Genomic DNA, 141,297 nt, shown 5'->3' on the forward strand with positions numbered 1-141,297 from the left:
GTTCCCCCGTCCCCAACCCCCGGACTGGTCCCTAATTTCCCTGGAACAAACTCTTCTACAGCCAGTGCTAAGGAGTTTTATTACAGTTTTTACTCAGAATAATGAAGGGCTGGAAAATAAATAGACGAGAGCTCCGCTTTTAGGCTTGGCTAAATCTATATATTAGAGTTATTATTTATCTTATATGGACTTTAAAAAATCTGTGCCGCTATCACGTAGACCTGCATCTCCTCTCATTCTTCCCGCTTGTCCGATAAGATCTTAATTTATACCCAACGTGAATGTTGACATGACAACCTGTTACTCTCTGATATCGGACCCTAAATCTGGACATAGCTAGGCTGCTAAACAGTTTCCTATTTCTGAATAAACTGTTATCTTGTTTCTTGTGCGCATTGCGTTGGGTGGTAAGTGGCGCTCGTAAGTCGTTCCCAAGGCATCTCCATTGGTCTTTTACTTATGATCAGTTGGGGAACAGACGGATAAGTGACGTCCACATGAAAAAAAAATTAGCTTTGTTTATTACATAAAACAAATGTAATCTATGCTACGGTGGGTCTGTTCATTAACATATCACAGAGGACGTCATAAAGCAGTTGGAACATCAGTGACACGCCTGCGCCTAGTGTGCCGTTTTGCTGTTCTTGCCACATTATGACTTCGTCTGTGATCTATTACGAAACAGAACCAGGGCAAATTGGACGTTGCGTGACACCGCGAAACATGACAGCGAGAGAGATTTTTAAAGATGCATAGAAGTGTAAAGGAGCCAAAACCGAACAATAACATCAAATGCCAGCTCTAGAAAAGATTATAAACTGTATAATATCTTGAGCTCTGCAGGATCAGACCTGCGTGACATTCGAGGTATTTCAATCTAAGATCGCATCTCACTTAATGTTCATTATTGAGTCAAAATTGTCAAATCCTTTAACTTTTCCATCTTTCAAGACCAAAATCTTCTCGCAGTCTTTTATCGTGTTCAAACGGTGAGCTATAGTGATGACAGTCGACTCCTTCAGTTTGTCCCGAACTACATTCCAAATCGTCTGCTCTGTGTCTGGGTCAACATGCGCAGTTGGCTCGTCCAAGACGACGATTTTACTTCGCTGTAGCAGCACACGAGCCAAGCAAATTAACTGCCGCTCTCCAACACTCACATTAGCACCATGTTCCAGCAGTTCGTGATCCAGCTTGGCCTCAAGCCTCCCGACAAAATCTTTCAGTTGCACATCCTCTAAAGCCTGCCATAATTCAGCGTCTCGAAACTTGTCTAAAATATCGAGATTTTTCCTCAAAGATCCGCTAAAAAGAACAGGACTTTGGCCAAGAACTGAGATACCTCGTCGAGCTTGTTGGAGGCTTATCTCTTTAATTGGAACATCGTCGATGACTATCTCTCCATCAGCATCAGGCATGCGCATGAGAGCTGCTACAAAAGATGACTTCCCAGCTCCCGTACGGTCGGCAACTCCGATCTTTGCTCCTCCTTTAATGCTAAGATTGATGTTCTTCAGCACTTGAGGTCCCCCCGGATAGTACGTCAATGATACATCTCTCAACACAATACTTCCTCTCCGAGGCCAGTCTTTTGGCGGTGGTCGTTCTTCTTCGTATCCAGGCTCCTGATCGAGTTGGGTGTAGGTCATAACTCGCTCAACTGACGTCATGTAGTTTTCAACTTCAGACGTTTTTCTAACAGCGTATTGAGTCGCGCTCAGAGTTTGGATGACGTAAACAAGAGCGAGACCAGCGTAAGCTGAAAAGAAAAATTAGAACTTAAGTCTATAAATTCCGGACCGATAGCGATAGCTCAAAACATATAACGAAAGCTTTACAAAGCTAGGTTACCTAGCCTAGTCCAGGCAGTCACTTAATAAGAAGGAATAAATAAAGCGTCTTTTTTACATCTTTCTCAGTATCGTTGTTTTGACTCCGAGCTTAGTAGGTGCAGAGGAGTTATCAGCACAATATTCCTGTTTTGAATCATAGAAGACACTTGAAAGTTTGCTCAGCACTTAAGCCACCCGAATTGATTCTCACGTTTCTGTCCTGATTAGAAAACACCCGTTCATGAGTGAGCACGTATAATCACACCTATTTTATTATTCAGTTGTTCATGCTGTGTTAATACACGACTATATAGATTCTTACTTTACATAGAAAGACTCAAAAATGTTACTAAGAATTTTGAGCTTACCGGCATCTTGAGATACCAAGATTGCAGCCACAGCAACTGCACCGACTAACAAGGAAGCGAGACAATCCAAACGTGCACCGAGCCACCTACCGCTGGCCATCACCATAATATACGCCTGATTATGAACATCTTGATATCTGAGGGGACAAGTTTTTATCACAATAAGTTTTAATAATGGAGTTATTTTTTAGTTGACTGTCGAAAATAAACCGGGTTGTATCAGCTTTGTATTACTTTGATTGGTGATTGGTCCAGCAAACTTGCGTAAGACCAACCGCCCGTTGGTCGAACGCGTTTCTCAGTGTTCAATGCCGTTTCCTTGTTTTTGAGTTAAGTCCTCTGTCACTACTAGTGACCTTTTCTTTTCTTTTGATTGGCTTTTTATTATAAAATATCCTTACGACAATCACTCTAAAAAGACCTCAAAGAGATTACATCGGGTCTGCACACTGAAGTGAGACTAGTGTCTCCTTTGGCCTGACAATATAACAGAGCCCTTCAACAAATTCCGCCCGACGCCCCAGCCCCTCAAAAAGATTTTACTCTCCAAGGAACATCCGTAAGCTTCTTGCTAAGTATCCGAAAGATCATTTCCGTAACCACATCTCATTCTTAGGTATGCTTCATTCGTCCAGATGAAGTGAGAGCCGCTAGAGCCGAGTTTCTTAACGATATGGCATGGGAAAATGGTAAATTCGCCAAAAACAGACCAGTTCTTAATTGTCAAATATCACAACTACATCTTGTATGCTAAGTATAACATTTATCAGAAGTAGAAGACGAGTGGCACTCGTCTGTATTTCCTGTTAATTAAACTCATAATGGTAATAGGACTGAGTGGAGTCCAATTCGGCCAGTAATCATACGAGTGATTAACAAAAGGGGACGACTGCGGGGCGGGAGTCTTTTTTTTTAATCACGAGTATTATTAAAGGCAGAATTGCACGACATGACGTTCTCTTACCAATTGATCAAAACTGTGGCAAAATTAGAGAAAGAAACTAACATCGCTTATACGTTCCATACATTTGTTATAGTTTCGACTAATTGTGAAATTTCTACGTCACGCGATCTTGTTGATTGACGGTTCATATTATGCGACTGTTGAAACCCTATCAGAAGGATGAAACCGCACAGAGCAATGACTGTAGTCTCACAACTGGTAATACCCCTCGTGCCTCTTTCAGATAGCTTCGTTTCGCGACCGTGCCTCATACCGAAAGGTCCACTTGCTGACCAGTGTCTCAGCACGTACCGGATAGGATTACAAAAGACACGTGATGCCATTTCGCGTATTGCCGGCAAATTAAAAAAAATAGCTCACAGAAAACGAGCGATTATGAGTCATTTTTGCCCTGTGCATTTATCGGCTCTGACACCACAAACTGAATCAATGTCTCTAACATACCTGTAGAGTGCATCCACAAAATCTGTCTGTCTTCCTCTCGTACGAATCGTGTCTAGTCCTATCAGGGTCTCCGAAAAATGAGCGAACACTGGGCTTCGGGATATCGACTCTAACCTCTTTAGTTCTCTGGCAGTCTTCAAGTAATAATTGGATAGAAAACCGACCAACATGGAAATTGGAACAACAAGAAACATCAGCCAAACATTTGTGGCAACTGTTACCAGAATTTGGCCAAATATCACCAAGAGCATCTGCATTGCCGCCAAGAATGTTTTGGGTAACAACTCATCTAGGCAGCCAATATCATTGGAGAAGCGATTTAGGATTCTTCCCACTGGATTAGAATCAAAGAACAGGACAGGAGCTTGTAAAATGGCCACAACTATTTTATCGTGAAGACGCTCGGCGCACTTCAGACAAACATGGAAGAATCCATAAGCCCGAACGATAGTAAATATAAAACACGCGCCAACCAGACAGGCGAAGACAGATAGATAAGTCTTGTTATTCTGATCCTCTAGGTTTAGCCTTGCAAGAAACGAAAGCCACAAGTCGGGAGCAACTATAACGGCTGAAAGAAACACCATTAATATGCAGTGGTTGAAAAGTACTTTTCTATAATCACTCAGTTGAACATTGTAAGATTTATTGGGCCTAGACACAACTCGCCTGGATTACCTACTACCGTTAATGTCTTGGGGATGTTTATGCAAGCACCACAACGTCACAGAATAAATAAAGAAGTCAACCATGTTACACATAAATATTGTTAAGAAACTGCTTTTGGTCTCAGAAAGTTAGTCTGTAGAGCGAGTGGTTTTTTGACCTTTTCATGCGCGTGGAGGCAAGTGTAAGGCAAACGCGAGGAGAAAAACACCAACTCTTCCTTTCGCACGTAACTCGCCATTCACTCGCGCTTGTGCAAGCAAGTGAGATATCGGGAACATGGTCAGAAGTTTGCATAGTGTCTCTAAACGCTACCTGCTAATCTAAAAAGAACGTTTATTCTTGGTTAAAAGCATAGCCATTGTGAAATGATTTGCACAAAAGAAAATAAAAGAATAGAAGAAAAGAAATATAGAAAAAAGGTTGCTATATTCCCTGTTAGAGCCTGACCCAAGGTTTGTAACTCAGCCTAACAATAAGGTTACCTTGAGTAATGAGACTTAAACCAACCATTCCAGTTAGCATCAAAGGATGTGCTCCACTTCTGAAATAGTCCCAATAAAGCCTGAATGTCACAACTCCAATTGTACGATCCTCCTTTTCTGTCTCCAAACTCTTCGCTTCATCGGGCAGAGGATGTATTTTATGGCATTTTTCAGCATCATCGTGTTCCTCCTTATCTTCCCAGCAGAACGGCTCAGATGAGTCCGTTTTGTCCTTCAGAGCTGCTTTATAGAGCGGGTCAACAGTTGAATTGATAACACCTTTTTCGTGCAGCTCAGTAAAGCGTCCCTTGTCGAGGACACGCCCTTTGTACAACACAATCACTTCATCAGCATTTTCCATGTGCTGTTGCTGATGAGAGGCAAACAGAACGATTTTATCGCCAAGTAGATCTTTGATGCACTTGTTAAAGATGTGTTGGCCAACTTTAAAATCAACAGCACTCAGTGAATCATCCAATAGATAAATATCTCCGTCAGAATAAACTGCACGAGCTAAACTTACTCTCGCCTGTTGTCCTCCACTCAGAACCTCTCCGCGTTCTCCAACAACTGTTTGGTCACCATCAGGTAACCGCTGGAAGTCTTCTTTCAGAGCGCAGACGTCGATTATTCTTTCATACTTGGACTCCTCGAAGGGTTGACCAAACAGAATGTTTTCTTTTATCGTTCCCGAGAACACCCAAGCAGTCTGAGGCAAGTAAATGACAGAGCCTTGATAATCAATCGTCCCAAAGGTGTTCGAAATTTCACCAGCGATCGCTGAGAGCAGAGTAGACTTACCACTTCCAACCGGTCCGGTGATGACTGTTAAACTCTTTGAAGGTGCAAACAAGTTGATATCCTCAAGAATAAATTCCTCTTCATGATGCGTTTTTGCGTAGCTTAAATTTGACACACATAATATAGTAGGCCCTAATTCTCTTGATTCACGAGAGAGGGAAACTTTCTCCGTATTTTCCTCTTCTTTTTTCAAGTAACTGCGACTTAAATAAGTTGCGGTACTTTCCGCTTTTTGTTGATGCTCGTTGCTTACATCACTCTCCGAGGCTTGCAACAGATTTTCCAGAAGAAGGAATTCTTCGATTCTTCCGAGCGAAACGTAGGCGTCATACGTTACCATTAAACCTGATGTCATATTCACCATACCAGTAAATTTTATAACACCCATAAACGACAGCAGCATGAACACATTGGCGGGCGTGAGGGTCTGGCCTGTAAGTACCATAATAATTACAGACACCAGAGTGGCCAGTGGCGTTGCACTGTATAACAAGGCATCAATCCTTGACTGAATGGCTGTCCTCTTCGAAATGACGCTGATTTCATTTCTGTAGATAAAAGTTGTTCATTAGTTATGTGGGCATTCTGTCGAACCAATTCGTCCTCTGTGTTCTCTCTAATTTGAAATATAAAGGAGGCGAGCGGGCAGCAAGCGCACCCTTCCTCATCGTTCACTTCTTTGTGAAAGTACGTCTTTTGCGAACCCACGACAGCGTATGAAAAATAATACCAACTGAACTCAAATTAGACTCAATGAGATGTTCTACCTATGATAATGAACGGTTATGCTCCGAAGTGGAGGTGATAACCACCCTTTTTCACCGACACTGAAGTAAAAACGATTACAATATTTTCGGGTGCAAATCCCGAACGAGTCGCTCGAAGGTGAATCGCAAAGGATATTCGGAGTTTGAGTAGCCAATCAGAGTGCACTTTCAACACTTTTTACTCAGTAGATACTGATATTTATTAACTGACCGGCCAGTCCTCCGGTTATGAAATGGGTTACATGAAACACTTTTTTTTTGTTTGTTTGAACTACTTAGCTAATAAAGCTCTCAGTGGAGACAAAACATATTTGTGGATTTTGAATAGTTTAGGTCAATAATTAAGGGGATGAATAAAGGTAGTTGTTTTAGCCTACTTCTGATGAAAACTGACAATTTACCTTACCTTCTTACATGTTTAATCTTTCGTCTATATTCGTCCTCCCACGCATGCGTTTTGACCGCGCGGATCCCGGAAACTACTTGATTCATTAAGGAGATTCGCTGATCGGACACTGTAGCTGTGCGCAAGTGCAGCTTAGCATTAACATAGGACAAGACGGCAAAGTATGGCATAAGAGTACACAGAAGGAACACACCCATAACAGCCTGCCAGCCAAACAAATTGTAGATGAGGAATATTGCCCCTACATAAGCAGGGACTGCGAAAACGGCTGAGACAAAAAACCTGACTGTCTCTTCTTCCATTCTTTTAACATCATTGGATATCAAGTCAAATAAGCGTCCTGCAGTGAATTTCAGTAACGTCTGCTTGTTGAGAAGAAGTGTCTGAAAGAGAGTACAGATTAGACATTAAAGAAGTATGTTCCATAAACCATATGATTGTAATCTACGGCATAAAGACATCCGTTCCTACGTTTCGAGACGAGAGTAAACAAACCTCTAACAAATTATCTTGAAAAGTGAAAAAGAGCCACAACTAAGGCGCCATTTTGAATCTCGCTAAGAAGCGTAGCCTTATGCGTTATGGTTTTTGTAGCCTACTTCCCCGTTAACTGCAGGCTAAATAACTGTTTGTTTCTTCGATTTTTTTTGTTGGTGAGCAAGATTGCTTACTCTCGCAGAAGCACCAGCAATCATGTTCAATCACCCTCTCCTTCAGGGTCTCCATATGACATAAGCTGATTACAATCGATCAGATTTCTGGAAAAAAATATTTCTGGATCGGATAGATAAAGGTGTTTTTTCGGCTTAGTTTGGGGTGTTTAGGGTATTAGAAAAATCAGTTGAGCATATGACAAGTGCATAGAATACTCTTTAGGATCGTGCCTACCTTTTGGTACACCAGTCCCCTCAAGGCGCTTCCTATTTTGATCCCCAATATTTCACATCTGTAGCCGTCCTGGTGCATACCAAGACCACCGATCAAACCATTGAGACACATAGCTAATGCGCAGGCGTAGAGCCGATAAGTATTCTCTGCCTCAGTTGACATAAGCTTAGAAACAAGATACCAGAGAAACAGTGGAAAGAGAAGGCGAGAAGTTGTACACAATATGTTCCCCATCAAAATGATGATAACATCTTTGGCAGATAGCATATAAAACACGCTTTTCCAAAGTTTGGGCCTTTTCCCATTCATCTTGCAATGATGTCTCTCGCTCTCCCAGATTTTTTTAAGCTTGTCGGTGACAAAACGGCCAGAGTTCTCGTCTGACAAGGGTAAAAAGTCATTTTGATCCAAAGGTCTTTGACTGCCCTTTTTAAGGACGTCGTTCATCCAACGAAAAAAAAGTGAAGATACAAAACTGACTTTTCTATCTTTATCACCAGAGATTTTCATGTGACCGCTTTTTGCTGCCATCACTTGAGACCTAAAAAATACATAGTCATCATTAGCGTGTTCAACGCAATGAACAAATGTCTGTACATGTTGTTCCAGGATTTCAGAACCAACTTGCCCTCTAAGAGTTGTAAACTTACATAAAATCCAATAAGTCACGGTGTTTTGTAGAACCTCATGACTTTTAGATAGCCTAAAATGATGTAGCCTAAAACAAAATGGTAAATAATCAGGATACCCGTCATTGAATAAGTTTTGTGCTCGAAGAGTGTCGAGTTCTGCTTTCTCTACTTTTTATGAACGTTTAACTTTCTTGGCATAGTTTCCGTGACAGCGGTTGCTACCTTTGTTTTTGTTTAAAAATTTTGCGCGGGATATTTGCGCGCGGTCGGCCAAAATTGATCCCCTTGCTTGGGTGAGCCTGTTGAGTTCCCGGCTCCCTCTAAATAGAAACCAAATAACAAGAGAAAATTATCTTGCAATTATTTGAGGAAGCGGCGTGCAACCAACTTTTCATTCCGAATGGAGTTTCCACAATTCTTCGCTATTCTGCTTTCCTTCTTGTCTCCCATAAGCAAGAATTTGTCGCATACATGACAAACTATTACTCATAAACACAAATCAATTTTTTTTTACTTTCATTTCACGTCCACTGAGGGGTAAAATAAAATTTCATAAGCGAGAAAACGTCATTTTTTTCTCAAGCTGAAAATAGCCGCATAATATTGTAAAATTGGATACCTATCGAAGTCGATTGCGTGATAGGTCAGGAATGAATTTGTCAGTATCTCGCGAAATGAAACAGTCGAAATTCTGGGGCCAACAAATCGCGGTCTGCACAGTTTGCAGTCTGTAGTCTGCAGTCTGCGTTTTAGCATAACATCTCCTGTGATCTAGCCCACTCAATCAAAGTTTTTAGCTAAACAATACATATATAAAATGTCAACACCGCTTTTATCGGCCTTTTAATTACAATCTATATGGATGGAATCGTACTGACAATTTGGTTTGAAAAGTTTACGTTTGCAACTGGCTGTGCGATAATAATTTGAGGAAGCTGCAACTTTGTGTAGCTTACTTTGCAACTTTGTCTCATTATACAGGAATTCACCAAGACACCGCTAATATTGCCGTTCCTTGCTATTTGCAAGCCATATCTTTTGCACGAGCGAATAAGTTTTGAGAGATTTCTAAATATACAAAAAAAATCGACTAGACGATGTTCCTGTATAATAAGACAGATGTCGTAATTTGAAACGAGAGGATCACAAAATTTCCCGAGTACCCTCTCCTCACCACGCTGAGTGAAAGGGAACTTGTTTTGAAAGTTTTGAAATGCAGTTTCAAAACAAATTTTAAAACTCTGGGGACAGAAAACAAGTTGAAAACGGACTAACTGCCCGGCGGCCGGACACAGTCTCCAGAAACGTAAGTACTAAAACATGGAATGACCTCCAACCACCTAGAACCACTTACAACCACCTAAAACCACCTACAGCTACCTAAAACAACTTAAAACCACCTACAATAAATGATTTTTGAAAATACTTGAGCCTGCGACCCTCTCGAGACATTGACTGGTCAGAAGCCGCCTTCTATTAAAGCAACAGCGCTCATTTCCAGAGGCTTTTCGCGCGCGTCAAAACAAAGACTACCCGAGGCACCCAGGGTAAGCCGAGAACTAAAAAGGGAACAAATTTATGCCAGCATGTCGTAAGTTCCGATAGCTGATTGACTCGATCTATTTCGCGTTTGGGACTCGTAAGGATGCTGCTTGTACATGCACCTCGCGAGATTTGCAAGTTCTGTTTATCACACATCGTTTCTAATGTCACTGTTCTTTTCGTGGTATCCTGTTCTCAGTCAATTTCCTTTTTTTTTCTCTGAATAATATCAACTTATTATAAAACTGTTTTGTTTTCTTTGTACGCTCGCTCCGCTGCCCGATTTGAAGCAATTTCAGATGGTTAGGGTCGCTCGGATTTCCCTGAAACACAGTTATATTACACAAACTAATCAGATTTCCCACTACCTGCTTGGTGTCTCGTTGACTGTCAGACGTTGAAAAAAGCAGACCTCGAAAACACTGACCTTGAAAACGTAGTCTATGTATTATTCGAAAAGCCTTGAGGTTCTCGGTGCTGCTCCTGTGTAAACAATTTTCTTTGTGTTTTTCCTTCTTTGTATTTTTCCAATGGTTCATGTGAGCCATTGGATGGGCAAATGTCGCAGACAGTGACTTAATCTCAGGGGTATTAGTTTTCGCTGCTACTGGGAACCCAAAAAACAATACAACATTTCCCGTGTGTATTTACATTTGTCAACCAAATTGTCTGTATTTAATTTTTCGATAGGGAAAATACCTTGACTGAATTTTGAACGGTATGTTACGCCATAGTTTTAGGTGGTTGTATATGGCGTATATCACATTAAAAGAGGCCTTCAGATGGCGGTGATTGTGATTTTAAAGGCTTCACACACTCTCTCTTCTGCAGAGAGAGACATGTTGAGATAGCTATGATTATCATTTTAATAAGTATCGGGAATGTTTTTCAATATCTCTATTTTCTACATATGTATCCATACCCATACATACTGTTCAGTTACCACATCTCCCACTCTATGTATTCCTTAGGCATTTCAAATTTCTTATTTTTTTGGTTATACAGTGACCTGAACAATGCCGTCATAAATGGAGATTTTCCCGAGGATTGCCTCTTCTGGATATCTTGCATTGATTCCATGGATGGAAAAGAAGGTACATACATGATATAGGGCCACTAATGAACTACAGTATTTCCCTGAACAAGTGCCCGGGCGCTTATTTAAAATTATCAGCTAAAAGGGGAGGTGCGTATTTGAAGGAAGGTGCTTAATTGAGATAAGTTTTCCTTTCAACAAACTGTATCTTTATTTCAACTAAATCTTAAACAGAAAATAAAATGCTATACTGTTATTCATGTAGATGTCAAGTCAGTATTAACTGAGCTGTCATTATTTATCAACTGTTTTCTTCAAATGCATCCCAATAACTTTATAATCAATGAAATTACAGGTCTCTGTAGAATAGAGAATAGTGTAGTTGAGCCTGGGAAGGCTAGAGTATTTACCAAGGGCAGGGAAATAGGACAAAAATGAAAAGAACAGATAATGCACAGAAAAGAACTCTGTAAGCACATGATGATGGAAATAAATAGAAGTGAGTAAAGGAAAAGGAAGTACTTTTCTTTACTGATTCTGCTGAAGTTGAAGGTTAAATAAATTGGCCATAAAAACAGGTTTTCCCTGTATCCCTGCTAATTTAAGAAATTGAGAGGGGGGGGGACTTATTTGACATTTAGGCCCAGGGGGTGGCTTTTTATTCAGAGGAGGGGGCATTTATTAGGGCATGGGCACTTATTCAAGGAAATGCAGTAACCAAACACCAAAAATGATATTAAGCTTTTACATAAATTGTGTAGATCCCAAGCTAGTCTTACCATTAGGAGGAAATTAAATGATTTTTTTTTTCTGTTTCTAGCCATGCAAGCACTCGGTGGCCAAACTCTTGGTGTACCTCAGATTATTCTGTGTACACCATCCATGAGGGGGTCAAGCCAACCCACACCTGTGGAGAGATATGCAGGTAAAAAATTCAATTGAGTTTTGCTTTACTCTAAGATAACTTCTACTCTGGAAAAGCCTCAGCCATTAACTGAAAATTTGAAAGTTACTGTAGGAACTCTCTTAATGCAAAAGTACGGGTATTTCCTCATAGTGCATACAAAGCAAGAAAATCAAAGCTAAAGCTATTATAATTAACTTTTTTTTGTTATTTTTACAGGGAGCTTTTTTGACTTTTCCCAAATAAGTGAAGCGGTGCAAAGGGCAGCAGAAGCCGTGGAAATTGCACATGCCAACTGGTAATAGATCTTTCTGGAGTCCCTTTCTTGTTGGACAAAGCTTTAATTTTATGTGCACCATGATATTACAATATGGTACAATTTTGTCTGATACATGGACAAAATTGATTAAAGACCTCATGTAATCAAAAGAGTGCTCAAAAAATTGTTGTCAACAGTACTGAGCAACTTACTGGACATATTTTAATAGCCCAGGCTTGCATAATTGTCAGGCTGAAAGAAATGTTCATTTTGCCTAAAAATGGCCATAACTTGGATCAAGTTGTAATCAAATAAATTAAACCAAGCTTGCATAGCAGAAAAAACTGTTAAGTCCTGAAATCAACTATACCTGTCACTCTGATGAAGGGCAAACACTCAAAAGGCAAGCGTAGAAACTCTTTACAGTGTCCAATTTGCATTTATTTAAGATTATCTTGTTTTACCCTATAATGTGTCAATTGTCTCTAAACATATTTGATTACTGCTAGGAGGAAGATTTTGGAATCACGAGCTTTGCAGAGAGAACAAGATGAGGTGTTCCATGCAGCTCAGGAAGCAGATGCTTCTAAAGTATGGTTATTTCAACAGATTTTTACCTTAAAACAAGGAGATTTCTTTAGCCTTCCTCTGCCTTAACCTTCATTATCACAGTGGTTGATACAGCCTTTATTTTCATACATGCAAGTTATAGATTGATTGGCTAGTGGGCAACAGGTTAAATGTTTTTTGATAATTATATGCACCAAACTAGTTAGCAAGAAGGGAAAAAGGATTGAATGGTAATTTAGAATTTGATTGCATCAACCATTACAAATGCAATCAAATAAAATGATACGAATCCCAGCGTATCAATGAACACATTCGCATTCTTCCAAATGATGAAAAAATTGATTTCTTTTTAGAACCAGCTGCAAATAAATATTTCTGTCAATAACACTTAAAGTTAGAGGCTTCAATTTGGTATCAGCTACATCTTAATTAAAAATGTTCTTACTTAACAACAGAGGAACCAACAACAAGGTGCAGCAAGGCCAAAATTTCAACCTACAGAAAAAAAGACAGAGAATTAAGCCTCCCCGAAAATAATATGGTAAGTGCTTCATATCTGAAATAATTAAGACTGTATTTGTGTTGTTTTAAAATGCTCTTTCATATAATGCAAACCCTTTTGCAGCTTACTTAAATGTGGTTATACATACATTTCAACTCTCACAGCCAGCAAACATGCTCAATGAGATCTGGAAAAACATAATTATAAGAAGAAATAGATAAAATATTTCAAAGGTATACATTTTCTATCATTATGTTGTCTTTTTCAAGATACAAGTAGCTCTTAAGATTTAATGAATGGAAAACAAATATGTTTCTGACACAGGCCGAAGAAATACGCAATTTGCGAGAAAATCGGATGAGAAAAGGACCAAAAGATGGTGTAAAGATTAAAGTTACAAGTAGATGTACACAGAAAATATTAAGATTTTTTCCCAATATTGGAATATTATTTGACTTTGGTATACATTAAAGAATGTCCTCATCATTTGGAAGTTCAGGTCATCAGTTTTTCAAACTTCTATAATCAGGGTGACCACAAAAATAGTGTGGTCAATAGCCACGACTTGATTGAAGAAATACAAGTAAATAACATTACATATTAGTTTAACAATACTTTAAAAATTCAATTTAGCAGATGATAGTAACAAGAGCATTGGAAAGAAAGTTAAGAAGATGAAGAAGAGAATAAAAGAACTGGACAAAAAGGCAACAAAAGGGAAATCAAAAGACACAGATGACAAAAAGAGGAAAAGAAAGAGAAAACCAGAAGGCAATAACAAGTCAAACTTAAATGCAAAAAAAATGAAAGCCAAAGAACATGATATTGAAATGAACAAAATAAGTAGACGTCAAATGAGAAGGCTAAGAGCTAAAGAAAAAAAGAAAAGTAAAACTAATAAGTAGGAAAATCTATCTTAGGTTTTATTGCAAGTGACCATCTATATCTATGTATTTCCATTAAAACATTTTTTAGCTATTTTTCTCTAAAGTAAACTTGAAAAAAGGAAACTTTTTATAGACCTTAGCTAGTTATACAACACAAATGTGAGAGAACGAGTCGTACTGTGACTTGCTCCCTCACATTTTGGCTACAACATTTAATGAACTGAAATCAAGAGTCTTAACCCTTTAAATCCCAAGATCTGATAGTTAATTCTCCCCTGTAGCTGCTACTCATTTCCTCGTTAATTAGTTATGAGAACTTGCTTCTAGATCAAGATAGCAGCTTCAACCTGATAAGATTGAATATTCACATTATCTGTTTGCTGAATAATGTATGGATATTGTAGGGAGAAGTTTTATGTTAATCACTTCCAGGAGTTAAAGGGTTAATGCATTGTTTTTATATCTCACTTGTAGGGAATTAATTTATCATCACCTCTCTAAAATACTGAATGTCATTCTATAATTTGTTTAGTTTGATTTCAAAGCAACAGTTGTTAATTAAGATTTTTTCACTGATGATGATGTTTAATGTCGTTCTTTTTATTCAAGATTTTTACCTGATGTCCGCTGAATTGTACTCTGTGTGCAAGACAACTTTTTGCTTTAAATACACAACCATTAATACAAAAGAAAGAGAGCCCATAATGTGTCATTAACCTTGTTGTTTTAAAATAAAAGATGGGCTTTATACAATGAATTCCGGTTGAGTGGTTACTGATCCCTTGCTTAGTTTGAGTTGGTCAAGTGGTTAACCCTTTACACTCTTACATTGTCAGTCATATTCTGTACCCTGTCTTCTTTACATCCCCTTGGACCCCATTTCTTATAGTACAGACAAGGAGAATTTGTTTGACAATCAGGAGCCTCTTAAATTGGAGTTAATTTCCACCATTGTCTTGACTTTTACATTTGATCCAAGGGTGATACTGTAAACAGAAAGGAGAAGCCAGTCGCACTTTGGGGGTTTTAAGGGTTCACTGATGGAAACAGTGAATGATAACCGAAATTTTGCATTTTCGTAGACTGTGCTTGAGATAGTGCTGTCAAATTACGCATTTACTGAGCAACAGCGAATGCATAATATTTAGTTTGACGTTCATTGAGCCGTAGAAGGCTAGATTTGTGAAAAATACGAAAATTTTTTTGGTTTAAAACTAATGTACAAGCACACAATATTCGTACATTTTATGTGTTTCGGCTTTCAATTATCAGCTTATGTAACCGCGTGTGCCAGGTACACATAGTTCAAGAGTTTGCTACACAAAGGTATAACATAACTAGTGGCTAGATTCTATGTGCATACTACGAGTAGAGATTTCATAACCCTACCTCAACAGTCATAACCTCCAAATCAGTACTTGCTTCAATACTTGCGAAGAAGTGGTGCTTATCGTTTTTGTAAACTAAGTGAACAACTACCCCTAGCCAACGGTGTACCGTGGGAGGTCTGGGACGGAGTCAACCCTGGATAATCCGACTCGTGATTGAGGAATTAATCAAACTCGATCAAACACTCGATTAGTGATGTAGGTTATTATAGGCCTCGATTCTCGATAAGTCTTGTTAGGCTCGGCGATAAGTCGAAATCCATTTAAATAGTAAATACAGACATGGGAAATAATATCAGACACGGGAAATAGTAGACAATGAGGAGGTCTGAAAGAGGCCAACAATAACGGACCCTGTTAATTGATTTCCGACACGAAAACTAATTTTTCGATAGGGAAAATACCCTGACTGAATTTTGAACGGTAACATACCGTTCAAAATTCAGTCAGGGTCGAGAAATCAAAGGACAAAATGTATTGAGCGGCCCACCAACTTCATGCAACCCAAGCTTCTTTTTGAAGGGAGAAAAAGAGGCGCAAGGTCATTTTCATTAATCGTAGACGAGCAGATGCGCACAAGCTTAAAACCGGTTAGGCTATCTGGGTAGGCTGCTTATAAATTAGCCGCAGTTGTTAGTTTCGGGCAAATGAAGTTCCTAGTGTTAACCTTAGGCCGGAAAATCAGGCTCTTCGCGTTCGCTGATGATTTATCGGTGCTTTCGCAAATCCTTTCAAAATGAAATTACGTGTCAGCTTTTCCAAAAAAGGCTATCACTGGACTGTAGATGCGATATAAACTGATAAAGCAGTGTTCCTTGTTAAATACTGCTCTTTCAGCAATATCAATGATCGTTTGCTACGCAATTTTGTGTTTTGGTGATCATTTCCTAGTCACTCTTAGGGGTTAAAGGATTAATTGGTGGCATAACTGATTTGTAATATTTAGAATGACTGAAGTAGTTAAAATGCTTTAAGCTCTTTCCTATTCACCAGTGAGTTAATTAGATTTTGGATTCTACGTTCAAACTGGGTGAGATTAATTTATTCATGTCATGTTTCATCACATGAAATGGTTTTTTTACATGGAAAGGTAATTGTTATTATGGCTTCACAGATGTTTTGATTGTCGTCGCAATTAACATTCGTAACAAAGTTTTATTTAACATAGAATATTTTAAAAACTTCTTCCTTTCTCTTCAATACCATTTACTATTTCTGGAGCACAATTCAAGGAACCAGGTTATTCAAATATAACTTTTGATTCAGGTAATTATTTGATTATGTGAGTAACATTTGATGTTTCCACATGTAACAGGATGATCAAGCTGACGATAGGCTCCAAAAGGAGCGAACTCCACTGTGACAATTAGGTGGCTAATTTGGAAGCTTGAGCACTTGATAAATACGTCCTTGGCTTGCAATTCTGATGATTACAGTTTGCTGAGGTAACTGAAATGTCAGTCTCCATGCAGGGAATTTCCACTTGACCTGTACAGTCATATGCTATGCGATAACTTTAGAAAAATGCATTTGTGTCAATAGAACTATTGTAAGTATAGTACTACCTACTTTAGTAGCGACAAAAATTTACGATTTCCTGTAGGCATGAACATTTGAGAGAAGTTATGGTGGTAATTGACCCTTTCTTTGCTAGGATGCATAGGGCATGATGATTATAAAGTATATCTTTAAGCTTTCAAACTTTCAACTTTGTATTAATTGTAACTGTTTGCCATATTTATTTCTCTGTTCTCTAGGCCCTCAAAGTTGAAGCAGGCGAGTCAATAACCTGACTTCTTTTGTTTGGAATTGTGTGATTACATAATTTTGCTGTGTTGGTTAATGTAACATGTAATATTATTACTTAGATTACATTAAATACTCTTGCTCAAGCTTTAATAAATGCATTCTGTTTCTTACCAATGCTCATGCCCAAACTAAACACTGATATAAGGAATTGGTCTCAAGATATGTGAGTTTTAAAGGGTTGGAATCTGGAAAAGCAAGGATCCTCCTTTAATTAGGACTGAAATTAATGGGGGCCCTGTTATTTTGATTCATGTTTTTACTTTGACCTGCCTCCTCCCCCGTAATGTTTAGGGCACATAGATGAAGAGAACATTTTTTGTATTTTAACGCATGAAAGTTAAATTAATGGGCGTCCACATAATGCACAAAGCAAGAATATAAACGCCTCAGCTTTGTAGGTTAAAAAATTAAAAACAAGAGGGCTGTGCAGACCATATCTTACTTTTTAGCCCCGTTTGGATATTTATTCAAATAACATAGTCAGTATCGGTTTCATTCACTCTCACTTTCCACTGAGCTTGTGGAAAGATGATAACTTCAGTATATCTTTAAATGAAAAAAGGAAAGCCTGCCCTCTTACCACAGATAGTTCTTTTGTGCATTATCCAGTACAAACCTGGTCTAATTTGTATTGATTGTTCTAGGTAGGTTAACCTTATAAATTGGTTGTGAAAATTTCTTGAACCTGTCGTCCTATTATTTTTTTGGATTCAATTTTACCTCACTAACCTAAACTGAATATTTATTTGTTATGCTTTTGAGGTGTGCATCAAAATTTCGAAGGCTCTAACACGACTTTAAAGTTACTTCTCTTTTCAATTTTCTACGCTGAACAGAGGAGGCTGAAACGTTAGGGAAAAACGGTGGGGTAAGCGGTCATACCTGGTAACTTCAAGAGAAGATAAGAGAGAAGCCCGTACGATTCAGCCGTTGTGTTTTACTGACTCGCTGTCCTCACTCTTCAATCGACCAATCGTCTTAACGCAAAGTAGTTTACCGTCGTTTCTTTCGATTTTGGCTCAATTTCCCAAACCGAAGTTATAAGTCACGCTCAATAGAATATAATTTCGACTGATGCTGACATCATACACTTCATCTGAAGAAGAAAACATTCCCTATATTCGAAAATTTGCTCAAAACATCAGGAACAACAACGAAGGTCCTAAGCTGTTTGAAGATACCGCTGACTAGCATGCGTGTTGATCGCCTTGCAAGTCGTGAGAATATCGTCCCCATGTTCCAGACCTCGTCAATGGTTCCTCCTTCCCCAACCCCCGGACTGGTCCCTAATTTCCCTGGAAGAAACTCTTCTACAGCCAGTGCTAAGGAGTTTTATTACAGTTTTTACTCAGAATAATGAAGGGCTGGAAAATAAATTGACGAGAACTCCGCTTTTAGGCTTGGATAAATCTATATATTAGAGTTATTATCTATCTTATATGGACTTTAAAAAATCTGTGCCACTATCACGTAGACCTGCATCTCCTCTCATTCTTTCCACTTGTCCAATAAGATCTTAATTTTTCCCTAACGTGAATGCTGACATGCTCATCCGAGGAGATCTAAATTTATACCTAAAGAGAATGTTGACATGACAACTTGTTACTCTCTGATATCGGACCCTAAATCTGGACACAGCCTGGCTGCTGAACAGTTTCCTATTTCTGAATAAACTGTTATCTTCTTTCTTGTGCGCATTGCGTTGGGTGGTAAGTGGCGCTCGTAAGTCGTTCCCAAGGCATCTCCATTGGTCTTTTACTTATGATCAGTTGGGGAACAGACGGATAAGTGACGTCCACATGAAAAAAAAATTTGCCTTGTTTACTAAATAAAACAAATGTAATCTATGCTACGGTGGGTCTGTTCATTGATATATCACAGAGGACGTCATAAAGCAGTTGGAACATCAGTGACACGCCTGCGCCTAGTGTGCCGTTTTGCTGTTCTTACCACATTATGACTTCGTCTGTGATCAAATACTAGACAGAACCACAACAAATAGTAATATAATATCTTGAGCTCTGCAGGATCACACCTGCGTGACATTCGAGGTATTTCAACCTAAGATCGCATCTCACTTAATGTTCATTATTGAGTCAAAATTGTCAAATCCTTTAACTTTTCCATCTTTCAAGACCAAAATCTTCTCGCAGTCTTTTATCGTGTTCAAACGGTGAGTTATAGTGATGACAGTAGACTCCTTCAGTTTGTCCCGCACTACATTCCAAATCGTCTGTTCTGTGTCTAGGTCAACATGCGCAGTTGGCTCGTCCAAGACGACGATTTTACTTCGCTGTAGCAGCACACGAGCCAAGCAAATTAACTGCCGCTCTCCAACACTGACATTAGCACCATGTTCCAGCAGTTCGTGATCCAGCTTGGCCTCAAGCCTCCCGACAAAATCTTTCAGTTGCACATCCTCTAAAGCCTGCCATAATTCAGCGTCTCGAAACTTGTCTAAAATATCGAGATTTTTCCTCAAAGATCCGCCAAAAAGAACAGGACTTTGGCCAAGAACTGAGATACCTCGTCGAGCTTGTTGGAGGCTTATCTCTTTAATTGGAACATCGTCGATGACTATCTCTCCATCAGCATCAGGCATGCGCATGAGAGCTGCTACAAAAGATGACTTCCCAGCTCCCGTGCGGCCGGCAACTCCGATCTTTGCTCCTCCTTTAATGCTAAGATTGATGTTCTTCAGCACTTGAGGTCCCCCCGGATAGTACGTCAATGATACATCTCTCAACACAATACTTCCTCTCCGAGGCCAGTCTTTTGGCGGTGTTCGTTCTTCTTCGTATCCAGGCTCCTGATCGAGTTGGGTGTAGGTCATAACTCGCTCAACTGACGTCATGTAGTTTTCAACTTCAGACGTTTTTCTAACAGCGTATTGAGTCGTGCTCAGAGTTTGGATGACGTAAACAAGAGCGAGACCAGCGTAAGCTGAAAAGAAAAATTAGAACCTAAGTCTATAGATTCCGGACCTGTTTTTTCGCGATAGCTCAAAACATATAACGAAAGCTTTACAAGGCTAGGTTACCTAGCCTAGTCCAGGCAGTCACTTAATAAGAAGGAATAAATAAAGCGTCTTTTTTACATCTTTCTCAGTATCGTTGTTTTGACTCCGAGCTTAGTAGGTGCAGAGGAGTTATCAGCACAATTTTCCTGTTTTGAATCATAGAAGACACTTGAAAGTTTGCTCAGCACTTAAGCCACCCGAATTGATTCTCACGTTTCTGTCGTGATTAGAAACCACCCGTTCATGAGAGAGCACGTACAATCACACCTATTTTATTATTCAGTTGTTCATGCTGTGTTAATACACGACTATATAGATTCGTACTTTACATAGAAAGACTCAAAAATGTTACTAAGAATCTTGAGCTTACCGACATCCTGAGATACCAAGATTGCAGCCAAAGCAACTGCACCGACTAACAAGGAAGCGAGACAATCCAAACGTGCACCGAGCCACCTACCGCTGGCCATCACCATAATATACGCCTGATTATGAACATCTTGATATCTGAAGGGAAAAGTTTTTATCACAATAAGTTTTGATAATGGAGTTCTTTTTTAGTTGACTGTCGAAAATAAACCGGGTTGTAACAGCTTGGTAATTACTTTGATAGGTGATTGGTCCGGCAAACTTGCGCAAAACCAACCGCCTATTGGTCGAACGCGTTTGTCAGCGTTCAATACCGTTTCCTTGTTTTTGAGTTAAGTCCTCTTTCACTACTTGTGAAGTTTTCTTTTGTTTTGATTGGCTTGTTATTATAAAATAATATTTTCCTTACGACAATCACTCCAAAAAAAGCTCAAAGAGATTACATCAGGTCTGTACACTGAAGTGAGACCAGTGTCTCCTTTGGTCTGACAATGTAACGGAGCCCTTCGATAAATTCCGCCCAACACCCCTGCCCCTCAAAAAGATGTTACTCTCCAAGGAACATCCGTAAGCTTCTAGCTAAGTATTCGAAAGATCATTTCCGTAACCACATTTCATTATTAGTTATGCTCCATTCGTCCAGATGAAGTGAGAGCCACTAGAGCCGAGTTTCTTAACGATATGAATACTTCTCCATTAAAAATGATAAATTCGCCAAAAACAGACCAGTTCTAATTGTTCACTATCACAACTACATCTTGTATGCTAAGTATAACATTTATCAGAAGGAGAAGACGAGTGGCACTCGTCTGTATTTCCTGTTAATTAAACTCATAATGGTAATAGAACTGAGTGGAGTCCAATTCGGCCAGTAATCATACGAGTGATTAACAAAAGGGGACGACTGCGAGGCGGGAGTCTGGCTTTTTTTCACGAGTATTATTAAAGGCAGAATTGCACGACATGACGTTCTCTTACCAATTGATCAAAACTGTGGCAAAATTAGAGAAAGAAACTAACATCGCTTATACGTTTCATACATTTGTCATAGTTTCGACTAATTGTGAAATTTCTACGTCACGCGATCTTGTTGATTGACGGTTCATATTATGCGACTGTTGAAATCCTATCAGAAGGATGAAAGCCGCACAGAGCGATTACTGTAGTCTCACAACTGGTAATACCCCTCGTGCCTCTTTCGGATAGCTTCGTTTCGCCACCGTGCCTCGTACCGAAAGGTCCACTTGCTGACCAGTGTCTCAGCACGTACCGGATAGGATTACAAAAGACACGTGATGCCATTTCGCGTATTGCCGGCAAATTAAAGAAAATAGCTCACAGAAAACGAGTGATTATGAGTCATTTTTGCCCTGTGCATTTATCGGCTCTGACACCACAAACTGAATCAATGTCTCTGACATACCTGTAGAGTGCATCCACAAAATCTGTCTGTCTTCCTCTCGTACGAATCGTGTCCAGTCCTATCAGGGTCTCCGAAAAATGAGCGAACACTGGGCTTCGGGATATCGACTCTAACCTCTTTAGTTCTCTGGCAGTCTTCAAGTAATAATTGGATATAAAACCGACCAACATGGAAATTGGAACAACAAGAAATATGAGCCAAACATTTGTGGCAACTGTTACCAGAATTTGGGCAAATATCACTAAGAGCATCTGCACTGTCGTCAGGAATGTTTTGGGTAACATCTCATCTACGCAGCCAATATCATTGGAGAAACGATTTAGGATTCTTCCCACTGGATTTGAATCAAAGAACAGGACAGGTGCATGTAAAATGGCCACAACCATTTTATCGTGAAGACGCTCGGCGCACTTTAGACAAACATTCAAGAATCCATAAGCCCAAACGATAGTAACTGTGAAACACGCGCCAACCAGACAGGCGAGGACAAATAGACTTGCCTCGTTCTTCTGATCCTCTGGGTCTAGCCTTGCAAGAAACGAGAGCCACAAGTCAGGAGCAGCAATGATGGCTGAAAGAAACATGATTAATACGTAGTAGTTGAAATGTATTTCTATATCATTACTCGGTTGAACAATGTAAGATTTGTTGGGACTAGAAACAACTCGCCTGGATTAGTTACTACCGTAAGTGTCCTAGGAATGTTTTTGTAAACACCACAACGACACAGAAAAAATGAAGCAGTCAACCATGTTACATAAAAATATTGTTAGAAACTACATTTTGTCTCATATAGTTAGTTTGTAGAGCGAGTGTTTTTTTTTTTTCAGGCGAGTGGAGACAAGTGCAAGGCAAACGCGAGGAGAAAAACACCGGCTCTTCCATTCGCGCGTGACTCGCCATTCACTCGCGCTTTGTCGCACTTGTACGAGCAAATGAGATATCAAAAACATGGTCAGAAATTTCTGCAGTGTCTCTTAACTCTACCGTCTAATCTCAAAAACACCGCGTATTCTTGGTAAAAAGCATAGTCATTGTGAAATGATTTGCACGAAATAGAATAAAAGAAATTAGGGCTTAACCCAAGGTTTGTAACTCACTCTAACAATAAGTTTACCTTGAGTAATGAGACTAAAACCAACCATTCCAGTTATCATCAAAGGATGTGCTCCACTTCTGAAATAGTCCCAATAAAGTCTGGATGTCACAACTCCGATTGTACGATCCTCCTTTGCTATCTTTAAACTCTTCGCCTCATTGGTCAGGGAATGTATTGTCTGGCACTTTTCAACATCATCATGCTCCTCCATATCTTCCCAGCAGAACGGCTTAGATGAGTCCGTTTTGTCCTTCAGAGCTGCTTTATAGAGCGGGTCAACAATTGAATTGATAACACCTTTTTCGAGCAGCTCAGGAAAGCTTCCCTTGTCGAGAACACGCCCTTTGTAAACCACAATTACTTGATCAGCATTTTCCATGTGCTGTTGCTGATGAGAGGCAAACACAACGATTTTATCCCCTAGGAGATCTTTAATGCATTTGTTAAAGATGTGTTGGCCAACTTTAAAATCGACAGCACTCAGTGGATCATCCAATAGATAAATATCTCCTTCAGCATAAACTGCACGAGCTAAACTTACTCTCGCCTGTTGCCCTCCACTCAGAACCTCGCCGCGTTCTCCAACAACTGTTTGATCACCATCAGGTAACCGCTGAAAGTCTTCTTTCAGAGCGCAGACGTCGATTATTCTTTCATACTTGGACTCCTCGTTGGGTTGACCAAACAGAATGTTTTCTTTTATCGTTCCCGAGAACACCCAAGCTGTCTGAGGCAAGTAAATGACAGAACCTTGATAATCAATCGTCCCACTGGCATTCGAAGTTTCACCAGCGATCGCTGAGAGCAGAGTAGACTTACCACTTCCAACCGGTCCGGTGATGACTGTTAAACTCTTTGAAGGTGCAACGAAGTTAATATCCTCAAGGATAAATTCATCTTCACGATGCGTTTTTGCGTAGCTTAAATTTGACACACATAGTATAGTGGGACCTATTTTTGTTGCTTGACGAGAGAGGGAAACTTTCTCCGTATTTTCCTCTTCATTTTTCAAGTAACTGGGACTTTGGTTAGTTAAGGTCATTTTCGTTTTTTGTTGGGGCTCGTTGCTTTCATCACTCTCCGAGGCTTTTAACAGATTTTCCAAAAGAAGGAATTCTTCGATTCTTCCGAGCGAAACATAGGCGTCACACGTTACCATTAAACCATATGTCATATTCAACATGCCACTCAATTTTATAACACCCATAAACGACAGCAGCATAAAAACATTGGCGGGCGTGAGGGTCTGACCAGTAAGTACCATTGTAATTACTGACACCAGAGTGGCCAGTGGCGTTGCACTGTATAACAAGGCATCGATACTTGACTGAATGGTCGTCCTCTTCGAAATGACCCTGATTTCATTTCTGAAGATAGAAGGTTATTATAAGTTATGTGGGCATTCTGTCGAACCAGCTCGTCATCAGTGTTCTCTTTGATTTGAAATATTGACGAGGTGAGCGGGCGGCAAGCGCACCTTATAACAGCGTGTAAAAAATAATAATAACTTGAAGACAAGTTAGACTAGATGAGATGTTCTACCTATAATAATGATCGATTATTATCTGAAGTAGAGGTGATATCCACCCCCTTTCACCGACACTGAGGTAAAGACGATCACAATATTTTCGGGCGCAACTCTCGCGCAAGTCGCTCGAAATCGAATTGCAAAGGCCATTCGGAGTTCGAGTAGCCAATCATTTTCAGAGTGCACTTTTAACACTATCTACTTAGTATTTACTGACCGCCCAGTCCTTCGGTTATGATATGGGTTACAAGAGACACTTACTTTTTGTGAAAAGAGGTATTCTGATAGGCTCATACAGCGGTCCAAAGACCTTTTCTTTGGAGGGGGGGGTGGCATGTTTAAATTGCCTAGCTAATGAAGCTTTCAGTGGAGACAAAACAGATTTGTGGTCATCTATTTCCGAGGTTTAAATAATTTGGGTCAACAACTACGGGAATGAATTAAGCTAGTTGTTGGAGCCTACTTCTGAATAGAAATTATAATTACCTTACCTTCTCACATGTTTTATCTTTCGTCCATATTCGCCCTCCCACGCATGCATTTTGACCGCGCGGATCCCGGAAACTACTTGATTCATTAGGGAGATTCGCTCATCGGATACTGTAGCTGTGCGCGAGTGCAACTTTGCATTAGCATAAGACAAGGCGGCAAAGTATGGCATGAGAACACACATGAGGAACACACCCGTAACAGCCTGCCAACCAATCAAATTGTAGATAAGGAATATTGCCCCTGCATAAGCAGGGACTGTGAAAACGGCTGAGGAAAAAAACGTGACTGTCTCTTCTTCCATTTTTTTAACATCATTGGATATCAGATCGAATAAGCGTCCTGCAGTAAATCTATGTAACGTCTGCTTACTGAGTAGAAGCGTCTGAAAGAAAGTACAGGTTAGACATTAAAGACGAAGTAAGTTCCAAAAACCATCTAAGCTTAATCTCCTGCATATAGATATCCATGAATGCGTTTCGAAACGAGAGTAACCAAACCTCTACCAAATTATCTTTAAATGGGTAAAAAGAGGGACAACTCAGGCGCCATCTTGAGTCTTGTTCAGAAGCGCGGCCGTATACGTTATGGTATCTGTAGCCTACGTAACTGCAGGCTAAATAACTGTTTGTTTCTTCGATTCTTTTGTTGGTGAGCAGAATTGCTTGCTCTCGCAGAAGCAGCCACCAGCGACGATGTTTAATATCCCTCTCCTTCTAGGTCTCCATGGCATAAGCCAGTTGCAGTCGATCAGATTTCTAGAAAAAATTATTCTATATCGGATAGATACTTGTGTTCAAGTTTGTTCGGCTTAATTTGGGGTGTTCGTGCCTACCTTGTGGTACACCAGTCCCCTCAGGGCGCTTCCTATTTTGATCCCCAATATTTCACATCTGTAGTCTCGCTGGTGCATACCAAGACCACAGATCAAACCATTGAGACACATAGCTAATGCGCAGGCGTAGGGCCGATGAGTATTCTCTACCTCAGTTGACATTAGCTCAGAAACAAGATACCCGAGGAACAGTGGAAAGAGAAGGCGAGAAGTTGTGCACAATATATTCCCCATCAAAATGATGATAACATCTTTGGCAGAAAGCATATCAAACATGCTTTTCCAAAGTTTGGGCCTTATCCCATTCATCTTGCAATGATGTTTCTCGCTCTCCCAGATCTTCTGAAGCTTTTCGGTGACAAAACGGCCAGAGTTCTCGTCTGACAAGGGTAAAAAGTCATTTTGATCCAAAGGTCTTTGACTGCCCTTTTTAAGGACTTCGTTCATCCAACGAAAAAAAAGTGAAGATACAAAACTGACTTTTTCATCTTTATCACCAGAGATTTTCATGTAACCGCTTTTTGGTGCCATCACTTGAGACCTACAAAATACATAGCCATTATTAGCATGTTAAACGCAATGCCCAAATGTCTGTGCATGTTGTTCCAGGATTTCAGAACCAACTTGCCCTCTAAGAGTTGTAAACTTACATAAAATCCAATAATAGCTTAAAACAAAATGGTAAATGACCGTCATTGAATTAGCTTTGTGCTCGAAGAGTGTCGAGTTTTCCTTTCTCTACTTTTTATGAACGTTTAACTTTCTTGGCATAGTTTGCGCGGCAGCGGTTGCTACTCTTGTTTTTGTTTAAAATTTTGCGCGGGATATTTGCGCGCGGCCGGCTAAAATTGATCCCCTTGCTTGGGTGAGCCTGTTGAGTTCCAGGCTCCCTCTAGATAGAATCCAAATAACAACAGAACATTATCTTGCAATTATTTGAAGAAGCGACGTGCAACCAACTTTTCATTTGGAATGGAGTTTCCACAATTTTTCGCTATTCCGCTTTCCTTCTTGTCTCCCATAAGCAAGAACTTGTCGCATACATGACAAACTATTACTCATAAAAATAAATCAAATTTTTTTTACTTTCATTTCACGTCTACTGAGGCGAAAAACAAAATTTCATAAGCGAGAAAACGTCATTTTTTTCTCAAGCTGAAAATCGCATAATATTGTAAAATTGGATACCTATCGAAGTCGATTGCGTGAGAGGTCATGAATGAATTTGTCAGTGTCTCACGAAATGAAACAGTCGAAATTCTGGAGCCAACAAAGCGCGGTCTGCACGGTCTGTACAGTCTGTACGGTCTACACGGTCTGCACGGTCTGCGCGGTCCGCACAGTTTGCAGTCTGCAGTCTGCGTTTTGCGTAACATCTCCTGTGAGCTAGCCCACTCAATCAATGCTTTTAGCTAGACGATACATTTAAAAAATGTCAACACAGCGCTGTTATCGGCTTTGTAATTACAATCTATATGGATGGAATCGTACTGATGTCAGTTTCGTGTGAAAAGTATTACGTTTACAAGTGGTTGTGCGATAACAATTTGAGGAAGCTGCAACTCTGTGTAGCTTACCTTGCAACTTTGTCTCATTATACGGGAATTCACCAAGACACCGCTAATATTGCCGTTCCTTGCTATTTGCAAGCCATATCTATTGCACGAGCGAATAGGTTTTGAGAGATTTCTAAATATACAAAAAAATTCACTAGTCGATGTTCCTGTATAATAAGACAGATGTCGTATTTTGAAACGAGAGGATCACAAAATTTCCCTAGAGCCCTCTCTTCACCACGCTGAGTGAAAGGGGACTTGTTTTGAAAGTTTTGAAATGCATTTTCAAATAGATTTCAAGACTCTGGGGACAGAAAACAAGTTGAAAACGGACTAACTTCCCTGCAGCCGGACACGGTCTCCAGAAACGTAAGTACTAAAATGGAATGACCTACCTAGAACCACTTACAACCGCATAAAACCACCTACAGCTAACTAAAACAACTTAAAAACCACCTACAATCAATGATTTTTGAAAATACTTGAGCCTGCGACCCTCTTAAGACATTGACTGGTCAGCATCCGCCTTCTATTAAAGGAACAGCGCCCAGCGCCCCTTTCTAGAAGCTTTTTTCGCGCGTCAAAAAAAAAGACTAACCAAAACCGGAAAACGCGCATGAAAAGCCTATCGCACCCAGGGTAAACCAAGAACTAAAATCGGAATAGTTAGAGTAAAATAGTATTTGAAAGGTAGTTTTAGGTGGTTTCAGGTGCTTTTCGGTGGTGTTAGGTGTTGTAGGTGGTTTTGATGGATCTAGGTCATTCCATGTTTTAATAACGACCTCTCAAGAAGACGAAATGCCCAGAAGTCAGAATTTTTCACAAAATTTCCACCGAAATATCAGATGATTGCTTAGAATTGTTAAGCGATTCAAAAAATTAACTTGCTCTTTTAGTGGACAAATTCCTCGAGCTTGTAATGTTGCTGGGTTGTCGACACTTCTGATCAGACTGCCGGGCACGGTCACGTAAACGCTAAATGCCCGGCAGTCAGAAATTTTCTCCACAGCGCCACTAAATGTTTTCTTGAAACCTCTAAAGAGAATCAGAGTGTTTGTTTATAAAAGCCATGCGATTTCAAAAATTCCCCGGGCTAATGAAAAAACTGACATCAATGCTCTTTCAATTTTTTGGCGGTTTAACGAAGCTTTTGGTGAAAACATGATCAAGGTCCGTTCAAATCTGTCTGCCGCCGTTGACGACCGTTGAAGTGTGAGCGTAAAACATTCGTTTCTCTTTTTACTTGGCTAGAAATAATTTGGAAAACGTTGTCTGGAAATTTCTTCCAATGAAGAATGGACCGCAGCATGACTTTAATTAATAGTTCATATCGAAATTTTCGACTTCAGTTGTTATCTGAATAGTCCCGCGCCATAGATTCTTTCGTTCTAATGAGTTTGACAAATCATTCATTAAAAGTCTGAAGTCCTACTCAAAGTTTTCTAAGAGTATAGTAAACTGGACCTTAATTTCAATCGCACTAAACTTGACTTGCACTGATTCTGGACTCCCTCGCATAAAAATAATTTAAAACAAAAATGTTCCTCAAAAGTGACATAAGCCTCTAGACGTATCACTGCTTTCCGTGGGAGCGATTATAACTCACCCTCCGCTTTTCCTAAGGTTTCCCTGTCATACCGTAGATATCATTGTACTCCCTTTTGCTGGGATGCACTTTGAGAGTGAAGTTTGGACTTGACACCGTGCGGGCGTCCGTATAAATGAAACACCTCACCCCTGGTGTTATATTACGCAACCTCATCAAAATTTCCCACTATCTACTAGGTGTTCCGTTGACCTCTATCAGACGTTGAAAAAAGCAGACCTCGAAAACACTGACTTCGAAAACGTAGTCTATGTATTACTCGAAAAGCCCTAAGGCCCTTGGTGCTGCTCCTGTGCTAACAATTTTCTTTGTGTTTTTCCCTCTTTCTGTTTTTCCAATACTTTCATGCGAGCCGTTGGATGGGCAAATGTCGCAGACAGTGACTTAATTTTAAAGAGTGCTGGTTTTCGCTATTGATGGGAACCTGCAAAACAAGACAACAATTTCCCGTGCGTATTTGTCAACAAAATTGTCACAAAAATGCCTCAAAAGGATAAAAATGTTATTCTGAACGTGGTTTCAGGTGGTTTTAGGTGGTTTTAGATGGATGGAGGTTCCATGTTTTGATAACGACCTCTCAAGAAGACGTGATGTCCGGCAGTCAGAATTTCTCACAGAATTTCCACCGAAATTAAGGTTCTTTCAAACTTCGTAGGAATATCAGATGATTGCTTAGAATTGTTAAGCGATTCCAAAAATTATCTTGCTCTTTTGGTGGACAAATTCTTCGAGGTTGTAATATTGTTCGGTTGTCGACGCTTCTAAATGCCCGGCAGTCAGAAATCTTCTCCACAGTGCCACTTAATGGTTCCTTGAAACCTCTTAACAGTATCAGAGCGTTTTTTTAGAAATGTCATTCGATTCCAAAAATTTACTTGGTTTTTTAGTAGACAAATTCTCCGAGCTAGTGAAAAAACTAACATCAATGCTCTTTCAATTTTTTGGCGGTTTAACTAAGCTCTTGGTAATTACATGATCAAGGTCCATTCAAATCTGTCTGCCGCCGTTGACGACCGTCAGTGTAGTGTGAGCGGTAAACATTCGTTCCTTTTTTTTTTTTTGGCTAGAAATAATTTGGAAATGTCGTCTGGAAATTTCTTCCAATGAGGAATGGACCGCAGCAGGACTTTAATTAATAGTTCATATTCAAATTTTCGACTTTAGTTTTATATAGTTCTTCGTCATAGATTCTTTTGTTTTAATAAGTTTGACAAATCATTCGTTAAAAGTCTGAAGTCCTGCTCAAAGTTTTCTAAGAGTATAGTAAACTGGACCTTAATTTTAATCGCACTAAACTTGACTTGCACTGATTCTGGACTCCCCCGCACAAAAATAATTTAAAACAAAAATGTTCCTCAAAAGTGACATCAGCCTCTAGAGGTATCACTGCTTTCCGTGGGAGCGATTATAACTCACCCTCCGCTTTTCCTAAGGTTTCCCCGTCATACCGTAGATGTCATTGTACTCCCTTTTGTTGGGATGCACTCTGTGAGTGAAGTGTATTCAATTTATAAACACAGAAAGCAAGCACTTTGAGACCCGTAACTTTAAGCGCTAATTCATCCCTTTGATAAATGCGTGCGACGATAATTTTCATCATGACGAGGGCTCTTCACTAAACCAAATGTTGATGATGATAAACTTATCATGTTATCTGGTCACGAAACAGGCATCAGAGTGCAGCTTGTATACATCCGTAAAACCTTGGCGCAGTAAATTCACAATTTAAGATACCGTGTCGAACCAGTATTTAGTGGTTACCCACGGGGAATAACGGGTTTACCGCTCGAAACAGGTTTACAGGTCGCTTGAAAACGACAAAAAACGCCATGTTTTGTCATGATAGACCACTTTTTTTTACAAAAACTCGCCCAAAAGTTCTACTAACATTGACTCTGGGAGATAAACGTGGATTTAAAAGTAGTATTCTGAAGGTGAAGGTGAAGGCGCTGTCGTCAACAAAATAACGCAAATTAATGGTGAAATGATCACTGTAAATTATTTCGTGGTTTTGCTTGAGTGTTGGGAACTGTATGATACGTTAATTATTCTTAATTTGATTGACATTTATAAGTGATTTTCTTCGCTCTGACGAAGGGCTAAAACTCAAAACGTTTCTTTAGAATCTCTTTTAGACGGCCAATAAGTAAAAACATGGCTTACCGTTGATGAGGATACGGAAAGCTTTGCTCTTCAACCTTGCCTCTTACATAAAAGTTCGCTTGCCGGCCATTGCGGCGACATTGGTTTGAGGAAATGAAGAGGAACGATGCTACAGAAAACTCTGTTAGGAAAATAATGTGTATCAAACTCCTACAGAATAAGCCTCCGATTCAACGTGCTCGTGCTCAGTTGTCAGGACAACTAAATGTGTGACACAAAGCTCGGGGTATAGCAGATAAGTTAGTGTTAACAACTGAGTTGAAAACGTATCGAGTCGCTTTGACGAAGGGCTAACGCTCGAAACGTCAGCTTTTTTACCCTTTACGGTGGCTAATTTACGTTTTCAACTCAGTTGTTAACACTAAATTACCTAATAGATGTGAGGCCGCGTAAGCAAATAATTAGCAACATGCGTTTTGAGCGGGAAATCAAAATAGTTGAGCTTGTATTTGAACAGTAATTCTCTTTTTTTTTGCAACTTTTAATTAGCTCGCAAAGCAACACACCGGCAGAACTAAAGCTTTATCAACCGCAGGAAATTGTTATAATTCAAGTTTGTGGAGAAAAGGTTTCCAGAAAACAGACTAAAAAGGGGTCATCAACAAAGAGAAGCGAACTGCGAAGGATCCGAGAAAGAAGAGGAGGTAAGTCGTGTCTTATCTGGGTTTTCTCTTGCGCTAAGGCCCAGAAAAATTCAAACCTTGTTTTTCCCAATCTTCGTTTGATACTAGCTTCATTGTATAATTCAAATCACGTTTCGGTAAAACAATGACTTTTACATTCACCGCTGTAAAACCCTCGCGTCGGTTCATCGCTCGAATAAAAATTCAAAGTGTTTGCATTCTTAAAATTATTTCTTGTCCTACCTTTTGGAATGTTTAATACAGTCGTGGTCTTTAGGGAAGATAAGTTATCTTAAGGATAATTTCTTTCCTGGAAAGTTTTAAAATGATAGCGAACGGCGTGAGCAAGTTTCCATCATTCTCTCTTCAGCTAGCTGTAGCATGGTTTACATTATTCATTTATTATTTATTATAATAATTTATTGTTATTTATTTTATATACTCTTAATTTATTATTAATCTATATTAATCTTATTAATCTATACTCTTATTATTATACTAATCATTTATTATTATCATTATTCAAATCGTGCTCTGTTAAAAATTTTTTGTTTTACCCTAAGAACGAAGTAACAGTCTTTCCCAAAATTGAAATAATGAACGAGATTGAGTCAGCGATGTTCATGATTCTCATGTGAGAACCCGTCAAACATCTGAGAACTAAATTACCGAGCGCAAATATGTGGTGCAAACAAACTCACGATTAAAATGGAGTTAATCCTACTGCAGGAGGAGTGAACTTCATTGTTTGCTCGTGGTACTTTTCAGTGCGATGTATTCATGCTTTCTACTCGATTTGTTCAAAGTTCAAGAAATGGTTTGTCTCACAAAACATGGCGCCACTTTATCTTCGCTCGACATCTCAAGCCGTACTTAATGCTCGTGTTATGATGAACATGCTTGCGATACGATAATTTTTTCCTAAAGCTGGAAACTGAAGAATCAATCTCTGAAATCGATAGTCATCACATTTTTCAAGAAGCGTCCGAGTTGTGATCGTGTAATTAAACGGGGTCCTGGCAATTTGAACTCACAAGTGCGCAGGTAATCACATGGTTAGCGTAAATAATTGTTATTTACAGTTGTCGAATTCGAGTTTTTGAGAGTCCTTTTCTGTAACCTTCATGGATATTTTCTGTTGAATTCCTTGAGGTACAATCTCCGAGTTTCATACGTGATTATGAACGATAAGTTCGTATCGGCATCATAATTTTAGGGAGTTTTGTTCACACATTATCAGTTTACAATTCGTTAACCATTTCCGAAACCTGCTTGGATATTTGCTTTTGAATTAATTGAGTCACACTCTCGGAATTTCATCAGTAATTAGGAAAGACAGATCCGTATATGTAGCGCAAGTGAAGCGCATTTTAAAAATTCCATAAGATTTTGGCAAACTATATATGCTTAATTTCGTAAAAGAGGCTGCGGTTATTCATCGTGGTGAATAACAATAAAAGCTAATTAGTTTTCCGTTTGTCTCACGATGTAGTCACGTGTGATGTAGATCGCGACGTTCGACTCCTACTGATACTGCTAGTCTTCTTCAGGCGATGAGGTCGATTGGTCATGCGTGATCTTATAAAGCATGATGCTCTGCTGTGATTAGCTGTTTTTTTCAACTGCTCTGATTGGTGCATTTCGGACCTTGCTGTTTCACACGTACTTCCAGTATAACGGATTCATTTGCGAGCAAAAAGACGGCGTCACCTTAGGGAGTCCGGTTTCCACTGTTTTCATCCATGTAAAGAGATATTAAACATTTCTTACACTAAAATCTGAATCATGACGTCAACTGAATTTCAATGAGTTTGAAACTTCATTGTACATAAGAACACTTTACTGGAGGGTGTTACATTTATTTGCTGTCTTCCTGGTACATATGATTACAGAACCCTTTAACTTTCAAGATTTCATGAGTAATTCTCTTTACTATCTGCCATACAATTTATGTGATTAAGAAAGATGTTTTTTCGTCTTGTCACGAGCGTGGGACAAAGAAGAAATTCTGAGTCCCCATGAAGAATCGAACCTCAGACTTTCGGATTTGCGCAGCGATGCCCTACCACTGAGCCACAGAGACTCTACGGTGGGAAAGGTCTATTACGAAGTTCATATGACACGCGTCCTGCATACTGCTAGGATCAGCAATGTCTATAGCGTACTATTTTTAGATAGAAATAGTAGAGAAGGTAAGTTACGAGCTCGGTAATGAATTAAGAAAGATGTTTTTTCGTCTTGTCACGAGCGTGGGACAAAGAAACAATTCTGAGTCCCCAGGAGGAAATTGGGGGTGCGGCTTATCTGCGGGAACATTTGAAAAAGGTGTCCGATGTTCGCGTCCGATCTAATGCCTGGTTACTAAGCTTCGACTGTTGCGCCCATGTTCTTGTTGTAATGCAAAATTCTATGGAAAAACTGTGTTGAATGAAAAAATTCCTATCAACAAATACCAGAAAAAGATCAATCATATGTCAAAGTTGGTAGAAACGACGTTCATTATATTAAATTTCTAAAATTGTGGGTAAGACTTGAAGTGTTTTCCGTTGCAATGTTGATGGTGAGTTCACGTTCGATGAACAGTGGATGAAGAAGACTTAAGACTCGACTTTGGATTTCTTTTGATTTCTTTTAAAAGACTTTTTTCCAAAATTTGAGCTGCTAAATTCAGGCTGCGGCTTATCTGCGGGGTTTTACGGTAATTAGATTTTTGATTCTACATTTCAACTGGGTGAGATTATGTCATGCTTCATTATGGTTTGTTCACATGGAAAGGTAATTGTTATTATGGCTTCACAGATGTTTTGATTGTCGTCGCAATTAACATTCGTAACAAAGTTTTATTTAACATAGAATGTTTTAAGAACTTTCTTCCTATCTCTTCAATACCATTTACTATTTCTGGAGCACAATTCAAGGAAGCAGGTTATTCAAAATATATAACTTTTAATTCAGGTAATTATTTGATTATGTCAGTAACATTTGATGTTTCACATGTAACAGGATGATCAAGCTGACGATAGCCTCCAAAAGGAGTGAACTCCACTGTGACAATTAGGTGACTATTTTGGAAACTTGAGCACTTGATAAATACGTCTTTGGCTTGCAATGCTGATGATTACAGTTTGCTGAGGTAATTGAAATGTCAGTCCCCACGCAGGAACTTTCTTGACCTCAGTACTATGAGATAACTTTAGAAAAATGCATTCGTGTCAGTAGAACTATTGTAAGTATAGTACTACCTACTGACAAAAATTAACCATTTCCTGTGAGCATGAACATTTGAGAGAAGTTATGGTGGTAATTGACCCTTTCTTTGCTAGGATGCATAGGGCGTGATGATTGTAAAGGATATCTTTTAGCTTTCAAACTTTCAACTTTGTATAAATTGTAACTGTTTGCCATATATATTTCTCTGTTCCTTAAGCCCTCGAAGTTGGAGCAAGTGATAACCTGACTTCTTTTGTTTGGAATTGTGTGATTACATAATTTTGCTGTGTAATTTACCACTTTGTAACATGTAATATTATTATTTAGATTGCATTAAATACTCTCGCTCAAGCTTTTATTAATGCATTCTGTTTCTTTCCAATGCTCATACCCAAACTAAACACTAATATAAGGAATTAGTCTCAAGATATGTGAGTTTTAAAGGGTGGAAATCTGGAGAAGCAAGGATCCTCCTTTAATTAGGACTGAAATTAATGGGGGCCCTGTTATTTTGATTCATGTTTTTACTTTGACCTGCCTCCTCCCCCATAATGTTTAGGGCACATAGATGAAGAGAACATTTTTTGTATTTTAACGCATGAAAGTTAAATTAATTGGTGTCCACATAATGCACAAAGCAAGAATACGTACGCCTCAGCTTTATAGGTTAAAAAATAAAAACAAGAGGGCTGTGCAGACCATATCTTACTTTTTAGCCCCCTCTGGATATTTATTCAAATAACATAGTCACTATCGGTTTCATTCACTCTCACTTTCCCCTGAGCTTGTGGAAAGATGATAACCTCAGTATATCTTTGAATGAAAGAAGGAAAGCCTGCCCTCTTACCACAGATAGTTCTTTTGCGCATTATCAGTACAAACCTGGTCTAATTTGTACACGAAGGTGATTGTTCTAGGTAGGTTAACCTTATAAATTGGTTGTGAAAATTTCTTCAACCTGTCGTCCTATTACTTTTTTTTTATTCAATTTTACCTCACTAACCTAAACTGAATAAATAGAAACTTGAAATTTATTTGTTATGCTTTTGAGGTGTGCATCAAAATTTCGAAGGCTCAAACACGAGTTGAAAATTACTTCTCTTTTCAATTTTCTACGCTGAACAGAGGAGGCTGAAACGTTAGGGAAAAACGATGGGGTAAGCAGTCATACCTGGCAACTTCAAGAGAAGATATGAGAGAAGCCCGTACGATTCAGCCGTGGTGTTTTACTGACTCACTGTCCTCACTCTTCAATCGACCAATCGTCTTAACGCAAAGCAGTTTATCGTCGTTTCTTTCGATTTTGGCTCAATTTCCCAAACCGAAGTTATAAGTCACGCTCAATAGAATATAATTTCGACTGATGCTGACATCATACACTTCATCTGAAGAAGAAAACATTCCCTAATCTTCGAAAATTTGCTCAAAACATCAGGAATGACAACGAAGGTCCTGAGCTGTTTGAAGATACCGCTGACTAGCATGCGTGTTGATCACCTTGCAAGTTGTGAGAACATCATCCCCATGTTCCAGACTTCGTCAATGGTTCCCCCGTCCCCAACCCCCGGACTGGTCCCTATTTTCCCTGGAAGAAACTCTTCTACAGCCAGTGCTAAGGAGTTTTATTACAGTTTTTACTCAGAATAATGAAGGGCTGGAAAATAAATTGACGAGAGCTCCGCTTTTAGGCTTGGCTAAATCTATATATTAGAGTTATTATTTATCTTATATGGACTTTAAAAAATTTGTGCCGTATCACGTAGACCTGCATCTCCTCTCATTCTTTCCACTTGTCCGATAAGATCTTAATTTTTCCCTAACGTGAATGCTGACATGCTCATCCGAGGAGATCTAAATTTATACCCAAAGTGAATGTTAACATGACAACCTGTTACTCTCTAAAATCGGACCCTAAATCTGGACATAGCTAGGCTGCTAAACAGTTTCCTATTTCTGAATAAACTGTTATCTTGTTTCTTGTGCGCATTGTGTTGGGTGGTAAGTGGCGCTCGTAAGTCGTTCCGGGGCATCTCCATTGGTCTTTTAATTATGATCAGTTGGGGGACAGACGGATAAGTGACGTCCACATCAAAAAAAAATTAGCTTTGTCTATTACATAAAACAAATGTAATCTATGCTACGGTGGGTCTGTTCATTAACATATCACAGAGGACGTCATAAAGCAGTTGGAACATCAGTGACACGCCTGTGCCTAGTGTACCGTTTTGCTGTTCTTACCACATTATGACTTCGTCTGTGATCTAATACTAGACAGAACCAGGGCAAATTGGACGTTGCGTGACACCGCGAAACATGACAGCGAGAGAGATTTTAAAGATGCATAAGAGTATAAAGGAGCCAAAGCCGAACAATAACACCAAATGCCAGCTCTAGAAAAGATTATAAACTATAAATTTTTTTAGCTCTGCAGGATCAGACCTGCGTGACATTCGAGGTATTTCAACCTAAGATCGCATCTCACTTAATGTTCATTATTGAGTCAAAATTGTCAAACCCTTTAACTTTTCCATCTTTCAAGACCAAAATCTTCTCGCAGTCTTTTATCGTGTTCAAACGGTGAGCTATAGTGATGACAGTCGACTCCTTCAGTTTGTCCCGCACTACATTCCAAATCGTCTGCTCTGTGCCTGGGTCAACATGCGCAGTTGGCTCGTCCAAGACGACGATTTTACTTCGCTGTAGCAGCACACGAGCCAAGCAAATTAACTGCCGCTCTCCAACACTCACATTAGCACCATGTTCCAGCAGTTCGTGATCCAGCTTGGCCTCAAGCCTCCCGACAAAATCTTTCAGTTGCACATCCTCTAAAGCCTGCCATAATTCAGCGTCTCGAAACTTGTCTAAAATATCGAGATTTTTCCTTAAAGATCCGCTAAAAAGAACAGGACTTTGGCCAAGAACTGAGATACCTCGTCGAGCTTGTTGGAGGCCTATCTCTTTAATTGGAACGTCGTCGATAACTACCTCTCCATCAGCATCAGGCATGCGCATGAGAGCTGCTACAAAAGATGACTTCCCAGCTCCCGTACGGCCCGCAACTCCAATCTTTGCTCCTCCTTTGATGCTAAGATTGATGTTCTTCAGCACTTGAGGTCCCATCGGATAGTACGTCAATGATACATCTCTCAACACAATACTTCCTCTCCGAGGCCAGTCTTTTGGCGGTGTTCGTTCTTCTTCGTATCCAGGCTCCTGATCGAGTTGGGTGTAGGTCATAACTCGCTCAACTGACGTCATGTAGTTTTCAACTTCAGACGTTTTTCTAACAGCGTATTGAGTCACGTTCAGAGTTTGGATGACGTAAACAAGAGCGAGACCAGCGTAAGCTGAAAAGAAAAATTAGAACTTCAGTCTATAAATTCCGGACCTGTTTTTTCTCGATAACTCAAAACATATAACGAAAGCTTTACAAGGCTAGGTTACCTAGCCTTGTCCAGGCAGTCACTTAATGGGAAGTACCAAATAAGGCATCTTTTTTACGTCGTTGTTTTGACTCCAAGCTAAGTAGGTGCAGAGGAGTTATCAGCACAAGTTTCCTGTTTTGAATCATAGAAGACACTTGAAAGTTTGCTCTGCACTTAAGCCACCCGAGTTGACTGTCACGTTTCTGTCGTGTTTAGAAACCACCCGTTCATGAGAGAGCACGTATAGTCACACTTATTTTATTATTCAGTTTTTCATACTGTGTTAATACACGACTATACAGATTCTTACTTTACATAAAAAGACTCAAAAATGTTACTAAGAATCTTGAGCTTACCGGCATCTTGAGATACCAAGATTGCAGCCACAGCAAATGCACCGACTAACAAGGAAGCGAGACAATCCAGACGTGTACCGAGCCACCTACCGCTGGCCATCACCATAACATACGCCTGATTATGAACATCTTGATATCTGAGGGGACAAGTTTTTATCACAATAAGTTTTAATAATGGAGTTATTTTTTAGTTGACTGTCAAAAATAAACCGAGTAGTATCGGCTTGATAATTACTTTGATTGGTGATTGGTCCGGCAAACTTCCGCAAAACCAACCACCTATTGGTAGAACGCGTTTGTCAGCGTTTAGTGCCGTTTCCTTGTTTTTGAGTTAAGTCCTCTGTCACTACTTGTGATCTTTTCTTTTGTTTTGATTGGCTTGTTATTGTAAAATAATATTTTCGTTACGACAATCACTCCAAAAAAATCTCAAAGACATTACATCGGGTCTGTACACTGAAGTGAGACCAGTGTCTCCTTTGGCCTGACAATGTAACGGAGCCCTTCAATAAATTTCGCCCGACACCCCTGCCCCTCAAAAAGATGTTACTCTCCAAGGAACATCCGTAAGCTTCTTGCTAAGTATCCGAAAGATCATTTCCGTAACCACATTTCATTCTTTGGTATGCTCCATTCGTCCAGATGAAGTGAGAGCCACTAGAGCCGAGTTTCTTGACGATATGGATACTTTTCCATTAAAAATAGTAAATTCGCCAAAAACAGACCAGTTCTTAATTGTTCACTATCACAACTCCATCTTGTATGCTAAGTATAACATTTATCAGAAGGAGAAGACGAGTGCCACTCGTCTGTATCTCCTGTTAATTAAACTCATAATGGTAATAGGACTGAGTGGAGTTCAATTCGGGCAGTAATCATACGAGTGATTAACAAAAGGGGACGACTGCGAGGCGGGAGTCTGACTTTTTTAACCACGAGTATTATTAAAGGCACGATTGCACGACATGACGTTCTCTTACCAATTGATCAAAACTGTGACAAAATTAGAGAAAGAAACTAACATCGCTTATACGTTCCATACATTTGTTATAGTTTCGACTAATTGTGAAATTTCTACGTCACGCGATCTTGTTGATTGACGGTTCATATTATGCGACTGTTGAAATCCTATCAGAAGGATGAAAACCGCACAGAACAATTACTGTAGTCCCACAACTGGTAGTAAACCCTCGTGCCTCTTTCGGATAGCTTCGTTTCGCCACCGTGCCTCGTACCGAAAGGTCCACTTGCTGACCAGTGTCTCAGCACGTACCGGATAGGATTACAAAAGACACGTGATGCCATTTCGCGTATTGCCGGCAAATTTAAAAAAATAGCTCACAGAAAACGAGCGACTATAAGTCACTATTGACCTGTGCATTTATCGGCTCTGACACCACAAACTTAATCAATGTCTTTGACATACCTGTAGAGTGCATCCACAAAATCTGTCTGTCTTCCTCTCGTACGAATCGTGTCCAGTCCTATCAGGGTCTCCGAAAAATGAGCGAACACTGGGCTTCGGGATATCGACTCTAACCTCTTTAGTTCTCTGGCAGTCTTCAAGTAATAATTGGATAGAAAAACGACCAACATGGAAATTGGAACAACAAGAAACATCAGCCAAACATTTGTGACAACTGTTACCAGAATTTGGCCAAATATCACCAAGAGCATCTGCATTGCCGCCAGGAATGTTTTGGGCAACATCTCATCTACGCAGCCAATATCATTGGAGAAACGATTTAGGATTCTTCCCACTGGATTAGAATCAAAGAACAGGACAGGTGCTTGTAAAATGGCCACAACCATTTTATCGTGAAGATGCTCGGCGCACTTCAGACAAACAAGGAAGAATCCGTAAGCCCGAACAATAGTTAATATAAAACACGCGCCAACCAGACAGGCAAGGACAGATAGATAAGTCTTGTTCTTCTGATCCTCTGGGTTTAGCCTTGCAAGAAACGACAGCCACAAGTCGGGAGCAATTATGATGGCTGAAAGAAATACCATTAAAATGCAGTGGTTGAAATGCACTTTTGTATGATCGCTCAGTTGAACATTGTAAGATTTATTGGGCCTAGACACAACTCGCCTGGATTACCTTCTACCGTTAACGTCTTGGAGATGTTTATGCAAGCACCACAACGTCACAGAATATATGAGGCAGTCAACCATGTCACACATAAATATTATTAAAAAACTGCTTTTGGTCTCAGAAAGTTAGTCTGTAGAGCGAGTTGTTATTCGACCTTTTCATGCGAGTGGAGGCAAGTGTAAGGCAAACGCGAGGAGAAAAACACCAGCTCTTCATTTCGCGCGTAACTCGCCATTCACTCGCGCTTGCCTCGCGCTTGTACGAGCAAGTGAGATATCGGGAACATGGTCAGAAGTTTGCGCAGTGTCTCTCAATGCTACCTGCTAATCTAAAAAGAACTTTTATTCTTGGTTAAAAGCATAGCCATTGTGAAACGATTTGCACGAAACAGAATAAAAGAATAGAAGAAACGAAATATAGAAACAAGGTCTGACCCAAGGTTTGTAGCTCAGTCTAACAATAAGTTTACCTTGAGTAATGAGACTTAAACCAACCATTCCAGTTAGCGTCAAAGGATGTGCTCCACTTCTGAAATAGTCCCAATAAAGCTTGGTTGTCACAACTCCGCTTGAACGATCCTCCCTTGCTATCTCCAAACTCTTCGCTTCATTGGGCAGAGAATGTATTTTCTGGCACTTTTCAGCATCATTGTCTTCTTCTTTATCTTCCCAGCAGAACGGCTCAGATGAGTCCGTTTTGTCCTTCAGAGCTGCTTTATAAAGCGGGTCAACAGTTGAATTGATTACACCTTTTTCTTGCAGCTCAGTAAAGCGTCCCTTGTCGAGGACACGTCCTTTGTACAACACAATCACTTCATCAGCGTTTTCCATGTGCTGTTGCTGATGAGAGGCAAACAGAACGATTTTATCGCCCAGTAGATCTTTGATGCACTTGTTAAAGATGTGTTGGCCAACTTTAAAATCGACAGCACTCAGTGGATCATCCAATAGATAAATATCTCCGTCAGAATAAACTGCACGAGCTAAACTTACTCTCGCCTGTTGTCCTCCACTCAGAACCTCTCCGCGTTCTCCAACGACTGTTTGGTCACCATCAGGTAACCGCTGAAAGTCTTCTTTCAGAGCACAGACGTCGATTATTCTTTCGTACTTGGACTCCTTGTAGGGTTGACCAAACAGAATGTTTTCTTTTATCGTTCCCGAGAACACCCAAGCAGTCTGAGGCAAGTAAATAACAGACCCTTGATAATCAATCGTCCCACTGGTGTTCGAAGTTTCACCAGCGATCGCTGAGAGCAGAGTAGACTTACCACTTCCAACCGGTCCGGTGATGACTGTTAAACTCTTTGAAGGTGCAAAGAGGTTGATATCCTCAAGAATAAATTCCTCTTCATGATGCGTTTTTGCGTAGCTTAAATTTGACACACATAATATAGTAGGCCCTAATTCTCTTGATTCACGAGAGAGGGAAACTTTCTCCGTATTTTCCTCTTCTTTTTTCAAGTAACTGCGACTTAGGTAAGTTGCGGTACTTTTCGCTTTTTGTTGAGGCTCGTTGCTTAAATCACTCTCCGAGGCTTGCAACAGATTTTCCAGAAGAAGGAATTCTTCGATTCTTCCGAGCGAAACGTAGGCGTCATACGTTACCATTAAACCTGATGTCATATTCAACATACCACTAAATTTTAGAACACCCATAAACGACAGCAGCATGAAAACATTGGCGGGCGTGAGGGTCTGGCCTGTAAGCACCATAATAATTACTGACACCAGAGTGGCCAGTGGCGTTGCACTGTATAACAAGGCATCAATACTTGACTGAATGGCTGTCCTCTTTGAAATGACGCTGATTTCATTTCTGCAGATAAAAGTTGTTTGTGAGTTATGTGGGCATTCTGTCGAACCAATTCGTCCTCTGTGACCTCTCTAATTTGAAATATAAAGGAGGTGAGTGGGCAGCAAGCGCACCCTTTCTCATCGTTCACTTCTTTGTGAAAGTGCGTCTTTTGCGAACCCACGACAGCGTATGAAAAATAATACCAAATGAAGTCAAGTTAGACTCAATGAGATGTTCTACCTATGATAATGAACGATTATGCTCCGAAGTGGAGGTGATATTACAATATTTTCGGATGCAAATCCCGAACGAGTCGCTCGAAGATGAATTGCAAAGGATATTCGGAATTTGAGTAGCCAATCAGAGTGCACTTTTAACACTTTCTACTCAGTAGATACTGATATTTATTGACTAACCGGCCAGTCCTATGGTTATGAAATGGGTTACATGAGACATTTTTTTTTGTTTGAACTGCTTAGCTAATAAAGCTCTCAGTGGAGACAAAACATATTTGTGGATTTTGAATAATTTAGGTCAACAATCAAGGGGATGAATAAAGATAGTTGTTTTAGCCTACTTCTGATGAAAACTGACAATTTACCTTACCTTCTTACATGTTTTATCTTTCGTCTATATTCGTCCTCCCACGCATGCGTTTTGACCGCGCGGATCCCGGAAACTACTTGATTCATTTGGGAGATTCGCTGATCGGACACTGTAGCTGTGCGCAAGCGCAGCTTAGCATTAACATAGGACAAAACGGCAAAGTACGGCATAAGAACACACAGAAGGAACACACCCATAACAGCCTGCCAGCCAATCAAATTGTAGATAAGGAATATTGTCCCTACATAAGCAGGGACTGCGAAAACGGCTGAGACAAAAAACTTGACTGTCTCTTCTTCCATTCTTTTAACATCATTGGATATCAGGTCGAGTAAACGTCCTGCAGTGAATTTCAGTAACGTCTGCTTGCTGAGTAGAAGTGTCTGAAAGAGAGCACAGATTAGACATTAGAGAAGTATGTTCCATACACCATATGATTTTAATCTACGGCATAAAGACATCCGTTCCTGCGTTTCGAGACGAGAGTAAACAAACCTTCACCAAATTATCTTTAAATGTGAAAAAGAGCCACAACTAAGGCGCCATTTTGAATCTCGCTAAGAAGCGTGGCCTTATACGTTAAGGTTTCTTTCTACTTCCCCGTTAACTGCAGGCTACATAATTGTTTGTTTCTTCGATTCTTTTCTTTGGTAAGGGGGATTGCTTGCTCTCGCAGAAGCACCAGCAATGATGTTCAATTACCCTCTCCTTCAGGGTCTCCATATGGCATAAGCTGATTACAATCGATCAGATTTCTGGAAAAATTATTTCTGGGTCGGATAGATAAAGGTGTTTTTTCGGCTTAGTTTGGGGTGTTTAGGGTATTATATGAGCCTATCACAAGTGCATAGAATACTCTTTAGGATCGTGCCTACCTTTTGGTACACCAGTCCCCTCAGGGCGCTTCCTATTTTGATCCCCAATATTTCACATCTGTAGCTATCCTGGTGTATACCAAGACCACCGATCAAACCATTGAGACACATAGCTAATGCGCAGGCGTAGAGCCGATAAGTATTCTCTGCCTCAGTTGACATAAGCTTAGAAACAAGATACCCGAGGAACAGTGGAAAGAGAAGGCGAGAAGTTGTGCACAATATATTCCCCATCAAAATGATGATAACATCCTTGGCAGAAAGCATATAAAACACGCTTTTCCAAAGTTTGGGCCTTTTCCCATTCATCTTGCAATGATGTTTCTCGCTTTCCCAGCTTTTTCGAAGCTTGTCGGTGACAAAACGGCCAGAGTTCTCGTCTGACAAGGGTAAAAAGTCATTTTGATCCAAAGGTCTTTGACTGCCCTTTTTAAGGACTTCGTTCATCCAACGAAAAAAAAGTGAAGATACAAAACTGACTTTTTCATCTTTATCACCAGAGATTTTCATGTAACCGCTTTTTGGTGCCATCACTTGAGACCTACAAAATACATAGCCATTATTAGCATGTTAAACGCAATGCCCAAATGTCTGTGCATGTTGTTCTAGGATTTCAGAATCAACTTGCCCCCTAAGAGTTGTAAACTTACATAAAATCCAATAATAGCTTAAAACAAAATGGTAAATAACCGTCATTGAATAAGCTTTGTGCTCGAAGAGTGTCGAGTTTCCTTTCTCTACTTTTTATGAACGTTTAATTTTCTTGGCATAGTTAGCGTAACAGCGCGGTTGCTACTCTTGTGAGCCTGTTGAGTTCCAGGCTCCCTCTAGATAGAAACCAAATAACAGGAAAACATTATCTTACAATTATTTGAGGAAGCAGCGTGCAACCAACTTTTCATTTGGAATGGAGTTTCCACAATTTTTCACTATTCCGCTTTCCTTCTTGTCTCCCATAAGCAAGAACTTGGCGCACACATGACAAACTATTACTTATAAAAATAAATCAAATTTTTTTTCTTTCATTTTACGTCCATTGAGGCGTAAAATAAAATTTCATAAGCGAGAAAACGTCATTTTTTTCTCAAGCTGAAAATAAGCGTATAATACTTTAAAATTGGATACTTATCGAAGTCGATTGCGTGATAGGTCATGAATGAATTTGTCAGTGTCTCGCGAAATGAAACAGTCGAAATTCTGGAGCCAACAAAGCGCGGTCTGCACGGTCTGTACGGTCTGTACGGTCTGCACGGTCTGCAGGGTCCGCACAGTTTGCAGTCTGCAGTCTGCGTTTTAGCATAACATCTCCTGGGAGCTAGCCCACACAATCAAAGCTTTTAGCTAGACGATACATATATACATATACCACGCTGAGTGAAAGGGGACTTGTTTTGAAAGTTTTGAAATGCATTTTCAAGTAGATTTTAAGACTCTGGGGACAGAAAACAAGTTGAACTAGGACTAACTTCCCTGCAGCCGGACACGGTCTCCAGAAACGTAAGTACTAAAACATGGAATGACCTACCTAAAACCACTTACAACCGCATAAAACCACCTACAGCTAACTAAAACAACTTAAAAACCACCTACAATCAATGATTTTTGAAAATACTTGAGCCTGCGACCCTCTTGAGACATTGACTGGTCAGCAGCCGCCTTCTATTAAAGGAACAGCGCTCCTTTCCAGAAGCTTTTTTCGCGCGTCAAAAAAAAAGACTAACCAAAACCGAAAAACGCGCATGAAAAGCCTATGGCACCTAGGGTAAACAAAGAACAAAAATCGGAATATTAATAGTAAAATAGTATTTGATAGGTGGTTGTAGGTGGTTTCAGGTGCTTTTAGGTGATGTTAGGTGTTGTGGGTGGTTTTGATGGATCTAGGTCATTCCATGTTTCAATAACGACCTCTCAAGAAGACGAAATGCCCAGAAGTCAGAATTTTTCACAAAATTTCCACCGAAATATCAGATGATTGCTTCGAACTGTTAAGCGATTCAAAAAATTAACTTGCTTTTTTAGTGGACAAATTCTTCGAGCTTGTAATGTTGCTGGGTTGTCGACGCTTCTGATCAGACTGCCGGGCACGGTCACGTAAACGCTAAATGCCCGGCAGTCAGAAGTTTTCTCCAAAGTGCCACTAAATGATTTCTTGAAACCTCTAAAGAGAATCAGAGTGTTTGTTTAGAAATGTCATGCGATTTCAACAATTCTGCGAGCTAGTGGAAAAGCTAACATCAATGCTCTTTCAATTTTTTGGCGGTTTAACGAAGCTCTTGGTAAAAACGTGATCAAGGTCCGTTCAAATCTGTCTGCCGCCGTTGACGACCGTTATAGTGTGAGCGGAAAACATTCGTTCCTCTTTCTTCTTGGCTAGAAATAATTTTGGAAACGTTGTCTGGAAATTTTTTCCAATGAAGAATGGACCGCAGCATGACTTAAATTAATAGTTCATATCGAAATTTTCGACTTCAGTTGTTATCTGAATAGTGCCGCGCCATAGATTCTTTCGTTCTAATAAGTTTGACAAATCATTCGTTAACAGTCTGAAGTCCTGTTCAAAGTTTTCTAAGAGTACAGTAAACTGGACCTTAATTTCAATCGCACTAAACTTGACTTGCACTGATTCTGGACTCCCACGCATAAAAGTAATTTAAAACAAAAATGTTCCTCAAAAGTGACATAATCCTCTAGACGTATCACTGCTTTCCGTGGGAGCGATTATAACTCACCCTCCGCTTTTCCTAAGGTTTCCCTGTCATACCGTAGATATCATTGTACTCCCTTTTGCTGGGATGCACTTTGAGAGTGAAGTTTGGACTTGACACCGTGCGGGCGTCCGTATAAATGAAACACCTCCTCCCTGGTGTTATATTACGCAACCTCATCAAAATTTCCCACTATCTACTAGGTGTTCCGTTGACCTCTATCAGACGTTGAAAAAAGCAGACCTCGAAAACACTGACTTCGAAAACGTAGTCTATGTATTACTCGAAAAGCCCTAAGGCTCTTGGTGCCTCTCCTGTGTAAACAATTTTCTTTATCTTTTTCCCTCTTTGTGTTTTTCCAATACTTTCATGCGAGCCGTTGGATGGGCAAATGTCGCAGACAGTGACTTAATTTTAAAGAGTGCTGGCTTTCGCTATTGATGGGAACCTGCAAAACAAGACAACAATTTCCCGTGTGTATTTGTCAACAAAATTGTCACAAAATTCCCTAACAAAAGGATTAAAATAGTATTCTGAACGTGGTTTCAGGTGGTTTTAGGTGGTTTTAGATGGATGGAGATTCCATGTTTTGATAACGACCTCTCAAGAAGACGAAATACCCGGCAGTCAGAATTTCTCACAGAATTTCCACCGAAATTAAGGTTCTTTCAAACTTCGTGGGAATATCAGATGATTGCTTAGAATTGTTAAGCGACTCCAAAAATTATCTTGCTCTTTTGGTGGACAAACTCTTCGAGGTTTTAATATTGTTCGGTTGTCGACGCTTCTAAATGCCCGGCAGTCAGAAATTTTCTCCACAGTGCCACTTAATGGTTCTTTGAAACCTCTTAACAGTATCAGAGCGTTTGTTTAGAAATATCATGCGATTCCAAAAATTTACTTGGTTTTTTAGTAGACAAATTCTCCGAGCTAGTGAAAAAACTAACATCAATGCTCTTTCAATTTTTTGGCGGTTTAACTAAGCTCTTGGTAATTACATGATCAAGGTCCATTCAAATCTGTCTGCCGCCGTTGATGACCGTTGTAGTGTGGGCGGAAAACATTCGTTCCTTTTTTTTTTTGGCTAGAAATAATTTGGAAAACGTTGTCTGGAAATTTCTTCCAATGAAGAATGGACCGCAGCATGACTTTAATTAATAGTTCATATTCAAATTTTCGACTTCAGTTTTATATAAATAGTTCCTCGCCATAGATTCTTTTGTTCTAATAAGTTTGACAAATCATTCATTAAAAGTCTGAAGTCCTACTCAAAGTTCTCTGAGAGTATAGTAAACTGGGCCTTAATTTCAATCGCACTAAACTTGACTTGCACTGATTCTGGACTCCCCCGCATAAAGATAATTTAAAACAAAAATGTTCCTCAAAAGTGGCATCAGCCTCTAGAGGTATCACTGCTTTCCGTGGGAGCGATTATAACTCACCCTCCGCTTTTCCTAAGGTTTCCCCGTCATACCGTAGATATCATTGTACTCCCTTTTGCTGGGATGCACTTTGAGAGTGAAGTGTATTCAATTTATAAGCACAGAAAGCAAGCACTTTGAGACCCGTAACTTTAAGCGCTAATTCATCCCTTTGATAAATGAGTGCGACGATAATTTTCATCATGACGAGGGCTCTTCACTAAACCAAATGTTGATGATGATAAACTTATCATGTTATCTGTTCATGAAACAGGCATCAAAATGCAGCTTGTATACATCCGTAAAACCTTGGCGCAGTAAATTCGCAATTTAAGATACCGTGTCGAACCAGTATTTAGTGGTTACCCACGGGGAATAGCGGGTTTACCGCTCGAAACAGGTTTACCGCTTTAAAACGACAAAAAACGCCATGTTTTGTCATAATAGACCACTTTTTTTACAAAAACTCTCTCAAAAGTTCTACTTACATTGACTCTGGGAGATAAACGTGGATTTAAAAGTAGTATTCTGAAGGTGAAGGCGCTGTTGTCGACAATATAACGCAAATTAATGGTGAAATGATCACTATAAATTATTTCGTGGTTCAACACTCAAGCATAGTTTGCTTGAGTGTTGGGAACTGTATGATACTTTAATTATTCTTAATTTGATTGACATTTGTAAGTGATTTTCTTCGCTCTGACGAAGGGCTAAAACTCAAAACGTTACTTTAGAATCTCTTTCAGACGGCCAGTAAGTAAAAACATGGCTTACCGTTGATGAGGATACGGAAAGCTTTGCTCATCAACCGTGCCTTTTACATAAAGGTTCGCTTGCCGGCCATTGCGGCGACATTGGTTTGAGGAAATGAAGGGGAACGATGCTACAGAAAACTCCGTTAGGAAAATAATGGATATCAAACTCTTACAGAATAAGCTTCAGATTCAACGTGCTCGTGCTCAGTTGTCAGGACAACTAAATGTGTGACACAAAGCTCGGGGTATAGCAGATAAGTTAGTGTTAACAACTGAGTTGAAAACGTATCGAGTCGCTTTGACGAAGGGCTAACGCTCGAAACGTCAGCTTTTTTACCCTTTGCGGTGGCTAATTTACGTTTTCAACTCAGTTGTTAACACTAAATTACCTAATAGATGTGAGGCTGTGTAAGCAAATAATTAGCAACATGCGTTTTGAGCGGGAAATCAAAATAGTTGAGCTTGTATTTGAACAGCAATTCTCAGTATTTTTCAACTTTTAATTAGCTCGCAAAGCAACACACCGGCAGAACTAAAGCTTTATCAACCGCAGGAAATTGTTATAATTTAAGTTTGTGGAGAAAAGGTTTCCAGAAAACAGACTAAAAAGGGTTCATCAACAAAGAGAAGCGAACTACGAAGGATCCGAGAAAGAAGAGGAGGTAAGTCGTGTCTTATCTGGGTTTTCTCTTGCGCTAAGGCCCAGAAAAATTCAAACCTTGTTTTTCCCAATCTTCGTTTGATACTAGCTTCATTGTATAATTCAAATCACGTTTCGGTAAAACAATGACTTTTACATCCACCGCTGTAAAACCCTCGCGTCGGTTCATCGCTCGAATAACAATTCAAAGTGTTTGCATTCTTAAAATTATTTCTTTTCCTACCTTTTGTAATGTTTAACACAGTCGTGGTCTTTAGGGAAGATAAGTTATCTTAAGGATAATTTCTTTCCTGGAAAGTTTTAAAATGATAGCGAACGGCGTGAGCAAGTTTCTATCGTTCTCTCTTCAGGTTTACATCATTCGTTTAAAGAAATCGCGCTCTGTTAAAAATTTTTGGTTTTACCCTAAAAACGAAGTAATAGTCTTTCCCAAAATTGAAATAATGAACGAGGTTGAGTCAGCGATGTTCATGATTCTCATGTGAGAACCCGTCAAACATCTGAGAACTAAATTACCGAGCGCAAATATGTGGTGCAAACAAACTCACGATTAAAATGGAGTTAATCCTACTGCAGGAGGAGTGAACTTCATTGTTTGCTCATGGTACTTTTCAGTGCGATGTATTCATGCTTTCTACTCGATTTGTTCAAGAAATGGTTTGTCTCACAAAACATGGCGCCACTTTATCTTCGCGCAACATCTCAAGGCTTACTTAATGCTCGGGTTATGATGAACATGCTTGCGATACAATAATTTTTTCCTAATGCTGGAAACTGAAGAATCAATCTCTGAAATTGATAGTCATCACATTTTTCAAGAAGCGTCCGAGTTGTGATCATGTAATTAAACGGGGTCCTGGCAATTCGAACTCACAAGCACGCAGGTAAGCACATGGTTAGCGTAAATAATTGTTATTTACAGTTGTCGAATTCGAGTTTTTGAGATTCCGTTTCTGTAACCTTCATGGATATTTTCTGTTGAATTCCTTGAGGTACAATCTCCGAAGTTCATACGTGATTATGAACGATAAGTTCGTATCGGCATCATAATTTTAGGGAGTTTTGTTCACACATTATCAGTTTACAATCCGTTAACCATTTCCAAACCTGCTTGGATATTTGCTTTTGAATTAATTGAGTCACACTCTCGGAATTTCATTAGTAATTAAGAAAGACAGATCCGTATATGTAGCGCAAGTGAGGCGCATTTTTAAATTTCCATAAGATTTTGGCAAACTATATATGCTTAATTTCGTAAAAAAGGCTGCCGTTATTCATCGTGGTGAATAACAATAAAAGCTAAGTTTTCCGTTTGTCTCACGATGTAGTCACGTGTGATGTAGATCGCGACGTTTCGACTGCTACTGATACTGCTAGTCTTCTTCAGGCGATGAGGTCGACTGGTCATGCGTGATCTTATAAAGCATGATGCTCTGCTGTGAATAGCTGTTTTTTTCAACTGCTCTGATTGGTGCATTTCGGACCTTGCTGTTTCACTCAGTGATTTGCTCCCTCGGCGGTCCGCTGTCCCACGGCTCTCTTGTTGTTGTGTTTTTTGATCGTGGGCATCCACGCTTCTGGAATTTCTATTTTACTATCCCTGTTGATGCTGTCAGGGTGAAGTCTTACATCAATTACCTCTTTGACCCTGCGCATGTAGTAATAAGGGTCACGATCCAGAAACTTTATTTCGTTCTAGAGTGGCTTGTGTCCGGTGTTGTGGGCATGCTCTGAAACGGCAGAGGTCTCGGTATGGACGAGTCGGATGTCTCGATCGTGCTCCTTAATTCTGTCTTGCAAACTACGCCATCTGTGTTAGCCGGGTCTACAGCGTCTTTTGGTCGTACTAGCTGAGATCTTAGCGTAGTCTCCGACTTGAAAACAGCGCGTACGCCTTGTTGTTGTAAGCAACGGCGAAGCTGTTCGGACAGACCTTTGACATGAGGTAAAACCGCAGTAGCTTTGAACTCGTTGGCTTGTTCGGCACTGTTGTTTGGTTTCCCTGTCTTAGTAAGTTTCTGCAAGAAAGAAAAAAGGATATTCATTAGAAACCAGAACAGATGACAGATGTTTTTTTCTCCTTGGAGATGACAAGACGTTTGGCGCGCTCGTAAAGGCACTTAACAATACCGCGTTTTACTGATTGAGGGTGGTGTGAGTCATACGCTAAGTATTGATCGGTGTGCGTGGCCTTCCTGTGTACGCTGGCGGTGAGGCGGCCGTCACGTTCTCTTAGAACTTCGGTGTCTAGGAAGGCGAGTTTTTTGTCATTCTCTGTCTCCATGGTGAAGCGGATGGAAGGCTGCTGGTTGTTTAGATGCTGTAAGAAGTCATACACGTTTCCGCGATTCAAGATGGTAAAGGTATCGTCCACGTAGCCTGGCTACACGTGGATACAGGCGGCTGTGTCACCGGTTGATACATCGTATGTTGACGAAACTAACTGGGTTATTAATTTATCTTCTAGGTCCCTTAGCGATGCCGAGAAAGCCCTACTGAAGAAAGGACTGAACTTCGCCGTAACTCCTGCGAATATTCCTGCCACAGAGATCATTGCCAAGGTCGAAGCAGCCGTAAGACAACTCGACGCCGAACAAGCAGATACTGTCAGAAGAGCTGTTAACGGAACTCTTCAACAGGCAGAACCACCAGGGCTAACATCACGAAAGAGATGCGAGATGCACTTAAAAGCCTGAAAGAAGACGAGTCCATCATGGTTCTCCTAGTAGACAAAGGGCGCGCTAGCGTAGTCATGGATACCGACACCTACCGAGCTAAGATGTCTACGCTTATTGAGAACGGACCGTACCAGCTCCTCAATAAAGATCCGACAGACTGTCTGACCTGCAAGTTGTCAGAAAAGCTGCTTACCTTGAAGCGAGGCGGATATCTATCAGACGCCGTTTGCAACAAGATCAGACCCCTACACAAACAGCCACCGAGAATCAACGGTTTACTGAAGATTCATTAGGCTGATGTACCGCTAAGACCTATTGTGTCGTGCCTAAACACCTTTGCATATGATTTATCCTCTTGCCTAGCCAACATCTTGTCTTCTTTAACAGGAAACTCAGAGCATACGGTAACCAATTCAGCTCGCTTCGTATCCATCGTCAGCAATGAGACGACCCTAGACAATGAGATCATGGTATCTTTCAACGTAGAGTCGCTGTTTACCAACGTTCCTATCGACGCTGCTGTACAAGCCGCACTGCAGAAACTCGAGAATGGCCCTTGCTTTGCAGACCGCACCACGCTAACGCCTGCACCGATCGCTGACCTTTTGACCCTCGTACTGAGATCCACCTACTTCCAGTATAACGGATTGATTTACGAGCAAAAAGACGGCGCCACCATGGGGAGTCCGGTTTCCGCTGTTTTCATCCTTGTAAAGAGATATTACACATTTCTTAAACTAAAATCTGAATCATGACGTCAACTTAATTTCAATGAGTTTGAAACTTCATTGTACATAAAAACACTTTACTAGAGGGTGTTACATTTATTTGCTGTCTTCCTGGTACATATGATTACAGAACCCTTTAACTTTCAAGATTTCATGAGTAATTCTCTTTACTGTCTGCCATACAATTTATGTGATTAAGAAAGATGTTTTTTCGTCTTATCACGAGCGTGGGACAAAGAAGAAATTCTGAGTCCCCATGAGGAATCGAACCTCAGACTTTCGGATCTGCGCTCCCGTGCCCTACCACTGAGCCACAGAGACTCTACGGTGAGAAAGGTCTATTACGAAGTTCATATGGCACGCGTCCTGCATACTGCTAGGATCAGCAATGCCCATAGCATACTGTTTTTAGATAGAAATAGTAGAGATGGTAAGTTATGAGCTCGGTAAAGAATTAAGAAAGATGTTTTTTCGTCTTGTCACAAGCGTGGGACAAAGAAACAATTCTGAGTCCCCATGAGGAAATTGGGGGTGCGGCTTATCTGATCTAATGCCTGGTTATTAAGCTTCGACTGTTGCGCCCATGTTCTTGTTGTAATGCAAAATTCTATGGAAAAACTGTGTTGAATGAAGAAATTCTTATCAACAAATACCAGAAAAAGATCAATCATATGTCAAAGTTAGTAGAAACGACGTTCATTATATTGAATTGCTAAAATTGTGGGTAAAACTTGAAGTGTTTTCCGTTGCAATGTTGAAAGTGAGTTCACGTTCGATGAACAGTGGATGAAGAAGACTTCTTAAGACTCGACTTTGGATTTCTTTTGATTTCTTTTAAAAGACTTTTTTTCCAAAATTTGAGCAGCTAAATTCAGGGTGCGGCTTATCTGCGGGTGCGGCTTATCTGCGGGTGCGGCTTATCTGCGGGTGCGGCTTATCTGCGGGGCTTTACGGTAATTAGATTTTGGATTCTACATTCCAACTGGGTGAGATTATGTCATGCTTCATTATGGTTTGTTTACATGGAAAGGTAATTGTTATTATGGCTTCACAGATGTTTTGATTGCCGTCGCAATTAACATTCGTAACAAAGTTTTATTTAACATAGAATGTTTTAAGAACTTTCTTCCTATCTTTTCAATACCATTTACTATTTCTGGAGCACAATTCAAGGAAGCAGATTATTCAAAAATATATAACTGTTAATTCAGGTAATTATTTGATTATGTGAGTAATCTTATATTTTTCCACATGTAACAGGATGATCAAGCTGACGATAGCCTCCAAAAGGAGTGAACTCCATTGTGACAATTAGGTGACTAATTTGGAAACTTGAGCACTTGATAAACACGTCCTTGGCTTGCAATTCTGATGATTACAGTTTGCTGAGGTAATTGAAATGTCAGTCTCCACGCAGGAACTTTCTTGACCTGTACAGTCATATGCTATGAGATAACTTTAGAAAAATTCATTTGTGTCAGTAGACACAAATTAACGATTTCCTATAAGCATGAACATTTGAGAGAAGTTATGGTGGTAATCGACCCTTTCTTTGCTATGATGCATAGGGCGTGATGATTGTAAAGTATATCTTTTAGCTTTCGAGCTTTCAACTTTGTATTAATTGTAACTGTTTGCCATATCTATTTCTCTGTTCCTTAAGCCCTCGAAGTTGAAGCAAGTGATAACCTGACTTCTTTTGTTTGGAATTGTATGATTACATAATTTTGCTGTGTAAGTTACCACTTTGTAACATGTAATATTATTATTTAGATTGCATTAAATACTCTTGCTCAAGCTTTTATTAATGCATTCTGTTTCTTTCCAATGCTCATACCCAAACTAAACACTAATATAAGGAATTGGTCACACGATATGTGAGTTTTAAAGGGTTGGAAATCTGGAGAAGCAAGGATCCTCCTTTAATTAGGACTGAAATTAACGGGGGCCCTGTTATTTTGATTCATGTTTTTACTTTGACCTGCCTCCTCCCCTGTAATGTTTAGGGCACATAGATAAAGAGAACATTTTTTGTATTTTAACGCATGAAAGTTAAATTAATTGGCGTCCACATAATGCACAAAGCAAGAATATAAACGCCTCAGCTTTATAGGTCAAAAAATAAAAATAAGAGACTTGTGTGGACCATATCTTACTTTTTATCCCCCTCTGGATATTTATTCAAATAACATAGTCACTATCGGTTTCATTTACTCTCACTTTCCACTGAGCTTGTGGAAAGATGATAACTTCAGTATATCTTTGAATGAAAAAAGGAAAGCCTGCCCTCTTATCACAGATAGTTTTTTTGTGCATTATCAGTACAAACCTGGTCTAATTTGTACACGAAGGTGATTGTTCCACGTAAATTAACCTTATAAATTGTTTGTGAAAATTTCTTGAACCTGTCGTCCTTTTTATTCAATTTTACCTCGCTAACCTAAACTAAATAAATAGAAACTTGAAATTTATTTGTTATGCTTTTGAGGTGTGCATCAAAATTTCGAAGGCTCAAACACGAGTTGAAAATTACTTCTCTTTTCAATTTTTTACGCTGAACAGAGGAGACTAAAACGTTACGGAAAAACGGTGGGGTAAGCAGTCATACCTGGCAACTTCAAGAGAAGATACGAGAGAAGCCCGTACGATTCAGCCGTAGTGTTTTACTGACTCGCTGTTCTCACTCTTCAATCGACCAATCGTCTTAACGCAAAGTAGTTTACCGTCGTTTCTTTCGATTTTGGCTCAATTTCCCAAGTCAATTATAAGTCACGCTCAATAGAATATAATTTCGACTGATGCTGACATCATACACCTCATCTGAAGAAGAAAACATTCCCTAATCTTCGAAAATTTGCTCAAAACATCAGGAACAACGACGAAGGTCCTAAGCTGTTTGAAGATACCGCTGACTAGCGCGCGTGTTGATCGCCTTGCAAGTTGTGAGAACATCGTCCCCATGTTCCAGACCTCGTCAATGGTTCCCCCCTAACCAACCCCCAGACTGGTCCCTAATTTCCTTGGAAGAGACTCTTCTACAGCCAGTGCTAAGGAGTTTTATTACAGTTTTTACTCAGAATAATGAAGGGCTGGGAAAAAAAATTGACGAGAGCTCCGCTTTTAGGCTTGGCTAAATCTATATATTAGAGTTACTGTTTATCTTATATGGACTTTAAAAAATCTGTGCCGCTATCACGTAGACCTGCATCTTTTCTCATTCTTTCCGCTTGTCCGATAAGATCTTAATTTATACCCAACGTGAATGCTGACATGCTCATCCGAGGAGATCTAAATTTATACCCAAAGAGAATGTTGACATGACAACCTGTTACTCTCTGATATCGGACCCTAAATCTGGATATCCTATTTCTGAATAAACTGTTATCTCGTTTCATGTGCGCATTGCGTTGGGTGGTAAGTGGCGCTCGTAATTCGTTCCCAGGGCATCTCCATTGGTCTTTTACTTATGATCAATTGAGGGACAGACGGATAAGTGACGTCCACATGAAAAAAATTAGCTTTGTTTATTACATAAAACAAATATAATCTATGCTACGGTGGGTCTGTTCATTAATATATCACAGAGGACATCATAGAGCAGTTGGAACATCAGTGACACGCTCGCCTGCGCCTAGTGTGCAGGTTTTTCTGTTCTTACCACATTATGACTCCATCTGTGATCTAATACTGAACAGACCCACGGCAAAATGAACATTGCGTAACACCCTGAAACATGACAGCGGGAGAGATTTTAAAGATGCATAGGAGTATAAAGGAGCCAAAACCGCGAGCAATAACATCAAATGCCAGCTCTGGAAAAGATTATAAAATGTATAATATCTTGAGCTCTGCAGGATCACACCTGCGTGACCTTCGAGGTATTTCAACCTTAGACCACATCTCACTCAATGTTCATTATTGAGTCAAAATTGTCAAACCCTTTAACTTTTCCATCTTTCAAGACCAAAATCTTCTCGCAGTCTTTTATCGTGTTCAAACGGTGAGCTATAGTGATGACAGTCGACTCCTTCAGTTTGTCCCGTACTACATTCCAAATCGTTTCCTCTGTGTCTGGGTCAACATGCGCAGTTGGCTCGTCCAAGACGACGATTTTACTTCTCTGTAGCAGCACACGAGCCAAGCAAATTAACTGCCGCTCTCCAACACTCACATTAGCACCATGTTCCAGCAGTTCGTGATCCAGCTTGGTCTCGAGCCTCTCGACAAAATCTTTCAGTTGCACATCCTCTAAAGCCTGCCATAATTCAGCGTCTTCAAACTTGTCTAAAATATCGAGATTTTTCCTTAAAGATCCGCTAAAAAGAACAGGACTTTGACCAAGAACCGAGATACCTCGTCGGGCTTGTTGGAGGCCTATCTCTTTAACTGGAACATCGTCGATGATTATCTTTCCATCAGCATCAGGCATGCGCATGAGAGCTGCTACAAAAGATGACTTCCCAGCTCCCGTACGGCCGGCAACTCCAATCTTTGCTCCTCCTTTGATGCTAAGATTGATGTTTTTCAGCACTCGAGGTCCCCCCGGGTAGTACGTCAATGATACATCTCTCAACACAATACTTCCTCTCCGAGGCCAGTCTTTTGGCGGTGTTCGTTCTTCTTCGTATCCAGGCTCCTTATCGAGTCGGGTGTAGGTCATAACTCGCTCAACTGACGTCATGTAGTTTTCCACTTCAGACGTTTTTCTAACAGCGTATTGAGTCGCGCTCAGAGTTTGGATGACGTAAACAAGAGCGAGACCAGCGTAAGCTGAAAAGAAAAATTAGAACTTGAGTCTATAAATTCCGGACTTGTTTTCTCTCGATAGCTCAAAATATATAACGAAAGCTTTACAAAGCTAGGTTACCTAGCCTAGTCCAGGCAGTCACTTAATGGGAAGGAATAAATAAAGCGTCTTTTTTACATCTTTCTCAGTATCGTTGTTTTGACTCTAAGCTTCGTAGGTGCAGAGGAGTTATCAACACAATTTTCCTGTTTTGAATCATAGAAGACACTTGATATTTTGCTCTGCACTTAAGCCACCCGAGTTGACTCTCACGTTTCTGTCGTGTTTAGAAACCACCCGTTCATGAGAGAGCACGTATAGTCACACTTATTTTATTATTCAGTTGTTCCTGCTGTGTTAATACACGACTATATAGATTCTTACTTTACATAAAAAGACTCAAAAATGTTACTAAGAATCTTGAGCTTACCGGCATCTTGAGATACCAAGATTGCAGCCAGAGCAACTGCACCGACTAACAAGGAAGCGAGACAATCCAAACGTGCACCGAGCCACCTACCGCTGGCCATCACCATAATATACGCCTGATTATGAACATCTTGATATCTGAGGGAACAAGTTTTTATCACAATAAGTTTTAATAATGGAGTTATTTTTTAGTTGACTGTCGAAAATAAACCGGGTTGTATCAGCTTTGTATTACTTTGATTGGTGATTGGTCCAGCAAACTTACGCAAAACCAACTGCCTATTGGTCGAACGCGTTTCTCAGTGTTCAATGCCGTTTCCTTGTTTTTGAGTTAAGTCCTCTGTCACTACTTGTGATCTTTTCTTTTGTTTTGATTGGCTTGTTATTATAAAATAAATAAATAAATAAAGATGTTACTCTCCAAGGAACATCCGTAAGCTTCTTGCTAAGTAATCCGAAAGATCACTTGCGTAACCACATCTCACTCTTAGGTATGCTCCATTCGTCCAGATGAAGTGAGAGCCGCTAGAGCCGAGTTTCTTGACGATATGAATAATTTTCATTAAAAATGTAAATTCGCCAAAAACAGACCAGTTCTTAATTGTTCACTATCACAACTACTTCTTGTATGCTAAGTATAACATTAATCAGAAGGAGAAGATGAGTGGCACTCGTCTGTATCTCCTGTTAATTAAACTCATAATGGTAATAGGACTGAGTGAAGTCCAATTCGGCCAGTAATCATACGAGTGATTAACAAAAGGGGACGACTGCGAGGCGGGAGTCTGACTTTTTTTCACGAGTATTATTAAAGGCAGAATTGCACGACATGACGTTCTCTTACCAATTGATCAAAACTGTGACAAAATTAGAGAAAGAAACTAACATCGCTTATACGTTTCATACATTTGTCATAGTTTCGACTAATTGTGAAATTTCTACGTCACGCGATCTTGTTGATTGACGGTTCATATTATGCGACTGATGAAATCCTATCAGAAGGATGAAAACCGCACAGAACAATTACTGTAGTCTCACAACTGGTAGTAAACCCTCGTGCCTCTTTCGGATTGCTTCGTTTCGCCACCGTGCCTCGTACCGAAAGGTCCACTTGCTGACCAGTGTCTCAGCACGTACCGGATAGGATTACAAAAGACACGTGATGCCATTTCGCGTATTGCCGGCAAATTTAAAAAAATAGCTCACAGAAAACGAGCGACTATGAGTCACTATTGCCCTGTGCATTTATCGGCTCCGATACCACACCACACTTTGACATACCTGTAGAGTGCATCCACAAAATCTGTCTGTCTTCCTCTCGTACGAATCGTGTCCAATCCTATCAGGGTCTCCGAAAAATGAGCGAACACTGGGCTTCGGGATATCGACTCTAACCTCTTTAGTTCTCTGGCAGTCTTCAAGTAATAATTGGATAGAAAAACGACCAACATGGAAATTGGAACAACAAGAAACATCAGCCAAACATTTGTGACAACTGTTACCAGAATTTGGCCAAATATCACCAAGAGCATCTGCATTGCCGCCAGGAATGTTTTGGGTAACATCTCATCTACGCAGCCAATATCATTGGAGAAACGATTTAGGATTCTTCCCACTGGATTAGAATCAAAGAACAGGACAGGTGCTTGTAAAATGGCCACAACCATTTTATCGTGAAGATGCTCGGCGCACTTCAGACAAACATGGAAGAATCCGTAAGCCCGAACGATAGTAAATATAAAACACGCGCCAACCAGACAGGCGAAGACAGATAGATAAGTCTTGTTATTCTGATCCTCTGGGTTTAGTTTTGCAAGAAACGAAAGCCACAAGTCTGGAGCAACTATGATGGCTGAAAGAAATACCATTAAAATGCAGTGGTTGAAATGTACTTTTGTATGATCACTTAGTTAAACATTGTAAGATTTCTTGGGCCTAGACACAACTCGCCTGAATTACCTACTACCGTTAACGTCTTGGGGATTTTTATGCAAGTACCACAACGTCACAGAATAGATGAGGCAGTCAACCATGTCACACATAAATATTATTAAAAAAAACTGCTTTTGGTCTCGAAGAGTTAGTCTGTAGAGCGAGTGGTTTTTCGACCTTTTCATGCGAGTGGAGGCATGGTAAGGCAAACGCGAGGAGAAAAACACCAGCTCTTCCTTTCGCGCATAACTCTCCATTCACTCGCGCTTGCCTCGCGCTTGTACGAGTAAGTGAGATATCGGAAACATGGTCAGAAATTTGTGCAGTGTCTCTAAACGCTACCTGCTAATCTAAAAAGAACGTTTATTCTTGGTTAAAAGCATAGCCATTGTGAAATGATTTGCACGAAACAGAATAAAAGAATGGAAGAAACGAAATATAGAAAAAAGGTTGCTGTTTCCCTTGTTAGAGCCTGACCCAAGGTTTGTAACTCACTCAAACAATAAGTTTACCTTGAGTAATGAGACTTAAACCAGCCATTCCAGTTAGCATCAAAGGATGTGCTCCACTTCTGAAATAGTCCCAATAAAGCCTGGAGGTCACAACTCCGATTCCCCGATCCTCCTGTGCTATCTCCAAACTCTTCGCCTCATTGGTCAGGGGATGTATTATCTGGCAGTTTTCAGCATCATCGTGTTCCTCCTTATCTTCCCAGCAGAACGGCTCAGATGAGTCTGTTTTGTCCTTCAGAGCTGCTTTATAGAGCGGGTCAACAGTTGAATTGATTACACCTTTTTCTTGCAGCTCAGTAAAGCGTCCCTTATCGAGGACACGCCCTTTGTACAACACAATCACTTCATCAGCGTTTTCCATGTGCTGTTGCTGATGAGAGGCAAACAGAACGATTTTATCGCCAAGTAGATCTTTGATACACTTGTTAAAGATGTGTTGGCCAACTTTAAAATCGACAGCACTCAGTGGATCATCCAATAGATAAATATCTCCGTCAGAATAAACTGCACGAGCTAAACTTACTCTCGCCTGTTGTCCTCCACTCAGAACCTCTCCGCGTTCTCCAACAACTGTTTGGTCACCATCAGGTAACCGCTGAAAGTCTTCTTTCAGAGCGCAGACGTCGATTATTATTTCGTACTTGGACTCCTCGAAGGGTTGACCAAACAGAATGTTTTCTTTTACCGTTCCCGAAAACACCCAAGCAGTCTGAGGCAAGTAAATGACAGACCCTTGATAATCAATCGTCCCAATGGTGTTCCAAATTTCACCAGCGATCGCTGAGAGCAGAGTAGACTTACCACTTCCAACCGGGCCGGTGATGACTGTTAAACTCTTTGAAGGTGCAAAGAAGTTGATATCCTCAAGAATAAATTCACATTCATGATGCGTTTTTGCGTAGCTTAAATTTGACACACATAATATAGTAGGCCCTAATTCTCTGGACTCACGAGAGAGGGAAACTTTCTCCGTATTTTCCTCTTTTTTTTTCAAGTAACTGCGACTTAGGTAAGTTGCGGTACTTTTCGCTTTTTGTTGAGGCTCGTTGCTTACATCACTCTCCGAGGCTTGCAACAGATTTTCCAGAAGAAGGAATTCTTCGATTCTTCCGAGCGAAACGTAGGCGTCATACGTTACCATTAAACCTGATGTCATGTTCACCATACCACTAAATTTTATAACACCCATAAACGACAGCAGCATGAAAACATTGGCGGGCGTGAGGGTCTGGCCTGTAAGCACCATAATAATTACTGACGCCAGAGTGGCCAGTGGCGTTGCACTGTATAACAAGGCATCAATACTTGACTGAATGGCTGTCCTCTTCGAAATGACGCTGATTTCATTTCTGCAGATAAAAGTTGTTCATCAGTTATGTGGGCATTCTGTCGAACCAATTCGTCCTCTGTGTTCTCTCTAATTTGAAATATAAAGGAGGCGAGCGGGCAGCAAGCGCACCCTTCCTCATCGTTCACTTCTTTGTGAAAGTGCGTCTTTTGCGAACCCACGACAGCGTATGAGAAATAATACCAACTGAAGTCAAGTTAGACTCAATGAGACACTTTTTTTTGTTTGAACTGCTTAGCTAATAAAGCTCTCAGTGGAGACAAAACATATTTGTGGATTTTGAATAATTTAGGTCAACAATCAAGGGGATGAATAAAGATAGTTGTTTTAGCCTACTTCTGATGAAAACTGACAATTTACCTTACCTTCTTACATCTCTTATCTTTCGTCCATATTCGTCCTCCCACGCATGCGTTTTGACTGCGCGGATCCCGGAAACTACTTGATTCATTAGGGAGATTCGCTGATCGGACACTGTAGCTGTGCGCAAGCGCAGCTTAGCATTAGCATAGGACAAGACGGCAAAGTACGGCATAAGAACACAAAGAAGGAACACACCCATAACAGCCTGCCAGCCAATCAAATTGTAGATAAGGAATATTGCCCCTACATAAGCAAGGACTGCGAAAACGGCTGAGACAAAAAACTTGACTGTCTCTTCTTCCATTCTTTTAACATCATTGGATATCAGGTCGAGTAAACGTCCTGCAGTGAATTTCAGTAACGTCTGCTTGCTGAGTAGAAGTGTCTGAAAGAGAGTACAGATTAGACATTAGAGAAGTATGTTCCTTAAACCATATGATTTTAATCTACAGCATTAAGACATCCGTTCCTGCGTTTCGAGACGAGAGTAAACAAAACTCTACCAAATTATCTTTAAATTTGAAAAAGAGCCACAACTAAGGCGCCATTTTGAATCTCGCTAAGAAGCGTAGCCTTATTTGTTGTGTTTCTGTAGCCTACTTCCCCGTTAACTGCAGGCTGAATAACTGTTTGTTTCTTCGATTTTTTTTGTTGGTGAGCGGGATTGCTTGCTCTCGCAGAAGCACCAGCGATGATGTTCAATTACCCTCTCCTTCAGGGTCTCCATATGGCATAAGCTGGTTACAATCGATCAGATTTCTGGAAAAATTATTTCTAGATCGGATAGATAAAGGTGTTTTTCGGCTTAGTTTGGGGTGTTTAGGGTATTAGAAAAATCAGTTGAGCCTATGACAAGTGCATATAATACTCTTTAGGATCGTGCCTACCTTTTGGTACACCAGTCCCCTCAGGGCGCTTCCTATTTTGATCCCCAATATTTCACATCTGTAGCTTTCCTGGTGCATACCAAGACCACCGATCAAACCATTGAGACACATAGCTAATGCGCAGGCGTAGAGCCGATAAGTATTCTCTGCCTCAGTTGACATAAGCTTAGAAACAAGATACCCGAGGAACAGTGGAAAGAGAAGGCGAGAAGTTGTACACAATATATTCCCCATCAAAATGATGATAACATCTTTGGCAGAAAGCATATCAAACACGCTTTTCCAAAGTTTGGGCCTTTTCCCATTCATCTTGCAACGATGTTTCTCGCTCTCCCAGATTTTTTTAAGCTTGTCGGTGACAAAACGGCCAGAGTTCTCGTCTGACAAGGGTAAAAAGTCATTTTGATCCAAAGGTCTTTGACTGCCCTCCTTTAGGACCCCGTTCATCCAACGATAAAAAAGAGAAGATACAAAACTGACTTTTTTATCTTCTTCACCAGAGATTTTCCTGTAACCGCCTTTAGATGCCATCACTTGAGACCTACAAAATACTTAGCCATTATTAGCATGTTCAACACGATGGTCAAATTTCTTCGCTTGTTGTTCTAAGATTTCAGAACCAACTTGCCCTCTAAGAGTTGTAAACTTACATAAAATCGAATAAGTCACGGTGTTTTGTAGAACCTCATGACTTTTATATAGCCTAAAATGATACAGCCTAAAACAAAATGGTAAATAATCGTCATTAAATAAGCTTTGTGCTCGAAGAGTGTCGAGTTTTCCGTTCTCTACTTTTTATGAACGTTTAATTTTCTTGGCATAGTTTGCGTGACAGCGGTTGCAACCCTTGTTTTGTTTAAAATTTTGCGCGGGAAATTTGCGCACGGCCGGCCAAAATTGATCCCCTTGCTTAGGTGAGCCTGTTGAGCTCCACGTTTCCTTTAAATAGGAACCAAATAACGGGTGAACAATATCTTGCAATTATTTGAGGAAGCGGCATGGAACCAACTTTTCATTCCGAATTGAGTTTCCACAATTTTTTCGCCATCCCGCTTTCCTTTTTGTCTCCTCTAAGCAAGAACTCGTAGCATACATGACAAACTTATTAGTCACAAAAATAAATCAATAATTGTAATTAATCACACACGAGATCTTGAGACCTGAGAAACCACAGAAACTGAATGGGTTTCATCGGTCAGGAAGCCAGTTTTTTATAAAACAGTTTCAAAACACTCTCTGTCTTTTCTAAGACAAATTTGAACAATTTCTTTTCCTTCGTATGGAGAGCCAAAACCAGTTCGAGGGATTGACAAGCCTGACCTGATTAATGTATATGATTGTAACTGCCACTGGCGACTAATACTAACTAATTCCAGCGCAATTTTTAACGCGGAACGAAACGACACGGTACGGTTAAAACTGCAAATAAAACAGCGAACGAAAACTATTACAATATAAACTAGACTAAATACACAAGGAAAGCTACAACGAAGAAAACTACATGATACAAAACTTACATTTGTTGCGATGTTATAGATCCTGCCTAGTGGCGAACAAACTGCATGAAGCGAAAAGAACAAATATACGAAACCACACTCGACGAAACTACACTGCAAAACTGCCCCAAACTACGATGAACAATACGGTTAAATACGCGCTACGTTACGCAACGTTACGCAATGACACAAAGAAAGCGCACACAAAATTTTACTACAATTAACACTCTTGCACAAGAACAATAAACGAAAAAGAATGTAAGGCGTTGCGATCTACAATGATTATCGACAATTTCCTTAGGCAGAGAAAGTCCATAAGAACAAAAACATATTCCACAAAATGATTAACATGCAATATCAACTTCTATCATTTGTCCTTGAAAATGACAAGATCACAACTTAAGTCCCAGCAAACGAAGTAATGGACTCCTGGTAACAGAGAGTACCTTGTACTGTGACAAAGGAATCAGCAAAAGTTTTAACAAAACAAGTTACGCAACAGAGAGTACCTTATACGAAACACAAAGCTCATGCATCTCCGGATACATGGTCATAATCAGACGCAGACTGCCGACCATGCAGACTGGGTAAGAGTAGGGGCGAATTTGAATGGCGGCAGAGGATAAAAGACAAAGTGGGGAGGAGTTAGGAACATAAAGCGAACTGGTCAGGAAAGGAACTCAACACTCTATGATCCTCTTCATTTTACACTCATCAGATGACTCGTTCGTCTCATTCTTTGTGCCAGCAGCCGAAAAACTAATTTCTCAATAGGTTCCCCGAAAATGATTTCCAAATTATATTTTTGGATGATATTTAATCAGTATTCTAGAATAGAAGAAGACAGAGGGACGGGTGAACAGGGGGGAGAGAGGGCGGGAAGCGGGAACTATCTGAAGGCGGAAAGCGGGAGCAGAAATAAAAAAGGTACTCGTTTGTTGTTCATTACTGTCTACCATCCAGGCAAATTTTTTTGACTAAGCTTAACGTCTGGAGAAAAGTCGTTTGAACCTTTTCAGCGACAGTCGAACACCGCTAGATTCAAGGAGACAAACTTGTGACACTAATTTATTTTGTTATTGTCCAATGCCTGAGTGTCAAGACAACGTGGTACAGTGCGAGTTGTGCGAGGAATGATTGCATGTGAGCTGCAAGGGATTTAAGACTGCACCGGAGAGCGAGTGGACGTCTTCGTAATTGTTAAGGTGTTATTTCGGATCCCTTAACAGTTAGTAATCGTTAAAATCAGAAAACAAGATTGAGCTCGATGTGGTAGTCTCCACTTTTGTTGAGACGTAGACATAAATGTTGATTTGCATTTGAAAATAAGCTGAGAGTTCTAATAGTTCAGAATAGAAACATTTTTTCTTATCATAGGCTTTACGAACGACTTGTAGTAGGAGTAGCTACTTCGTTCTTCTTCAGAAACTGTTTAATGTTATTTAATTAAAAAATCAGACAAAGTTATTTTTGTGACTGGACGCAATAGTCTCCACTATTGTCATGACGTTTCGTATCAAGGTTGATTCGCATCAGGAGAAGCAAAGATTTATTGTAACATTTTCAGTAGTTCGAATGCAGTAGTTTGTTCGCAATCGATTCTTGCGTATACTGCACGACTCGCTTTAATAAATGCGGCAGAATTGGAACGAAATGGCTGTTTTTCTTTAGCTTTATTGAGGAATGTTGTGTTTTGATTGAAAAGAACATCGACAAAAGCTTGCAAATAGAATTGGTTACCAAATATGATACAAACGATACTTAAAAGGAAAAGTTTGGCAGGGTGGTCCAAATCTGCGAAGAAGGGTCCATATCCGCGAGCAGATTTGGACCGGACACGGTCTAGAGGAAACTAAATGCCCGGCAGTCAGAATTTTTTCACAGAATTTCCACCAAAATTAATGTTCTTTCAAACTTCTTGGGAATATCAGATGTTTGCTTAGAAATATCAAGCGATTCCAAAAATTAATTTGGTCTTTTAGTGGACAAATTCTTCGAGCTTGAGCGTACTTTAATATCGCTTGGTTGTCAACGTTTCTGTTCAGACTGCCGGGTACGGTCTCGAAAAGCCTAAATACCCGGCAGTCAGAAATTTTCTCCAAAGTGCCACTAAATGGTTCCTTGAAACCTCTTAAGAGTATCAGATGTCTGTTAAGAAATATCAAGCGATTCGAAATGTTAACTTGGTTTTTCGGTGGACAAATTCTCCGAGCTAGTGAAAAAGATAACATCAATGCTCTTTCAATTTTTTGGCGGGTTAATTAAGTATGCATTTAAGGTCCATTCAGATGTCTCTGCCGCCGTTGACGACCAATGTAGTGTGAGCGGAAATCATTCGTTCTGTTTTTTTTCTTTTTTTCGTTTAGAAATAATTTGGAATTTTTTTCTGGAAATTTTGTCCAATGAAGAATGGACCGCAGCATGACTTTAATTATTGGTTCATATCGAAATTTTCAACTTCAGTTGTTATGCGGGTATCAGCGGCCATCCCGAAGGGTCGACCCCCGGGCACCCAGGGGCATTTGTCACAGCTGCCGTGACAAATACATGCTAAAGCCCCTCGGGTAGGGCAAAAAATTGGGACAAATACCCCCACCCCTGGAGCAACCTGGGCAACATATAGTCGGTGTTGCCTGTTCCTCGATGCAAAAGTACGAGTGATCATGGTTTACTGAAGCCACATCAGCACTAAAATCCACACAAGTCTCTATGGAGTCCTCAAATTCGAGCTTTCTGGGGCAAACTTTCTTGGCTTGCGGTTGTTCATCACACTGTCTCTTCATATCGGCAAGACGCTTCGAATGCGAACTAACCGTATGAAATTGAAATCTCGATGTCGCTTTCCTTAAAATGCAATGAACAGATTCTTGGATCGCCGAGTGTCTTGAATTTTTTATCCGCTCGCTTACAGAAAACCTCCCACTTCTAACGCTCATTGGGCCTTGTAGGAAAGCAAAAATAACTGAGATCAGGTCGTTTCTTACTCCCATTACGTGCAAATCCCGTGGGTATGGCCCCAGGGTATTTTGCCAAAAACGCAAAAGCGCTCTAATGCCCCGCGTGCGGGGCATGCCTTTGCTACAAATCCCCTGCTAAGCCCGTGGGTTGCCCTTGGGTTGCCCGGGGGTCGACCCCACGGGATGGCCACTGATACCCGCATTATCTGAATAGTTCCGCGCCATAGATTCTTTCGTTCTTAATAAGTTTGACAAATCATTCGTTAGAAGTCTAAGGTCCTCTCCACAATTTTCTAGGAGAATAGTAAAATGGACCTTAATTTCAATCGCACTTAACTTGACTTGCACAGATTCGGAACTCTTAACCTAGCATAAGAATAATTTAAAACAAAAGTGTTCCTCAAAAGTGACATAAGCCTCCAGACGTCAGTTTTCCCTTTGTTCTGAGGTATCACTGCTTTCCATGGGAGCGATTATAGCTCACCCCACGCTTTTCCTAAGGTTTTCCCGTCATACCATAGATATCATTGTGCTCCCTGGTGCTGGGATGCACTTTGAGAGTGAAGTATATTCAATGCACAAACACAGAAACAAAGCACCTTGAAGACCCGTAACTTTCTGCACGCTAATTAATTCCTTTGATAAATGCATGTGACTATAATTTCCATTATGGCGAGGGCTCTTCAAAAAATTTTTATGATAACAAACTTACCAAGAGCAAGCCAACTTTGCAGACTCCGCATTTAACTTTGTGTGCGTAAAGATCCCTCTCTGGAATGACGCTTGCTAGGACGAAAGCGACAGCACTGTTTTTTATTGTTTGCGGTTGAATGAAGTTCCGAATGAATTTATTTCCCGTCAGTTTTTACTCACTCTCCTTGTCCTCCTTACATCGGCTGGATATTGAGTATAGAATCTTTATAAGTGAGCTACGCACAAGATTACGAGTAGTTTATCATTTGATCACTGAGTTCAGCTGTATGTAACCAAACCAGCAACTATGAGAAAGAGTTGATTCACTCAGTAATCACGTGTTTCTTCCTTGCGTGTTGTTTACATTGCATAAGTAATGTTCACGCTTGACGGATCGTGTCATGTTTTCTGTTCATGAATCAGGCATCAAAATACAGCTTGCATACTTCTGTAAAATCTTAACGCAGCGAATTCGCAATTTAAGATACCGAGTCGAACCAGTATTTAGTGGTTACCCACGGGGTTACCGCTTGAAACAGGTTGACCGCTTGATACAGGTTCCACACAATAGGAGTATTATGGAAAACGACAGAAAAACGCCAAGTTTTGCCATAATAGACCACTTTGTTTACAAAAACTCGCTCAAAAATACTACTAACATTGATTCTGGGAGATAAACGTTTGACGGGTCTCAAATCCACGCGAGAGCAAACAGCCTCATGCCGTCACGCATCGGCGTCAACAAAACGATGCAAATCAATAGTGAGATAATCTTTGTAAATTATTTCGTGGTTTCGCTTGATATGTTTTTTAAAAGAAAAAAGAAATTTCGAGACAGATTTTGTCTAACCCCAAACTATTTTTAAAACGCAACTGGAAACCAAAGGCAATCGATCGTTTTTACTATTGATGTATTTATCCGAGAACTGTACATGTATTGGATTTTTACAGAAATTGCCACGAATGTGGTCAAAGAAAACAAAAGATGCACTCAACCATGTACCTTCCTGATCATTCCTTATGCATTCTGATCAATGCGAATAGCACGAGGTATTCCTCTTTATAAATCTGGCTTTGTTTACTAATAATAGACCAACTCTGTTTTATTCTTTTTTTTTTAACTGCTCGAGTCTATTCCTCTCTAGCACAATCTAAGATTTCACACCTTCTCTTGCGGTAACTGATGCTAAATACCATCCCGCTGAAGCATGATTCGAGTGATCTCGAATCAAAAATCCTGGTCCGGATCATCCCAAAGGAATGCACCCTTTTATTCTATGGAGCATTGTTTATACTCGTTTGATTCATTTTTTTAACTTGGGCTTTCTTAATGTGTTGGAGCTACCTCATGGCATGTCTACGTTACTCAATTAAAGGCCTGTTTACGTAAGTAATCCGCCCAGCCGTGCTCGAAAAATAGCACGCGTTCACATGCAATCTTATAACCCAGGACTCCTGAAGTGAAGTTTCTAGAGGTTGCATTGTTGGAGAGCTTGCAAATTAAACGTGAACATGAGACATTTACATGGCAAGTTGTGACCTGAGAAGGTTACCCTTGCCGCAGACCGCGCAGCCTGATTAAGCGGGTTACCTCGGGCGGGTTACCCCACTTAGGCGGGTTGCCTTACCTACCTGGAGTCCCCCACCTCCATGTGAACAGGCCAAAGGTCGCGAGCACTATAACCCTTATCCATCTCCCTCCAGTCGTGTGTGACGCACCCCTAAATTACCGGTTGATTAAGACCTTAGAAAGTGTCAGCTGTAGTATTAAAAGTAAACCATACGTGTATTTACAACAGAAACAAGATGACATTGAAAGAAAACGTTTATATGAAAATACGATCAACTGACGGCCGAACAGTCAAGGCACATCAGAGATTATGATCCATCAAATACTTTTACTATTCCGTATCTATCGTTGGGACTGTGGTCATCTTTAATTTTTTAGCAGAGCAAGAGAGTTGATATCTTGAGCGGAGCAAGAGAATATAAAATTTACAATCTCTCGAAAAGATATATTTATCTTACATGTTGACATGAACATTTTTTAATCTCTGATATGGAATCCTCAATCTTGAAAACTCTTCGCTACCCGCCCGCAAGGAGTTATGGGAGCATGGGCTTTGGGAATAAGATTTATAGCTATTATCCTGTTGCTCGTTATCCTTATTACTTCAGGTAGTAAGTCGTGCACAGAGGTCATACCCAAGGCATCTCCATCGGTTTTTTACTGATGATCAAATGGAGAACAGACGCGTTGATGACATCACCGTGAACAGTATTTTTCCTTTTTCATTCCAAAAAATAAAGAGATTTCATGTTGCCGTGGGTCCATCAAATCGTAGATCACAAAAGACGTTTCGAATCGCCGCTTTTCATTAGCCTGACGCACAACTCATGTAATCTAGATTGTGCTGAACGATTTTATTGCGTTTAAATAAAGTTACATATCTATCATCTAAATGCAGCTTGCGTAGCTGGCTTCTGTAAGAATTTTGAGCGGCGAATTCGCAAGAAGAATGGGAAATTTAGTTTTATAAGGCTCTGTTGTTTTCTGATGAGTTCCCCTTCTTTGCAATCAATTTTCCGCAGTCGTCCATTTAAACTCTGTTTGCCATGACTGATCCCCATTCCGCTCCCCCTAAAAACCACATGACCTCCCCCCCGAAGGAAAAAAATCCCCGACCCCTCCTTAGGCGGTAAATTATGACTAATCGCTAAAACCCAAGGCAAATGTCGTCGTCAAAACTTGTCACTCTCTTCTACCTGATCCTCAATCTGGACAAAACACTTCAACCCCACGTTGCCTCTCTCCGTGATCCAAGAGTATAAATGTCAGGATAAATTCCGGCTGGGTGGGCCATTTGGCTTTAGTGCAGACTACCTTTGCCTTACTGGATTGTCATAACTATTATGGGAGTCAAAACCCTTCCGGACAGTTATTGACAACATCTCCTATATCCAAATATTTTACGAATGACCACTTTTTGCCGATTCAGGCGCGTACGTAGAACTTCTCCTCCCCTCAACCCTCAACCAACTCCCCTTAACGATTTAGGTTAAACTAAACAGTCTCCGCCTATCGGTATAGGTTAAAAATTGCACAAAATTCATCATTGTGTTTTGGGGGAGAGAGCAGGGAAAGATTCGATTTTGATAAATATGATTAGTGTAGAAAATCTCTTTCGTTTTTAAATTTCAAGTAACAGTTTTCCTCTCCCTCCCCCCCCCCCTTTGTATTATTTTTGTATTCACGCGCGGTGCGCATGATTTCTCAAATTAGCCAATCGGCAAAGATTTCTACGCTTGGCGTACTTTATTGTTTGTTTTCGCGGAGTTTTAGTTGTTTTTTTGAGCTCTCGTTCGCGTAAATTGATTACTCCTTTGTTTAGAATTTTAACAAGTTTCGTAAATAGGTTTTTTTTCAACTAGTCTCTAAAATAAGGAAGTAAAATTCCTCTGACTCCATCAGTCGGAGTTAATTGACAGTCGATAGCCCCCTCTTTTATTGCAAGGTCCCAAAGGAACTAACGATTGGCTGTAAAAAGGCAAAAATATTTAGCCGTTGGGCGTAAGAATTGAAAAATTTTGAGCGTTAGATGTAAAAAGAAAGTTAACCCTAAAAAAAACCTTCGAGTAACAGCAATGGTAAGATAATGACCATTAGCCGTAAATTGGCAAAAATTTTGACCATAAGCCGTAAAAGCCATCAACACATTGAGACTAATTACCTGAGTGTTCCCCCTTAAAACCACGAGATCCTCAAAATCCTCTACACCCCTTCCCCCCATTCCCAGGCGATAAATAATGAATGGACTCTAAGAGCTAGTTTGAGGTCGAGTCTGAATTTCATTAACACAGGTTGATCGGGAGAGAGAAAAATAACTTCATACAATTTTGAAGTTTGCTTTTCAATGTTTAAACCCAACTTTTTCGGCTCAAAGCATACAAATCTCGCCCAGCCTGGGTTCACTAATTGCAAAAGTAAACAGTTAATAGCTGACTTTACTTTCGCGGATCTACGAATCGATTGGAAAATAATCTAGTAAACGCGGGCAGTTAAACAAGAAATTATCAGCAAAAGAGATCAGACTTACTTGAAAACATTTTTCATTCTATTTCTCGGCGTTTAGAAACAGCTTACGTCGAGATAAATAAAATTTTGAGGTCAAGAAAATTTTCCGAAAGTGCGGCTACCTGTGATGGAAGCCATTGAAAGGCGCTTGTGTGCGTCATTCCAATCAACAGTATAGGTCAATAATAACGAATGACAAGGGTCCTTTTTCCGAAAAACGAGACAGTTGAGTATGGCAAAGAACGGGACCCTACATCAGGAAAAACATTTTTTGTGCCTGGTCGTCGCTAACAGGACGCAAAAGGTGTCCGTCCTTAATCCTAATGACGCGTTCTTCAGTTCACCAGGTTTGTGTTTTTATTTTCTTTTTGTTGCAGATTTTAATCGATTTTTTAGTGTCTTATGACAAAATTTTAACGATTTTCCGCACTGCCGACCTCTTTTTTTGCCTAGCTTAAGCTGGGATAATCAAGAAATTTTCCCTTCCTGAGAATATGTCATTAGCGTTCGCTGTAGTCCTAGCTAGTACATCAAATGTGTTTCCAGTTGTAATTTATCATGTCGGTATATCCGCATGTTCTCAAAAAGATACGTTTTATCATCATTTGATGATTTAGTGAACTTGATATGGTTATCGAGAATTTGTAGCGAAAATCAATCGAATGACAAGACCAAGACTAAGATTCCAAGACCGAACGAGACCACATTTGACAAAATTTGATACAAAGAGGCGCGGAATCCAGAATCGAAGTTTTTCTTCGAGCAGTATTTGTGCTAGCTCTTGGTTGTGCGGTGAAAACATTTTTTGATCCATTCTATTTGTCGAGCTACATTAAGCAGCACCATTTTAGGAGGTCGCCCTGCACTACGCAGTCATTATGCAACTTTGCTTGTCACGTGCTCGTCCCACCCTCGTGACAAGACAAAAAAACATCCTTCTCTATTTCTTTACCGAGCTTAAAACTTACCATCTTTCTCATTTTAGTTACAAAAATGACGCTAAACACGTTTCTGATCTTAGCAGAAGGCTGGACGCGTGTCATATATAAACTTCGTAGTTAACCTAGTTTACAGTAGAGTTACTGGTGGTAGATCATCAGAGCGCGTAATCCGAAGGTCTGAAGTTCGATTCCTCGTGGGGATTCAGAATATTTTGTTTTGGCCCACGCTCGTGACAAGAAGAAAAAAAATCTTTCACTATTTCTTTACCGAGCTCAAAACTTGCCATCTTTCTTATCCTTCGTAATAAGTTGTTACACTTTCCGTTTCATCCCCTTCGCACGGCCTTAATCAATTTTGTCTCGAAAAGCTTCTCAAATGTTCTCAAAAGTGTATGTTTGCAGAAGTTCTTTCGCTTCATGATGGGCCGAGGAGAGCATGTAACAAACCAAGATATCCTGTAAGTTACGTAAATTTAAGGATAATGCGTAATTTAAAACGGGAAAACGTTTTGTACATGACATTTTCAGTTTCCGTTACAGTTAAATCAGCGTTTTTTTCTATGCACAGTCCCGTCTACTCTTCTTTGCCCGGTTTTTAAAGACTGCTTCACTCTTATGGTTTTCCTCAGAAACAAACATTTAAGACGCAAATCACAGAACACGCATAAAGTCAAAATGTACATTGGTCGGCCGGGGTTACCAGATAATCGCGTGGTACCAGAACCTAGAAAAATGACCGAGAAATGTCTCTTTATTTAAAAAGAGTGCTATGATCTGATTGACCGCTAAGAAGTAAAAAACGAACCAATTTCTTGGATTCACGAGATCCGGGAGGTAGAATCATCGTTTACATGACTTCACGGTCTTAAAACAGACATAAAAAAGGTTTGCAAACATACAATTTTAAGGGAATTTGCGAAGCTTTTTTGAATCTGCATCCGCACAACAACAAAGGTCGAGGCCGCGTGAAACAACACGCCCCTTGAGGGACCAAGTACTGGGTTGGTCAATCCCAGCGTTCATTTTGACCTCAATATTAGCATGGTTGCGTCAAGGTCCGAAGACTTTGACCACTTATTACTGCAATGGTCGCCTCCACTAAGTGGGCGTGGTCACCCCTTACTGAGTCCTGGCGACCTCTTTGGATCGTCTACACCTGTATGGAACGGTTACTTAAAGCAGAAGTATTAACTAAGAAAAAGTATTCCACCTTTGTTAAAGTTCTTTTGAGTTCAAATATCCTCAACGCATTGCACGTGAGAATTGTTCTTGAAATAAACTCTAGTGCATCCTTTTGCACGAATGACGTATTTTATTGCGTTTGACTCCTATGCTGTGGATAGGGTTAGATAAATTATTCTCCAAGAATTTGAACATTATGCTTGGTAGTATGGCATTATGCCGAAAGTTATGCGCAAAAATTATTCATTATGCTACAAACAAAAAGCTTACTCAAGTTCACAACACAACTTTGAATTGGATCATGTTCCTCATGTGCGGGCTTATTGTTGACTTCATTCAAGCTGCAGAAGTAATCACTCGTTAAACTGTAACATCAAGGAAATTCCTTAGAAGTTAAGTTGTTATGCCAGCGTTATAAGTGATGCTCTGACGACAGCATTATTCCAAAAACTATGCCGACATGATTTATCTGACCGTATCGGTGGAACCTGCACAATACATGCGTTCAATTTGCATTACGCAGTCGTCCCGGCATTCCCTATATCATTTTGCATAAGGATTAATGAGACAAGTCGTTATTTACTGGAGGGGGGAGGGGTCCGGAGGTTTCTTTTTTGGTGGGAGGGGGGGGGAGGAAATCATTTGGTTTTCAGGGGAAATAGGGAAGGTGGGTACCATGACTGGCAACAAGGGGGATCTTAAGAATACTCCAGAGCCTCAGGGAGAATCAGGTAAACTTTCAATTTGAAACAACCAAAATCCCCCCCCCCCCCCCCAAGACCAAGAGGAAAATTTATGATGCAGTATTGAGAGCACATTATCAGAACTTTTGAGCATCTTTTTACTTTTTTTATATTCATAAGGGAGTCGATACAGCTTCTCTGGTTGATTGGGAGAGTTGTAAATCATTTTTAATGCTTCAAAGATGTGCAGATCTTTTACAAAGAATGTTTTCTTTGCCGATGAAATGCAACATGAATTGCTCATAATCTAGTGTTTAATAACTTTATGACGTCACACTTTAACCTTCTTATAACAGAAGATATAGATTGGCTTTTTTCAGTACAAGGAAAAGCATTTGGACTCGTGACTCATCTTTCTAAAATTCTCCATAGACCTCTTTCCATAGAGGAATTCAAGTGACACTTTTACAACTTCAAATTCTATAATCAGTATGTTTGACGTCACGATCATTTGCGATTTAGCTGGAAAAAATAACGGGATTGGATGTACACATTTGTTGAGTTGGTCTGGTAGGATTAGTTTTTGTAATTAGACATGTATAATAAGTTTTCAATCCTCTTAAATTACTCGTTTTCCATTTGTCATTTCATTTCTCCACGCAAATCCACAGGTGGCAAAAGTTTTACAATGGACAACAGGAAGGTCTTTAAGCGTCGCCTTTTAGAAACCTTGTTTTCTTACCCGGCGCCGTTAGCTATTTGCTGTTATTTTTCAGGATGAGTGTGTTAGTTGGAGTCTGTTTGTGAGAACGGTTTAGTAGTGTTTCTCACACACAGGTGCGTACAGGTGGGCTATAATTGCGACTTAGAATTACAGTTGCAAAATTAAAATTATTGAAACACACAAAAGCAGGGCTTTTTATGTACACGAATAAGCAAAGAAGGCGTTGTTTTAAAGCGAAATTTGAAACGAAATTTTCATTTAAAATGTGAGCTCAGGAATCTTATAGTTTGCTGCCATTGTTTGTGGTAGGAACACTGTCAACCCCTTCAGAGATCCTTCACCATGTGATCGCATAGGCGCATCTGTCGTTTTCAAACAAAGCAAACTTTTGTTAGACAATCTGTTTCTTGTCGGATAGTCTTAATCAATTGCAAAAGAGTAGCAAAAGTGTTCTCCGCGCCAAAATTAGCTTTCCGAAGAAAACACCAGCAAGCTTTTTCGCTAATTAATTATTTATCTCTGTGCTCTGAAATAGCTTTTTACGTAAACCGCGATAGCGGAGCTGGTTTTATTTTCACAGCCTTAAAAGAAACAACCATCGGGATCATTACTATCTTGGGTGCAAGTAGCAGCAGAGCTTGTTATAGTCTTTAGCATGCCTCTGGAGTATAAAATTACGACATCTATTTATATATCAGAAGACCTGGTGCTTTTGTTGCGCAAGATTGTTTTAACTTTTGAAATATTGTGTTTGGTAGCAACATTCTTGTTTACATTTCTAATTGTTAACATATTTTTGCGAGCCGCCTACCAAATTTCCAAGGGAGAATACCACATTATTAATTTATTTCTCACAGCCGTCAAACACAGGGCAGGTGTTTCGCTGATAATTTTCACTTCCAGCGTTTTTTGGCCTTCACAGGAATGTTTTTGATGATTCGTTGCGAATTAAACGTTTGTCACAACCTGAAATCAGATAACGTCTACTTTGAATGGTTTTTTCATGCACGAAAGCTTGTAAGAGAGCCAAAGATGTAGAATCCAACCGTTTAATAATTCATGGCCGTATTTATCATTATTCTGTTCAGCGATATGAATAACTTTTCCCCTATCACGGGTAGTTAAATAATATAACAGCGGGATGTATAAGTTCTACCACCAGACCTATTGTATTTCTTCTCGGCCACGTTGCTAAAAGCTTACATGAAAGTTTTTTTGAAACACGAACGGTGTTATCGAAATTGAAACGAAATTTCTGCGCTAGATCTCCGGATTTCTTTTACTTGGCCCGACGTTTCCTTTTTTCATGCATACAGGACAATAAAACACTAACTAATACAGGAAACTACATCTTTGTAGAAGTCAAAACAATTTCGAATTAATAGGCTTCCCTTTCAACTTCGCTAAATGCATCACTCGGCATGTGGTACAGAAAATTGCCCGTCCGTGTTCTTTACTCGGTGGACAGTTTGTCGCCGCCGATCTTTTGTTATTTACACGCAATCCCTCCTCCTTATTCCAGTAATTGTTAGATGAATTTCAAGATAGTTCTTTCCTCAGCATGACGCCGTAGTCTCAATACACTGAATTGAATTCATTTCCTAAATGATCTGTGCGTGGGGGCGACTTAGGGATGTCTTATATCCGCAAGGCTCGGAATCGTATCCCCAATTTCCGTTATTTCCTCCATTTTTTTAGGGTAGAACTTTCGGTCGAGCCATAAAAATGTTACTCCAGGTTCTAATAGAAAGAACTCGTTTAGATTTATGGACCACAAATCGCGCAATTGCAAGTATTGTAGAGTGATAACAGTCATTTTAAAACTGCACCCGGCAAATCTTTTAAAATTCTGTCATGATGCAAGTTTTCGATTCATTGCGACATATCTCACTTTTAAAAGCTCAAGTGTCGCCAACATGAAAGGCCATCGTTACCGGATTCTCTAAAAAAACAGCTTTCGTTACAAAAGTTATGTTAAATTTTACATCGAGTTTAACCGTTTCGATGACGATCTATACGTGTATGAATATCATATGTTCTTATCTCCTTATTGATTTTTGTGGAATGCGTGGAGAAACAAACACCAAAATAATGTTTAATTGATATACGTATAAGTCGCTCTATGTTCCCCCGTATGACGTCATCTAGTTTGCAGTCAGGTTCCTTCTCTATAATAAACACTTTTTGTCTACTTTATGATTCAACAGTATAATCTGAAACCAAAAAAACATTAGTGTTTTTTTCTCTCTCTTTCATTATTAAATTTGATTATCATCAGTTTCGCTTCTCATTTTCGGCAGTAAAGTTTTAGTTAAGTCGCAACGCCATGGTGTCGTGTTTTAGGAAATAGAATGCGCCTTTTTCCTGAACAGGCGCAAGTCAAAAGGTAAAGTGAGGTCCTTTATAGCTAAGTGCTTCCCTATGTGCAGACGCCGTTTTCCCGTTATTGACTGAATAATAAGTAATTTGTCGCCCGGTTTAATGACTGACTGTGCCTTATAACAGATATCTCGGGTACACTGTCGCCGCTCAATTTAAAACAGGCTGCAGTTGAAAAGTTGTCTCTCTTTTGCATCTCAAGCCGATTTCTATGTTGTTTAATGAGCATCTAATGAAACGACAAGAAAATGTAAATTTACCGCACCTACTTATTCGTTACTGGTGTGCGCTTCACGGCTGCAGTAACTACGGCTTACAAGGAATTCGTTACTCTTTTCCGAGAATAAAACCTCTTCGTTTTATTTGAATGAATTCCCTTTCCTTTTAGCACATTTAGTTCAGTTTTAAAGGTGAGAAACCATCGACCCCAAGTTATCACCTGCCTTGTTAGCAGGCGCCATATGCCAAACCAGCCACAACATAACTTACATCATTTTACTATGGCTTCCTGACAAAGTACTAACGCTTTCTAAATGGACGGATATACGGTCGATTGGGGATCGAAAAAAAAGAAGAAAGACTGAAAAAAATTCTTAGAACGACTGAACGCTCCAGATAAAGAGAAGACCGCAAACATTTGCGAATTATGTAGGATTTTAATCATCAGTCAGACATCTTTCCGCCTGCCGACGAGCGGCAGCTGAGTTGAAAAGATTTTAGCTCTTGTCGCCTTGACTGAGTTTGATAAGTTTGCAATTAGGCTCGAAATCGGCATAAAATTTGCAATTTGACCAAATAAATGACCATTCTTGATATGCACTTGTCAGTTTTGTTCCAAGTGCGATATTCCGCAATATCTCAAGCCTGGGTTACTGGTGAAACTCGCTTTTGGAATTGGCAAAACAAACCTTTTCAAGCTTCTCTAGTTTATGTGAAACACGGGCACAACATAACATAATAAAAACTGTCAAAAGTCGATCTCAAAGAGAGTATGTCTGGAGAAAATCATACAAATGGCTCTTTCAGGACCAAACTAGGAAAAAGTTGATATACGCACGTAAATAGAAATAGCTGCCGGATATTACCTTCGGGAGTAAAATACGAGATATAAATATTGCTGCGCTAATTACTTTTCATGATTGGTGGTTTCGAGTGTGGCGGTTCTCCACGTATTTCTTTTGATTTCCTCCAAAAAAATCAGCAACATAAATACAAAAGATTAAAATGAAAACTATTTTAAATGATAAGATTGACAAAAGATTAGTGCCAAAGGCGCGATCGAAGTCAGTTTTCGAGTTTTGATTTTTCCTTTTTTTGCCAGCGATAAAAAATATACTTTTCATGCCCACGCACTCGAGAATCTTTATGCATATACTGTTCGGGCTCCTACAGATTCACAGTCATTGTCTTGTTTGTTTTTGTCAGTGCAAATTTTTGTTTTTGCTCGGTACACTAGCGTTAAAATGAAGTCCAGGATAATCTAGTATTGTTCGGTGTTTACAACCAACGAGTTAGCAATAATTTCAGAGGTATAAGTTTCTGAATGGCAAATTACCAATTCGGAGAAAAGCCCGTGTGGAATACAATGGTTTTGCGTTATCTGGTAAATTATATTTTCTTCACTGCCTGAACAAACGCTTTTTATTGGTGCAAACAGCTGCGCAAAGACTATGATCGACATGAACATTTTAACTGTTAAATCGTCAGTTAGTAGGGTATTGTGTTCTTTCGCTAAAGCAATCTGCGACTGAATAGGAAACCCCCTAAAAGGATCCAAAGCTGTTTCATCAAAACAGAGAAACGTTTTGACACAAACGCGTGCTCACAGAATAGACCGCGCTTCAAATTTCAGATTCAGTCTTGACTTTGCAGACAGAACTCGCAAGCTGTTTGCAGCTTAGGGGTTAATTTATTTGAACAGAATGCCGCTCTTAACTTTTTTCCTTTTTGTGAAACTAAACCCCGATAAATTCTGTTTTTTCAGATTTTCTTAACAAAATAACCCAGCGCTGTTTGCTGCAGTCGTCAATTTGTGGAATCCTGCTTGTTCAAAGAATCATTGCACACGTAATAGTGGGCCCTCTTTTGTTTTGCAATCCAATTTTTGATTACTGTAACGAAAACTCTTCACCTTTTCTTTTATTTCTTACACTTGTATATTTTTTCGATATTGCGTCTCGGGTTTAAATGAATTTTAATCTCGTAAATACAGCCTTTAAACGGGTTTTATGAACAATAAAGACAAACTAGTTATTTTCATGTCTTGCCTAATCTAAAACTAGAGCCAATAAAGGATTTTTTTCCTGAGCTAATTTACCCGGCCGTCGGAAGAAAAAACTGCGATAACAGGAGAGCATTTTGTCAACAATTTCCTCTTTCATTTGATGTTGACGTAAACGGAACTGTGCATGGCCCATTTTTTCTCGTTAGAATGAATAGGAAAGTGGAGAGACATATCGCTAACACTGGCTCAATTTCCGTTTGATTCTTTAAGAGGAAAACTTATTATTAAAACACAGGATGTAAGCAGTAATCTAGTTTTGTTCTTAAAAATTGTGTTCCATGTCTAATTATGTGGTCCCCACGGCAGAAAAACTAAGTGGTTCCTTTTTAATTTTTGTTTTTTATCGCCCTAATCCCGTACTTTGGCTCAGTATCAAATTCAAGCCAGCCACCGGGTGTTTTGTAACCAAGTAGAACTCAGAAAAAAAAATAAAAATAAAATTCGGCGTAGGAAAAAAGAAATTAATTTTCAATTCTGCCGACGAAAGCAAAGGAGCCTTTAAAAAGATCAAAAGATTGGTGTTGTTGAGTCGACAATCATTTACCGCTTTTTATTGTGTTTTCTACTTATATACGAAAATCTAAAATTGCTCCGGATATCCTGTTTTTTCGCAGAATTGAAACAGCTGGCCTTAATACACGATGGACTTATTTTTGTTTTGAAAAGCCTCAAGTAATTATATGTAATATTTAATTTATCTATTCTTCGCAACGTTAATAACGCTGTTTTTTTATCTTCGCTCGAAGACTTTAATTGGAAAAAAGCTTTTACGCTCGCGTGGCCTCTTTCATACTGCAGAATTGCACCACGGTGGCGCGTAGGGCTATAACAGTTTGAACGAAGGGTTAAACGTTTTATTTCCACTGCGCTGAGAAATGAATTGTTCGTGCTGACACTGTGTCATGTGACAATTCGTTGGAGAGCAGCTGCACAAATTTTGAAAGTCTTATGGGAATCTGCACCTGCTCGCTTGGAAAATAAATACTTCATCAATAACTTTATGAAAGACATCACGGGCGACCCGAATAAAGTGCTTTAGGGCGGATATGTCCAACTTAAAACAAACAAGATTCGTCTTTGCAATTTATTGCGTAAATGTTAAAAAGCACGCTTTGGAGGTGGGCTGTCCTAGCAGCTTCTTTTTTTGTGTGTGATCTGTGTGCGCGCGCTTTGCAGACAGGTCTTATACCGCTTTTAAGTTTTTTTTTTTTTCTTTAGGTTTCAGTTCGAATCAGCTTTCACCGCTCTTACGCTAATGACGTTCTTGTCGAGATCACAACAACGGTGTTGTCAAACGCGAAAGAGCCGAACAGATATCAAAATTATCTTTTCCGGAAGGCTTTTCTTATCCATTCGGCGGCACGTGTAAGGAAAGAAGGCATTTTCCCAAACAACTCGTAAACAATTGAGCAGATGTCCGCTGGACTCGAGCGCGAAGTGAAATTGATGGTCGCTAATGCCTGTCCAAATTTTAAAGTGCGCCATTCAGTGAATAGAGGAAATTGGAAATGATTTACGAGAGACTTCGGAAGAGAGATGTTGCAAGAGGGAAAATAAAATCTGTCCTTTTGCAATATCAGCGGTGATGTTTTTCCAATTTTGTCAAACCAATATTCAAATCAAACAGTAGAGCTTAATTTTGACAGAAATATTTAGCGAATTGTGATCTCAGCTGTGTTTGACGTTGCACTGGGAACAGGCTTGTGCAAATCTAGCAGAGATGCGATAAGTTAGCCAAAAGGCAAAGCTTTTATACAAATTTAGTGCTTGTCTGTACAGGTGCAGCCTGTATTTATCATAACAATAGAGCCGATATAAATGTAAAACAAAAATTGATAGCGGGAAATTTTTCATAATTAATTGAAGTATGGCAGCGGAAGCCATGGCTCGGCAGCGAAATTAGTCATTCAGATATGCTGTTGCTCTCTGAACGCAGGTAGGTTCTCAAAGATCGACTTGAAAACCTTGTAGTTAAACTTTTGGAGCGCTGAACAAGTTTCAAAGCGAAAATAGGCGCCAGGGAAAACTCCGCATCTTTCGCAAGCCTCGAATCTCGTTTGAACGCGCGTCATTGACGTAACACGAGGTCGAGGCTTAATCACAAATGCGATAGCTGGTGAACGAAGCGACTGTGTTGTCGTCGAATGTCCCATGTTTTACTTTGTGTGATCGCGCCGCAGAAATTCCCCATCTTGTGTGGGACATGGGTGAATGTGGGATGCAATCATCGGGGATAAATTTGCTCTGAAAGGGCTCGCGTAATGGATGAATTCAACTTCTCAAACGGAGATGTCGTGTTGGCCGAATGGGAAGACAAACTGTTTTACGCGAAAATTCAGAAAATTGACCGAGTTTCTGGAAAGTGTAGTCTAATCTTCGACGATGATTCTGTTGAGGAATGTCCGTTCTCCAAGATTCACAGTGGTTCGTCTTAATTCTTGCAATCTTGTTTCTCTTTTCAATCAAGGAGATAGTAGCGTTTATATCGATAGAATCCGGCCAAGGTTTCGTCATGTATGACACACAGAGTTCTCGGATTTGTTCTCGGTGTCTTCATGTGGGAAGCAATTAGCAAGTTTTTATTTTTTGCCCTGATAAAACTTCCCTCGCGTAATTTTGTAGGAAAAGCGTAATTGGATTTCTTTGTCCTCGCTAACGCTTCTCTCTGATTCCTCACAGTGACAGAAACGACGGCAGAAATTGTATGTATTATTTGCAAAGACGGAACTTCGCTGAGACCAAACGAGATCGTGTTATGTGACAAGTGTGGAATCGGTAAGTACTCCTTCCGCGTATTCTACTTTCTATTTTGTCTTAGCACATCTCTGAAACGGAAGGGAAGTCAGCCTTTGAAGTGTTATGATCGCTCTCTTGTCCCTACATGTGTGTTATGTGGTGAAGAAAGGACGGCCATTAAACTTCACGTAAATTCCACCTGCTACTAGCAGCTCTGTTGTTGTGAAGGAAGAGGACAGGTCGCCGTGCAACGTGGATTCGTTTCAACAATGAGAACGCAAAAGCGTACAACTTCATCTTCCAGCTTTTACTTGGTTGAAGCGCTTTTCAGCGAACGAAGTTATCTGGGGTTAAAAATTATTCAGACTAAACAGTAGTGAATGTTTTCATTTCTTGATAATGAGTCGCCGATTCTTTTTTTTTTTCTGCATCATTCTTGCCACAAGTGCAGGGGATGTTCAGTCAGAAATAAAAGCTACGTTTATTCACTTTCCCTCGAAATGAAAAAAGCAAAAAATGAAATAAAATGGTGAACTGATGTTCTGATAAAATTAAAATAGCAGATGAGATAAAAATTGATACAGGTCTTCTTTTATTTATGTGATTGTATTGATTTCCAAAATAAGAATATTGACGTCGATTCGCAAGTGGTTTTAGTCAAAGTTGTTCAAAAGAACAGACTATTCATTATGGTTACCAAGGGAAAGTGTCAGCGTTCCATACAGAATTCAATTGAACGACTGTTGCCTCGAAACCAAATGTCTGAGTTATTCTAGCTGATACGATGTACAAACTTGAATGTCCTTTCATTTTGAATTGAACATCGGGAGCGATTTTGAGGCGAGGGTACTTTAAAATACTGAACTTGTCACTAGCCGTGGAATTCATTATTAGTCAGATGTAGTCCATCACCTACTCAGATGATTAAAACACTAGTTTTGGAGTATTTATATTTCGTTTTCGCTAATGGATGTTGTGGTTGTCTCAAATGTCAATTGAAAGTCTTCGCGCCCGAAGAGATTAAGCTTCGAATGATAAACAAATGTTTCAGTTTCGTCGGAAGTGATCGACTAGTCGATCAGATTCTTAAAATTGTTTATAGTTAGTACAAATATTATTCAGGAGAAGTAAAATGAATTTTAACTTTGACAGACAAGCAAAACTTACCAAACTTCGTGTTTGCTTAACTTTTATTGATACCCTTATAGCAACTTTGCGGATCTCAGTTCTTGATTTTGGAATAACAAATTATGCCTTATTCAGCAATATTTCTGCTATGCGCTTGTAGCTCATCACTTCTCGTGTTTTTTTATTCATCTTTGTTCTTCTGTGTTCTTGGAGCTGTGGAGAACGTCTCTAACAATTGCTGAAAAGAGCCTTGGGCGGTATTTAGAGATCTACTTAGCGAGAGCCAGCAAAATGCATCAACTTTTTTGGAGTCTCTAGGCTTTACGTCTTCAATAGCGCATTTCATTGCAGCCTCTTAGTTGTTACACACTAAATTCTCAACATGCTTTTTGCCAATTTTAACATATGTTTGGTTTTTTTTTTAACTCTTTTGTATATATCTCAACAGGATCCAGCGATCGGTTGAGATGTTTTTTTTAAACAAATTAATAACAACTGGCTTATTTTTCAACTGAATTTTCGTTGACGAAAAGGTTTGTTTTTCTCACTCTGTAGTATCAGGAGGTGGCTGTCTCTTAACATGAGAGCTATTGCTCCCACTTACAAGTGTTATCACTCCAAAGGTGATGATGTTGATGAGCAATTTTTGCTTCATTTTCTTGTTAGGGCAACCAGCCACAATGGCCTTGGTTCCTAGTGCTTAGTAATCTGTTCTGCATAGTAAATTGCAAAATATCCACAGGCAGACAGAGATTTTCAATAACAGAGACATTTCAACTGATGATGTTGTGAATTTAGGACGTTTCCAGTAATTCTCATCAAGTACCACTTTTATTTGGGTGGGAAATGTTTACTCTAAGTCCTCTTCTGATCTGTGAAGAACTTTAATGTACAAGCTGTGAACAAAAAAATTAATATGTTACAAAAATATGGCTTTTTAAGTGCTGAATTCTTTATCTGCAATCTTCAAAGCTCACAAACTCAAAACAACTCTATATAGCTAGCAGATGTACTTAACTTGATACCAGTTTTCAAATGTTTTCCTAAAGTATGACTTTTCAAAGTATCATGTTTCTTCTAGATCATTAAAGAAAATGCTATTATTTCTCAAGTGATGCTGCAAAGCATCCTTAAACAGACTCCTCCACAATGTTTACTCGACTTGCTGTGAAGCCATTTTCCTATTGCTGTCTCTTTCTTCAGGGGAATTAAAAACTTCAGCACACCAACTGTCTTTAGTTATTTAAGAACCCTTAGCTTGAACGAAAGCCAAGTTTATTTTAAATATCTATACCAGTAAATGTCTTTTACAATAGCTTTATTATTCTCATAGACTCTCTGGAGCCAGAAAATAGAATTGCTCAAAGTGTGTAGTGTTTATAAGTCATCTGAGTGTTTTGACTTCACAAGTGTCAGTTTTTTGTGTAATTACCATAATTTGTTTTACTTAAAGTGCTGTATGCTTGTGATCCAGGCAGGCACTAATATTTAAGTACCTAAACAGTATCATGGTAACATTTGATTGGTAGTTTTTCAGACTGTTATGGAACATTATGCTATTACGAGATTCATCCATCAGACAGCAGGTGTCAGCATGGATTAACATGTCTTTTTTCACATAAGGAAAAAGAAACCTAATTTCTAATTAATCCTCCTGAGTAAAGGAGGCACGTTAAATTTGCTTTCTCTGGAATGGTGAAGTTTACATATTTCATTGACATCCAGTCCTCTAGATGAATATTTATTGCCCTTTTCTTTTTTTCTTTTTCTTCTCATCCTTTGACTGTCATGTTTGGGTCTTTATTGGTAATTTGAGAAGTCGCTTGAAAATTTAAGTGCCATAAAAGTCTTGAATATTTATAATGAACTGAAACAGTGATAGCCCAAACACTGGCTTAGACAGCTGTATTTCCGTCCTCTGGGGGTATTTGACAGAAGCCGACTCTGGTTTAAAGCATTTGTGTTAGTTTTTATGAGGGAGTAACCTCCCTGAAGCTTTAACCCCATCAGCAGATCTCTGCAACACTTGGGTGTTTAATCAAAAAACAGGATAAAACTTGATTGTCTTATGATGTTTAACACATTGTAAGGTTGAAGCTGAAGTTTCTTATGTTGGCTCTTTTGCATTTTTATGGCCTGTAATGTTGACACTTGTGGCTCTCATGTGGGAGGTGTGTCTTGTAAGTATTTAATTTTTACAGCCTATGGAAAAGTTCCCTAATGTATCTCTTAAATCTTGTTTCTGCATCACACATTTGTCGCAGAATTGTTAGTAAGTCTTTCTCATCAGAAAATTGCTTTTGATTTCTCCAGAATGTTGTGAAGTTGATATACATCAAAAGAAATTTACTAATTTGTTTTGTCTGATTGTCAAGGGAAACTGGTCAGAATGTTCAACCTCAGTGCAATTTAGGGAAGTAGAATTTTTAGTCAAGGTGTGACTAAGGCTGAAGGATACACATACATGTATTTGCATACAAATTAGTACATTTTTTGTCCATGTTGTTTTTTTGTCTGTGAACAAAATCTAGTGGTCTTCTTTCATGAAATATTAGTTTGAGACTTTTATTAAGTGGATTAAATTTTGCAGCCAAATTTAAGTATTTATAAGTAATATACTATTTCTTGGGTGGAAATGTTTATGTCAAACTTCACTAACTTGTGATTAGTTACTCTCAAAGTATTTTCACCTCAAACTTTGGAAACCTTCAATCCAGGTCAGCTCCAAATTAAAAATGACCTACTTTTAAGAATCAACTAAAAAATTTGTTAGTACATTGAAGGAGAGGGTTCATGTAATGTTTCATGTATCAGTTATTTGAGAAGGTTAGTGACTAGTTTCATTCATACTTTCAAGTAGAGTTATACTTTATTGGCATGATCATGTTACTGGTCCATGTATCTTTTGCATGCTTAAAAATGATAAACAAAATTTTTTGTCCAGCAGGATGGATATGCAACAAAAGAGCAGGGGGAGGGACAGGGGGAAAAGGCAGGGGGAGGGGGAGAGGAAGAGGGTAGGGGTGGGGATGTAGCTATCTCATTTGGAGAACTCAGAGTTCTCAACTTTATGCTGATCATGTTTACTACATGATATTAACCTTTACTCTTCAACATGATTATTCATTTCTCCATACCCACGTTGGTACATTTTCCTTTGCACAAGGAGAGTTCATTTAACAATCAATGCTTCTTAGGCTGATGATCATTTCCTTTATTCTCATGATCGTAGTGAGTGATTCAGCAGTATTACTGTAAAGAGAAATTGGATGCTGGTCACATTTATGGTTTAATGGGTTAAACAAAACAACAATGGAAAAGTAAGTCATATGTACAAGAAGCACTTTTGGCATGAAGTGTATGCACATGTAGTTTTGCGAGGTCTTTTCCAGTCGTTATTTGATTTAGATGCTCACTCTTTAAGAATTTATAGACACCTGCAGTGACCATGTGATATTCATAATTAAACGTAACATTTCATTTCATGTATTGTGACAAAATGAAAAAAAAAATTTTTTTAATGTCAGCAAATGTGTAGTTGTTCGAAGAAACCTTTCATTTGTTGCCTTGTACAAAATTTACAAATCAAGGGAACAGGCAAAAACTTGAAGATTGACGAACGAGATTTGTCTTTACTGCTAAATTATCAACATCTGATCTGTGTTGTAAGTGAATTTTGGATGACGTCAGGAGGAGAAATGTTTAGCTTTATTAAATCTTTGGATTTAATAATTGACGTGAATCAAGGATATATCCAAAGATCTTAGACTGAAATGTTCAGGATCAAAGTACTTTGAAATTCACTTCGATACCATTTTACTTATGACATATAAATCAGTTCGTATGACGTCATTGCATACTTCCCAAACATAACAGTTATTATGAGAGAGAAAGTTTTGGCAAAATTTTTGTAATTTACCCTAATTATCCTCAAATTACCTCTATTGTGTTTTGTAGAACGAGGCTTTTAGAACTAGCGTGGTGAGTGAGTGAAATTAGAGTTACCTAAATGTTCTTGTGTTCCTTCTGTCAGTGATATGTTTTGCATACGTTTGAACAAAAGTTAATCGGTGTCGTATTTATTTTGCCGGTTAGCCCTCAGGCGCAAAAATCAAAATAGCAACACCTTTGCTCCTTTGCGTCTTGGACAGTTTATTTAATTCTCAATTTAAAGAAAGAACGTTGTTATCGAGTAATTTCAAAACGCGAAAATTGAGGATGCATATGTCAAGGAAAATATTACAACTTGTTTTTGAGAAGAAGCTATGATATATAAAGACATGTGCACGTGGGAAGTACTTAAACTACGTCATTCCTCTTAGTCCTTTCAGTGGCATTCAGATCCATTCTGGACTTCCTTTTTGGAAAATTCAGTTGAGCTGAAAAGTTGTTAAGTGTCATAAGAAAAATTGATATCGAAGTTGTAGGAATCCGAATGCCTTTTGTGAGTAAACTTGACAAGTCTTAACACGCCAGAAACGGTGATTCTGGTATCCGGAAAGATCACTTGTAAAACGTACAATAATCTTACTTCCGTAGCGCGAAAGCGTTCACGAGAGTTTGGGGGGGGGGGGGATCTTAACGGTCCACAAACCCCCCTCCCCTCCCCCTTCCACCCAACGCAGCCGCTATTGCGTACTTTTCTGACTCGAAGCTAAGTACACGAGGGTTGCTTAGTGCTTGTGTCTATCAGTCATCCTTAAATAGTTGTAAGTTAAGCCATTCTTTTGAATAGCTTACAGAGGAGGGTCGTACGTCTGAAAGTCTGAATTCTGGCGGAAATTGACAAAAAGTGCGTCAAAACTGCAGCACGTTGTCGGCCACTCTCTAATCTCATTGTCCGCCGAAAAATAAGTTTGACTTACAGTAAATCTTCCGGCTTGGATGAAGTCCTTCGTCTGAGAACAGGCTTAAATTACGGCTTAACACAGACTTAGGTTAAGCCAGTTGCGGTAGGGTCGTTGACCGCAGACTTGACCTTCATTTTATCGCGTTCATGAATAATTGAATTATAGGGAAATGTTCCTCGTTAATTGACTCTAATGGAAATACGTTCAAAAGCAATTTTGTACCATGGTTAGAATCTTCTTAATGGGGGTAACAAGAGCTGTGCTTTTTGAAAGGTTTTGAGTGGGAGATGGCTTGACACTCAGAGCAAGAGACGCCGTATAGATGCTTTTATTTCTGCTGTAAAGGACTAAACTTTGGAGCCCGCTTAGTCGCACCTGGAAATTTACAGATCCCTTTTCACAGGAACGCTTCTAAAACAAAATGGTTGCATATTTGTAAGAATGGTTCTCTCCACTGGTTAATTTGCTCTGTTGAATGAAACAGTCGTAGTTTCTGAGTGCCATCTTAGTGTACTGGATGACGTCCAGAAGCTAGGTGTTGAGGATTTTCGCCAGGTGCAGCGCTGTCGTGTTCTTTTGTTTGACAAAACACAAGCACGACGCGCGTTGAACCTGTTCTTTTGTGCTGTTAGGAGGAACACAAAGAAACATATTGCTACAAAGCGCGTCAACTATTCATTTTGTTGTCAACTAACCAGTGCGCGCGTTGTTCAACAAAAGTCACCCCTTGTGAAAGACAGACCACGATAACCGTAGGACTCTCATTGTGCTCACACATTCAAGGGAATTAAAGTTCTTTTGGAGCAGTACCGTTGGCATGGTTATTCACTAAGAAGAAGACTATTTTCACACATAGACGTTTGCTATAGTGTCGTGGTTTTCTTTGAGGGTCTCAGCTGCACAGATAAACAACGACTGCAATTCAATTTAACCAAAGACCCCCACACTCCGGCCGAATCGTTGAACGTAAAGGTTGGCTAAAGTTTTCTTTCTATTCTCGTCGTTTTGTTTTGTGTCGAGTGTCGTTAGCAAAATCGCAAAAATCGGCGGCGTTACTGTCGTTCTTCATTGTTCGTGTTGTGTTGTTGGTCTTCCTGGAGCTGAAGCAGTGGTTTCAGATGTTCACAGTAATTAGTTTTGTACGCTTATACTTTTTTCCAAGGTTGTTGACTGTTTACAGTTTACACTAGAAAGCAGCACTGAATTCGGCTGTTTTCTTGTCGAAGTCGCGGAGGAATCGGAAATTTGCATATGGAAACGATCACAGTAACGCTGATTTAGGTATACTGCATACATTTGGTTAAAAATATAGGAAAATTTGTTTTTACACAGATAGTTTTTTCCGTACAAGGCAGTAAAGTGTATTGGCAATACCTTCCTCAAATTTCTCCGATATGTTTGCTTAAGCGCCATGCCGTTTTGTTGCCAAACATGTGACGCCAATCATGATGCTGACAATGACTAATCGATCGCCATAACAGGTCACTTTTTTTGACAGTTGGATAGCATCTTCTAGACAAGGGCTTGTGCGTTTAACAGGTCCATAGCTGCCCATTTCTCATACACAGTGCTTAAATGTTAAAATTTTGAATTCTGATTTTGAACTAGATGTCCTAACAATTGTGGTTCACGCGTTCTGAATTCACTCTCAGACCTGTATTTATTTACATTGAAGTGGGAAATATTTTAGCCGCTGTAGATTATATTTTTTTAAAATATACCTGCCCTCGTGATACAGTTTCAACCGAATACGTTTGGTAACGGGCAGACAGTAGAAAGCCGGTTGAAAATGCATATGGTATAATTAGATACAATCTTTTTCATGTTTTAAGCTACGTGATAATGGTGATGGTTGGCCAAAAAAATTAACCAGAATGACAAGTTAAAACACTATTACCAAGCCGATTCATGTCACAAACACGAAATTAAATATGGAAACGTGTTTGCCAAGTAGCCATTTTACAGGCTAAGCTTGAACCAAAGTAGGATAGCTCACATACGCTTTTTTATTCCGATAACGATCGCGATTTTAGAGTCCGCATAATTTTGTTTGTGAGTATTTTTTCTCTCTCTGTCCGTGATAGCGGTACTTGATTTAACAGAGTAGCGTGTCAAGAGAGCATGCTCTGACAATTTTCCCTCAGGCTTCTACAAGCGTACAATAAGATAACTTAATCATCGTTGTGGACACACGCTCCTTAAAAAAGGTTTTGATTGATACCAACGTGGCTGTTATCTAGTTCATGTTTGTAGACACTCAACTTTTTAAAGCAGTGTGAACATTCAAAATGCTCGGCATTTTTTTTCTTTGTTTTCGGATAGAAAGCTCTCCTTTTTTTGCGTCATTAAGGACTGTTTGCATGGGTTACATAATTGGCCAAAGACATGCAATGTTGTTTCATATGTTTGCACCTCTTTGTGATTATTAAACAGCCAAGGTGGGCAACATTCCTCAAGAGAGGTTTGTGTTGCTTACCAACGGACCTAGCGATGGGGCATAGTGCGTTACTAAGATACAATCGCAGCCTAGTAGAAAAAAACAATGCTATAGCTGTGAAAAGGGTATTGAAATCAAATGATATTAGAGTTTGCGTGCTTAGAATATACTTAACCTTTTTTTCTTTTCAATCTCGAACGCTTCGAGTGCGTTTCTTGTGTGTTATAGAGAGAGCGGGGAACGCACATTAAAATATTTGGTCACTTGTAGTTTCTTAATTATTTCTGTGCTCTGAAGAGAGAGGAAGTCCATTCTCTACTAAGAAAGCTCTGCTCGTCTGGCATGAACAGATATCTTTCCAGCTGGGAATAATAACCAGATTAGTGAGTGCTAAGTTTTTTTTGACCGAAATATTACGTCAAATCTGTTGGACGTGCTTCACCTTGGTTGACACCAATTGCGTCAAGCTTGTTAAACTGGTTTAACCACGCGAGAGAGCAATGACGTCAAAGCAGTGAAACTGATCCAACTATGTTTTCTTTTTAAGGAAAATGTGAACCTCAAAAGAAACTGCCGTAACTCACAAACCGTTTTGAAACAGGAAGCAGTGCCTCACGCTCAGTTAAGATAATTCAGTGCAATTAAATGTTTTCGTTTTAATTCGTCGTGTGGTTTTAAATTAGCCATTCTGTTTGAAAAGAAGGTTTGAGGGAGCTAGACTTAATTTTCCTGGTTCGTTTTTGAACTGTCCTAATCTTTTCCATCCTCTACCGTCTTTTTTCCCTGTTGGGGTTTTGCTTTCTCATTTGCGTTCGTCTGTCTCACTGAAATTGTATTTTGTATGAAATAGCTTCTTTGATTAAATAAATCTTCCCTCTCTTGGTCGCTTTCCGGTTGTAAGAGCAAGGCAGATTTTCTCGTTGGGGAATAGAATAAAAACGCCTTTCCACCGGAAAGTTTTCAGGAAAATGGGAAATCCTTCAGATTTTCCTCGGAACTACAAAAGATCATTGTATAATTTGCTTCCTTCGGCAAGCTAGGACGAAAATAAATACGGCTATTTTTTCAATCAGTTGTGTTGTCGCAAACTATAGGACCGGAAGAAAAATCTTATGCTTCCTTTTTATAGGAAACACACATCAGTTTATCCGCCCAAATTGCCAAAGTGCCCCGCCTTGCGTTTGTATCATGTTACGCGGTTCGAAGTTCATGAATCAAGAGAAAAATTTACGGTGACCAGCGGTTATCACCAGCGCTGTGTACCCATGACACTTAAGCATGTAGCGGTAACGGATTGCTGACTCTAACAGTAAAAGAAACCGTAAAGATGCACGTTCACCAAAGATAAGTTTAAATAGTAAGCAATGATAGATAACGAACCTGGAGAACTGAAATTATGGTTGTTCATAATTGTGTTTTTTATTCCAGTTCACTCGAAAGTACGATTTAATCGAAACGGAATTTCATTTCAAAGCTGCAACACAGCGCACATTTAAGCAGGGTTTGTGGTAAAGCTTAAGGTTTAGGAGATAAGAAACATTGATGGTGGTAATATCAATTGCGTTCAGTGGCAATAGTAATAATAATGATACGATAAGAGTGATAAGTTAGTCATTTTCGTAATTTTTTTTGTGATCGTTATTAATAAAGATAATATTCATCCTGATAACATTTATAACAAATGACAAATTTCTTATTACGAAATTAATCAAACCTATAGCAATATTCTCGAACGTGATTGGTAAACACCAGCCCGATTTGAGCACTTATCGAAACGCACTAATCAAAACGAATCACCCATTTCTAGTTTCTTTCTCGAATTTTATCACAGTTTTGATTAATTGGCAACAAGACTTCGTGTCGTCCAATTCTGTTTGTAACCTTACTCGTCATAAACAAATCACTCGACGCATGATTACAGACCGAATTGGACTCCACTCGGTCCTATTACCATTACGTAACATTCATTCCTGTTATAGCCCATAGAAGACTACATACCACTTCTACTATTTATAAGTGTCGCCGAAAACAAAGATTTCTTTGTCGGGTGTTTTTATTTTTTCTTGTAACTTTGACAGCCTGGTAATAAATTTCCTGTTATCTTCGTCCGATCTTGTTTTTCCAAACGGATAATCTTAGTCTGAATTTTCCGGTTTCATTGGCAGTCCTCCCAAGTGAATATGAAATTAAGTTCTTATCCTTTTAACTATCGTCTCACTTAAGCTGTCATTTTGACAATTTTTTTTACCGTTCAATGCCATGTTTACCGATGGATCTCTAGTGTTTTGCATTTTCCTCTCATTTTTCTTGGTTGTGTTGTCGTGTTCATGTTATTTTTCTCGTTCTCCTTTCCGTGAAGGCGTTTTCACCAAGAGGAAGCATCTTGTTTGCTGCAAACTTTGCTTCTCGGTGTGAATTAAAGTTGCTTTGTGTAGCTAAAGTAGGGCTGTAAAATTCTTAATTTATCTGGTGTGTGCTTGAAGTCAAGCTTAAGTTTACATAGCTCGCCAAGCGGGGAAATATTTAATATTTCTGTCAAAAAGTAAGTGACAGTACGCACGTTCTTTGTCGGAAATAAATGACAGTTTAGAGGCAGGTGAAATGACGGCTGAAGTTTTGTATGAACAGACTCTTTTCTTGTAATGTTTACGCCTAATCAGGGAGAACAGTTTTTTCAATTTTGTCGTCCTTTGTGAAAAACAAACAAAAGCTGAGAAGTTGTGGAGATGTGGTGCCAGATGGCAGCAGCGAAAGTCGCAGTTAGTGAGCTCGCAGTGGGAGGGTGTTGTTATTGCTTTACTTATAAACTTCTTTTCTTGAAGAAGAGACACACAGATCTTGATTAACAAAGAAACAGCGGGGATTCTCTTCTGAATTAACATTCTTTGTTGAAGTTTCTCGTCTAGCGATTCCTCATAGCAATTTTCATTCCGGCTCGGGAGTGCGTAACTAGTGTTTCTGTAATCCACAATTTTCGCTCGTTGCTCGCCTGAAATTTTGTCTCTTTTCAGCATTTGCCGGAAAGGTTATTTTCAAAAAGGATCAAATTAATTGCTTGATCTATTTGCCGTTAGTGAAGGAGTAATCTTTCTTATCTCAAACCATACAAGCGTTATTTTTTAATATTATATTTCCTGGCTGTAAAAAGGTCATCTGTCTTAAAAAAGATTTAAACACCTCGATAGAACGGAAGTCTAAAATGGCTGATAGATTAAAGCGATTTTTCACCGTGGTGACTAATTTCTCTTGCTGGGAGGGATTCCCTGTTGTTAGTTCAGGGAGAACTGTATAAATTTGCTCTACGTGCCGTTGATGGACGAGTTCTTCTGCTTTTGAAAGACTCAGGGCTCATGTTGGTTAAACTGAGAGACGCGTATTGATCGCGTAACTGTGTGAAATGATTGCGCGGCCAGGCCGGCGGGCGGGCGGGCGGGCGCTGTCGACATCTCACGAGTTCGAATTAAATTTTGCACTTTTGTAGTCACGGCTGACATTCAACGGAAACGAGTTTCGCGGCCAATTTCCTGTGTTTTAGTTGTTCGTTGATCTGTAAGCGAGCACCTGACAAAGGATCACTAACACAGGTGAAATTGATTGGTTCAGTTGTGTATGTTGTGTTGTGATGTTATTACCATGTATTACTGAGAATATCCTCCCTTCCTTGACAGCTCATAAGAAGTCTACTCTCTTTCCCTTCATTTTATCTGTTCCTCCTGCAAACACTTCACTTTTGGAATAATTGCCGCTGTTTACTCAGTTCTAGCTACGCCATTGTTCTGCAAATGGCCATTAATTGAACGAAATTATCTTCAAGCGAAAGTTGGTTTGCTGTTTCTTCAGCTGCCCTTCCAGTGCTGTGTTGTTCGCATCGCAGACGACGCGCGTCTTCTTCTGCAGACTTCGACACGTAGGGACCTAACGATATTCAATCGCGTTTATGATCGCGGAGCATTGGAAGGAAATTTTCTAAGTGAATTTGAAACTGAAAAATATACGGAACTCGTTACGAAGGTAGATTTTTTTTCGCTGCTCTTGTATGTCTAGCATGCTTTTCATGTATACGTGAAAAAAAGTTACCTATAATTTATTCTTCTCTTTATTTTCGGCTTTCGTTTATCAGCTTTGCACGAAGCGCGATGTTCGCCGCCATTTCGAACCGGAAACTAAGTTTCGGATTCAAGGTTCGATACCTAAAGGCAAAGAATTGCGAATTGGGAATTTCTGTTTAATGTATAATTCCTAGAACGTTGATAATACTGCACTTTTTCTCCCACGTGGTTTCGTATATTTCGCTTGGTCGTTCGAACAAGGTGTGGAAAGATGAAATGCGAAGCACGGGTGTAAGTACCGCTCGCCTATATTTTCTCGGCTACGAGCAAACATAACGAAGCGAAAGAGTGACTCCGCGTTAGCGTGAATACGCACCTATATTTGAAAATTTGTTCAGTCAAGATGGCGGGCGGTATGTGTCTGTTGAACGCAGGTGGTGTTGAAACAAGTGCCTTCAGCTAACATCTTAGCCGCTGTGGTTCAACTGCGTCCGCTTGATACGTTCAACGAATTCTCTGTTCGATTGTTGAATGTACATTGTCGGCACTTACAAAATGTTAGTTTTTCGTGTCTTGTTTTGACATGGTCTGGCCGCAGAGACAATAACTTTTCTCTCAGTTTATCACAGTTTATTTTTTTGTGTGTGTTTTGATCGATATGACTTTCCACCTACCGCAGTTACACTCAAAATAGGTTTGTGAAATTTGCTTGACGGCACAAATATTTTTTCTATTTTTCTGGCGTGTGAGACAAAGTAAGAATTGAGTCTCACATCTGCAACTAAATTTTAGAGAATGAACGTTAAATTGTTGCCAACAAGAAGTGATTAAATAAAAGGTTTGAAAACGGAATTACACCTTAGATAATTGAAGGTCACATTCAATTTAAGTGAATCCCATATTTTTTATTTTTCATATATTTTTTTTTTATTTCCAGGTTACCATCAGAAGTGTCATCATCCTGCTATTCCAGCAGAAGCTTTAGAGTTCGATGCGCCGTGGATGTGCGTGTATTGTTCAATCGGTGCATTTTGTCCATACCTGGAGAATCCTTTTGAAACAAAACCCACAAGGAAAGGAGTCAGGAAAACCAGAATCCACACGGTAAAACGAACTTGCTTTATATTAGCAGTCATCAGTTAATTTACCTAACGTAACTAGCTACAATGTTCGCTTTCAATAATTTCGTTTTACTTTCCGGCGTCGCAAGATTAGTATAGTTGATTTCGAAAGACTTGATCTCGCAGCCGGATATTAAATATTATAGCGAATCATTTTTTATAAAAGTAAAATAAACAGTGCCATTCTACCCCGCAAGAAGATACCTATCTTTCATGACACCGGTTAAATTTACACATGGGGCAGCAGAAATACCTCACAAACCTAGAACTTTATTATAATTTTTTTCTTAGTTGTGTTTATTTATTTCTACCGTATTTGTACTCCTTTCAATTTCTCAGAGGATAATTAAAGTCATGGCAACTGGCTCCTAAATTGTTTCGGGCTGCTTTTCGGGTTTTTTCTACGACAACGTCAGAAAAAACAAAACAAAACAAAGACAATGAGGAAATAATCGCTTTTCGTTGCTTTCTAACCTTAATACACGTATAAAAACTGGTGGTCGTTTAAAAGATGCTAAATTACAGTTAAAAGTAATTTTTTTACAGTCAGTGGACTTTCGCAATGTCTACTCCGGCTTTTGGAGCAAATTTGGAGACCTGCCCTAAAGACCTAACTAATAACACACCGCAAACTGAACGAGCCATAACACTTCACACTTCGTTCAGGAAAGAGAAAACTGTTTGGAATTGGTTTCCGGTTTTTGTATCAACATTAAGGCAGCTGCTTACATCGTTGCCATGGGAACACTCAGTAAAGTTGCTTTACTAAAGCGCGCGAGGGTTTTCACAACGCCAAAATATGGCACTACCGGACCCCAGCGTGGACGCAGATTTTCTCTCTCCGGTCCTGGTAGATTTGTAGTACTAGTCGTTGTAAGAATGTGACTGTTGATCGACGAAGTTTATCTTGTTACCCGTGTGTTTGAATTTTTCTTGTGATTTTATGCGAAGTAGTTATTAATCTCTGTGATAGTCAATGTTAACTTTTTCTGACGAAATTATGTGCGTTATTTGTGTGAGGGTATATAGTCAAAATTTACATTCGCGTATCAGAAATTGACGTGCACAGGCCAATGTTGTGCGTTCCTTTTTTTAAAAATCACTCTTCAGGTATCCTTGACTTTTATAGCAATGACTTGGCCTCATTAGTGAACCCTCTCATCTTTTGAATGACCTTTTAATTTGCGGTCTACATTGTATCGCCATAATATAACCTTGGTATAAGTCTGTTGCAATGTGCCGCCGTGTAATATACCTAAAGCTTTCCGTAACAACAATCTCTAGTTTCTTCTGTAAGTGCTATACGTCAAACAGAAACATTTCATTAAAATTTGGCTTTTTTGTTCCGGAATAGCGAAAATAAGGATCTTTACGGTTAAAAGGAAAAAGGAAAATTCTTTGACAGTTGATACAAGGAACTATTTTTGGCAGAGGTTTAGTATAAATACAGTCAGCTTAATATCAGCTTGATGGCTGTGTGGTTAGTTACCAGCAAATGTAACGAAATGATGTTGAGCACCTGTATGCCTTTTAAAACTGTATTTTTTTTGTCGTCTGAATCAATGTGAAAATGCCTTCCACTTTCTCTTCTGTTAACTGAGTACATTTAAGTCAAACTTTTTAGGCTGCTGTGGTGCAATTTGGCTGAAATCGCTACCATTTTTTTCAATGTTTTTTCAGTTGCATCGATACGCTCTTGTTTGTATGGCAAATGCTCATTTTCATTCATTTGATATTTAATTTGCAAGTTTATTGGTTTATTTTTTTATTCAGCCAGCCATCCGTTATTAATTCACTTATTTTATTATTTTGTTTGTCGACGAGTTACTTCACGTTTTTCGTCTTCGTAAAACAGAAAGGTGTTTTCAAAGAAACGTGGTTGTACGCGCGTGGTCAAAGCGAGATCGCGCGTGCTACAGAAATTACGTCAACAGCATTACTTTCTGAGAAGAAAAGTTGAAGTAGCTTTGGAGGGCTGACAATCCTTGAGCCTAAGGGCTCAGAAAAAGGTTAATTTTAGTTCAAAGGGATTATATTTGTTGTGGACGTTAGACGGTGGCGAAAATTAATCCTCAGACGATTTTACCAAAGTATGTTGGATCAATCGGTCCGCCACTTAGTGAAGTTAAAATCGCCGCCCTTGCAATCACGGAATGTCGCGACTGAATTGGAAAGTAAGTTGAACAGAAAGTGAAGAAAAGAACCACAGACTGGCTGATACTCGTCTGAAAGGTCCCTGAGGCGACTACAGAAAGTAAGGTATTACTTGTTCATTCTACCCTTACGAGTAATGGAGACCAGTTTTTCGATCTGAAATTTCCTTGTTTTGAAAGGATCCCCTTTTTTATGGCAAACGACAGCCCGTTGAGTTCTTGTTTAGTTTCAACGGAAGACAGGATTATTCTGATGAAAGCATCAGCGCAGAGGACATTCCGTAGACAGGAAATCGAAATTATTCAAAACAACACACTGAAGCGATTAGATTTCTGGTGGAAAACTAGATATCGAAGGTTGGTTTAGTCCAATGGAAAGTGAAGCTGCTTCCCTAACATTTGATCTCCGATGAAGTAGATTGCATTGATTTTGACTAATACCAAGTTCCTTGAATGCTATTTTCTGGATCTCTGTACTTTCGCTGAACGTGTTCGTGCGGGGTACCAACTTAAACTCTTTTTGTATGGAGGACGGTTGATAAAGTACTTAGCATTTTACTTCATTTTGCGAATAATTTATAACTAGAAGATCGGTTCAGTTAGCCAATACATCCCGGAAGAAGGTCAATATATGTTATGTGCGGCGCCACGATTCTGCTCTGCGGAGGTCTATTTAGGGCATATATAAACACAAGTCGAGGGGTTCGTTTGACCCCGTACGTGATGTGTTGAGTATTGGAGTACTTTCAACTTTCATGGATTCAGTTTAGTAGCTTTCGCTGAACAGCCCTTAAGCGCGTTCTGGTTGAGTCACGTTCACTTGTCCATGAGAACAATAGATAGAACAATGAAGGGAAATCGGTTACGTAAGCTTAGAAAAGAACGTAATCGCCTGCTTTTGTCTGATCCGTCTAATTCTTGTTTATTTTCTGCATGAACTGGTCGTTGCCAGTTTTTAGCTGTTGCTTTCCTATGCTATGCCATGACAGAATTTTTAAAAATAGACTAGATAGGAACTTTCAGTAATTATTGGCTGAAAGGTTTGACCCATGGTGTGATGTTCCGCTAGAGCGCACTGGAAGACGCTCTTGTTTCTCCACGTCATCTTTCAAAATGAAAAAAGTAGTCTAAACAGCTGAAGGGAAATTATCTTATATTAGAACGAATATGACTCGGCATACCAGCCGGATGTGTTATTTACCACTGAACGTATATCAAGTCATGAGCAAGGGCCGATCTTGAAGCGAAAACGCTACCGAATATTGCGGTATTGTTGATAAATAATCGAAGTGGATAATATCCGCTTACTGTATTTGTTCTACACGCCAGTATTGCGCTACCAAGCCCCGCTGCTGATAGTGAGTGTTTTTACGCGACGTAAATAATCTATAGTGGGTCGAAAACGAGCCATTTCCTGATGGTCGACCTAGGCGAAACGCGTTTTATAAAATGGAACGCTATCAAGAACAGGATTACATTGTGCAGTTTTTGCTGCTGTTGTGGTAAATTGGTCGCGTTTAAGGTAATTTAGTCGTGGACGTTTTTGTGGGACTTGAAGTTTCTTCGTTTCATTTAATGGAGCCGGTCGCCTGATATCGTTATATTCATGGAACGAGAAACGTGATATTGATAATACGGCATCTCAAGTGGCACTTGATAGTAATATTGATGGAGGGCACAAACTGGGTATTGAAAGCTGCCATTACTGATAGAGGCAGTCGAGAATTATATAATTTTGTTTCTAATATAATACTTCATCTAAAAAACAACGTTGTGTTGTGTCACTCGGCAGAGCTTTTCGGTAACTTATGGCTATGGGCAGATTAGTCTATAAATCTCGTAAAGGAGAGATTTTGTGGCTGTTTTTAACAAGATTTTGACCCGTCAGGGCAGCAGTAACATGTTGTTTGCTCGAAAGTTCTTTCATCACAGCACGCTAAGTCAGGTAAAAACTTTGTGTTAAACACTGAGTGACGGTGGGCAGTCGGGAAGTGACTCAGCAGTAACTAGGCGCGACAGATAAATATTTCGTTTCGAATAGGACACAGTTTAAGTGTGTGTTTTTTTGTTTTTACAGCTTAAGTCCGGAGAATCGTGCGTGAGCTCAGGAAACTCAACAGAAGACGAGAAAGATTTGCCTGCTAGGGAAAGTATCAAAGCGAGCGAGGTGGCCTCGCGCGGGATGTCGAGCTATTACTTTTCCTCGCACATGCATCCACGCGAAGGAGCTAAGGCACGAGGGAGACCAACGTTCGGTCACAAATCTAAATCATCCGGTGTGGATAAACGCGCGCGAGGCAACAGCAAACCCGCTGCGCGCCCGGGTGTGCGGGAACGTGATCAGTACTCGGAGAGAAACTCGGAATTTGACGCAAATCACCAAAGGAAAAGTTCACATCATTACCAGAGACATGGTAACGACGTTTCCGCCCGACATTCAGGGCGCTATGGTTCTCCTGTACGGAATGTAAGGCTTCTAGAGGATTCTGAGGGAAGGAAACTCTCACCGGCAAGAGAGCAGGGAAGCAAAAGATACCAGCAAACCGAGGAGAATAAAACAGCCAAAGTTATTTCCTCTCACAGGCGCGATGCGCCGCGGGAGAAACAAAGACTAACCCAGGACTTGGCGCGACAGAAGAGGTTATTGAGCGAAGATATTGCTCGCGCAGAACTACTGCAACGTGAGCAGCTCACCAAGAAATTTGTGGATATATTTGACAACAGGAAAGAAAGTGTTGAAACGGACGGCGAGAAAGCTCCGACAGAAAATTTTCACGAGCAGATTTGTAACGAAGGAGAAAATGACTGCATGCATGGGATGTATGAACGGTGTTACGGAGACCACTCCCCTGAGTACGATCATGACCAAGACAGCGACGATGTTTGTAAGCTTTCAGGCGAGCGACAGTCATTGTTTGATAGATTCTTGCGTAGAGGATCTGTGCAGGAAATGAAAAGTATTGAATTTGTAAACGAGAGTAAAGTTGAAGTGAAAGGATTGAGGTACAAGAACAACTTGTTGGAAAACTCTTCATCTGATGGGCTGCAATCTGAGGCAGATACCATTACCAACTCTGAAGTTAGAAATGTGCCTGAACTCCAGCCATTAAAGTTTGAGAACGTCTCCGATGACGAGCTCGCTTTCAGTGATGCTGATAACGAAGAACCTCTTATGGAAAACAGGAAGGTTTCTACCAATGGACTCAAAGCAAATGGCGGAAGTCCAACGTTTGCAAAGAACACGAGCCCGGTCGAAAATGGATTAGATTCAACATCTGACATGAAATGCAACGGCTTAGAGGAAAATTGCGATTCGGTAGATTCGCCATTGAAAACTGAATTGATTAACAATCTTGGCTACACGCCATGTGAATGCTTAAGCGAAGGAGGAACTTCGAACTGTGATGACAAAGCTATCGATGGCAGCTTTGCATGTGACAACATGGAATGTCTACAGCCTGACGACCCAGATCACAGCAGTATCAAAAGTTCAAAACTTGCCCGCCTTATGGAAGAACCCGACATGCAATGCGAGCATTCCACCAAAAATGTTCACGATTATGAGGCAAACGAAACTCTTGAAGTTTCCTCCTCTGGCGTTTACAACGAAAATGACAATGAAAATGACATTAAAAATGGGGACACTGATGCAGGGACTGGTCGCGTAACATCATCTGAAATAAATACTGCAAAATTGACAGATTCAAGTGAAAGAGGATGGTTAGACAACGAGCTTAAGCACGAAGAATTAGCTCACAACGGGGAAACTTCTGATCAGCAAACTATACACGAAAACGCTGAAGTCATGGAAATAGAAAGCTCTGGAAAACAAGAAAAAGGAACGGACCAGAACGAATCGTTAAGTGCCGAACAAAACTCAGAGAATGTTACCAACGAATCTGAACTTTCAAACGTGGAGGGTATGTCGGATGCAGGTGAGCTCAGTGAATCAGAAAGTCTAACACCACCGGCTCGTGGGAAAATAAAGAAAAAGAAGCGAAAGAAATCAAAAACTAACAAGAACGTTCATAAGTTAGTTTTTCACAACCCACGCCGGAAATCCAAAGGAGGGAAAGCTCGTTCTATTGTGAAGGACGCGTCTACGAGTAAAAGCGCCAAACAGGTTGATTCAGAAAGCGACGACGATGCGTCACAGACTAAAAGTAGAGACGCATGCCAAATAACAGTGCAAGCGGAGGAAAGTAAAGAGCTTTTAAAAGAGACTCCCAACATGGATGATGGTTTAATGACCTCAGGAGGGTCCCCAACCCAACCCTCTCTGGACAAAGAGACCGAGTCGGCCAGCTTCAAAGAAAGTTGTCTGGAGGAAGGAAATGATGATAACAGAGGGTGTACTGATAGGCGATCGCCATCGCCAAATGAAGAACGCCTCAGCGCAGACGCTTCCGAGGAAGTTGCTGCCATGGGGACTGCTGGCTCAGATAATTGCGATAGCGCTCATGAAGCCAACGCCCTCTCAGACTCAGCGAGAAGTTTAGTGGAGGAAAGTGGAAGGAAAGACATAGGAAGGAAGGAAAAACGAATCGGAAAAACCAAAAGAAAAAGTGACGAAAAGGAGAAAGATAGAGAAAGATCTACTCCTCCTCATCTTATCAGTCAAAACCGATACGCACGTGATCTACCGAGACATAACTGGCTTGTGGAGCGGCTACTGCAACAGAACAAACTGTGCGCTGAGGATACTGTGCAGCCTGCAAAGGATTCAAAAGAGGAACAAGGCAACGAAGATAACCAAATCGTCAGGGAAAACGAGCTCTCTCCTTCTGGCGAATCGGAAAACCCTGTAGATAAAGACATCGCAAGAACATCACCGGTTCAGTTATCGCCCGAAAATCCCGAAAAACCTGAAAGCCGAAGCGCGTTTTCTCCCAAACAACTCAGTGATCACGAAGATTCCGCAACTTCTCCGAAGGACGACTTTCAAAATGAACTTCGTCAGAGTTTCTTGCGAAGAAAGTTTCCACCAAATGTCCCTAAAACGTTGCCTCGACTAAAACCATCCTCACCTGAATCCACTGGCGGAAACGAAAGTGGTTTTAAACCAACGGATAACAAGCCCCCTCCCCCTCCGTTGAAACACGCCTTACCGTCAAAGGACGCTCCTGGTTTGGAACCTTTGCCAAAGCTAAGAAAGATTGTACCTGAAAAAGAAATTTTCCACGAACCGCACCAGGATAAAGAGGAATTAACGTCAGGGACCCCAAGGAGTAGCGAACCAGCTTCGACTGAAACAGAACAAACGCGTAAGATTATCAGCCCCATTGAGATTCTCGACGATGATGATGAGAAAAAGAAGCGTGGACTGGAAGAAACGCTAAGCGTTAATCACACCTCAAAATCAAGCTATGAGCATTCCAACACCAAACATACCGATTCAAGCCATAAGGAAGGACACAAATCACCTCCAAAATCATTAAGTAGTTCTCCTCCCGATAAAGCTGTGCCTTACTCTTCGATAAAGAAGCCTTTTGGCGCTGTGACTCCTACTATTCCTGGAAGTATGAAAGACAAGTTCGGCCGTCCCATGCCACCCCATCGCGCCGCCATTTTGATTCCTGTTGTCCCGATGCATGATGGGAATGGAATGCCTATTTCACCAGGTCTCGGTCCAACCTCACCCCATTTGAAGAGCTACTCACCTAGAACGTTCACACCGCATCTTCTTACTCATAGCGGTGCTATACCTGGACCTGGAATGTTTGGCGGTCCTTTGCCACAGGCAGGTCGATACCCAGCAACCAACTGTGGACACCACATGCACGGTAACATGAAATCAGGAGTACCTTGTAAGCGGGACGTGAACTGCCCTTTCCATGGCAACAACCCCAGAGGTATACACTCGGGAATTTTGGATATTCCTGGTCATCATGGCGCAATGCACGCCTTTGGCCCACACAGCCACGACCATTTGTCTGCAGTTATGTCACGCGATCGTCGTGAGTGTGACAAAAGCCAATGCCGGCAACCAGAATGTCAGGCGTACCAGCCGGATAAGCAGTCTCCACCTGACAGAGATCCTCTAGGGGATAAAGCAGCCCTCCAGACACCAAAAGTGGTGAAGCCCATCGCGCATGTCCCAGGAAAGCGCCCTCCATTGATGCTGTCCCATCTTCAGCAGATTGGGAAGCATTCCCCTGCAACTCTAAGAGAACTTGAAGCTTTACACGACGATAAAGTCCGCCGCTTTGGAAGCAATCACTTGCTTTCTCCCCATCAACTTCAGAAGTCACCCGAAAGATCACCCAGGGAACGCGTGGCACCCCACATGAGTTCGCTGTACGAGCGGAGACCCCTTCACCAGCCTCTCACTTTGTCTGATCTAAATCGCCGAAGAGAAGAAGAAATGTTGCGGATAAAGATTGACGAAGGCGTTAAAGCACATCCAGGGGAACTAGTTGTATCCAGCCTCACTTCTCCTTCCCGCGGACCAGCCAAGTTTACAACCCCACCGCATTCAAAGGATTCTAACTTAATCTCCCCCGGGCGGGGACCCAGCTCGACGTCTATTTCACCAGTAGACAAAAGGGATCAGGCCATTTCATTGAGACGTCTGGTAGACGAAAGAAAGCCCGGCTCCATCATGAGTGAATTTATCAAGCCTGGGCCTCCACGTCTTCGACCTTTAGATGAAGCAGATGTAAGACTGTCCTCAGACAGGCAGAGGCGTGAGGAACTGAGCAGAGGCCATTCGTCGCCATTGTTAAGGATGCATTCAGCCAAGGATGCAAGCCCTCGAGATGTAGAAATCTTAGAACACGCTGGTCGTCTAGAGAGAGAGCGAAATGCTGATTCTTCGCACGGCAATTCTAGTATCACAAACCCAGGTCTTCGACTGTTGGATGAAAAAGTGAGACAAACTGGTAATAAAGAAGAACGTACTAGAGAAGGACTCAGTCCCGAAATGGAACACAGGCTCCGCTTAGAACAATCAGGAGAGCTCAAGGCAAGAGGTTCAAATTTAGAGCTGTTTCAACTTAAAGAAAAAGACCCAAGAATGGATTTGAGAGACAAAGAAGGCACCAGGATACCTGTCTCCGAACGAGAGCGCCCTGAAGAACTCTTACTACTCCGTGCTGGAGATAGTGGAAAGAGGTCAAGAATGCCGTTTAATATCTCGCCTCCTCTCCGTCAGAAAGTTTATCCAGACAGACCATTTCCGATGTCGTCTTCCCTCCAAGGAAGGGTGGATCCCAGAGTGGATCCCAGGATGGCGGCTCTGCACGAGTTAGAGATGCACAGGCGTGGTGAAGCGGTCAGAGGGTCGGAACCTTCTCATCGCGAGCTTCTCAGTCGGATGGCTTCATCCCTGCCTATGGGTAAGGGCGGATCCCAGGGTGCAAAGTCTGTTTTTGTCCGACCAGACGGTTCGTTGGAACGACGGGGGCCCGACTCCATCCGAGTGCCCTCCGATATTCACATGTATTCCCCACCCAGTTCCTTAGCTTCTCGGGAGTATGGTCTGGTGATGAACTCACGTCAAGCCATGGAACGTCTGGCTGCCGCTGCTGGGAAACCTGCAGGTCTGTTAGCAGAGGTTGGTAAGGATGTGCCACCTCACATCAGACAGGTGAGTGCAATGGAAGAAAAAGTTAACCTTGCATTGTCTTGTACTCCTTATCTAGTCGAAAACTAACAAACAAACAAATGCCGATTGTTATAAGTAAAACGTAGCTGAGCGTTTGAAAATTGTTCCCGACTTCAGTTTTAAATCAGTTGAATGGAAATGTTTTTAACAGTAATGGCGATAGTTTCCACGAAGCAAAATACCTTGGGTTAGTCCACCACCACAGTTACTTTTCAGGTTAATGGAAGGGTTTAAACTGTTGGACAGTGTATTAATTCGGTCAACTATTTGCTACTACCTTGATAGGACATTGAACGTGAGAGAGAGAGGGAACGGCAACGACTGAGTCTGGAGCAAATCGAAGCCAATAGAAGACTTCTTCATGCAGAGCTCAAAGACAAAGTTAACCCTCTTGTATTCAGTAAAGAACATCAACTTAGAATGGAACAAAAGCGAGATCACCTGGACGCAATGAGAGCGCGGGACAAACGAATCACCGATCGCGAACGCCTTCTCTTCATGGAGAGAATCGCGGAGGAGAGAAAGCGAAGATTCAGTGAAATAGATTGTCAAGGTGGAATTATCATGCGGCATCCTTCTCCTCCACATTTCAGTCACGTATCGGATCGAGAGGAGTACGAAAGAGCGAAAAGACTTAAACTCATGGAGCGTTCAATTTCTCCGTCCGCTCAGCACTCCAAGCACTTGAGCCCCAGTGCGAATGCGCTCAATCTTGAAAGGAAAGACCGACCTCAGATCACGAGTCCCAAAAACCATATAATGAACTCTTCGCAAGTAAGAGACAAACTGGGTGAAGCTGGTGACGTCAGAGTCAACCGTCCCCTGGAAAACGAACATTTAAGAAAAGCAGCAAACAGTGTGATGTTTGAACGGGATTCTCCGTGGCATCGAAATCGCGACCAAACAATGAGACCCAATCAAGCAGTTATTGATCGCAAAAGAGCTGAAGCGCACATGAGTGCTCCCTTACAAGGGCTCATTGCCTCCAAGGGAGGTCCCCTTACATCTCAACGAGAGGAAAGTAAAGGTACCGGGAAGGCGGAACACGATGGAGTCAACCGCTGCTCAGTGTGCAAACGTGAAGCCTCGTTCCTGTGTTCTGGCTGTCAAGCGGCCTGGTACTGCAGCTCCGAGTGTCAGGTAATTGTTTTGAGGTGATAAGCATGTAGATTCTCTTTGCAGTATAATTAGTAATACAATTTTCCAACAAGAAATGTGTAAGGATCGTCCCAGTTTCCGGAAGGTCTAAGGTTCGGCCTCCTACCTTTTTCTTTTGTCTGACGCCCGTGACAAGTAAGAACATCTTCCTTTGGTTGATGATGTTATTCAACAAATTTTTGGTGTTCGCATTATTGATTTCATTAACCCTGTAACCCCTAAGAGTGACTAACATCTAATTCCTCCTTAAACATCGCCCCTGAATCAAACGTTACGGTTATGAGGATAAAGGAGATGATCACCCACTAAAGAAACTCTTGATGGTTGAACAAATTCTCCTTGTTAGAACCCTAGGAAATTTCTAGGGACTAGTATGGAGAATACGGATAAGCATGCTGATATTAGGGAGTAAAGGGTTAACAAATAGATTCCCTTTTGCCGTAAGTCTACTCAGTGATAGATGACGTCAAAATGTGGTAAGAACAGAAAAGTGGCTCACGGGGCGTAGCCGAGTGTATCACTGATGTCCCTACCACATTTTGGCTTCTTTGTGATCTATTACTGTACAGACAAACGACAAAATGAGATATTTTTATTTCATATGAGAGAGAAGCAAAACGCTCTAAATGATGACGTCCTCCGTGCGTCTGTCCTCCGATAGATCATAAGTAAGAACCAATCAAATTGCGTGTATAATGCAGCTTATCGTAGAACATGGAATAGTGGCATGCAGTAAGCTCATGAATTTTTTTTTTTAACTTGCAGCTCTCCGCGTGGGGAACTCACAACAGGGAATGTAACCAAAATAAGCGTTCTTAGTTCACTTCAAGTTCCATATCTCTTCACCGCATCTCCTCTGCGCGACTCAACACAGGGTATTTTTTTTTTGGACATTTCTGCGACGGACAGTTCAACTGATCGTTTAATGTTTTTACTGCACCTTATTGTTCTGGAAAAAAATGAATGTGTGAGCAAAAAAAATTGGCTGAAACAATAGTTGGTTTACATACACTAAGGAATTATGTAAGTTGAAGGGTTATGGTAACAAGTCGTAGCTTGTGAACAGGCTCCCACTTTTAGTGCGTCGGCACGAGTTTTTTCGCCTGCGGTAAAGTAGAAGGCCTGGGCAGCACCAGTCGGCGAGAGGTCTGAAGGGGTCCAACAGTGATTTAAATAGTGTCAGACTCTCGGTAAACCTCTCCTCGACTCGTCTCAAATCTTCCTGCGGGCGGAAAAACACGCTTTCTTTAGCGCTGATAACGAGAGCATGCTCGCAAGCTAAAGGCGTCGTATAATAAAGTATTTTAAACAGAGTTTCGGAGACGGTACAATGAAACAATGCCTTTGGAAAATAAGTTTACATGAGTATCAAATTACTTAAAATACAATTTAGGCTTAGTATTTTTGCAAATCACAAACCCACTATCTCCGGTAGTTAGGGCTTTTGAATTTTTCTGATTTACGTTGAGAGAATAACGTATAAACCGTACTCCAAACATAGATTTCTAATCTTAAATGCGGTTTCCTTTAGTAAGGCATTGTTGTACTCATTCATTCATTCTTCAAAGCCCATGTTTTGTATATAGCTTTTTATGAATGTAAAAGAAAGGAATTTGGGTCTCCCCCAAGATGGCGACCACGAGTTAACGTCGGAGATGTTAACTGGAGGAAAACTTAATGAAATTTTTTCACACGAAATTCACGAGGAGCGAGATTTTGTTAGATTTTATTTATCTGAAAAATAGGAGAAAGTAACCCTACGTTGAAAATGAAGAAGGCATTGCAATTTGTCCAAAAGTGTGATCGGCAACTTCACCCTCATTTCATCTTTCGCGGATTGTGATATCAGTCATGTAAACGAAGTACGTATTACTATGCTTGGAAATTAGCTCCGCAATCTCTTTCGCAGACATTTATTGCTATCACGCAATGTGTCACGCAACTTGGAAGAACTTTTGCATGACAAAGCAAGAATTGGCCGCGTAAGAGACTAAGTATCATTAGAAATTCGTCGTAGTAAGGGCTGCTCCCCCGGCGTTTTGAATATTGGTGTAAACTAAGATATAAAATGAATTTCAAATCTCTAATTTAATTTATGTCAGACATCTATTTATGTATGTAAATCTTAAATTATGTTGGATTAGAAGTGTAGAATTTTTAGTAAAATGTATTTATTTGTGGATACAAATCTGTGTCCGTGGAGATTGTATAAAGAAAAAAGATAAATGTCGTTTTAACAAATAAAATGCTTTGCATTTAAAGCATCCTTTGTCAAAAGACTTTTATCTATAATGTGATAATTGAGATATTTCGAACTCCTTGATTGGTCAAAAACCTATCGTTTATTGCATTGGTAAACCCACAGTCCTTCGAAAAATTTGAAAAGTTTTTCTTTCTTGTTTTCTCCCAACATCCTGCGTGAGTTATTTAGCCAGTAAGCCAATAAAAAAAGCGGTCCCTATTACTTAATCAGATTTCCCTAGATGCTTGCGTGTTCTTGGGAAGATTTCTTCGTCAAGTTTAGTGCTAGGTTTTTTCAGAAGCGGCGAAGTGAAAGGCAAATGAATTGTGAGAGCGCTATTTCGCTCACATCGTAAGCTTGGTCCAGTTGTACTTTCGAGGTTTCATTTGTCCTTGATTGGTCTTACATGTTCCGCTCTTCTTTTGTTATACTGTACTACTGTTCCACTGCTCCACTGCTCCGCTGCTCCGCTGCTCCACTGCTCCACTGCTCCACTGCTCCACTGCTCCACTGCTCCACTGCTCCACTGCTCCACTGCTCCACTGCTCCACTGCTCCACTGCTCCACTGCTCCACTGCTCCACTGCTCCACTGCTCCACCGTTCCACTGTTCCACCGTTCCACTGTTCCACTGTTCCACTGTTCAACTGTTCCACTATTCTACTCTTCCATTATACATCCATTCTACTATTCCTCTATTCTACTGTTCCTCTAATCCATTGTTCCTCTATCCCATTGTTCCTTTATTCCATCGTCCACGTAACTGAAAGGGACCTTTCAGTAGTGGTTCCCGCAATAGGGAAAGCAGTTATTGAATTCATAATTTTTAGGCCTAACTGCTGAAAAATTAAACAGCAGGAGTAATAACAAAGACCTTCGAGAAAAGGGCCTGCTCATGCTTATAATATAAAGCTTTTGATATAAAACTTACTTTATCATCGGGTGTTTATGATACCATTGACCCGTATTCACCGATCCGTATTCACCGATGGAAAAGTAAAGCTCTGTTTATTTTCAAAACATACTTTCATAAAATATCCAGGCATTACATCATCGCATACCTAGTCAGCGCCGTTAATGACATTTTTAAGTGTGCTTTTAAAATAACTCCTCCTTCAGTCTTTGGGCTCTCCACCTGTTGTGGTGGCTCCGTGCCAAACCCCACAAAAATCGCTAGCTGTGTCAAACGTGACCTGGCCTCGACCGTGACGAAAATCGATCAATCGTGACCCACAATTCATTTCGAACGCGCCACGAGTTCGACAGTCACAGAAGAACGTACGTGCCTGGCATGGCTGGGTAAGCGTGCGATGAGTTGGTTGACATTCCTTCACATATGTAAGGCTTCCACGATTACAAATCTCTCCTGGCCATGAGTGTACTGTTTACGGAGGAGGAAGTGCATCAGACAATCGAATTCGTGCGTCGATTTGTTGCACTTCGACCCGACGCTTTCGGAGAGGACGAACCCCTACCATTTCGAGTTACCCCGCTATCTATTTCTGTCAACGAGTTGGAGGGAGAATGCATCGAATGGTGTATGCAGTACCTCAATAAAAGGCAAGGGCTGTTTATAATCCTTACTTATGAATAATTGAGCCATTTTGGGGTGAGATAGCAGTGTTTACTCTAGCGTGGAATCTGTCCTTCGTGTTGCGTGTGTTTACATAGAGTTTTGAATACTGCAATAGGGATTGGCATTCAAAATGTTCTGTTTAAAAAATTAAAATGATGTAAGACCCCTGTCCTTTTGTAAAGGAAGAGGAACTTTTCACGCTTGAGATTGTTTTGTGTAATTGTGGTTTCGGACGGGAAGAAACTAAAGAATTCAGTTTAACAAGCTTGGACGGTGATTGAATTTATTTCTAAAAAGATTTTCTACTCGAGGCGAGATAAGCTCATACAGAAAAGTTAATTAATCAATATTATCTTGTTCTAAGCGTGTTTTGAGCGAGAAATTACTTCATTATGTTTCAAGTAACAGGTTTGAGTGAGTGTAATTTAGTTTAATATTACCTCAAACTTCAATATGCGGCATTTTGTAGCCAATATTTCGGTTGTCAACGTAAATCGTCAACATCTTTCAGATATAAATAGTAAATGAGTTACAGATCGGACAGTCGATATTTATCATGGGTGGGTGTTGATATCATCTTTCCAATAAAGGCTGTTCAAACGAAAAAAAATAACTGAAATGATATTGTAGAGTCGGTGCGATTAATTATTGTACAAGAATTTTCAAAGCTTAAAGTACAGTTGAGTGTGATTTAACGCACATCCCTTTGAAGAAAACATTATCACTGAAAATTGACTGAAATATCAGTATGCACTTGCGGTAAACTGGATACACTAAAATTCAAGTCATTCTAATTTTACTTTCTGTAAATGTCTTTCCCTGTTTGAACCAGTGTGAGCAACAGGAGTTGGCTTGCTGTTGTAGCATAATTAATGTGAAAATTAGGTTATCAATGTACGATTGAGTTAGGCTTTTAGCTTATGGGATGATCAGGGCAGACCACTGTGCAGTTGATGTGTTCAGCAAACTACATGATTACCACCCTGTTGAGAGAAAACCTATATTTAATTATAGTTTTCTGGTAGAAGAGAGAGACATCTTTTTTTTAAACTAAGCCTAAGCTTACAAAAGTAATGCGTGAGGTTTTTAGACTTTGATACGAATGAGATGATTGTGTAAAGAGCTGTTCCATAGTCCAAGGATCAATCAAGGAAATGTTGTTTTCCTTTTTAATAACAAGACCTGCAGGTAAATATGCTTAAAGATCAATAGGTTAAGTGTCATATGCCCCTTTTGCACAAGCAAAACATGTTTAGTTAAACCAGCTGTAACTGGATGAAAATCAGAAACAGAGAACTGCGAAAAACTGAAAGAGGATCCAAGTTATTGCTTACTTATCTTTCAATGTGCTACTTTTAAAGTCGGCAAATTTTTTTGGAAGCAGCTTTAGTGATGGTAGAAAGCCAGCATGAAATGACAGAGTATTGTGACTTTCCCCTGCCTTTCCTTTTTCCTCCCAGGTTTCCCAAGCAGTTTAATCCTTTCAACCCTAAGAGTGACCAGAATGTAATTTTTCCTTATCAGAATACTGCTGATCATTCATTAAGAGCATAAGAATAAAAGAAAGGATTGAATAGCTTAGAAGCTTCTATTGATAAATGAAATGTTTTGCTTAAAGCATAGCAAAGTGACCTGACTAAGGTTTTGACTAGTATCTTGTGATCTGAATCCTGTTTATCCATATAACTCATTTTTTTAGCATGGTGTTTTGTTTTCAGTGGAGCACCTGAAGCTGTGGCTGCTCTTATAACTCGTGCCACCGTTGATGAAATCAGCAAAAAAGATCTCTCCATTTATAGGCATGAGGAGGAAAAGGATGCTTGTGAGTACATTCAGAATGCATGTGCATCTACTTTATTACAGTCAAACTTGTAATACACATTAGTGTGCAGTTGCCAAAGTTCCCAAATTGTCTCCCCTCAAGTACCGTAATTTTGATCGTTATTAACTCTACTGACCTAGATAGAATTTCTCCTTACACTATCAGTGCAATGTCAAGGAGATAAGTAATGAGAATAAAGAAAAATATCAATTAGTGAATTATTGGTTGATCCAATTCCAAATTCTTCAAACTAACATAATTAATATTAGAAGACATATATATCAGACAGTAAGAAGAATTACTGGTTAGATCTTGGGAGTGAAAGTGAAAGGATTGAAGAATTAACTAAGGCCATGAAAATTTTGCCATTGAATTCTGTGCCATAGCCAAATACCTATTTTGATTCCTGGTGTCCCATGAGCCTCTGGCTCAACATCATTTCACTGTGAGGAGTAACTGCAAAGGAATTTCTCAGTACAATATCAATAAATTTTAATCAGAAAAATCTGATGACACCTCATGCATCAATTTCAACCAGAAATATGACTACATAATTCCGAGTTAACTAAGTATAATAATTGATAGATGCCACACATGTGTAACCTTACAATATTTTTTTCTTTTTTTTTTTTTTTTGATAGTACTGGACTCCTCCAAAATTGCCAGAGATGCTATTAATAGGGTTATAGAGATTTGTAGGCAATGGAGCAGTGAGCTGCCCTCCTTTCACAAGTCAAAGATCACGTATGAATCATATGCTCATGCTATCAAGAACACCAGAAGAAAAATGGAGGATAGACATGTTATCTTGCCTGAATTTAACTGTCTCTTTGGATTTCCACAGGTAATTTTTTACTCTTGAGATGTTGCCAAGGATGTCATTGAAATTTGTTTAACCTGTTAAGTTGAACTCAGCTCAACTTTGCAGGTAAGCCAGCAGTCAATGCCTGGGACAGGTCATGAGTTGGCACTAAATGTTCACATACAGTACATGTGCACCATAACATTGTCCTTGGGCATGCCTGCAGCTGCTCTGCCAGCCATGTTTGCGACAAATGCGAACTAGGCTTAACTGCTGAAGTTTATTTCATTTTTTGTGGAATGATAGAAGTATTAGTATTTCTTGTCATTCCATCAAATAGGATATATACTTTGTAAGCTCACCACATGTAACCTTCCCCCCTTTTCCCCATGGAAATTGTTCAATATCCTGTACCGCAATAAATTATTAAATTATCTATTAATATCTTGATATGAGATTTTATTCTCTTTTGATAAGGGCTTCAGCAATCAAGCATTCTTTGCTGTATATGATGGTCACAGTGGAGTGGATGCTTCCAATTTTTCTGCTACTCACCTTCACTGTCATCTTGCAAGGAACAAAAACCTTGATATTGATCCTAGACTTGCTTTGAAAGAAGCATTTGAAAAGACAGATGAATGCTTTGTAGCAAAGGCCAAAAGAGAGGTAATATTTCTAGTCTGGCTGTAACTGCAGTGTTTTATAAGGATCCATAAAATAGTGCATGGTTGCTTGTTAATATGGAATTTCTCTTCTCTTACTAAACTAGATATTTCACTTGTTCACCAAACTCATTTATGAGATATTGTGTCGAACACTCAGAGAAATTCCAAATTTATGCACACCCTTTTGTAATTCTCTATGTCATTGCCAGTGTTTCTTCTTCATTGCTTGTTCTATACTTGTCAATGACTGATAAAATAGAACTTAAGGGACACTATGGTGAAGAAGATTATACTGTATTTATATTGTATGTTATTAGGACTTAGAAGTGTGGTTTGTGTTTTGTAAGTGCACCTCTATTTTACAAATTAATCCTTTCACTCCCAAGATCTCATCAGTAATTCTCCTTACTATCTGCCATACGATTCTTATGATGTTAGTTTGGAGAATTTGGTATTGGATCAACTAAAAATCCCCTAGTCCTGAATCCCCTAAATTTCTCCAGTTTACAGAAAATCACCCTCTCACTCACAAAATTGGTGCAGGAGTGCAGGTCTTAGAAGCATTGTAGGGGTTGACTGCCAGCATTCCATGAAACCTGTGGGAACCTCAGCCAGACAAAGAGAGATCCTCTTAGTTTTCAAAAGTGCTCTTTGCAATTTATCCATTTAAACATCAACTTCTCTTTGTGATATGGCCAAGGTAACAGTTTGAGAGAATGACACTGGCTGCCTTGTGTTTGTGTTGCCAATGTCCATCAAATTTTTAGTGAGGATACTGAGGATAACATCATACATTTCTGCAAAATGAATTGAGACAGAACATGAGAGGCTTGTCAAATTTGACGTTTTTCTCTTTTATCTTCAAAATTTTTTAGGGTCTTCGAAGTGGCTCCACAGGCGTAGCTGTGTTTATAAAGGGTCAATCGCTTTATGTTGCATGGTTAGGAGATTCACAGGTTGTACTGTGTAAAGCTGGGCAGCCATATCTTCTCATGGATCCCCACAAGCCAGATAGAGAGGTATGATATAACACTAGAAACTTGGTTGAATACATCAACAGACTCAATTTGTTACTAAAATATATACCTAAGGTTTGTACAGGTCGTGGCAAACATTGAAAGAAATGGAATTTTATAATTTCATTTTCCAGGCCTGGAGAGTCTTTGGATTTAGGTTTGGCTCTTGGAAAATCATAGAAAGTCGTAGAAAATTAACTGGCTTTGAATGAGTGTAAAGCGATATAGATCCAAAGTTAAAGAATTAACCAAGTTAAAAAATAAGATTTAATTTCAGTATAAATAAATATCAGCACATGTTGTAAGATCTGCACTTGCGGCCATTTTTGTTTATACTGCATTCTTATATGACAATTTCCTAGATTTGTGTGTCATTTGGAATGAACTAATCAGTACACTTGCTTAACTTAGGTCATGGAATTTTTTGAAGAGTTATTGAAAAAGTCATGGAAAGTCACAGAATTTTTGCAGCTCAAAAGTGTACAAACCCCTAATATCTCTTACTAACCAAGTTCAAGGTCTAAATCATAAGTTATGGACCAAGTTATTTCTGCTTAAATTTATGGCCCAAGTGTAAAGCATGCAGGTCATAAATCTTGAAGCAGAAGAAAGGAATTTCCATAACTTACAGTGCAAACCAAGAAAAGGAGGGTAGTAAGATAATTTTTATGTCTCGGGCTTCAAATGTAGGAGGAAGCTTTCAATTCAAACAAATTTTTGAATTTATTGGGCTTTAACCCTTAAACTGCTAGTTCAAATTTGTCATTCTCCTTACTGTCAACCATACAATTCTTGTAATGTTAGTTCAGAGAATTTAGAATTGGATCAGCTAATTATCCCCAAATTGATATTTTTCTTTATTCTCATCACTTGTCTACTTAATATTGTATTGATATTGCAAAGAGAAATTCTCTCATGGTCACTCATGAGAGTTTAAGGGTCAAAGTAAAAATTGACTAATCAAAGTGCATGTAGTAACTGAGAGATATAACAAGCTCCTATATTTGTTGGTGTGGAGCATGTTTAGCTGGCAGGTTAAGTCCAAGGACAACAAAATGAGCTTCTTTTTGTGCCAAATGGAGCCTATTGTAGGTATAACCCTCACACTGTTTGGTGTTCAAAATGGATATGAACACCTTACCTTAAAAAGTATTGTGAATCATGTGTTTTGTGTTAATTTCAATTTCTGCAACTTTTTAGTGATTTCTAGTTTGGTGTCACTCTCAAGCAAAATTTTCTTCTTGTTCCAAAGACAGTCACAATATCATCTCTTCTGTTATTAAATAACCATCTAGTGTCATGTTGACCATAAAAGGGAATACTTGAACAGGTTTTACTTATAGCATTTTGAGATGAAACTATTTTCTTTGTTCCTATAACCATATCCATTTATTTACGGTAGCAATGATATTGTAAGGAGAAATAATATGTTGGTCCCTGGTAGGGGTAAAAGGCTTTTATGACTGATCAAGACAGAATTTCTCCTTAAAATATCAATAGAATTGTGTGGCATACAGTTGGAAGAATTACTACTGCAATTTTTAGAGTAAGAGGATTAATCAGTAGGAGTGGTTTAGTGGAAGTTCTCCTCCATGTTTTCTTGCACACCAACTGATTTGGACTATATTTGGTAATGTATTTTTAAGTTTTTGGAGTAATATGTATTTTTTACTTCCTTTGAAACAATTGTTAACAGAAAAAGATAAATTGCTTCTAGGATGAAAGACAGCGTATTGAAGCTCTTGGAGGTTGTGTTGTGTTCTTTGGTGCATGGCGAGTAAATGGAAGTCTCTCAGTCTCCCGAGCGATTGGTGATGCTGAACACAAGCCTTACATAAGTGGAGAGCCAGACACAGAGGAATTGGATCTTGAAGGTATTGTAACTTACCATACCAGGCACTTATTTAAAATTTTGGCCAAATGAGGGGGGCCTATTGGAAGAGGGCCTTAATTAAGGGGGGGGGGTGCCTAATGTTCTTCTGTTTTGGTTCAGCTGTAGGTGAAGCTTTAAAAGTTATAAATAAAGTGGTGTTAGAAACAGGTTTTCCTTGTGTTCCTGCTATCAAAGAAAGGGATGAAGGGGGTACACTTATTCAAAAGAGATGCTTGTTTTACATTACGGCCTAGTGGGTGGGCACTCATTTGGGGGGAGGTCACTTATTAGAGTGAGGGAGCTTATGCGAGGAAACGCAGTATTTGATCTAGAATCGCAGGTTTGGAAAGAAGGATAGCTCTGTTTAATTTAATTTTGACTGTTTCAAAGATCCTCTTTAACACCCTCTTCCCAAATCAATCAAAAGAGTTGTCATCTGGGACCCAGTTGTGAACAAGTCTGATACCTCTCTCTTTTAGTTAGCTCCTTTCCCACCCCACCCCACCCCCCCCTCCCCCTTCTGAAAAATGGTAGTAACAAATAAATCCCTCTAGATGCTAAAAACAGAGAATGCATGTAGGATAAGTGTCTGAAAAGGAAAGCCAAGTGCAAGGAATTGTTAATATTGAATAACATGTTCGTGTTACTCAAACTCCATTGTATCTTTAAATCTTTACTTTGTTTACTTTCTGAACAGGTGATGAAGACTTCCTGATCTTAGCCTGTGATGGTTTGTGGGATGTAATTAAACCATCTGAGGCTGTGGATGCTGTGCGTCAGTACCTTGCTGAAGGGGGAGATAGGGCATCTGTAGCAAAGTGTCTTGTGAATGGTGCAAAAGAAGCAGGTTCTAGTGATAACATTTCAGTAGTTGTTGTCTTCTTGGACTCTCACAAGAAAGAAAATTCTGGACAAGAAGTTTGTGACAGTGTTTCCAGCTTATCATCAAGCAGTGTGCATCAACATGTGCCTTATAATGACAATGGTACTAATTCTTCTGAAAATGGCACCAACCAAGAAACTAATTGTGGAGATTTGGTTGAAAAATCACCAGTACCACCATGTAAAGTCTCACCAAAATCAATCAAGAAATCCTGTGAACCATCATCTAAATCTTCTGAGGATGGAAGTTCATGTAAAGAAGGGAGTTGTCCAATGACATAATATTGAATCAGCCCCTCAAATCTCATCAGTCACCATGCATTCTCTTTTATAGGATATATTTTAAAAATAAATTTTTATAACCGCAATTTTTGAACATATGACGCAATTCTTATGAAGAAAAGTTTTCACCATGAAATAGTGGTGGTCCATTTCTATTAACTGTTCCAGAGCCTTTAACCCTCTAACTCCCAAGATCTCATTAGTAATTCTCCTTACTGTCTGCCATACAGTTCTTGTGATGTTAGTCTGGAGAATTTGGTATTGGATCAACTTGTTATCCCCTAACTGATACTTTTCTTTATTCTCATCACTTGTCTGCTTGATATTGTATTGATATTTTAAGGAGAAATTCTCTCTTGGTCACTCTTGGGAGTTAAAGGGTTAAACATCTGATGTGTTCATAAATGTAAAAGAAAAAACTGAATGTGAGGAATTTTCTTTTACAAGTTTTGATTTCAAACAGTCATCTACTGGATAAAGGTTTGTCAAGGCTGAGAAAATTATTTTCAAGAACTTATTTATTATCTTATTAGAGTTGCTCACTTGAAATACAGATGGACAGGAAAAGACTCAGTTTTTGCTGCAAGCAAAAGTGAACAAAATTGTTGTTTATCCATTTTCAACAAGGAACAATATTTATTAAACCGTCTTAGACATCACAACTGTTTTGTAAGAGGTCTGCTACATGATTGTAAAATGAATTTTCACAGATCCACCTCCACCTTGCATGTGTTCAAAAAGCGCAGTAACTGTTGTCAAACTTTTTTTGCAACAGTGCTATTTGTGCGCAAATATCATGGTGTGGCTGGTACATTCATTGAAATGTAACTTGTAACTCGAGGATTGTAGGTGCATTGAGAGGGAATTGCCATCCTCAAGACAGAACATCATATAGAATGACCTTAAACATTAATTAACATGTGATATTATTGATGCAAGTTAGCCATATGTTAAGATATGTTTATTGATTACCTTTACCATACAATGGTTTGTAATTAAAAGCTGTTTACTTTACATCAACCTTTTGACCCCAAAGAATGACTAACATCTAATTTCTCCTTACAATATCACCCCTGAATCACACATCAAGGTCATGAGAGTATAGAAAATGATCACTAACTGAAAAAAAAGCTGTTGATTGTTAAACAAATTCTCTTTCAAGAACAGTATGTAAAGGATTAAGTAAACAGAAATTTACAGTTGGATCTGACCAAGGGTGAAAATGACTTAATAGTTATATATTTTATATATATTGTAATTAACTGAGAAGAAAAATGTGAAACTTATACATATTACTATACATTTAAACATAAATTGAAAGGTATGTTTTGTGGTGTGTGAGTTTACTCTTTGGTTTTAATTTATGTTGGATGAACAAATGGGTGATTTTGTGAGATTAATTTGACTGGATATTAAAAATTACCCCTTTGACTCTAAGATTAACCAGCATGTAATTTCTTTCGACAATATTACTGCTGAATCATTTATTAAGATCATAGCAATAAAGTAAATGATCACCAGCCTAAAAAGCTTTGATGTTTAAATAAATTCTCCTGAGAAATTGTATTAAGGACAGTATGGAGAAAGTGGATACTGATGTTAGGGTGTGAATTCATGTCGGGTATAAAGTTAAATCTTCTCGGATGAGCAGGCGTATGAGAGCTGCATGGATGAGTGAACATGTTAGATAAATAACGCTGCTGACGGTCCAACTCAAACAAGTTAATTCAAAGAGGGGTTTAAGGGTTCTACGAGGCCTCCTTTTCTGCCCCCGGGATTAAAAGAGTCTAGGTCAATAATGTGTACTTTGAGACAAGGTCTTTTATATTCTCTCAGTCAAGCGTATACTTAACTTATGCAATGTAACCACTGTTTCTGCTCCGTTTCCCCCAAATAAACAAAGCTCTCAAAAACGCGCGTTAATTCAGTAATTAAATTAACTTTACTTTGCAGTCTCTGGTTTGTGAAATGTGGTCGAACTAAGTAACGCAAGTGATGAACTGCCCGTAAGTTGCTTTCCTGATCACAATTGTCGAAGCAGTTCTGTATTTTGGCGGTGTTTTTTGTAAGAAAGAGAAATTCTTAAGCTAATTAGCTTGAATTAATTTAAAAGTTTTAAAACCATCGGGCTGACTTGACATCTCGCTATCAATGGTTTTTTTTGTTGTTGTTGTTGTTGTTTTTTCACATTACTATGTGCATTGCTTGCCTATAAAGATTTTTTTCCTCAATTCTTAGCTGCGATAAGAGAGAGAGGAAAAACTGGCGGGATATAAATTCATCCGAAACTTAACAATTCAACCGCCAACATTCAATAAAAAGAAGCCCTATCGCTTATCTCAGCAGGCGCTGTGTAGAGAGCGGTCTCTACAAAGTTTAATGCGGATTCTGCAAAGTTTGCTCGCTCTTGGTAAGTTTAAAATCACCAACATTTAATTTGGGAGCACTCGCTATACTGAAAATTATAGTCGTGGACAGTAATCAAAGGGATTAATTTTGTCCTCGTGAAGGTTTTCTTGTGCATCGAAAACACCTTAGTCTTAAAGTGCATCCCACCACTATGGCGGATAATGATACTTATCGTACATCGGGGATTAAGGTGGATTCCCATCGCATTTCTTTATTTTTTTTTTCAAATTATTCTAATGCACTAGAGGTTAAAAATCCCGGATTATTGCAAGGTAAACTAGGTGCGAATTAAATTAGTTTGACGGCGTTTTAAATAGGCCCGTTTCTCAGAAGTCCCGGTAAGTTAACGAGCACGAAACTATATTATACAATCAGAATTTAAATAAAAGAAAAGTACGGGCCTGATAAGTTACCAGGACCTTCGAGAAACTATATACTCCGGGAAAATTGTGAACGGGACCTCATACCTTAAATTATTAATTTGCCAAAGTTATTTATCTGAATGGACACTAAAAAAGAGCTTGATTATCCCGCCAAAAAATTCAAACATTTTATGCCACACCGGTAAGAAAGTGTTCAAACATTGGGCATGCGCAAAAGATCACTTTTGGCCGGCCGCGCGCAAATTTCCCGCGCAAAAAACCGTGACTTACTGTCTTGTGAGTAAGTTTATAACTCTTAGATCTGTTAGATGACAACTTCGTTCAGAAACCCTGGAAACAAATAAGCAGACGTTTGACTGGCCCCGGCGTTGAACAGGCTAGGAATTAATGAGAACATTTCCTAAATATTTTGTAGGCCTCAAGTAATGACATCAAAAGGCGGTTACAGGAAAATCTCTGGTGATGACGATCATGAAATCAGTTTTGCGTCTTCTCTTTTCTTTCGTTGGATGAACGGAGTCCTTAAGGGGGGCAGTCAAAGACCTTTGGATCAAAATGACTTTTTACCTTTGTCAGACGAAAACTCTGGCCGTTTTGTCACCGACAAGCTTCGAACAAGCTGGGAAAGCGAGAAACATCATTGCAGGATAAATGGGAAAAGGCCCAAACTTTGGAAAAGTGTGTTCGATATGCTTTCTGTCAAAGATGTCATCATCATTTTGACGGGAAATATATTGTATACAATGACTCGCCTTCTCTTTCCACTGTTTATCGGGTATCTCGTTTCTAAGCTTATGTCAGCCGAGGCAGAGAAAACTTATCTACTCTACGCCTGCGCATTAGCTTTGTGTCTCAATGGTTTTATCGGTGGCCTTAGTATCCACCAGCAAGACTACAGATGTGAAGTATTGGGAATTAAAATAGGCAGCGCCCTAAGGGGACTGGTGTACCACAAGGTAGGCACGATCGTAAGGCAATGTCTTATGGTTTTGTCGCAAGGTCAATTAGATCTATAAGTACTTTTTTCCCGAAACCTTAACCGATTGCAATAAACTTATGCTATGGTGAGACCCACAAGGAGGCCTTCATTGAACGTAAAAATTGATTTCTGATTCTAGGAGAGAAATTTAAACTAGGAACTCAATCGATTCTGCACACCAACAAACAAACAAAGTTACAAACAGTAGCTTAGTCTATTAAACCATTAAAAAGTACTTCAGAATTGTAAACTCCTACGGCTTTGAACCTCCAAAAATAACCTAATCATTCGAAAATTTTCCTCAAATGTGCTGATAATGGTCAGACACAACACACCTGTTGCAAAAAATTTCTTCAACGGCTATCGCAGAAAAGATTTATTTGAGTCAAGAACGCCTCTTTGTGTAGCTCCTTACCGGTTCAAGTAGATCGCCTCGAGATGAGAGAAAAAAGAATGCTACTTGAACACGTCACAGGTAGACGGTCGCCCTGCTGAGCGAGATTAAAAAATGGCGCCTGATTTGTCGCCTTTTTGACACATTTGAAGATAATTTGGTAAAGGTTCGATTATTCTCGTCTCGATAAGCGAACATGGAAATCATTTGTGGCGGAGATTAAAATCTTATAGGTTTTGGAACATACTTCTCCTTTAATGTCAAATCTTCACTTTCTTTCAGACGCTTCTTCTCAGCAAGCAGACTTTACTGGAATTCACTTCAGGACGCTTATTCGACCTGATATCCAATGATGTTAAAACAATGGAAGAAGAGACAGTCAAGTTTTTTTCTTGACACCTTTTGCAGTCCTTTCTTATGCAGGAACAATATTCCTCATCTACTATTTAATTGGCTGGCAGGCTGTTATGGGTGTGTTCCTCCTGTGTATTCTCATGCCATACTTTGCCGTCTTGTCCTATGCTAACGCTAAGCTGCGCTTGCGCACAGCTACAGTGTCCGATCAGCGGATCTCCTTAATGAATCAAGTAGTTTCCGGGATCCGCGCGATCAAAACGCATGCGTGGGAGGACGAATATCGGCGAAAAATAGAACACATACGGAGGTAAGGTGAATAATTATGTTAAATCAACAACGTAGAGGTGTAAGCTGCATTAACTCTTTGTATGAATATATTTAAATTTACTTATCATATGTCTCAGTTAGAACGTGCACTATGATCGGCTGATGTATGCGCCGATCAATTCAAAGAAGAACGAAGAACGAAATTATTCTCACAACAATCGACTGTAGAAGTGAATGTTGATGTAAATGTCTAAAAAATAAACTTCAAATTATTTCATTTACGTCAAAACGCTTAACCTGATCAAACGGGAATTTTACCAGACGGTGGAGTTCTTTATGAAATAGTTAAGATCGCATGCTCGTTCTCATTGATCGATAGGCGTGTTCAGATGAAGGTGTTTAGACAAGGTCGCACGTCTCGCCTTCCGGTGCTTTCTCACAAATACTTCATCAAAGCAATGAGAACCGTTTTTTTTCTCGGCGTTTATATAGCCTCATATAAACACGAGAGGACTGGGAGAATTCTCGAAAGTTATACAAACCTTCGACTTCCATTTGGGTTTACATAAATTTTCCGACGTGAATGGCTAAAATTTAGTGGCATCCGTCATTCCCGTGATCGTTGACCTAAATTATTTTAAAGTTCGAAATGTATATCCACTAATCTATTTGTCTCTCCACTAAGAGCTTTATTACGTAAGTAACTTAAATAAGCCCTAAATAAGGCCTTAGACAGCTGAGTGAGCCGATCAGAATGCCTTCTTTCATAAAGAATAATTGACTATGTCTCGAGACCCATTTCATAACCAGAGAACTGGTCCGTTAAAACCTATTAGTATAGGGGACGCAGGTTAATACCGCTTTTCTCAAGCGCTTTTAGGCTAGTTCGGAGGTGATCATCGAGTGCTAACCACCTCCCTGTAGCCGATGAGAGAAAATACTACGTCAAGAGTTTTCGTTACATTCACAGAAATAAAGTAACTTTTTCGGTTTCTGTATCTAAAATTATTATTCACCTCTAAAAATGAAAGGGTTTGATATTCACCCACTCTTCGGAAAATATTTGTTAATTAAAAAAAGTAAAACGTCTCCCTGAATCTAACTCGTCTTCAGTTGTGCCTTATTTTTTATACGCGGTCCTAGGGTCGCGGTAGACAAGCACTTCCACGACGAAGTAGACGATGGGAAATATCTTCGAGGGAAGGGTGCACTTCTAGCGTGTTCACTCATCCAAGTAAAGAGAAGACTGGGGACGAGTTTCTATAAAAGAATATCCACATAACATGCTATGAACTTTTCATCTTCAGAAATGAGATCAACGTCATTTCGAAGAGGACAGCCATTCAGTCAAGTATCGATGCCTTGTTGTACAGTGCAACGCCATTAGCTACTCTGGTGTCAGTAATTACTATGGTGCTTACGGGCCAGACTCTCACGCCCGCCAATGTTTTTATGCTTCTATCGTTTATGGGTGTTTTAAAATTTTATGGCATGTTGAATATAACAAATGGTTTCATAAGAACATATGACGCTTACGTTTCGCTTGGAAGAATCGAAGAGTTTCTTCATTTAGAAAACTTATCAGAAGCCTCGGAGGATGATGAAAGTAAAGAACACCCACAAAAGGCCAGGAGTACCTTCACTAAACAGAGTTACGGCTACTCAGAAAAAGAAGCCGAAAATATGAGGAACGTTTCCAGTGCTCGTGAAGCAACGGAATTAGGGCCTACTAATCTATGTGTGTCTTATTTAACTTGCACAAAAAAGAACCGTGAAGATGAATTTATTCTCCAGGATATAGAGTTTGTTGCACCTTCAAAGAGTTTAACAGTCATCACCGGCCCAGTTGGAAGTGGTAAGTCTACTCTGCTTTCAGCTATTGCTGGAGAAATTTCCAACACGAGTGGCATGATTTCTTATCGAGGCAAGGCCATTTACTTACCTCAGACTGCTTGGGTGTTCTCGGGAACGATAAAAGAAAACATCCTCTTTGGCCAACCCTACGAGGAGTCCAAGAACGAAAGAATTATCGACGTCTGCGCTCTGAAAGAAGACTTTCAGCGGTTTCCTAGTGGTGATCAAACAGTAGCTGGAGAACGCGGCGAGGTCCTGAGTGGAGGACAACAGGCGAGAGTAAGTTTAGCTCGTGCAGTCTACGCTGACGGAGATATTTATCTACTGGATGATCCACTGAGTGCCGTCGATTTTAAAGTCGGCCAACACATCTTTAACAAGTGCATCAAAGATCTACTGGGCGATAAAATCGTTCTGTTTGCCTCTCATCAGCAACAGCACATGGAAAATGCCGATGAAGTAATTGTGTTGTACAAAGGGTGTGTCCTCGACAAAGGACGCTTTGCTGAACTGCAAGAAAAAGGTGTAATCAGTTCAACTGTTGACCCGCTCTATAGAGCAGCTCTGAAGGACAAAACAGACTCACCTGAGCCGTTTGCTTGGAAAAATTCAGAGAAACAGGATGATGCTAATCCTCTGCCCGATAAAGCGAGTAGTTTGGAGATAGCAAAAGAGGACCGTACAATCGGAGTACTGACAGCCAGGCTTTATTGGGACTATTTCAGAAGTGGAGTACATTCCTTGATGATAACTGGAATGGTTGGTTTCAGCCTCATTACACAAGGTAAACTTATTGTTATACCGAGTTACATGCCTTGGGTCAGGCCATTAAAGGTAATACATCCTTTTTTCTATTTCGTGAAAAGCGTATGATAATCTCTATCGTTTTAACAAACACTATTTGTTAAAAGGAAAATGAGCTGGCATGAAAACCTTGCTAACCACCTGCAAAACGGCGCCATTATTCCGTTTCCAGGCGTGCGAGAAGGTGCGTGATGCACACAAGAGGACAACACAAAGGGCAAATGACGGGCGATTGGAGAAGCACGTGTCTAGCTGCTCCCTTTTGCTTCGTGCTTTGCTTACGCTTACCTTTTGCTCGTCTGAAAAACACGAGAAAAGGCTGCCTGTCTTGTAGGATACCATGTTAGGAGATCTCAAGGGCAATGGTTAACAGATTTATCTATCCTCACATATTGTGGCGCTTACAGAAACATCCTAAACCTGCAAATAGTCATTTATTGAGGGTGGTGCCTGAGCCAAATAATTCTTACAACTTGTTCCACTAAGTGATCATATGGAAATAAATGCCAATAATAACATCTTAATGGTGTTTCTTTCAGCCATCATAGTTGCTCCAGACTTGTGGCTCTCATTTCTTGCAAAGCTAAACCAAGAGGGTCAGAAGAACAAGACTTATCTATCTGTCTTCGACTGTCTGGTTGGCGCGTGTTTTACATTTACTACCATTCAGGCTTATGGATTCCTCTTAGTTTCTCTTAAGTGCGCCCAGCGTCTCCACGATAAAATGGTTGTGGCCATTTTACAAGCACCTGTCCTGTTCTTTGATACAAATCCCGTGGGAAGAATCCTAAATCGCTTTTCGAATGATATTGGCTGCGTGGATGAGTTGCTACCCAAAACAATTCTATGGGCAATGCAGATGCTCTTGCTTATATTTCTTCAAATTCTAGTGACAGTTGCCACAAATGTTTGGCTCGTTTTTGTTGTTGTTCCAATTTCGATGCTGGTCGTTTTTCTTTCCAATTATTACTTGAAGACTGCCAGAGAACTAAAGAGGTTGGAGTCGATATCCCGAAGCCCAGTGTTCGCTCACTTTTCGGAGACCCTGATAGGACTGGACACGATTCGTACGAGAGGAAGACAGAGAGATTTTGTGGACACCCTTTACAGGTATGTTAAAGACATTGACTCAGGCTGTGCTTCTAGAGCTGATAAATGCACAGGCCACGAATGAGTCGTAATTGACTCTATTTCCAACTGAAATCACCCTTCAATTTTTGTCGTTTCTATTGCAATTCTTCCTGCCATGTACCGAGACACTTGTCTGCAAGCGAACCTTTCCTTACGGGAGGTTCTTGGAAAGTGGTACCTTTTCGGGGAGGGAGGGGAGAGGCAAAAGGCTGTATTTTACCCCGAATAATCTCCTTAGAGCTTTTTAAGGCTGTTGTCGAACAACAAAACAAAAGTAATCACAACAAGCCAAGAAGAACGAGAACTCGAAGTAAAAACAAGGAAACGGCATTGAATGCCCGAAAACGGCAAGGACCAATCGGCGGTTGGTTTTCCTTTTACTTCGGATTTAAGAAGAAGTAGTGTCGAGTTTGCTGGTCTATTTAGACAGCAAAATAATACAAATAACAAAGCTAATGCAGATTTTTATCGACACTCAACTGAAAAATCATTTCATTATTAAAACGTATTGTGATAAAAACTCTTTCCTCCAGATATCAAGATGTTCATAATCAGGCGTACATTATGGTGATGGCCAGCGGTAGGTGGCTCGGTGTACGTTTGGATTGTCTCGCTTCCTTGTTAGTCGGTGCTGTTGCTCTGGCTGCAGTCTTAGTATCTCAAGATGCCGGTAAGCTCAAGATTCTTAGTAACGTTTTTGAGTCTTCCTATTTATCACGAATCTATATGGTCATGAATTGAGACAGCACACACTACTGAATTATAAAATAAGCGAGATTATACGCGCACTCTCAATGGTCGATAGATGTATACAGGTGAGGGTTGTAACATTTTAGATTCGCGATAATTCTTGGAAAATATATTATGAAAGCAAAGTAATAGAGGACTATTTCCGTGTCTAGATAGCCTCAACTAAACACGAGTAACTTGGAGAGTGGTGTACCCGAAAGTTATGCAAATCCATGGGGTATCAAATTTATCCAAGGGTCGTTTCTAAGCACGACAATAACATAAGAGTCACTCGGGCCGCTTAAATGCTCAGAAAATTTTCAAGCGTCTTCAATGATTCAAAGAGAAATTTGGGTATTGACTTCACTGTTCCAAAATTAAATTTAAAAGAAAACAAAAACAACAAAAAGGACTAAAAGGAAATTTAGTTGACAAAAAAAAGACGGGGTATATAGCAACAAAAAAACCGTGTAAATATCTCCGATTAACTGACTGCCAGGAACAGGATACGTCGCTAGAACCTTGACAAGTTCCCTTTCAAAATTCGAGCTATCGAAGAAGACAGGTCCAGAAATATTAAAATAAAGCTCTTTTTCTTTCAGCTTACGCTGGTCTCGCTCTTGTTTACGTCATCCAAACTCTGAGTATGACTCAATACGCTGTTAGAAAAACCTCTGAAGTGGAAAACTACATGACGTCAGTTGAGCGAGTTATGACCTACACCAAACTTGATCAGGAGCCTGGATACGAGGAAGAACGAACACCCTCAAAAGACTGGCCTCAGAGAGGAAGTATTGTGTTGAGAGATGTATCATTGACGTACTATCCGGGGGGACCTCAAGTGCTGAAGAACATCAATCTTAGCATCAAATGAGGAGCAAAGATCGGAGTTGCCGGCCGTACGGGAGCTGGGAAGTCATCTTTTGTAGCAGCTCTTATGCGCATGCCCGATGCTGATGGAGAGATAATCATCGACAATGTTCCAATTAAAGAGATAGGCCTCCAAGAAGCTCGACGGGGTATCTCGGTTCTCGGCCAAAGTCCTGTTCTTTTTAGTGGATCACTGAGAAAAAATCTCGACGTTTTAGACAAGTTTCAAGACGCTGAATTGTGGCAGGCTTTAGAGGATGTGCAACTGAAAGATTTTGTCGAGACTCTTGAGGCTAAGCTGGATCACGAACTGTTGGAACATGGCGCTAATGTGAGTGTTGGAGAGCGGCAGTTAATTTGCTTGGCTCGTGTGCTGCTACAGCGAAGTAAAATCGTTGTCTTGGACGAGCCAACTGCGCATGTAGACCCAGACACAGAGCAGACGATCTGGAATGTAGTGCGGGACAAACTGAAAGAGTCCACTGTTATCACTATAGCTCACCGTTTGAACACGATAAGAGACTGCCAGAAGATTTTGGTCTTGAAAGATGGAAAAGTTAAAGGATTTGACAATTTTGATTTAATAGTGAACATTAAGTAAGATGCGGTCTAAGCTTGAAATACCTCGATTGTTAGATCTGACTAAGGTTGCGGTCTAAGGTTGAAATACCTCGATTGCCAGATCTGATCCTGCAGAGCTCAAGATATTATACAGTTTGTAATCTCTTCCAAAGCTCTGATTCTGCACATCATGGAGAAAAATGAAATTTGATGCTTTTTGCTCGGATTTGGCTCCTACATACTGCCAAGCATTTTTAAAATCTCTCTCGTTGTCATGTGCTGGGGTGTCACGCAATGCCAATTCTGCCGTGGGTCAGTTCAGTAATAGATAACAGATGAAGTCATTATCTTATAAAGAAAAACTGGCACACTAGGTGCAAGCGAGTGTGTCACTGATATTCCAACTGCTCTATGACGTCCTCTGTGACCTCCCCTTGCCCTACCACACCCAACCACTTACGAACAAGGAGCTCTGTGTTACGCATTCATTTGTCCTGACAACCGAGCACGCTAACACACCTCTTGCGATAGTAGTCTCAGCGTTCTTACGGAGTGGAGAGATCACATGCTTTCCCTTTGGCAACTTATATAAGTCTTTCCTAGACACTTGAAATTGTGTGAGATTTTCCTTCTCACATCTCACCTTTAAAAAAATTATCTTGCGCACGCGCCATTCTTCTCGTATGATCAACACACTCCTTTCGTCGTGTGAACATGTGCCACGGGCATATGACCTTCTTGCGGGGAATGGGGATTTTGAACCTTGCCCGGGTGGGATGGAAAATTTGAACCGGAGCTGTCAAGTCTTTCTAGCAGAATAAACGTGTTATATCTTTGATATGGAGTTGTTTTAAGGTTAAAAGTTCACCCTCGTGAGCAGATGGCTCAGAAGAAGAGGTCTTCAAGAAAGTCACTGTCACTAATCTTGCCTTTTACAAAAAAATTGCCGATCAAATCCGGCACTTGCGTGGAGCATTTGAACACAGTTTGGTATTGGGGGGCGGAAATTTGAAGGAAATAATCTCCAAAGTTCAAATGTCCGGGGAGATCTTGGAACTGATCGACGCATAATTTTTATCGCTTCGGTAAACCGATGCGTCGTTGACTCGAAAGCTTATTCAGTTGGGTTTAAGAGTTTGATATCCATTATTTCCCGAACGTAGTTTTCTGACGCATCGTTCTTTTTCATCTCGTCGAGCCAATGTCGTCGCAACGGTCGGCAAGTGAACTCTTACTTCAAGGCACGGTTGAAGTGCAAAGCTTTCCGCATCACCATCAACGGTAAGCCGTTTTTTACTAAGATTATTTAGTTTCATCAATTGTGTTGACTGAGTTCAACTGGCCACCGTTGAGAGATTCTGAAGTAACGTTACGAGTCTCAGCCATTCGTCAGAGCAAATTTGATGTAAGTTGATTGATAAGGGTGAAACAAACTCAAGCGCAGATCGCATTACAATTAACGATTGTGAAACATAGTCTAGTTAATCCGCGCAATCTTAAAGTTAAAACGAACAGAAATATGACTTATTCTTGTTTATCCAGCGAGTTGTCTTGCTTTATTTTTCTTTTTTATTTAAAGAACATAAGTGCGTGAGTTTGATGTTGAGTAATTTCTTTTTTTCATCTGAAAACTGTGAGCGATTGAACGAAATGTTAAGCTAAAATGTTCATTTAACCAGGAATTTGAATAATCACTAATGCGTCACATAGCACTGTCTGCTTTCTTGTGAATTTAAGACTCGTCCAAACTAACCTACTCAGAAAACTGATCTACTAGATGTACTACCAGTAGTATTGATCATAGGTTTAAAAGGTTGGAAACCATAGACTTTGAAGGTGTGGGCAATGAGGGAAATTTCTCAGTACATCTGAAAGCTATGAGTAGATAAACGAAATGTTTAGTGAAAATGTGCATTTCACCACCAATTTGAATAATTTTATTTACGACAGCACTAAAGAGCGAGAATCGTCTAAACTAACTTTGCTCACAAAACTAAACTATTAGATGAAATATTAGTAATAGTGACCATGTAGGTTTATAAGTGCGGGCATTGATGCGCTGATAGAGCCTTGCGTATGAGACATGGGCGAAAAAAATTTCTTCCTTCATCAGTGAGTAATGAGTGTAAAAACGCATTGTTCAGTTGAAATGTGCGTTTGACCAGAACGCATTAACAATCGCATGTTTCGACACGAAGCGTCTATACTCCTTCTAAAAGGTAAACAACTGTTTTGTTTTGACTTTATGATATTAGAAAATTTTCGGGAAAATGAAAAACCTGAAGCGTCGTGACTTCGTGCTGTTCTTTGTTTTACAGCGCGTTTCTAAGTTTCAAGAAATCAGGCGATTTTATGCCGCAATAGAAACTGTTAAATAGAACGACTGCCTTCCAAAGCAGTACACACAAAAAGTCATACGGTTTTACAAAACACCATGACTTACTTACTGACTTATGAGTAAGTTTATAACTCTTAGATGACAACTTGGTTCTGAAACCTAAGAAATGCACGAGTAGACACTTGACGATGCGTTGGACAGGCTAAGAACGAATGAGGATATTTTCTGAATATTTTGTAGGTCTCAAGCGATGGCACCAAAAGGCGGTTGGAAGTCAGTTTTGCATCGTTTTGCATCGTCTCTGTTTTTTTGTTGGATGAATGGAGTCCTTAAGAAAGGCAGTCAGAGACCTTTGGATCAAAATGACTTTTTACCTTTGTCAGACGAAAACTCTGGCCGTTTTGTCACCGACAACCTTCGAACAAGCTGGGAAAGCGAGAAACATCATTGCAGGATAAATGGGAAAAGGCCCAAACTTTGGAAAAGTGTGTTCGATATGCTTTCTGTCAAAGATGTCATCATCATTTTGACGGGGAATATATTGTATACAATGTCTCGCCTTCTCTCTCCACTGTTTATCGGGTATCTCGTTTCTAAGCTTATGTCAGCCGAGGCAGAGAAAACTTATCTGCTCTACGCCTGCGCATTAGCTTTGTGTCTCAATGGTTTTATCGGTGGCCTTAGTGTCCACCAGCAAGACTACAGATGTGAAGTGTTGGGGATCAAAATAGGCAGCGCTCTAAGGGGACTGGTGTACCACAAGGTAGGCACGATCGTAAGGCAATGTCTTATGGTTTTGTCGCAAGGTCAATTCGAGCTATAAGTACTTTTTCCCGAAACCTTAACCGATTGCAATAAACTTATGCTATGGTGAGACCCACAAAGAGGCGGTCATTGAACGTAAAAATTGGTTTCCGATTCTGGGAGAGAAATTTAAATTAAGAACTCAATCGATTTTGGACACCAACAAACGAACAAAGTTACAAACAGCAACCTAGTCCATTAAACCATTAAAAAGTACTTCAGAATTGCAAACTCCTACGGCTTTGAACCTCCAAGAATAACCTAATCATTCGAAAAATTTCTTCAAATGTGCTGATAATGGTCAGACACAACGCACCTGTTGCAAAAAATTTCTTCCACGGCTATCGCAGAAAAGATTTATTTGAGTCAAGAACGCCTCTTTGTGTAGCTCCTTACCGGTTTAAGTAGATCGCCTCGAGATGAGAGAAAGAAGAACGTTACTTTCACACGTCACAAGTAAACGGTCGCCCTGCTGGGCGAGATTCAAAAATTACGACTGATTTATCGCATTTTTGACACATTTGAAGATAATTTGGTAAAGGTTCGATTAATCTCGTCTCGATAAGCGAACATGGAAATCATTTGTGGCGGAGATTAAAATCATATAGGTTTTGAAACAAACTTCCCCTTTAATGTCAAACCTTCACTTTCTTTCAGACGCTTCTTCTCAGCAAGCAGACGTTACTGGAATTCACTTCAGGACGCTTATTCGACCTGATATCCAATGATGTTAAAACAATGGAAGAAGAGACAATCAAGTTTTTTTTCTTGACACCTTTCGCAGTACTTTCGTATCCGGGAACAATATTCCTCATTTACTATTTGATTGGCTGGCAGGCTGTTATGGGTGTGTTCCTCCTGTGTATTCTTATGCCATGCTTTGCCGTCTTGTCCTATGCTAACGCTAAGCTGCGCTTGCGCACAGCTACAGTGTCCGATAAGCGAATCTCCTTAATGAATCAAGTAGTTTCCGGGATCCGCGCGATCAAAACGCATGCGTGGGAGGACGAATATCGGCGGAAAATCGAAGATATACGAAGGTAAGGTGAATGATTATGTTTAGTCAGAGGTTGGCTCTAATAATGTAAGCAGCGTTAAATCTTCGTATGACTTAATTTAAATTCACTTATCATATATCTCAATGAGAATGTGCACTATGATTGGTCGATGCATGCGCCGATCAATTCGAAGCTTTAACACTTTCCCCCTCGGGTACCTCCCTGACGCATTCGTTCTTTTGAACATTGGTTCATTCAAATTTCCGCCCTTCTCTCCCCCCCCCCCGCCCCCGGCTAAAATAAGTCACAAACCACGTTTTCTTAGTTCATACTATCAGTAACGTAACCTCGTTTTTTCGAGCGGAAAATCGCTCCCAAATTTTCAGTGCGGACCCCTAACTAGGTAAGTGAGGGGTATTTACCTGGAAGACAATTACGGACTACTCCATGGATATAGCTTTTCAAGGCCTTTTTCAATCAGTTTGATTCTTAAACAGGAGAGCGCAGTATTGAAACGAAGAACGGAATTATTCTTACGATAATCAACTGTAGAAGTGAATCTCGATGTAAATATCTTTAAAAAAAACGCAAGCTCAAATATTTCATTTACATCGCAATGCTTAACCTGATCAAACGGGAAAATTAACAGACGGTGATGTTCTTCATGAAACATTTAAGGTGGTACGCGCGTTCTCATTGATCGATAGGCGTGTCCAAATGAAGGTGTGTAGACAAGGCCGGACGTCTCACCTTCCGGTGCTTTCTCACAAATATTTCATCAAAGCAATGAGAACCATTTTTTTCTCGGCGTTTATGTAGTCTCATCTAAACACGAGGGGGCAGTGAGAATTTTCGAAAGTTATGCAAACCCTCGACTTTCACTTGAGCTTACATAACTTCTTCCGACGTGTATGACCAAAATTGTACCATGTTTGGTTGCATCCGTCATTTCCGTGATTGTTGACCTAAATTATTTTAAAGTTCGAAATGTATATCCACAAATCTACTTGTCTCTCCTCTAAGAGCTTCATTACCTAAGTAAGCTAGCTAAGCCTTAAATAAGGCCTTGGACAGCTGAGTGAGCCAATCAGAATGACTCTTTTCATAAAGAATAAGAGTGTCACGAGACCCATTTCATAACCAGAGAACTGGTCCGTTAAAACCTATTAGTATAGGGGACACAGGTTAAAACCACTTTTTTCGAGCGCTTTTAGGCTAGTTCGAAGGTGATCATCGAGTGCTAACCACCTCCCTGTAGCCGATGAGAGAAAATACTACGTCAAGAGTTTTCGTTACATTCACAGAAATAAAGTAACTTGTTCGGTTTCTGTATGGTATATACTAAAACTATTATTCACCTCTAAAAATGAAAGAGCTTGATATTTACCCACTCTTCGGAAAATATTTGTTAATTATAAAAAAGTAAAACGTTTCCCTGAATCTAACTCGTCTTCAGTTGTGCCTCATTTGTCATACGCGGTCCTAAGGTCGCAGTAGACAAGCTCTTCCATGACGAAGTAGACGATGGGAAATATCTTCGAGGGAAGTAACATGTTATGACCTTTTATCTTCAGAAATGAGATCGACGTCATTTCGAAAAGGACAGCCATTCAGTCAAGTATCGATGCCTTGTTGTACAGTGCAACGCCATTAGCTACTCTGGTGTCAGTAATTACTATGGTGCTTACGGGCCAGACTCTCACGCCCGCCAATGTTTTTATGCTTCTATCGTTTATGGGTGTTTTAAAATTTTATGGCATGTTGAATATAACAAATGGTTTCATAAGAACATATGACGCTTACGTTTCGCTTGGAAGAATCGAAGAGTTTCTTCATTTAGAAAACTTATCAGAAGCCTCGGAGGATGATGAAAGTAAAGAGCACCCACAAAAGGCCAGGAGTACCTTCACTAAACAGAGTCACGGCTACTCAAAAAAAGAAACCGGAAATATGAGGAACGTTTCCAGTGCTCGTGAAGCAACGGAATTAGGGCCTACTAATCTACGTGTGTCTTATTTAACTTGCACAAAAAAGAATCGTGAAGATGAATTTATTCTCCAGGATATAGAGTTTGTTGCACCTTCAAAGAGTTTAACAGTCATCACCGGCCCAGTTGGAAGTGGTAAGTCTACTCTGCTTTCAGCTATTGCTGGAGAAATTTTCAACACGAGTGGCATGATTTCTTATCGAGGCAAGGCCATTTACTTGCCTCAGACTGCCTGGGTGTTCTCGGGAACGATAAAAGAAAACATCCTCTTTGGCCAACCCTACGAGGAGTCCAAGTACGAAAGAATTATCGACGTCTGCGCTCTGAAAGAAGACTTCCAGCGGTTTCCTAGTGGTGATCAAACAGTAGTTGGAGAACGCGGCGAGGTTCTGAGTGGAGGACAACAGGCGAGAGTAAGTTTAGCTCGTGCAGTTTACGCTGACGGAGATATTTATCTACTGGATGATCCACTGAGTGCCGTCGATTTTAAAGTTGGCCAATACATCTTTAACAAGTGCATCAAAGATCTACTGGGCGATAAAATCGTTCTGTTTGCCTCTCATCAGCAACAGCACATGGAAAATGCCGATGAAGTGATTGTGTTATACAAAGGGCGTGTCCTCGACAAAGGACGCTTTGCTAAACTGCACGAAAAAGGTGTAATCAGTTCAGCTGTTGACCCGCTCTATAGAGCAGCTCTGAAGGACAAAACAGACTCACCTGAGCCGTTTGCTTGGAAAAATTTAGAGAAACAGGATGACGCTGATCCTCTGCCCGATAAAGCGAGGAGTTTGGAGGTAGCAAAAGAGGACCGTACAATCGGAGTACTGACAGCCAGGCTTTATTGGGACTATTTCAGAAGTGGAATACATCCCTTGATGATAACTGGGATGGTTGGTTTTAGCCTCATTACTCAAGGTAAACTTATTGTTATACCGAGTTACATGCCTTGGGTCAGGCCCTTAAAGGGAATACATCCTTTTTTTTTTATTTCGTGAAAAGCGCATGATAATCTCAATCGTTTTAACAAACACTATTTGTTAAAAAAGGAAAATGAGCTGGCATGAAAACCTTGCTAACCACCTGCAAAACGGCGCCATTTTTCCGTTTCCAGGCGTGCGAGAAAGTGCGTGATGCACACAAGAGGACAACGCAAAGGGAAAATGACGGGCGATTGGAGAAGCACGTGTCTAGCTGCTCCCTCTTCCTTCGTGCTTTGCTTACGCTTACCTTTTGCTCGCCTGAAAAGCACGAGAAAAGGCTGCCTGTCTTGTAGGATACCATGTTAGGATATCTCGAGGGCAATGGTTAACAGATTTATCTATCCTCACATATTGTGGCGCTTACAGAAATATCCTAAACCTGCAAATAGTCATTTATTGAGGGTGGTGCCTGAGCCAAATAATTCTTGCAACTTGTTCCACTAAGTGATCATATGGAAATAAATGCCAATAATAACATCTTAACTAATGGTGTTTCTTTCAGTCAACATAGTTGCTCCAGACTTGTGGCTCTCATTTCTTGCAAAGCTAAACCAAGAGGGTCAGAAGAACAAGACTTATCTATCTGTCTTCGTCTGTCTGGTTGGCGCGTGTTTTGTATTTACGACCATTCGGGCTTATGGATTTCTCTTAGTTTCTCTTAAGTGCGCCCAGCGTCTCCACGATAAAATGGTTGTGGCCATTTTACAAGCACCTGTCCTGTTCTTTGATACAAATCCCGTGGGAAGAATCCTAAATCGCTTTTCGAATGATATTGGCTGCGTGGATGAGTTGCTACCTAAAACAATTCTATGGGCAATGCAGATGCTCTTGCTTATATTTTTCCAAATTCTCGTAACAGTTGCCACAAATGTTTGGCTCGTTTTTGTTGTTATTCCAATTTCGATGCTGGTCGTTTATCTTTCCAATTATTACTTGAAGACTGCCAGAGAACTAAAGAGGTTGGAGTCGATATCCCGAAGCCCAGTGTTCGCTCACTTTTCGGAGACCCTGATAGGACTGGACACAATTCGTACGAGAGGAAGACAGAGAGATTTTGTGGACACCCTTTACAGGTATGTTAAAGACATTGACTCAGACTGTGCTTCTAGAGCTGATAAATGCACAGGCCACGAATGAGTCGTAATTGACTCTATTTCCAACTGAAATCACCCTTCAATTTTTGTCGTTTCCATTGCAATTCTTCCTGCCATGTGCCGAGACACTGGTCTGCAAGTGAACCTTTCCTTATGGGAGGTTCTTGGAAAGTAGTACCTTTTCGGGGAGGGAGGGGAGAGGCAAAAGGCTGTATTTTACCCCGAATAATCTCCTTAGAGCTTTTTAAGGCTGTTGTCCAACGACAAAACCAAAGTAATCACAACAAGCCAAAAAGAACGAGAACTCAAAGTAAAAACAAGGAAACGGCATTGAATGCCCCAAAACGGCAAGGACCAATAGGCGGTTGGTTTTGCTTTTACTTCGAATTTAATAGGAAGAGGTGTCGAGTTTGCTGGTCTATTTAGAGAGCAAAATAATACAAATAACAAAGCTAATGCAGATTTTTATCGACACTCAACTGAAAAATCATTTCATTATTAAAACGTATTGTGATAAAAACTCGTCTCTCCAGATATCAAGATGTTCATAATCAGACGTACATTATGGTAATGGCCAGCGGTAGGTGGCTCGGTGTACGTTTGGATTGTCTCGCTTCCTTATTAGCCGGTGCAGTTGCTGTGGCTGCAGTCTTGGTATCTCAAGATGCCGGTAAGCTCAAGATTCTTAGTAACGTTTTTGAGTCTTCCTATTTATCACAAATCTATACAGTCATGTAGTGAGACAGCACGCACTAATAAATTATAAAATAAGCGAGATTATACGCGCACTCTCAATGGTCGATAGATGTATACAGATGAGAGTTGTAACATTTTAGAAATTGGAAAATATATTATGAAAGCAAAGTAATAGAGGACTATTTCCGTGTCTAGATAGCCTCAACTAAACACAAGTAACTTGGAGAGTGGTGTACCCGAAAGTTATGCAAACCCATGAGGTATCAAATCTATCAAAGGGTCGTTTCTAAGCGCGACAATAACATAAGAGTCACTCGGGCCGCTTTAATGCTCAGAAAATTTTCAAGTGTCTTCAATGATTCAAAGTGAAATTTGGGTATTGACTTCACTGTTCCAAAATTAAATTTAAAAGAAAACAACAACAACAAAAAGGACTAGAAGAAAATTTAGTTGACAAAAAAAAAGGGGTATATAGCAACAACAAAAAACCGTGTAAATATCTCCGATTAACTGACTGCCAGGAACAGGATACGTCGCTAGAACCTTGACAAGTTTCCTTTCAAGATTCGAGCTATCGAAGAAGACTGGTCCAGAAATATTAAAATAAAGCTCTTTTTTTTCAGCTTACGCTGGTCTCGCTCTTGTTTACGTCATCCAAACTCTCAGTATGACTCAATACGCTGTTAGAAAAACCTCTGAAGTGGAAAACTACATGACGTCAGTTGAGCGAGTTATGACCTACACCAAACTTGATCAGGAGCCTGGATACGAGGAAGAACGAACACCCCCAAAAGACTGGCCTCGGAGAGGAAGTATTGTGTTGAGAGATGTATCATTGACGTACTATCCGGGGGGACCTCAAGTGCTGAAGAACATCAATCTTAGCATCAAAGGAGGAGCAAAGATCGGAGTTGCCGGCCGCACAGGAGCTGGGAAGTCATCTTTCGTAGCAGCTCTTATGCGCATGCCTGATGCTGACGGAAAGATAATCATTGACGATGTTCCAATTAAAGACATAGGCCTCCAACAAGCCCGACGAGGTATCTCGGTTCTCGGCCAAAGTCCTGTTCTTTTTAGTGGATCATTGAGAAAAAATCTCGACGTTTTAGACAAGTTTCAAGACGCTGAATTGTGGCAGGCTTTAGAGGATGTGCAACTGAAAGATTTTGTCGAGACACTTGAGGCTAAGCTGGATCACGAACTGCTGGAACATGGCGCTAATGTGAGTGTTGGAGAGCGGCAGTTAATTTGCTTGGCTCGTGTGCTGCTACAACGAAGTAAAATCGTTGTCTTGGACGAGCCAACTGCGCATGTAGACCCAGACACAGAGCAGACGATCTGGAATGTAGTGCGGGACAAACTGAAAGAGTCCACTGTTATCACTATAGCTCACCGTTTGAACACGATAAGGGACTGCCAGAAGATTTTGGTCTTGAAAGATGGAAAAGTTAAAGGATTTGACAATTTTGATTTAATAGTGAACATTAAGTAAGATGCGGTCTAAGGTTGAAATACCTCGATTGTCAGATCTGACTAAGGTTGCGGTCTTTGGTTGAAATACCTCGATTGCCAGATCTGATCCTGCAGAGCTCAAGATATTATACAGTTCATAATCTCTTCCAAAGCTCTGATTCTGCACATCATGGAGAAAAATGAAATTTGATGCTTTTAGCTCGGTTTTGGCTCCTACATACTGCCAAGCATTTTTAAAATCTCTCTCGTTGTCATGTGCTGGGGTATCACGCAACGTCAATTCTACCGTGGGCCAATTCAGTAATAGATCACAGATGAAAAGAGCAGAAAAGCCGGCACACTAGGCGCAAGCGAGTGTGTCACTGATATTCCAACTGCTCTATGACGTCCTCTGTGACCTCCCCTTGCCCTACCACACCCAACCACTTACGAACAGGGAGCTCTGTGTTACACATTCATTTGTCCTGACAAACGAGCACGCTACCACGCCTCTTGCGATAGTAGTCTCAGCGTTCTCACAGAGTGTGGAGATCACAAACTTTCCCTTTAGCAACTTATAAGACTTTCCTAGACACTTGAAGTTGTGTGAGATTTTCCTCCTCACATCCCACCTTTTAAAAAATGATATTGCGCACGCGCCATTCTTCTCGTATGATCAACACACTCCTTTCGTCGCGTCGAACATGTGCCACGGGCATATGACCTTCTTCCGGGGAATGGGGATTTTGAACCTTGCCTGGGTGGAATGGAAAATTTGAACCGGAACTTTCAAGTCTTTCTAACAGAATAAACGTGTTATATCTTTGATATGGAGTTGTTTTAAGGTTAAAAGTTCACCCTCGTGAGCAGATGGCTCAGAAGAAGAGGTCTTCAAGAAAGTCACTGTCACTTATCTTTACTTTTACAAAAAAATTGCTGATCCGACACTTGCGTGGGACATTTG

The 141,297-nt window shown here is 40.0% G+C and overlaps 9 protein-coding genes and 2 pseudogenes across 22 annotated transcripts; 6 read left to right on the forward strand and 5 right to left on the reverse strand.

The window, feature by feature from the left end:
- Nucleotides 1-500: 500 nt before the first annotated feature.
- Nucleotides 501-15,431, reverse strand: LOC149036680 (ATP-binding cassette sub-family C member 4-like). The gene is made up of 10 exons (XM_089189083.1): nt 15,343-15,431; nt 13,215-13,253; nt 13,010-13,059; nt 11,611-11,738; nt 7,622-8,162; nt 6,734-7,116; nt 4,760-6,108; nt 3,609-4,179; nt 2,201-2,337; nt 501-1,759 (listed from the first exon to the last, which is right to left on the reverse strand). The coding sequence occupies exons 5-10, from the start codon at nt 8,150-8,152 to the stop codon at nt 891-893; spliced, it is 3,840 nt and encodes a 1,279-aa protein (XP_089045209.1). The 5' UTR covers nt 8,153-8,162; nt 11,611-11,738; nt 13,010-13,059; nt 13,215-13,253; nt 15,343-15,431; the 3' UTR covers nt 501-890.
- LOC149036681 (uncharacterized) lies at nt 11,654-13,108 on the forward strand. 2 transcript variants are annotated; one of them, XM_089189090.1, is made up of 4 exons: nt 11,654-11,756; nt 11,955-12,033; nt 12,504-12,585; nt 13,020-13,108. In XM_089189090.1, the coding sequence occupies exons 1-4, from the start codon at nt 11,654-11,656 to the stop codon at nt 13,083-13,085; spliced, it is 330 nt and encodes a 109-aa protein (XP_089045216.1). In that variant the 3' UTR covers nt 13,086-13,108. The 2 variants fall into 2 exon arrangements, with proteins under 2 accessions (XP_089045216.1, XP_089045215.1); XM_089189089.1 differs by lacking the exon at nt 13,020-13,108 and having other exon boundaries at nt 12,504-12,906.
- Nucleotides 15,432-18,471: 3,040 nt separating the features above from the next.
- Nucleotides 18,472-26,443, reverse strand: LOC149036682 (ATP-binding cassette sub-family C member 4-like). The gene is made up of 6 exons (XM_089188650.1): nt 25,913-26,443; nt 25,080-25,462; nt 23,079-24,427; nt 21,962-22,532; nt 20,540-20,676; nt 18,472-20,093 (listed from the first exon to the last, which is right to left on the reverse strand). Exons 1-6 carry the CDS (start codon nt 26,441-26,443, stop codon nt 19,225-19,227), a joined length of 3,840 nt encoding a protein of 1,279 aa, XP_089044776.1. The 3' UTR covers nt 18,472-19,224.
- Nucleotides 26,444-36,678: 10,235 nt separating this feature from the next.
- Nucleotides 36,679-44,758, reverse strand: LOC149036683 (ATP-binding cassette sub-family C member 4-like). The gene is made up of 6 exons (XM_089189049.1): nt 44,228-44,758; nt 43,353-43,735; nt 41,419-42,767; nt 40,278-40,848; nt 38,852-38,988; nt 36,679-38,417 (listed from the first exon to the last, which is right to left on the reverse strand). The coding sequence occupies exons 1-6, from the start codon at nt 44,756-44,758 to the stop codon at nt 37,549-37,551; spliced, it is 3,840 nt and encodes a 1,279-aa protein (XP_089045175.1). The 3' UTR covers nt 36,679-37,548.
- Nucleotides 44,759-52,051: 7,293 nt separating this feature from the next.
- Nucleotides 52,052-53,202, forward strand: LOC149036684 (uncharacterized; annotated as a pseudogene).
- Nucleotides 53,203-56,682: 3,480 nt separating this feature from the next.
- LOC113681244 (ATP-binding cassette sub-family C member 4) lies at nt 56,683-69,151 on the reverse strand. The gene is made up of 8 exons (XM_089188834.1): nt 68,759-69,151; nt 68,598-68,671; nt 63,433-63,973; nt 62,548-62,930; nt 60,835-62,183; nt 59,672-60,242; nt 58,392-58,528; nt 56,683-57,945 (listed from the first exon to the last, which is right to left on the reverse strand). Exons 3-8 carry the CDS (start codon nt 63,961-63,963, stop codon nt 57,077-57,079), a joined length of 3,840 nt encoding a protein of 1,279 aa, XP_089044960.1. The 5' UTR covers nt 63,964-63,973; nt 68,598-68,671; nt 68,759-69,151; the 3' UTR covers nt 56,683-57,076.
- A 13,356-nt stretch (nt 69,152-82,507) lies between these two features.
- LOC113676029 (uncharacterized) lies at nt 82,508-110,345 on the forward strand. 10 transcript variants are annotated; one of them, XM_089189708.1, is made up of 6 exons: nt 82,508-82,782; nt 83,526-83,621; nt 96,984-97,150; nt 101,398-106,908; nt 107,212-108,066; nt 108,850-110,345. In XM_089189708.1, the coding sequence occupies exons 3-6, from the start codon at nt 97,049-97,051 to the stop codon at nt 108,901-108,903; spliced, it is 6,522 nt and encodes a 2,173-aa protein (XP_089045834.1). In that variant the 5' UTR covers nt 82,508-82,782; nt 83,526-83,621; nt 96,984-97,048; the 3' UTR covers nt 108,904-110,345. The 10 variants fall into 10 exon arrangements, with proteins under 10 accessions (XP_089045834.1, XP_027048441.2, XP_027048443.2 ...); XM_027192640.2 differs by lacking the exon at nt 82,508-82,782 and adding an exon at nt 82,942-83,270; XM_027192642.2 differs by lacking the exons at nt 82,508-82,782; nt 83,526-83,621 and adding an exon at nt 89,698-90,532.
- A 260-nt stretch (nt 110,346-110,605) lies between these two features.
- LOC149036685 (uncharacterized) lies at nt 110,606-111,371 on the reverse strand. Its single transcript, XM_089188608.1, has 2 exons — nt 111,351-111,371; nt 110,606-110,985 (listed from the first exon to the last, which is right to left on the reverse strand). The coding sequence occupies exons 1-2, from the start codon at nt 111,369-111,371 to the stop codon at nt 110,752-110,754; spliced, it is 255 nt and encodes an 84-aa protein (XP_089044734.1). The 3' UTR covers nt 110,606-110,751.
- Nucleotides 111,372-111,565: 194 nt separating this feature from the next.
- On the forward strand, nt 111,566-120,772 carry LOC113676028 (protein phosphatase 1E). Of its 2 annotated transcripts, none has more exons than XM_027192639.2 (7): nt 111,566-111,885; nt 113,620-113,723; nt 114,365-114,567; nt 115,003-115,191; nt 116,066-116,209; nt 117,924-118,080; nt 118,777-120,772. In XM_027192639.2, the coding sequence occupies exons 1-7, from the start codon at nt 111,698-111,700 to the stop codon at nt 119,241-119,243; spliced, it is 1,452 nt and encodes a 483-aa protein (XP_027048440.2). In that variant the 5' UTR covers nt 111,566-111,697; the 3' UTR covers nt 119,244-120,772. The 2 variants fall into 2 exon arrangements, with proteins under 2 accessions (XP_027048440.2, XP_089045845.1); XM_089189719.1 differs by lacking the exon at nt 111,566-111,885 and adding an exon at nt 112,955-113,089 and having other exon boundaries at nt 113,601-113,723.
- A 743-nt stretch (nt 120,773-121,515) lies between these two features.
- Nucleotides 121,516-130,204, forward strand: LOC113679371 (ATP-binding cassette sub-family C member 4-like; annotated as a pseudogene). The gene is made up of 7 exons (XR_016181781.1): nt 121,516-121,653; nt 122,451-122,991; nt 123,691-124,072; nt 125,340-126,670; nt 127,230-127,800; nt 128,355-128,491; nt 129,153-130,204. The product of XR_016181781.1 is annotated as an ATP-binding cassette sub-family C member 4-like (transcript).
- An 817-nt stretch (nt 130,205-131,021) lies between these two features.
- Nucleotides 131,022-141,161, forward strand: LOC149036686 (ATP-binding cassette sub-family C member 4-like). Of its 2 annotated transcripts, XM_089189717.1 has the most exons (7): nt 131,022-131,262; nt 132,560-133,082; nt 133,781-134,163; nt 135,696-137,026; nt 137,594-138,164; nt 138,719-138,855; nt 139,505-141,161. In XM_089189717.1, the coding sequence occupies exons 1-7, from the start codon at nt 131,183-131,185 to the stop codon at nt 140,371-140,373; spliced, it is 3,894 nt and encodes a 1,297-aa protein (XP_089045843.1). In that variant the 5' UTR covers nt 131,022-131,182; the 3' UTR covers nt 140,374-141,161. The 2 variants fall into 2 exon arrangements, with proteins under 2 accessions (XP_089045843.1, XP_089045844.1); XM_089189718.1 differs by lacking the exon at nt 132,560-133,082 and having other exon boundaries at nt 131,123-131,262.
- The last annotated feature ends 136 nt before the right edge of the window (nt 141,162-141,297 follow it).

This window comes from Pocillopora damicornis, chromosome 12 (assembly GCF_964200805.1).
Source record: "Pocillopora damicornis chromosome 12, jaPocDami1.2, whole genome shotgun sequence".
NCBI classification, from domain to species: domain Eukaryota; kingdom Metazoa; phylum Cnidaria; class Anthozoa; order Scleractinia; family Pocilloporidae; genus Pocillopora; species Pocillopora damicornis.

What these genes read in the sequence shown, in the direction of transcription:
- LOC149036683 (XM_089189049.1), bottom strand. Translation starts at nt 44,758, where the DNA reads ATGGCACCAAAAAGCGGTTACATGAAAATCTCTGGTGATAAAGATGAA. An exon ending in GGGGACTGGTGTACCAAAAG is followed by an intron (nt 43,736 to 44,227) that starts GTAGGCACGATC and finishes GCTCTCTTTCAG; the next exon opens with ACACTTCTACTCAGCAAGCA. An exon ending in TTTAAGTCTCATTACTCAAG is followed by an intron (nt 40,849 to 41,418) that starts GTAAACTTATTG and finishes TATTTCTTTCAG; the next exon opens with CCATCATAATTGCTCCCGAC.
- LOC149036682 (XM_089188650.1), bottom strand. Translation starts at nt 26,443, where the DNA reads ATGGCACCAAAAAGCGGTTACATGAAAATCTCTGGTGATAAAGATGAA. An exon ending in TTTGTGGATGCACTCTACAG is followed by an intron (nt 20,677 to 21,961) that starts GTATGTCAGAGA and finishes TTTTCCCTTCAG; the next exon opens with ATATCAAGATGTTCATAATC. An exon ending in CTTGGTATCTCAGGATGTCG is followed by an intron (nt 20,094 to 20,539) that starts GTAAGCTCAAGA and finishes TTTTCTTTTCAG; the next exon opens with CTTACGCTGGTCTCGCTCTT.
- LOC113681244 (XM_089188834.1), bottom strand. Translation starts at nt 63,963, where the DNA reads ATGGCATCTAAAGGCGGTTACAGGAAAATCTCTGGTGAAGAAGATAAA. An exon ending in AAGATAAGAGATGTAAGAAG is followed by an intron (nt 62,184 to 62,547) that starts GTAAGGTAAATT and finishes TTTTATCTGCAG; the next exon opens with AAATGAAATCAGCGTCATTT. An exon ending in CTTGGTATCTCAAGATGCCG is followed by an intron (nt 57,946 to 58,391) that starts GTAAGCTCAAGA and finishes TTTTCTTTTCAG; the next exon opens with CTTACGCTGGTCTCGCTCTT.
- LOC149036680 (XM_089189083.1), bottom strand. Translation starts at nt 8,152, where the DNA reads ATGGCAGCAAAAAGCGGTCACATGAAAATCTCTGGTGATAAAGATAGA. An exon ending in TTTAAGTCTCATTACTCAAG is followed by an intron (nt 4,180 to 4,759) that starts GTAACCTTATTG and finishes TGTTTCTTTCAG; the next exon opens with CCGTTATAGTTGCTCCCGAC. An exon ending in TTTGTGGATGCACTCTACAG is followed by an intron (nt 2,338 to 3,608) that starts GTATGTTAGAGA and finishes TTGTCCCCTCAG; the next exon opens with ATATCAAGATGTTCATAATC.
- LOC113676029 (XM_027192640.2), top strand. Translation starts at nt 83,108, where the DNA reads ATGGATGAATTCAACTTCTCAAACGGAGATGTCGTGTTGGCCGAATGG. An exon ending in GGAAAACCAGAATCCACACG is followed by an intron (nt 97,151 to 101,397) that starts GTAAAACGAACT and finishes TTGTTTTTACAG; the next exon opens with CTTAAGTCCGGAGAATCGTG. An exon ending in ACTGCAGCTCCGAGTGTCAG is followed by an intron (nt 108,067 to 108,849) that starts GTAATTGTTTTG and finishes TTTAACTTGCAG; the next exon opens with CTCTCCGCGTGGGGAACTCA.
- LOC149036685 (XM_089188608.1), bottom strand. Translation starts at nt 111,371, where the DNA reads ATGCCTGGATATTTTATGAAA. An exon ending in TGCCTGGATATTTTATGAAA is followed by an intron (nt 110,986 to 111,350) that starts GTATGTTTTGAA and finishes ATGGAAGAGTAG; the next exon opens with AATAGTGGAACAGTTGAACA.
- LOC149036681 (XM_089189090.1), top strand. Translation starts at nt 11,654, where the DNA reads ATGCAAGCACTCGGTGGCCAAACTCTTGGTGTACCTCAGATTATTCTG. An exon ending in GAAATTGCACATGCCAACTG is followed by an intron (nt 12,034 to 12,503) that starts GTAATAGATCTT and finishes GATTACTGCTAG; the next exon opens with GAGGAAGATTTTGGAATCAC. An exon ending in AGGAAGCAGATGCTTCTAAA is followed by an intron (nt 12,586 to 13,019) that starts GTATGGTTATTT and finishes ACTTAACAACAG; the next exon opens with AGGAACCAACAACAAGGTGC.
- LOC113676028 (XM_027192639.2), top strand. Translation starts at nt 111,698, where the DNA reads ATGAGTGTACTGTTTACGGAGGAGGAAGTGCATCAGACAATCGAATTC. An exon ending in GTCTCTTTGGATTTCCACAG is followed by an intron (nt 114,568 to 115,002) that starts GTAATTTTTTAC and finishes TCTTTTGATAAG; the next exon opens with GGCTTCAGCAATCAAGCATT. An exon ending in TAGCAAAGGCCAAAAGAGAG is followed by an intron (nt 115,192 to 116,065) that starts GTAATATTTCTA and finishes AAAATTTTTTAG; the next exon opens with GGTCTTCGAAGTGGCTCCAC.
- LOC149036686 (XM_089189717.1), top strand. Translation starts at nt 131,183, where the DNA reads ATGTCGTCGCAACGGTCGGCAAGTGAACTCTTACTTCAAGGCACGGTT. An exon ending in GGGGACTGGTGTACCACAAG is followed by an intron (nt 133,083 to 133,780) that starts GTAGGCACGATC and finishes ACTTTCTTTCAG; the next exon opens with ACGCTTCTTCTCAGCAAGCA. An exon ending in AAAATCGAAGATATACGAAG is followed by an intron (nt 134,164 to 135,695) that starts GTAAGGTGAATG and finishes TTTTATCTTCAG; the next exon opens with AAATGAGATCGACGTCATTT.